The 144,179-nt window shown below is 46.2% G+C and overlaps 1 protein-coding gene across 3 annotated transcripts; it reads left to right on the top strand.

The window, feature by feature from the left end:
- The first annotated feature begins 65,771 nt into the window (after positions 1-65,771).
- On the top strand, positions 65,772-143,378 carry CNKSR3 (CNKSR family member 3). Of its 3 annotated transcripts, none has more exons than XM_045842750.1 (13): positions 65,772-65,898; positions 108,607-108,770; positions 114,789-114,991; positions 115,523-115,610; positions 122,525-122,566; positions 125,285-125,404; positions 127,506-127,565; positions 131,488-131,556; positions 131,808-131,954; positions 136,312-136,436; positions 139,002-139,210; positions 139,714-139,803; positions 142,029-143,378. In XM_045842750.1, the coding sequence occupies exons 1-13, from the start codon at positions 65,847-65,849 to the stop codon at positions 142,322-142,324; spliced, it is 1,665 nt and encodes a 554-aa protein (XP_045698706.1). In that variant the 5' UTR covers positions 65,772-65,846; the 3' UTR covers positions 142,325-143,378. The 3 variants fall into 3 exon arrangements, with proteins under 3 accessions (XP_045698706.1, XP_045698707.1, XP_045698708.1); XM_045842751.1 differs by lacking the exon at positions 65,772-65,898 and adding an exon at positions 66,363-66,631; XM_045842752.1 differs by lacking the exon at positions 65,772-65,898 and adding an exon at positions 82,268-82,316.
- The last annotated feature ends 801 nt before the right edge of the window (positions 143,379-144,179 follow it).

The raw sequence follows: 144,179 nt of genomic DNA, 5'->3' as shown, positions 1-144,179 counted from the left end.
CTTTGGCATCCCCCCACATTTCTAAGAGGGTAACAGGGTCTTGAAACTGAAAGTATGAGAATCGCTGGACTACACGAATGTCAGCCTTGGCTGACTGGTCTTCCTCGTTCTCCTGCTTCTCCAGTCTCACCCCTTATCTTGAGCACTCTCTGTTTGTCCTCTGCGCAGCCAGCAGAGTCATCTTTCTGGAGCATAGGTGTGGTAGTTGCCTTGGGCTTAGAAACTTCCGACAGCTTCACATTTTTTCACAGAATGATAGCATTGGCTAGATTGAAAGGTTATCGCAGCCTGGCCCAAACCTTCCTTTGCAGCACGCCCTAGGCATCCAGAGCTGAAGATGGCTGAAGACAACAACTCAGTGAGTATGCTTTCTAAATACTTTTCTAGTCAGAGTGAATTACTCCCATGTTCACTGCTGCACGATTCACAATAGCCAAGGTGTGGAAACAGCCTAAATGTGCATCAGAGAGCAGGCTGACAGCTATGCGGGAGTGTGTTGGGGGGCTGGGTGGAGGGAGTGAGAAAAAAGAAAAAAGAGAGAAAAAACTCACAGACACAGACAACAGGGTGGGGTTGCTGGGGGGCGGGTAGGTGCGGGGTGTGGAGGAGGGTATGGGGAAACTAATGGTAGTGGAAGAAGACTGACTTGGGGCGGTGAATACACAGTAAGTGTGCAGAGGATGGGTTGTGGAATCGTGCACCTGAAACATGTGTAATTTTGTCAGCCAGTGCCACCCCAATAAATTTAATACAAAGTAAAAAAAAAAAGAAAAGAAAATGTGGTATAAATATAATGGAATATTATTCAACCTTCAAAAAGAGAGAAATTCTGCAATATATGATAAGGTGAACAGACCTTGAGGACATGAAATGGGCTAATCAGAGAAAGACAATACTGCATGATTTCACTTATATGAGTCATCTAAAATAGTTAAATTTATAGACTGAAAGGGCAGAATGGCGCTCGGCAGGGGCTGGTGGGAGAGGGAAAGGGGGACTTACTAATTAATAGGCATAAAGGTTCAGTTAAGCAGGATGAATAAATTCTAGACACCTGCTAGATAATGCTGTGTAGCCAACAATACTGCATCCTACAATTATAATTTTGTTGAGAGGGTAGATCTCACGTAAAATGTTCTTACCACAATCAAATCAAATCAAATCAAATCTTAAATTATTACTAAACAAGAGAAGACCTACTTCAGAATCTGTGTTCCTAAAGTATAGTGTCTGCACCTTTATCTGTCATTTATCACAGTCTGACCTGTGTGATAACCAAGTAGATCTATCTTCACCCCATTAACATGAGTTTGGTAGGGACAGAGACCCGGTCTTACTCATTCTTGCAATATCACAGATCTAGACAGTGTTATGCCTACTACATTTTTTAAAAAGTACTTTGTTGAATAAATGAATGAGTAAGGGTTGCAATAACTAGATTCTATTATCTATCTATGTAAGCATTTTGTAGTAGGTACAGATTTAGTTGTAAGATATTAAGACTATTTTTTAACCTATTTATCTTATGAGTCATATGAAAACATTAATCTCATTATTTGTAGACATTTCTAGATTGCATAAAATAGCATTGCTCAATAGTTACTACATGGCTTTGATCTTTTCCCAATCATATATTCATCCTCAAAGCATTAAGATTAGCCAGTCGGAGAAAGACAAATACCATATGATTTCACTTATATGTGGAATCTAATGAACAAAAACAAACTGAACTAGTGAGCAAAATAGAGACAGAGTCAGAGAGCAGGATGACAGCTATTGGGACAGATAGTGGGTGGAGGGATTGAGCAAAAAGGATAAAGGACTCTTAGATGTGGACAACAGCGTGGTGATTGCAGGTGGGAGGGGAGTAGAAGGGGGTGAAATGGTAATGGATAGAATACAATAAAAGTTTGCCACCAGTGAAGTTATTAAAAGGAATATGTCATATGACCTTGGACTTAATTACAGTCCTGTTCCATTCCATCCCACTCAGCAGGCACCTAGTGAATGGGCAGCTCTGTAGGTAGCTGCAGGTATGAAGATGAAGGACACACGCCTCCTGCCTTCGAGAAGCTCACAGGTTAGTGTGGCAAACAAAGATAAACACACCAACACAGGTCATCATGATAAGGGTGATGATAGGGGACAGAGGTAGGACCAGAAAATGACTCATTATCTCTTGGGATGGTGGCTTGGGGTGGTGGTAAGGAAGAGTTTTTCAGAGAGCGCATCCCTTATGCTAGGAGTTTAAGGAGGAACTGGAATTTTTTCGATGCACAGGGTGGTGGGAGAAGGTTTCAGGCAGGGGGACACTTGTCTCAGGGGAAGTGGTTTGGAGTGGGATAAATAGCAACGAGTCTCGCAAGGTCGGCAGGGCCTAGACCATGAAGCTCTCATTTTTCATATGGGCTTGATCCTGTAAGTGCTGAAGATCTTAAGTGAAAGGATCTAAAAGCATTTGGACTAATAACGACAGCATTGAAATTAGCCTGTGCATGCCAAGGGCGCTACTTTGGAGGGACCACATCCGCTTGAATTTTTAAGTTTTGGTATATTTATTTTGAAAAGTCAGCTACAGCAATTTATACCTTTTTTTATGTAATAGATGTTTTTTAAAGGGGTAATCTCTTGCCTGAAGACTTTCATTTCTTTTACAAATATTTGTTGCATTGACTGTGTTTCAGACGCTCTTCTGCAAACACGGGGAACATCCACAGACAGAACAGAAGATCCCTGGCTTCCTGAATTGTATATTCTAGGTCTCTTAGTCTACAGTGTCTTTTGGAGGGTTTGTGTGAGCAACAACACAAGCATTTGGGTGGGAAGGGGACTCTGATAAAGCTAAAGCACAGGAACTTCTCCTCCCTTTTTCCTTTGAGGAAACTCCTTCCTGAGAGGTGGTTTCTAGATGAGACGTGATGGGTGAAACAGACACCAAGTAGCCAGTCCGTAGGTCAATGGGCTGCGACTGAAAACACTTGTTTTTTTTTTCTGATCCCTTCATCAATGTTTTTTTTAAATCACATTTTTTAGAACAGTTTGAGATTTACACAAACATTGAGGAGACAGTATAGAGCGTTCTCATATACTCCTATGAGGGTTTCCCCTATTATTAATGACTTACATTATTAATAGAGCATGTGTGTTATCATTAATGAACCAACATCGATACTATTATTATTATTAACTAAAGTTCTTGCTTTCTTCAGAGTGCGTTAATTTTTACCTAGCGTCTTTTGCTCTGTTCCAGGATTCCACCATACCCCTGTACTTTTAGCTGTCAAATCTTTTATTTTTACAAATTTTTTAAAATTTTATGTCAAATCTCTAAGGCTCCTCTTTGCTGTGTCCATTTCTCAGACTTTCCCAGTTTGGGGAGTTTTAAGGAGTACTAGGAAAGAATTTGATAGAATGTCCTTCAGTTAGGATTTACTTTATATTTTTTTCTCATGATTATACTGGGGGCATAATATTTTGGAAGAGGACCACAGACAGGAAGTAGTATTCTTGTGACATCTTATTGAGGGTCCATGCTACTGACATGAGTCATTACTGCCGATGCTGACCTTGATCACCCGGCTGAGGTAGTGTGGTCAGTTTCTCCACAGTAAAGTTATTCTCCCCACTTACCTTTTCCACCTTGTCTTGTTTGGGAGAAAGTCACCATGAGCACCCCACGACACATACATGTAAGGAGTAGGGAGTTCGTCTCCACTTCCTTGAGGGTGGAATTCTTTTGCACGGGAGATTTCTCTCTTCTCCTCCACTTATTTAGGATCACCAGAGATGTTTCAGAATGACTATGAGTCATGTAGTCAGTAAACATATTTATTGAAGGCCTACTGTGTGCACAGCATTAGTAACACATTTTTACCAAATAATGGTTTGGTTTCCTCAGAAACAACCTGCTGATTTCCTGCCATCTGTGACATTACTTTGTTACAAGGCACATAATGTCACACAGCTTCATGGTCCTCTTTGGGAGAATTAGATGGTGGAAGGGGATGAAATCTAACATTTTTTCAGGGTTAAAATTGTAGGATTACATAATATATGCACAAAAACAGGCTTCATGTTCTACGAAAGAGAATTATTACTGTCTGTATTGGGCTGGCTCCACTCAATGAAATCTGTGTCTCTTTTGCCTGCTGTGTTATTTTCTTATGACTCAGAGCTCAAATATATACAGCCAATGTAAATATCAAGTGAATGAAGTTAGTGGTTGTTAGTAGTACACAATATTTTATGACCAAAAAAATGCCCGACCATCTGCAAATGACTGACTTATGGACTTAATAGAAACCACCACCTATGAAAACGGTAACATGCAATAAGAACAAAGCAAAGGAATTTGGAATCTATTCTAATACCAGACTGAGGTGGTCCAGTCCAGGGAAGATTCATGTGGATCCTTCCTCACTATTATCTCCATTGGGAAAAGAAATACATGAAAAAGTAAGAAAAGTGGATAAAACCTGAGGATAGAAAACATTGTTTAGATTTAAGAAAAAATATATAAATACTCATTACTTGCTTTCCATATTGCTCTCCGTTGGCCTAAAGAAAGAAGGAGGCCTCTGTGTCGAGGGCCCGCTGGTTCTTGGCTTCATTTAGGGGGAAAAAAGCAAAGTAACTTTTTTCTACTCCTGTCCTTTGCAAACTTAATCAGCCTTCTCTGGGCAGCCGGCGCCTCTCTTTTCAGTGATGAATGTCTTTTAATGCATTTTTTTTGCAAATGCTATTATGGATGTTCTTTCTCATGTTTTCTGGGAAGATTTATTCCTGTGAACTCACTAGTTGTCGAGGCAAATTGCAATGCAATATAATTGAAAGAAGAGAGAGCCCATGCCAGGCCCTGCCCCATGCTCCCTTCCCAGCGCCAGCTGTGCCACCTTGGGCACAGCAGTTACCCTCCCCGGGCTGTAGCTCCTTCTGCTGGAATTCAAGGAAGGTTGATTTTAGCTGCCCCTTCCCAAGGGACCCAGATAACCCCTGGAGGCAAATTTTCATAGAAAGGTTAAGACCTGCAAAATATTACATTAAGCATTGTTGAGAAGATGTAAGCACGAGTCCCCAGGGAAACAACGGATGAGAAACAACCATAATTCAAAGCAGCCTAGATGGGGGCTGCAGGGGAGGCTGGACACTGGGGAGCCAGGGCTCCACCTCCTCCCCAGCGGGCCCAACTCTTCTGCTCTGGCTGGAAGTGGGAAGAACAGTGTTTTTAAAATAAATGTACAGAGACCAATGATGTCATCTGCCTGTTTGTGTGTCAACTCAGTGAACAGTGTACCCAACCAAGTGGCCATTGTCTCCTTGACCCACAACCATGTCAATTCAACAAGAGAAAGCAGGTAGCTGGACCAGATATGTTTGGGTACGTTAGGTCTGGTATCCAGTAGGCTGGCCTGGGGTTGCTGTTGAGAAGAAAGCCATATCATGCCCAGAAGTGGTCAGGGTGGAATAGTGGATTTTCAAAACCGATACATGCCACCCCTCACTCCTTTCTTCTGATCACTACCCAGGATGAACCCTTTCTGGGGACAGTTGCATTCAGTGGCCAAACTGTCCGACTGCATTGTGTGGACCTGGAGGTGTAAAGGAAATCTGTTCAAGTCAGAATCTTTCAGAAGTGACCTTTGAGGAGGGTAGTCCAGGGTTCAACAATCCCTGATGCCTGTGGATTGGAGAGAACATGGAATAGCCATAAAATATCTTGACTATTGGCTTTTGGTGGATCTTTGCAACCAAAAGTGTACCTTGTTCTGACTGTAATTGATCTAGAAAGCAGAAAAACATGAATCAACTCAAGAGCCACAAGATGTCAACAGAGTTGACTGATTGGACTCGAACAACAACACTGTACCTTGAAAAAGCGTCAACAGTAGTGAGATACCACCTGTACCCTTGGGAGGAGGTCAAGGTCTGATACAGTCAATTTGCCAGGAGCAGAAGGGATTAATACCAATGCACTATGGCTTCTTTCACCATAAGACAAATGGACCAACTTTTGGCAGGAGTCACAAGTCACGGTGTTAGCTTTTGCACCATTGTTTTTTATGGTGTGCCCAGTTGATGACAGTGACAACCTGAATGGTGCAGCCATGCTTAATTTCATTAGAAAAGGGGTCCTTATCATGGAAATCTACATGAGTGACAACTATGACTCATTTGCACAGTTCAGAGCCCCCAAAAGAAGTGTCTTTACTCTGATAGCCTGAAGTCTTCCAAATGGCAGACTGGGCAGCTAGACCATTGGCAACAGCCAAGCATGAATAAAAATACAGCACATTCCCTTAAGGGGATAGTTCTCTAGGGCTATGAGAACCACTTTGCGTTCTGTCCAATGAGTGGAGCGACCTCATTCTATTTTCAGTTCTGTATCCCTGGCACTGGGTTTGATGAGTCACAACAGCCCAGCAGACACCATTGAGTTTCAGTTTAGCCAAACCATCAGCCTAGGTAACTAGGTATCATGGGGAACTTCTATAAATGGAAGGCTCCATTGAGCCAGTAGCTTTACTTCAAGCAGCAGAGTGGGGGATGAAGTTTTCCTCAAAGGGTAGCTGCCCTTTGTCAGGTAAACCCAAGATGCCACTGGAGCCAGGGCAGCTGTGCTCTTGATTATATCATTTCCACTTAATAAGTGAGGCTCGTTGGGCCCTTCCCATCTTGTTAGTTATTTTATCTGGTTGACCCAACTCCAAACAGGAATATCACAAGAGCTGCCTTCTTATTTTCAAAGGGGTGTACTAGGTGGCTGCCCCAACCAGATGGGGATGTTGCACTGGGAAATGACATGAGGAAGCAACAATTTCCCTTTCCCTTCTCGGATTCTACGGCGTTTCTGCTGAACCACCTGGGAGGGGCAGAGAGGCAGGTTGTGGTGGTGGTGGTGGTGGTAGTGTGTGTGTGTGTGTGTGTGTGTGTGTGTGTGTGTGTGTGTGCATGTGCTGTTCCATTAGCTCCTTTTTAAATGCCACAGACCCCAAATAGGAGAACCCCTCTGCCACGTAGGAGTAGGGACACCCAAGCGAGTCCTACGTCAACTTCATATCCATTCGGAAGTGGAAGCCACCACAACAATACATCAACTGACTGGGGGCCCTTACCTGCAGAGTGAGTTTAATTTCACTTCCCCACATTAGTCCAAACCCCATTAGTTGATATCCGGCACGGCTTCCCCTGCAAGAACGTGGACAGTAGTCTAGGTGTGTGAGTTGGGGGCTACAGCAGCAGCAGCCCGGGGGTTGCTGCCATCACTCCTGGGAGGACAAGGTACACAGGGTCCAAGGTGTGCAGGCTGGGGGCCCGTGGGTGGCTTTTTTCCTCCCATGACTCTTTGCTCCAGCGTCAGGGTCTGAGCACTGGTACTTGATGGGTGCCTGGACCTACTGGCCCTGTTTTTTTCTGTGTGCATTGCCATCATCCTTCACGCCTCTGGCTACCGAGGAACTCCACCCCCCATCCTTGTTGCTGCCATTTGCGGCTGGGGCAGGGGCGGGGCACACAAAACTGGCTAGCTCTTCCCTGTTTGGCCAGGCTGTGCCTTCACTTCTGGTGCTGAGCAGCTGCTTGCTTTTGGATCCTAAAAACCACGTCCCAATAGTTTTGGTTCACTCAAAGCTCTATCATGAACAGTAAGGTCCTCATTGCTTTTTGTGTTTTTTAAGCACTGGGGACTCCTTGACTCAGCAGCCACAACCACATTGCCTTTCCACCACAGGCTCACTGTCCCATTGTCATGATAACATCTCTTCCTCTATCTGCCTGGAGGAAAGGGAGTGGATGACCTTTCAGCCGTCTTGGTGGCTGGTTTCTATTCTGCTTCTCAGCACTCAGCCTCATTAGCATGGAGGATAACGGAACCCCTTCTCCCTCACTTTTCTACTGCTTGCACCGGAGGGTTCACCACCCACACTGTGGGTCTCCTAATGTCCCCGAATCCAGCCCACAGGGCCCTTGTTCTCCTCTTTAGCAAGTCTGGCCTGCAGAGCCTGTTCTCATGGCTGTCTAGAGAGATCCTGTTCTCTCTAGCTGTGACTGAGGCAGAGGGTCCATGCAGAGCATGGATGGGGAAGCTGAAGAGAAGAAGGCAGCTCAGGACGGTCAGGCCCTTTGGAGCTGGCGCAGCTGGCAGCTCTGCATCGAGCTGCACAAAGTCACTGATGGCAGGGCCAAGAACTGCTGTACTGCGGAGGGAGGTGAGGATCGGGAGAAGTCGTGTACTGTAATTTGGTCCAAGCACCATTCCCTTTCGTCCTTCCTCGATCCAACATGCCCTTTTTCCTGTAGGAGGCTGCCCGCAGTTAAATACCCTATTGGATCCCTTCAATGTGTTGGTAACGGATAACTTTTGGCAAACACAGCAGATGATTGAAGAGTCATTTGGGGATAATATCCTGAGTCATTAACAACAACAAAAATGGCAGGATCCCAGTCTATACCAGGAACAAGGGCAGGTGCTGGGCACACAGCGCTGGAGCCTGCTCTCAGGGGCTTGGAGCCCGTGAGAAGAGAGGGCGGAGGAAAGATGCAGGGAGGACTTGGCCTGCAGCAGCCTCAGCCCACACCCAGTCTGTGCTCCTGGAAACCGCTGGAGATGTTCCAGCCTCGGGGATGGGAACAGGGACGGCAGTGAAGTGTCAGACAAATAACCATTCTCGTCATCCCATCTTATTTCGCTGGGGATGCACTACACTGTGTACAGTGAGCTTAAAATTATAGTTCATTATAATGAAATTTGTAAGAATCATTCTTATTTATCTCCTCATTCAGGAAGTCCAGGAAGTCAAAGGAAGTGTTTACTGTTTAACTGGAAAAACAGGGAGATGTCTTTGACCTCAGCCCAAGTGAAAAGCCATTATAGAAAAGCTCATGAAATAAAAACATTCCACGACCACATTTTCTCTCCTCCACACCGAGAAATTAAGTTTGAGAACTGACGTAAATATTGGTAATGCTGCTTTGATGAGCCCGAATGCCTCACAGTGAGGTTAATGAGTTAGAGGCAATGATGAAACATAAACACATCTCGGGTGACAGCAAAGGGAGTGTGACAATTCGTGGGGCTGGCTGTAGGCACGTGTTTGAGAGCTCAGATTGGACGTGGAGGAGGAGATGGTATATTTGGTCCAGGATGTTAACTTCAACTGTGTGGAATCTAATGAACAAAATGTACTAATAAGCAAAATAGAGGCAGACTCGTAGATAGAGAACAAGCTGACAGCTGTTGGTGGAGGGGGGTGTTGCAGGAGTGGAGGGGTTGAGAAGGAGAGAGAAAAGGACCCAGGGACATAGAAAACAGTGTGGTCATTGCTGAGGGGAGGGGGCAGGCAAAGGTCAGTTTGGGGAGGGTAAATGGCGATGGACGGAGACTTGGTGTGGGTGGTGAACAGACAAAACATTGCACAGATGATGTGTTGTGCACCTGGATCCTGCATGATTTGTTCACAAGTGTCAGCCCAATAAATTCAGTAAAAAGGCAAACAGACAGAACAATAACTTCTGAAAGAAATCAAGAAGCGTAGGGAAGTGACCCAGATGAAATGCAGTCTTTTCCCTTACCTTGAGGTCAGCTACACTACGCACGGTTCCTTCAACATTTATTCCTCCTCCGAGGAGCCTCGGATATGCTGCTCCCACTGCGCTGGGCGCCCTCTCTCCCAGTCACCAGCTCCACCTGGTCAATGACTTTTACTCTTTTGGTATTTAAAGTCCCATCTCCTCAGTGAGGCCATGCCCGATGCTCCAGGAAACCGACCCGCAAGTCAATGCAAGCGGATTAAAATCCTGGTTCTGCCACATGCTAGCTGTGTGACTTTGAACAAATACATAAACGCCCCCGACTTTCCTTTTTGAGACTTGAAAGCAAATATAATCATACCTGTTTCATAAGGCTGCTGTAAGAATGAATGAGGCAGCCTTGCCCAGAGCAGGCCCCCGGTGAAAGGGTGCTCCTGTCCTTAGTTTGGTCCCAGTCGCTCCTGGTCTCCGTTGTCTGGAGACGGTAGTTTTTGATTGGCTCTTTCCCCCAACTGATTGTCATCTCCTGGAAACTGAGGAATATCTTATTTTCATCTTTGACTCTTCTGCACTAGAAAAATACTTGGCAGGAGCAGGGACTCCATCAATGGTTAATGAATGAAGAAAGAACAAGTGAGTAAATGAACCAATGAATAATTTAAGTGGAATCCCCAAGTTTTGTAGTTTTTAAGCTGTTATATCAGAGGAGTATTAAACAACTGCCTTCAGAAACCACATTAGGGTGTGTATGTGAGTGTGAGTGACAATGCATGCACAAGTGTGTATGTGTGTTAAGTGCACACTGGTACATACATGTGTGCTGAAGGCTGAACCTTCAGAAGATGAGGGGAAGGCAAGTGCCTGTGTCCAGGTGGAAGCTGGGCGGGCAGTTAGCTTTCGCCGGTGGTACAGAGGGACTAGCCCCCCTTTCAGATTTTGTTTCTCAATTTTTTCCCTGTAAGGTTTGTACCCATTTAAACCTTATAGATGTGCGATATATTGGACTGAATCTTTCTTTAAACTTAAGGCTCTTGTATTAACTTGCAGTTCATCAGCTTAAACATTTGTCCTTATACATTATAATAAAACCATACGAGAGGTTTGTGATGTTTAGTAAAACACCCTACATTTTAGTAAAACTCTCGTTTCTTAATATTCTAATCCAATCCATCAAAATGAGTCCACTAAGCCCTAACTATGTATAGGTCACTGAACTAAGACATTTGGATGCTGAGAAATATCAGAGTCCCAAGGAGATTCAACAGAGTGAGAAAGTGACTTCATAGGGCATTCACAGCATAACACAACCCGTGAGAGAAACCCAGTGAGTGACCTGGGTAGTAGGCACCATGAGAATCCAGAGCTGTGAGAAAGATCACTGCCGAATGGGGTGCAACCTGAGCTGGCCTTGAAGAAGAGGGGGCATTTCACTGGGGAGAGGGGCGGGGGAAGGCACAAGGTGGGGGTGACGGTGTGAACCAACTCCCAGCGGTGAAGAGGTACCTGCGTCTGGATAACATCAAAGAGCTTCAGTTTTATGGATTTGGCAAAGCCTCTGTGGCTCTCAAGGGGTCATTGTGTTACAGTAATCTCTGAGTTCCCAGATAAGAGTGATTGGCAGCATTGTGAAGACCTCAGTTGAAAAGCAGAAAGAAAAACAATGGTTCTGAGAGAATGCTTCGCTGCATAGAACTGGAACCACTTTTTATACCCCTAAGGAGAGGTATGGCCTCCGTCAGTGGCTGGGCTTTTTCTGTGCAGCTTCTCCGCTAGGAAGAGCAATGCAAGGCTTTCCCCGGAGAATTGCTCTTTGTGGATAGCTCCACTCACCGCCCCCTCCGGCGAAGACCGGCCACTGCAGATAATGACATTTTCCCTGGACTGTTGCCTCTGTGAACTCCGTTGTGACAGCTTATATTTACAAGGCGAATTTGTGTGAACGACGTGTCTGATGGCATTTTAAGTTCAGTGTGAGATGTGTTTGGTGCAGCTGCGATGCACCGGGTTTTGATTCGCTCCAGTTTTGCAGGGAGGAACTGACCAGATCGGCTAAACGATTTCCAGTTTTGTGCCCGCGGAACTGGGGAGTCAGGTGGTCAGCACCTACTTGCTGGTCTGGGTCAAATGGCAGGAACACACACTTCCATCGTGGTGGGATCGGAAAGCATCACTACTGAGACCGGGGTCTGCAAAGGGTGCGCAGAGGAGAGCCGCTGCCGTGCCCCCCAATTATAGACGTTGAGAAGCCAAGGGTGTATTCGGAAGGCCAGTGCTGGCCAGTAAGCCTCCGTGCAGAAATGAGACATCTTTCCGAGGGTTAGAAGCTCAAAGGCTGAGAGCAGGCAGGGCGTGGTGTGAGGAATGGCTGCTGCAGGCAGTTCCTACATGCGGGGCTGAGGCCTGGTGCCTGGTGTGTGAAGTCACTGGGCCCCAAGGAGCCACCCCGCTGAGACTGGACTCCATACTTTTTCGGGGTGCTCTTGTGCGGCTGAGGGGGGAGCTCTGTGTCAGGACCTCAGGGTGGAGGTCTACAGGGTGCTTGCAGGAAGTCAACACTGCCAGGCAGGTGGCTCAGCCCCCTGTGAGCAGAGGGCGCGGGCCCAGAGCTTTCAGAGGGCTGTGGTTGATGCACTCCACATGGTCGTGGAGCCTGAATGGCAGACACTGGGCATGTTCACACGTGTGACTGGAGTCTTGAAAAGCAAATTTTTCTGGGTTAAGTTTCTCTTGGCTTCTAGATTGATACACTTAAGAAGGTTCAGTGAAATCAGGTGTTTTTGTTTGTTTGTCTCTCTCTGTGTGTGTGTACGATTATAGAAACCCTATTGACTCCAAACACAGGAAATTTCATTGAAACTGCAGTTATTTCAACAAGACTGAAAGCCATCTGGAACCCGAAACTGTTCCCTCCATTTCTCCGGGGACACATGCCTGTTGCCTCTGATTCTCTCTGTGCCTCAGATGCATTCTTTCCATCAGGGAACTTTCTCCGCTTTTTCATTTGCACAGAGGCTGGCTCAGCTGCCAGCTCCACGATAAATCAGACCATCACTGGCTGGGGCTGTCTGCTAGCTCTCATTTTCCAAGGGAGAAGTCGCTGGGGTGCTGTGAGAGACGTAGCACGGCCCCTTGGGAGGCCGGAGTACATGATGAAACTGTGCATGGCTGGTCCATGTAAGAGTCCAGTGGCATTGCTGTGGAATGAGGGAGGGGCCCGTGTGGAAGTCTGTGGGTGGGGGGTCCCTGGCAGGAGCTACACTGTTGGCCCTCACGCCATCCCAGCTTGCCTTTCCTCCTGGTCGTGCCCCTCCCGTCTCGCTGTTCTTTGAGGGGCACTCCACTGTCGCAGCCAGTCCCTGGAGCAGTGTGCCCTTGCCTGTCAGCAGATGAGCTGGTCTCACTGCCATCGGAGGCTTGCGCCCCACCCCAGTGCACCGAGGCCTAGGGCGGCTCAGTCTCTGCCTGGTTTTTCTGTTCTGACTGGGGCTAATGAATCCCAAGTTCAGTGTACACAAAGCTTTGAGAGGCCACCTGAGGTAGATGGTCAGACTCAGAGGGCGGAAAATGGCCTGGAAGTCTTGACTTTTGCGTAGGGATGGCAGATGCAAGGTCCGGACAGGAGCACAGACAGAAGCCCTGGTTCTGCCCTTCACCGTGAGGGCTCCTCCCATGAGTGCAGACCCTCCAGCCCACGTGCCTGTCCTTGACAATAGCCACCAACATCGCATCCCTTGCTCCTCTAGGAAAAGGCCTGCATCAGCCCTGGAAGTGGGCTCAATGTCATTTGGGCAGGGAATTCTGGGTCCCGGGTGCCCCAGCGCAGTCTAGAAAGGGTGAGTGATGGGCACTCTGAGTGGGGACATCAGGAGAAGCTCAGAATGGTCCCCTGGTTGTCCCTTCTAAACAGGAGAGGTGTGGCCAGAGAAGGCCAGAACAGGACCCTCTCAGTCAGGGGCTCCTCTCAGGTGCCTGGGTCCGTGGGCAAGTCTGTTTGCGGTGTGCAGCGTGGAATTACAACCTTCAGGACATGGGCTCACCGGATCTCGTGTTGCTATTTTGAGTAGCTCCAGAGGGACAGACAGATCTCGTGATCACAAGGTGTCAGGCCCTCTTGAAATCATGCGTCTAAGCCCAAGTAGAGCTCCTTCTGTCATACGCCACGACTGGTGTGGGCAAGGTCCATTGGAATAAATACATGTACAAAAGTAGATTTGGGGCAGCTCTCCCAATCCCCACCCCTTGCCTGTAACTGTTTGGGGAGGAATCTTCAATGTATGGGAAACTACTCCTTATGATATATAGAAATAAAAGGTGACAATTGATACTTAATTTCCCAGCCTCCTTTGCAGGTAGGCAATATGGCCCAGACTCAACCAAGTTGGAACAAGCACCTCAGGCAGAGCTTCTCAACCGGTGCACGATGGCGAAGTGGTGGCCCACGGCAACGTGACAGGGATGCTGAGATACGGCGCTCTTCATCTTTAGTGGTAGGGGGCGGGGTGGTCAAGGCTCTTGGGTATGCCACCTCTGACCGTAAGCATCCTTATTCACACAAAGGTACAGTAAGACTGCAATTTCCTGCAGTGCTGTGGCATGAACAAGGCTGGCAAGCACTGAACTGGGAGCCGGCGGCACAGCCACTGAGCCCTCGGAAGGCTCTGTCTTCGGCACAGTGGCGGTGGCCAAATACGTCCTGTCGTGGGCCGCCCTGGGCTACGTGCTTTCCCATAGGGCCACTTCTGTGAGAGATGTATCTATATGTGATATATATATATACACACATATATAGTTCTCCAACCTTCTGTTAACATTTGTAATTTTTTTTTACATTCAGTATTATTGTATATTTGGTGCCAGGTGTACAGCCTAGTGGTTAGACAATCGTATACTGTCTATACAATCATTACCAAGTGATTCTCCCAATATTTACAGTACCTGCCTGGCACCAAACACAGTCGTTAAACAATATTATTGCCTATGCTGTACTTTACAGCCCCTGGACTATTAACATGTTAAATTTTAATGCGTGTACGTTCTGCTTACATCAGTCAGAGTCACACAGTAGCTACAGAGCCACGGCTGCAACAGAGAGGCGCTGGGGGAAGCGTGGTTATTAGAACCAACAGCACTCTTTTTTCCACTCCAGGGTAAATCCGAACCTGCCAACCCCGCTGTTGGACAAAGATATTCCTGAAAAGGTCACACACTATGCAGTTTAGAGCCCGAAGGGACTTGGAAGATTCTTCTAGTTCCGTCCTCTCATTATACTGATAAGAAGCGGAAGGGAGACGACCTGTAGCCCCTCTGAGTTAGTTACTGCAGGAATTTCTTGTCGTTCAGGACTGTGCTTTTCCCAGTTTCCCACCATTGAAAGAAAAGGAACATTTTTTTTTCCTCCAAAGGAAGTGCAATCTAAACGAAGAATAAACATTGAGCATTTTTTCCCCCAAAGGTCAAGTTTCCAGTTAGTTTCTTAGATCAAAGTGTCGACGGAGACGTTGCTCAATAATTAATGCACCCTTGGAAACAGAAGGCATTCCACTCGGGTGAGACGTGGCTTATTCCTGCCACCTGAGTGGGTGTTTCCTTTAGCTGTGCCATGTCGCACTTTCGAATAGAAGCTTGGACCTTGCGGTGTCTAGCTGCCCCTGGCGCACCCTCTTCCATAGGGAGAGAACGCTTGTAAGGACTTCAAGCTAAAGCAAATACTTCCTTTATGCTTGTTAAACAAGCCAGCTATGTTCTTTGCTCTCTTGGAATTTTCTGGTATGTTATTTATTTATTTATTTTAATGGGCAGAGTGTGCCAGACAACTAAGCCGATTGCTGTGTATGTTTCACAATGGATTAACAAAAAAAAAATGTTAGGGCTTCAGAAGGTTTAAATTAAACAATTAAAAAGGATGTGAAGGGGATCACTTCTTAAACATTTTGTTTTTGTTTGTTTGCTTCTTTTGTTTTGCTTTAAGCCAAAGGAAAGCTTCCTAGGGGTGGGAGTCGGGGGGCAGGGGGGCTGAGAGAGGGGTTACCAAGGGGCAGGAGGAAACTTTTAGTTATGCACATGTTCATGCATTTGACCGTGGCAAAGTTTTCGTAGGCGCAAACGTACCTGGAAATTAATTTAATTGCACACTTAGGTGCGTGCAGTTTGCTTTGTGTCAATGACACCTCAAAAAGTTGTTCATATAAACCACAACAAATGAAACAACAGCCGGACTCTTCTGTAGACCACTCAGCGGTAGGAAGACAGAGGGAGACCAAGAACCAGCGACTCTGCGGAATGCCCGGACGTGCCGTTTGAAACGGGCAGAGAGAGACAGGGAAGCGTTACTGGGGAAAAGCTGCCCACGCAGCTCACGGCTGAACACCGTACCGGAGGGCCGACACCAGGACCTGAGGCCATTCCTGTGGGGGGAGGGGCTCTTCCGATGGCCTCTGCCCCGTTCTGCTGTCCCCACACTCGTTGCTTCAGGTTTTCTGAGTGCCTTATTCATCTTTGCTTGAGGCGGGAGGTGGGTCTTCCTTGCGTTTTAAAAAATTACCTATTTACTTGTCAGCGGGGTATGAGAAGGGCTTGTGTTTATTGAATGCAATTCTCCACTTTATCTGAATGGTCCTGGAATGTGTAATTACAGATCAAACTAACTCTTAACCGTAATCTCTAGGTCTGCGCATAGACTTTCTCACGTTCCACAGGATTTCCCTGGAATTCCATCGTGTCTGCTGCTTCGTGGAATGAACGGGAGAGGGGCTCAGGAGCAGACGTTGAGCTTCTGCTGAGGCCGGTTTGAAGGAGCGTGGCCCCTCTAGTTTATTATCCCAACACAGACCCTTTTGAGAGTGAAAAGGGCCACTCTTGGTATTTATGTTGACAGCACAGACATAAACGTGGACTGGGGCCGCGCCTGATAAGGCAGGCCCTCTGGTCACCCTAGCTGGAAGGCTCTGTGGCCTTTGCTTCCCTTTTACGTGTGCTGAGGAGCACAAGCAACGTTCTGACCGACGAAGGGGGTCAGATCGGAGTTTGCCCGTGGCACTGCTGCACTTGGAGCTGGAGGGGGGCCTGGGGAGGAAGGAAGGGGAGGACTACTCACTCACAAGGACTCTGGGGAAACTGGGAAGATGAGCTCATTGCTCCGCACGAGGCCTTTGGGTGAGCCCAAGCCTTTCTTGAATCTTTTGGCCCCGGAAGCTTATGAGCGACTTGTGAGCAAATCACCGCATCCGGGCGATACAGTCAGCCTTTCGCCTTTGAACAAAACTTGGGTTGCTACAAGCAGGACGCTTCTTTGATTCAGCTTCCTAAATCTGTTATGATTTTTGCAGAAAGCCGCATTTAAGCGGACTCTTTCGATGATTTGTTATGTTTTTTTAAAAAATGACAAATAAGCCCTGGCTGGCGTAGCTCAGTGGATTGAGCTCGGGCTGGGAACCAAAGTGTCCCAGGTTCGATTCCCAGTCAGGGCACATGCCTGGGTTGCAGGCCATAACCCCCAGCAACTGCACATTGATGTTTCTCTCTCTCTCTCTATCTCCCTCCCTTCCCTCTCTAAAAATAAATAAATAAAATCTTAAAAAAAATGACAAATACTTTTATAGTCGGCACGTCCTTTATCTGCACCCATTGAAGAACGGCCATCAGGCCTAAGAGGCTAGAAGTGGGAAACGGAAGCCTGGACGGCAGAGGCGCAGAGACGGGAACCAGTGAAAGGGCCCCAGCGTGCAGAGAGCTTCAATATCCGGCCTGAGCATTAAAGTGACAGGGTGTCTCCTGGATCATCTCTCGAGCCCACAATAATTAGTTTTTATTACATCGTATTGAACAGCCTTTTCCTAACACGGTGCTCCACAAGGCTCTATGTGATTTTATTCTGCTTATCACGCCAGCCTCCTGTCTCAATCCTCGCTTCACTAACTTACACTTGATGTTCTAACAATATTACAGTTCTTGTGGTGCCCTCAGTGCCCCACATAGAAGACGCTAAAGACTTTATGAAGGGTTCGTTATCTTCACGCTCTTTTCATGGTATGTTCCCTGCAGAGAATAGATTTCCTTCTATCTGACTCGAGCTCTTCTTGAAACACTGGTCCCTGCTTCCAAGAAGCCCCCCACACCCCAACTCCTTTCCTTATTCCTCCCAGGCTGCATTAGGATTTCTTTTCTTCCCCTCTCTATTACTATATGTTGTATTTTTTTATAATTATAAGTTACATGTTTGTATCTAACATACATTGAACAAGCATCTAAAAAAACTGAACCTGGTGTGCAATGTTCTTTCTCTCTCTCTCTCTCATGGCCAGCACAGTTGACACAGAGTAGGTGTTTCCAGGGCCTAATGAAATTGTACATGAACCTGAGAAAACAACCAGTTGAAACATTTCCAAGAAAGACAGGTGGGCAAATGGTTCCTGCTGAGCGTACGTGTGATGCTGTTTACATTAGCGCTCTCGAGCCAGGCTTTGCTTTCCCATTTCCTCAGAGTAAATATGTGCACATATCAGATAGAAGCAGATGCACAGACTCTAAGTGGGGGGGGGGGTGTTGTCATCAGATCCCAATAACAGAGGCTTTGTTGACCTCACAGGATTGGATCTATTTTTAGCTTTCAGTTCATTTAGTGTTCATTTTCGTTTTCTTGGAACTGAGAAATACCACATGTTCCACAGCACGGTTTTAAGGGAAATGATGATAATATAATGAAGAGGAGGTGTTACTTCCAAACTAATATTAATGAACATGCAAGGTCATTTCTTCCAATGTCCTTTTTTGCCTGAGCAAGCACTGAACACTGTGGACAGTATCTTTATTCCTGAAGAGGTGGTACCACCCCATTGATGGGTGTCTGAACAGACTGGGAAAGAAAGTAGTCAGAAAAGTTGAAATATATTTTGTTTTTCTTTCTTTCTTTTTTTTTTTTTTGTATGAGCGGGATTAGAAAGCGTGGTGTAGGTCAGCAGACCATCCCTTTAGGGCTGGTCTTTGATCCAAGGAGGGACCAGAGGGCTGAAATGCTGCTGTAAAAACCCAGGTTGCTGGGTTTTCTCTTCAAACTAGCCCAGGCATTCAAAGTCCTATTGTTTTTCAACTTTGTGAATTCTTGGTAATTATTACATGTTCAAATGGTATACTTTTAAATGATTATTACTATCCCAAAGCTGCCAATCAGAACTTAAGTTTTGTGTAATCTGATCCCCAAATTCATGTCACTAGAAAGTGAGGAAAAAGCAGGGCAATCTACCCTTTCATTTTCTGATTGGAGACAGTGTTAAGCAGCCCGATGTGTTTAGTAAGTGCACGTGGGTATGATTATCTCCAACGAGACAGCTCATGGAATTTGAGATGGCTAAAATATGCAGACCGAAATTCCAGATCAATTATTCAAAACCCAAGTGGCAACGGAACAAAGGCTGGCTCTGGATACAGCATCCCAAGAACCTCAGGGCTGAGTTTTGCCAAAACTCCCCTTCGTAGAATGTTCAAGTTTAGGGGTTACCCGTTCAATGTGCAACAAGGGGGAAGCATTGGGATCCCGTGAGATCCTTTCTTAATTCACCAGGGCGGAGACCCCTGTGTGCCTTCTGTAGGGGCAGGCTAATTACAGGGCCTGCTGCCACGAGGGGTTTTTGTTCACTGTTGTTGTTGTTTCACATGGAAATAGCAATCCCCCCTGGCCACAGCCCCCTGCTTAGTGAAGCAGTCTTTAACTCCAGCTGGGCAGGGGATGCCCCTTGTTGGGGCTGGTGTCTAGCACCCCACCATGGCCTGACGGGAAGGGCTTTGTCTTCTCCTACAAGGATAGACATTAGCTAAGCCAATCAGATTGGTTTACTCTAAAGCTGTCTCTAGAAAACGTGGAGTAGAATGCAGAAAGATGGGGCAGACAGGTAGATTGAGGCAATGTCATGCTGATCGCAAAGAGAGACCACACGGGCCGTGGGAGAGATGGAGAGGAGAGCTCGCTCAAGGCCGGCCTTGTCACACGGCTCAGAAACCGTAAAGCGTTAGGTGGTTCTCGGCGAGTCGAGCTGAGACAGCTGTGGTTTTCACCAACACAAACCAAACTGTAATGTTAACTTTTTAAATCACGGGAGCCTCTAATATACACAATAATTGGTAATTCCTCTGTTCTTACAGGCGCTTAAAAAGAATACACATTTAATGTGCTGTAGGGGTTTAGCTTACTCCTTAAGCATTTTCCATGGAAACTAGGTTCCGTGGGAAGAGGATTGCACAGGAGAAAGTCCAATTGTGGTGCTCAATTGCCAAGGCTTAAAAAGTTTAGGGGGCGCCTTGCCTGGTGGCAGACGGGCTGCGGTCCACCCAGGCAACAAGAGGAGTGCTGGAAATCTGTACAGTGTATCAGCTCTTCTCTGGGCTAAGATAAGAGGTCGCGTATGTGGCCAATGTTTCACTGCAAGTCAGCACTGGGTTTCTGGATCCCTATGGTAGAGATTTAGTGGACCAACCCAGAGCTGGTGGGAGAAATTTGCAATGTTTTTGTTTTGAAGGAATACTTGAAATTCAGTTAATTTGTTTTTTAAGAACTGTAATGAATATCACAATTTTAATATTTGTAAATGCCTTGAGTGTATTTAAGGCAGTCTAAGTATTTAATAAAGGTTTGGTCCCATTATATATATAAAAGACCTGCCTAATAATTTCATAGCTTTGAAGCTCTGGCACCCACATACCTTTATATGTCTCCATTTTTCTTAAGGTGGCCTGAGCAAATCCCTGTTCCTGATAATCAGGGGTCTGTGACCACACCCCCAGGGTAAAATATGGCTGCATAAAACCCCACATGCCAGGAAGATGCACAGAGAGAGAGTCTGCTAATGAGAGAGTCTTAACAGACAGAAAAGTGGAGAGAAAAGACACAAGTTGCAAAGTGTCAGTTCCTTAAAAGCTCCAAACGGATGCTGGAGACTCCTGAGCCAATCCTGACGTCCCTGCGAGACCATACTCTTACTAAGATCAGCTCAAATCACTGAAGAGCATGTGCCCAAAGAACTAGATGTTCTAGGAATTATTTGACCCTGTTACATAGTTAGGAAGTCAACTTTCGGCCAGAAGATAGAAAATCTTCCCCAGGACCATCAAAAGCTTTTGGTTTCCTGGAACTGCTATTAAAATCCGAAGTATCTGGGTAAGAATGAGAGACATTGACAATTTGGCTAATATTGACAAGTTTGGGCAGATGATTAATGTATATTCCATTTAAGCTATTTTCTGGAGGGCAGTAAATGTGCATGCATGAAGCCTCTCTTTAGGGAGCGTGCAAAGAAATATTCCATCAATGCCTTGCATAATAATGGTGGTGGTGTTGAAGATTACAATGAGAGTGCCGGTAATTATGAAGAAGAATGCAATTTCTCTCTAAGCAAAGGACCAATTTGGCTCTCTTAACTAGAGCTATTGCCTAATCAATCAAGCCAGGAACAAGAATGGCAAGGGGATGGATATTTCATTAGGAGTGTCAGAGATGTGTACTCACCTACAAGTGGCCTTAGTAACAGGCTTTTGGAGTTCATAGAACTTAGAGAAGTAAAGCATTGTAAAAAGAGATCAAAAGGATCATACAAAACTAATTGTGTACAGATTGGTAAATTATATAGCAAGGCCACGCACTTCAATTATATTGGCGAAGTCAATTACATGTTATTGCAATTCCAGCTCATGTGCTTGTGTAATTTAAATTTTACTAAAGCTTTATTTCAAGGAGCAAGTCTCAGCACATGGACATAGTCTTAAAGTAACTCTCTAATCATATTATACAATAAAATGGTTTAACTGCTCTTACATCTGATGCTAGTTCATCCACTTTCAAAGAGGAACCACGTCCAATTTCCTTTATATATAATCTATAAATCTAGTACATTTTTCCTGAAACCAATGAAGAATGGTATATTTAATCACCAATAAGTCGCATATCAAAATGAAATACTAGCTTGGTTTTTCTAACACTTCCTAAAAACCTCTTTGCTCAATATATTTGAATAAGCTCTTCTCACATTTATGAATATGACAACATGCAGATGAGTGTTAAGTATCCAGACACAATGCACAGCATGCAAAATATCTTATATTTTAAATGTAAAAAAATTCTTACCTTCGTATATATTACCTGGGTTCCTTTTAGCCAGGCTTGACGTTTGAACCCCTTGAGGCCCTAAATCTGGGACTGCATGAACCCCGATCATCACAGACTGCATTCCAAGCGTGTTCACCCCTCACTGGCTGTGCGGCCTGGGGCAGCTGTCCCTCTGGGCTGCCGTAGCTCCTTATTTCCCAGTAATTATCCGAGGGGTGGTATACATCACTGGTTTTCACACTGTGCTGCTCTCTGAAGCCTTGGTGTGACTGGGGCTACCCTTAGGGACCGCTAGGTAGAACTCGGGCAGCAGGCACAGCTGTAGGGACTCTGAGCTCTCCATGGAATTGCTGCAATGGACCACGGACCTATGTTTCCTGAAGTTCTTGGACTTCTGTGTGAGCTTTCATTCGATGAAAGAGCAGTAAAGCCAAAAAATGACTTGTACACCAGTAGACTAGATAAAAATGAAGGCTGCTGTTTTGTTGTAGAATGAATTGATTCCACTCCAAGCACCTGAAGGAGTCCGGCTGGCATAAAATGGCTCTCAGTGAATATCTGTTGCATGAACGGAGTTTCTGCCCTGAAGGAATTTATAACCAAATGAAAAAAAGTCTTCATTTTAGGGAATACTGTGGTTAAAAATAATGCTCCTTTTATCCTATTGCTATTACACTTTCAATTGTTTCTTAATCTTTGAATTTTGTGAGCAGCAAAAAATAATATCCGTTCTCCATCATCGGATGTGCCCACACTAAAATCACCCCATTCTGGTGGATATCAGATGGTAAATTGCAGGCTGCAGGATTGTTAGCAGTTTCATTATTAATTTGTGTAGTACTTGTAATAGAGCTAGGCTAGAAACCTACTAATCTTACTGTACAAACATGGGGAATTTTGGGTGGGATTAATACAAACCTTTCCTTCTAGAGAGAAAGCTCTTCCAATGGTGTGTGCACAAGTATAAATGAGTGTACTTTAGTATGATATTTGCACTCCTAGAGAATTTTGTATATATTAAAATGGAGCAAAATACTTTGTGTTTAGAATTTAAAAGCAGTTAGGTTCCAAGCTCAGATTGTATAAATAGGTTTTCTTCTTACAGAAAAGTCACGTAGGATATGAGACCACAGCTCTTTGTGTGGGACTGTGGTCTGGGTTCTCAGCTCTTATTATTGAATTGGTCAAAAAGTCCATTTAGTAAAATAAAGAACACAGTTTTCATTTTCACCAATCACTTTATTGATTTGGATATTCTGAGTATGTTGGCTATCTCCCCTGCGGTATAAATAACACTGATTGTTTTCAATTAATGTCTCGATTTGATCGCTATCAACTTCAACTGTTCTACCTGACCTTGGAGCATCGCCCAGCCAGAAATCTCTAGCACAAAACTTCACAAACCACTTTTGACAAGTTCAATCAGTCACAGCTCCTTCTCCATGTATTGCACAAATCTTTTTTAATTTTTGCATTTCCCTTTTGTTTTTACCTTCCTTGAAATAGTAAAGCATAATACGATGAAAATGTTGCATATTTTCTTTCATCTTCAATGTTAAAATAACTGCACAAAATATCATAAATTTTGATAAGCTTTTTATAAATTCATGTTGACATGACATCTGTCACAATACAATCTAATAAAATTGTTTTGAATGAAGCTAAAGACAACTAAATGCTATTAGAGCCATCTTATGAAAAAAAAATGAACTTTTTGGCCAACCCAATAGAGACAATGGCGGATAAAATTAGTGCCTTTTATACTTCACGTATTTTATCTGTTGTACGTATAACTGTGTGGTAATTTTGAAGCCTACATGCTTTTGGAAATGCAATAAATAATTTATGTCTTAGTTGCAGCTACTATATCAGGTAAAGGGGGAAATATTTAATATTGTTTTATCAAGATAATCATTGTATTTTGTAATGAGGGAATCTTTGTTTAGTTTGCCTTCCAAACAAACAATTTTTTCTGCCAAAAGGCAAGATAAAATGCACTCACATCACCACAATTCATTCATTCATTCATTCAACTTCAACATGTGTGAGGTTTTGAGGGCGTATGAGTGATATATGAGACAAGAGTCCCTGGCCTCATGGCACTGATGTGTTCATTAAGGTTCATGGCAGAGAAACTGTGGCCACCAAAGGAAAGATCTACACATCCTTACATTGTTAAGACAGTTTTCACATCACACATCCCTGTTTGTCGGAAAAACAAGTTATGAGGATTTTTAAAAGTACAAAATGGGAACAAAGGCCTTTGTTCAAACCTTTTGGTCAAGATTCCATACTGAAAAGACTTCGTTTGAGGAAATGTTTAACCAAAGTTGAAGACCAGACCTTCAAGCAAGGTTTGGATGATTTGCTTCAATTCTATTAATAGGTTCAAAGAGTCTTGAAATCACACTGTTCAACCCACGTTGCATGTTTTACTGAATGGCAGAAAGAAGCCTGCTCTGTCCCGGAGCTCGGTTGCCTGTGATCGCCTGGGCTTTTGGGAAATGACTGCCTTGATCGCGGCTCCACTTCCAAAGCACGCTTCCTTAGTTCTGACAACTTGAGTTTGGGATTGATGACCACTTGGCTTGTTTGGACTGATTCTACGGGCGACCTTCTCTCTGCTGCAGCCCCGGCATAGGCTGCAGGTAAAATGCACGTAGTCCCACTCCCTGCCCACAGCTGCAATCACACTGTGGGATGATACTCAGGAATCAGGGACCTATGGCTCTGTGGAATGTGTACCTGCGCTCCAAACCCACCTTGTGTCAGGAACCATAGGTTCAAACTCCTGACCCAAGATCTGTGTCATGTGGATTCTGAAATGAATCAATTAATTTTTTTTCTGAGGCTCCGTGACCTCAATTCTAAACCAAGGACACTGATAGCTTTGTGCATGAGGTTGGCTGCAAGGATTATGATGAAATCACGTTTGTCAGCCACACAGTCCCCTCTACACATACACACTGTAGATACACATACACCGCTGTTGTGGTGAGAAATGATGAGTAGAGTAGGTGGTCTGTGGAAAGGATCCAAAGTGCAAAAAGTCTTTAGACCCTTGGACTGCACATCTGAATGTCATGTGTGTGTTGCTGCTTTTTCTGATCAGACAACACAGACATTACTTGCAGTCTAGTCTACATGTGATTAAGTCTGGTGCCCAAGAGACAGTGAAGTATGTGCACATGGATCCCAGCTTCCCTTCATCGGTGTGGGAGCTCTGCCTGGGGCAGCCTTCTTTGGGTTAGTGGGAGTCCCTGTGTCATTTTCTCTAACTCACTGATGTGGAGGAGACCCAGACACACCTGTGCATTACTTACCTGGTAGGTTGGTACCAGTCCTGGGGCTAAGAGGGCATGCTTGCCCCTGCAATCTCTGTGGCCTGGTAAACGATGATTACGGCGCTGCGTGCTGTGTGGGAGTCGATGATGTGATTGTAGCCTCCCTCAACAGATGGCACGCATGTGTTCCTGTGCTAATAACTTCTTGCTGCATCATCAAAATACGATTCCCTTTTTGGGATCGGACATCGTAGAATCGTATTCCTAGGTCTGAGGCTTTAGCATCTGCATTTAATTGGCAGTCTAAACTCTCTTCAAACAAGAGATCTGGGGAAAAAAACCCAGTTTTCCAGGAAATCACCCACATGCTATTGACTTCGATTCTCTATGGTGTCACTTTCTGCCCATGCCCAGCAGTTTCTCACAAACACTAAGTAGGTGTCTCGGGATAATTGGACTAAACTGGTTTGTCAGTTCTATTTTCAAACTCCTTTCCGTTTATTTGCTTAGTTGTTTACTTAGCTTCAATGCTGTGTGCACTATGTTAATAAGTTCTGTGGTTTAGACAAAAACCATAAATCAGTGTTTCTATCACGGGATCAATATGATAATAATAATAGCAATAATCCATTTTCCAGGCTGTTATGAATCAGATCCTTTATAGGCATGATCTGATTTAATCCTCATAATGTTCTGGGTAGGCATTATTATCCCCTTTTATTAATTCCAATTTTTACCAGCCAACATAGGAAGTATACTATGAAGCAGGTTATCAGGAAGCACACTAAGTGCCCAGGGCTGTGTCCAGATTTTTGATAGAGAGAAGTAAAGCGTAATGCCCTGAACAGTGCCCACTGTTGACAGACACCAAGCTTTAGGGACCCCTTCAATCCCTGGAGTAGCCAGAGTAACCGTTTGAACACACAACCCTGAGTATGCCTTTCCCACCTGTGTGGAATTTACTTTCATTTGTGTGATTGTTTCTTCAGTTTGCATCCGTCTCTCCCAGTAACTGTAAGCTCTACGTGGGTAAGGAGCATCTTTTTTACATTTGCTGTTGGATCCTGTGCTTGTGAACCACACCTCTCCCTGGGCCTTTAGCGCACCAGGAATGTTTTTGATCCAGACCTATTATCGGCCCAGAGAGCCTTGTCTGTCATGCTCTCCCGCCCCTCTCTCTCACTGCACACAAGATTTCTCTCCAGCGCTCACTCACTCGAGAGCCCTCCCTGACCACTGTTCTAGAACAACACTCCCTGCCCCTACTCTAAGTCCATTGCCTCCTAATCCTTTCCCTTTTTTATTTTTTTTAAACCCCTTTTTCCTTAGCATGGATTACCGACTGACGTTATACGATTAGTTATTTGTTTAAAAAATCTGTCTTTCCCCACAAGAGTATAAGCTTATCAAGGACTGGGACTTCAGTTTATTTATTACTGCATTTTCGGCAGTGAAACAGTGCCTGGAAACAGTAGATGCTTAGTAACTATTTGATCACTAATCCATGGGCACGTGATTCAGTAAAGATGAAGCAAATTAACAAGCAATTCAATAAATGCGTTTCTCAGTCCTATCTGGAGCAGATGCCACAGTGCCCCGTGGCCCCGCGGTCATCCTCGGCCCCACCCTACCTGCAGCTGACACCGGTGTGCAGGTGACGTTGCAGGTGATGCTTGCCCACGGACACGCAGGCCGGCTCCCCTTCTTTTCCGCCTCATGCTTTGTCCAAGTCGCTGAGTAGTGGCCTCGCAGCCCGGAAATGCTGGGGAGTCACAGTCCCCAGGGGCAGTCCTCAACCAGTCGAGAAAGGGAGTCCTCGGGGACAATGCTGTCCCTTCTCCAGTTACTCAGCATCTCCAGCAGGACTGCGTCCACAGCGATAAGTGGCTTGTCAAGGTCCTTTCATGACCTTTCCCTCCTGCCCCTCCACTCTGCCAGCTCCTCTGGCTTCCTTAGGTCGCCTCTTCAATAAACTGTCTGCCTCCAGCTCTGTATCGGGAAACCCGCACAAAGGCACTGTCTGGTTTAACTCTTTTGTTGTTGTTGTTGTTTAAAAAAATATATATATATATTTTAATTGTTGTTTAAGTACAGTTTTCTGCCTTTTCCTTCCATCTCAGCCCACCCCCCCAGCCCTCCCCACCTCCCTCCCGTTTCTACCCCCGCCCCTTGTTTTTGACTCTTTATCAATGAATGGTCCAGATGCTAATGGTGAAGGCATATTTGTAAAATTTGCATGAAAATATTAGCAATGTTTTACATTTCCATGGGGTTTTAGAGTTTTGCTGTAACCTGCTGTTGCATTGGTTTCGACTCCTGACCACACTATGAATGCACGATGCCCCCATGGTCCTGGTCCCGCCAGCCCTGCTCAGCTCCCGTAGCCTCATGCCCGTGTCTTCTTTTACAGAGTCAATCCATCTCCTCGACGAGCTGGTCTCCCCTTTTCCCGCAGCCTTCTACTTCTCTCAGCAGTACTGTCTCTTCCCAGGAGCCCGACCTTCTCATGACATCCTGCAGTAGAACAGCTTCAGTTTTGTCATCGTTGCTGTCAATGACTGTCCAGGCTTCATTTGCTCTAGGCTCCTCTCGTTCATCTTTCTGGTGGCCCACAGCACCCACAGAGCGCTGTTCCAACGCCTTATTTCTTATGACTCCACTTTTTCCTATTAGCCTTCTTCACTGCACAACTTTTGCATCCATATGTAGTAATCGGAAAAACAAGGGTGGGAATGATCTTAGCCTTGGTCTTTAATGACCCATCTGTACTCTTTAGTGATCTTTCCCAATTCTTCCATGTCTGCCCTTCTGAGTCTCAGCCTCCTTATTTTCCTGGCTGCCGTCTCCATTTGAACTGATGAAGGAAAGAAGGTAAGCCAAATCGTGAGCAATTCTGATGTCTATATTAAAGTTGTGTATTTCTTCTGTAGTCACAATTTTTATTATAGTTTACTAAGTGCTCTTACTCAGGTCGATGAATACATTGCTTACCAGTCATGATCCAAAGAAGATACTGAAAGTATCTAAAAATATGAGTTGAAATCAAGAAATAAAATGAAGTAGGAAAAACAACAGAAGGCAAGCCTTAGTTGTTTTTTTTTTGTTTTTAAACCCACACCTACAAACATATATAACCCAGGCTCATTCTGGTGGTTTTTCTTCAATAGTCCTCTTTGCTTTTTCCACCTCTAAGACTTCGTGATTCTTGCATCCTGAGTGGCCCTTGATATTTACACATCTCTCTGTCGCCTCTGTCCAGACAGCCTCATTGTGGCCAACGTGCTTCGCATGGAGTCGGCCTTACAAAGGAGCCTTAGAACAGGGATGTGAGTGTAAATGTGTAGCACCTGGCTGTCTGATTTGTGGCATGTGCCCATTTCCATGGTGTAAATACTTCCCCCATAGCTGATGTCAGGTTTCCAGCAGGAGGGCACTGAATGTGGACTTGGGGACAGAAGCACATGCTTAGCTCTTGTGAGCCAACTGGGGCCAGTCCCAGTGCTGCACTGCTGGTGACATCGTTTTAAAATGAGAGAGTCGCTTTATTTTCTTATCAAGGGCTGTTCCAGTTTGTCAGAGTGTTGGACAATCACACTGGAGAGTTTTAATTAATTTCATTACAGGCTAACAACACATACAAATATAAGAAATATCCAATGAGCATCGGTCTATATTTGGGAAGGTTGGCCTTCTGGCTTTAGGACAGTAGTCTTTGTAATTTTGTTCTAGCCTAAAATCCTTGGCCTCTCTGAGACTGTCTAGGCCTTAAAAAATAGAGGGTTTCACTTGCTCGTTCAATAGGTGAAGGCTAGATCTGTGCATTAAAACAGGAACGACTTTCAAGGCACTTCTGACACAGGAGTTCCGTGAAAGTGAGACCTGTCTGTCAATGGGGAGGAAGTCAATGACCTGATTAATCAGAGCTTCCCAAAGCTGCATCCCTCAAAGAACCGGAGCTCACTCTGGTCACAGCACACGGGGTTAGATCGTCGCTGAATTACCGAGGATTCTGTCCTAGCACCCGGCTTGGCTGGGGTCACTAACAGACACTCTCCCTCCACGGACGCCCTGGGGGCATTTCCATTAGGACCACACCTCTGCGTGTCCTCTGCTCCGGAGCATGAGCAGCCAGCTGAGGACGTGGCTGCGGACGTCACTATGGACACATGCATACTGGCCGGTCCCTGGTGGGGAGTTGTCTGTGTGCACAGAGCGTGCTGTGCCCTGCGGTGAACTGCCTCTCAGTGACGAAAACCCTAAAGACAGATGTTTCCTACCGAACACCGTGTACCACAGAAAGGCCTGCGAGAAATGTAAATAAGCAGATTTGGAAACAATATTCGGTTTGTGAAAGGTTTCTCTAGAGTAATAGCGTCTCATGATTAAAACCAGAACATGAAAGAAGGACAACTGTGGCAGCCAATGTTCTCATTTAGAAATTGTCCCCAGGTATCCCAGGCTCAGAACAAAAAAATGACATAAAGTAACAAAAGCAGCCAATTGAGGGACCACCCAAATACTGAGTCAATGATTTAAAAAAAAAACCTGAGGAAGAAGCCTTTTAATAGTCTGAATTATTACCAGTTCTCTAGGACTTTGTGTACTTTTGTTGAATTTGACAATGAACAAGAAGCTGATTGTTTGAGATACAGAGCTCTCTACAAAGCTAATATTGATTTTTTTCCCTCTTCGAATACAGCATTTTGCTTGAACCTCTGAAAAACATAACTCCCTACAAATACCCTGTTTGATTTTTCCTAAAAGAATAACCCCCAACGACAAAGGCCATTAGTAAATCCAAGAACAACAGTGATGTTTAATAAGTGCTGAATACTTGCCTTATGTGTTCTTTAACGTCTCATTGAATGTTCATGTACTCCCCCCGTCAGATAGACACTGTTACTTGCAGGCACCTGTTTATAGATGAGCAAACGGAAGCTTGGGGAAGTGACTTGTTCAGGATCGTCTGGATAATGAGCGGAAAGGAGGAAGATGGGAGTTGAATCTGTGAAGTCTTTTGCTTAACTGCAGCGCAGAGTCCTCCTCAGAGAGTCAAGGAACTCTCCCCCTCCCACCCCTGTCCCAGCCCAACGACACTGCGTGGCAGGCCTCGTGACCCCATCGCTGACATGTGTATCCTGGCGTAGTCTAATTCAAAGGTACAGATAGCTGGGGGAGGGGGCAGGGGGGAGGCAATAGGAGATTGAGTTACGAGAATGAACGAGTTCGAGTTAGTATTCAGGTGACTGTATTCATCATCAATATTTACTATACTCATTTTGTCACCTTCTTCTGGTCTCCTTCCCCCACCCCGAAGATGAACTATGGCTTCAGCAGCTGGGTCCTCCCCCCAGGAGGAGGGGACCCAGGTGTGGGTCCTTTAAATGAATGTTCTCCCTGATGGGCTGTACCTGGGGCTGGCTTGGCCACCGACTCACTCCTGCCCCCAGCAGCAGATAGAGAATGTAAGGAGGCCATTAGTTCTCCTGTTTCCTAAAGGATGTGATGAAAGAGCTGGTTTGATAATTCACTGATGCCACCATTATTGAAGGCATTAAGTTTCAGTTATTGAAAGATGAGGGAGAGGCCCTGGCTCGGTTCCTCGGTTGGAGGGTCATCCTGGGGCACCAGGGTCATGGGTTTGATCCCCAGTCCTGGCACATACAGGAATCAACCAATGGCTGTGTAAACAAGTGGAGCAACAAATCACTGTTTCTCTCTGCCCCGCCCCCCCCGGCCCTTTACCTCTCTCTCTCTCTAAAATAAAAAGACAAAAGAGAAGTAAGTATAATTCTTGCTTGACTAGGGTTATAATTGATAAAGCAAAGCTTTTTTTGTGTTTCTGTAGAATTTAAGATAATTTCTTTGGGGCCTAGTTTGAAACTGGGTAGCCATGCCCCCCAGGCCTGGGCAAGCCCCTGGCTGGATACCCTGCCCATCACGCCCGCTGTTGACTCATGTGCCCACAGGGCCCTCACCATAGGGTACGCCATGGGGTACTGCCAGGCAGTTCAGAACTGGTGAGTACAATTCCTTTCTACAGTATTTCTATAAATTGAATCATTTGTTGAGGCTTATGGTCAAATTGTCTCTACAGATTGGCAAGTGCTTTTATGGCAGATTGTGAAACCACCTCCATCTGGGGAACACGCACTGGTTTGAGCGTGTGTCTGAAACAGAATGAAGGCGTGAGGGTCGGTTGATATTTAATACAGAACCCGGGCACCAAGAGAGTTTTCCTAGTAGATGCTATCCAAGTATCCCTTTTATCTGTCTTACCAGTGTTAGAATTAGACCTGAGAATTTCCTTTACTGGGCGGGTCCTACTTCTTATTGCTCCTCTTTTTTTTTTTTTTCTTTCCTCTCCTACATGTCCCTATCCACTTGAAATGGTCATTTACACCTCTAATACTCCATAGTCACACGCACTATCGGAATGCCCCTTGCCCTCTCTCGGTGAGTCAGGCTGGCGTGATTATCCCCATGTAATAAATGAGATCACTCAAGGTCGGAGGGCTTGTGGCCACATTATTCACACACACAGCGAACGTGCTACCAGCCGGAAGCAGGATCACGTGAGCCGACCTCAGGTCACTTTCCACGAGGCCTGGGGCCAGCTGGTCTGTTTCGTGCTGGGTTTGGGCGCTTTTGTTTTGTTTCTTCAGGGATAAAATTATAGGCCCCGAAGTTAAACCATAGTATCAGGCAATCACAAAAACACAAACGAGAAAATAAATATCATTTTCCACAATGTCAGGAGAGCAAATGTTCCGTGCCACCCAGAATAATACTGGGCCCAACCTCATGTGGCTCTTCAACGGAAACACATTTGAAATGATGATATCATCACTCCCGTGACATTTAAACTGACCATGTCTGAGGCAACGAATGCATTTGGACAAGTCCAGATGTTATTCTTCTCGAGGGTCATTTCCCCTCATTGTATCCACAAAGTGGTTACTGAAACACAAATCCATCCCTGCAGATTTCTGGTACCTGATTGAAATTTTCCTGGATGCTTTTCTACTTCCTGGCAGCAATTTAATTGATGCAGAAATATGAGCCGACCATGCCTCCTGGTTTTGCTGTGTTCCCAAACTATAGGATGCTTTCCCCCAAAACCTAACAGCTGGCAGGCACAGAAGGACCTGAAAATGTCATTGAATAAAGTTTATTCGAAAAAGTATCCACCTCAAAATGTTATTTTGACAGCTGCTTAAAGCATAAGCAGCTAAAGTAAACCTGCTCAAGCGCCCTTAATTTTATGTTTTTACATTGATGGATCGTATGAAATTGCCTCACCTGACTTGATTTACTGTTCATGAGTTCACACTTTCAATCCCAAAAATTTGTCTTGTATTGCAATTACAGAGATCTATAGAAATGCTTAACTGTGCTTTTTCATGGAAGTTATGATGGATTTTAGAAGAGATTTTGACATTGGGATAGAGGAAAGAGGAGAAAAATAAAAAGCACATCGGTTGTACCAGAATGAGAGGACAGAGAAAGCAAGGGACGGGGTGGGGGGGCGAGGCTGTGGAAGGTTCAGAAACCGAGGGCCTGACACCCACCCAGCCGCCCAGCCTAGGAAATGCAGGGAAGCACGTGACCAGAGCCAGAAGGGAGCCGTGGTCTGGGATAAAAATTAGGACCGAGAAAAGAAGATGGCTTTCCCTGCAGCGTTGGAACACGTGAAACTCATTGGTAGTTTTCTCTGTTTCACTCAACATTTGAAGAAAGCCATTGGTTTTATCCAGAGCGGGGGGGGGGGGGTTGTATGTGTGTGTGTGAGAGAGAGAGAGAGAGAGAGAGAGAGAGAGAGAGAGAGAGAGAGAGAGGGAGGGAGGGAGAATATCCTGTGTTGGGATCTCTTGTTTTAGTCATTTGTGAGCCAGGCTCACCCTCCAGTCTTCCTCCTCTAGAACAATGGCAACCAGTAAATTCTTCTTTCCCAAAAAGGTTGCAGCATTCCATTTCCACCACTTTCCACATGGTGAAAAGGTGGTCTGCAGGTGCTCATCACCCCCATGGGTAAGGCCCCCCATTGTGGGCCCCCCATCGGTAAGCCCCCTGCTCCCACCCAACACTAGGCCCCTCAGGCAACATGCTTTTTGCTTTATTATCCCTTTAAAGTGCCCCCAACTCACTCTCTGCCCTGACATTTTCTTCTCTCCTGACAAGCTGCTGAGTCCTGAATAAACACCCCAATTGTGTTTTTGCGAGCCCGAAGACGGGTCTACAGAGCTTTTGTTGCAGGATTTCACTGCTAGTCCCCCCATGGAAATCAGCAAGGTGGCTCTCGCAAACGTTTATGGTCAAGGTCTTGGGGTCCTGCCTTCGCTGGCTCTCTCCTGACATGACACTCCGATACTCGTCATCGTTCCTGAGGATAGGCTCACCAACCTGTCCCATCCCTCCTCCTCCTCCCATGGGGTCCTCACTTTTAGTCATGTGATGGGAGGATGTGACGAGGGCCAGGCAGCTCTTCGCTGCAAGTGCGCACTGAGTGTCTCTGCAAACCCGATGAGCAGAGAACTTTTCCACTGGGGCCCTGGACTAAGGCTGGACGGACAGTCAGTCTCTAGAGCTTTAAGCCTGTTTGGCCTCTGCTTCCCAGGCAATGAACTTGATGGTCAACAAAGGCCAGATGTGAATAGTTCAGCTAAGTGGTTCTCAAATCTGAGTGTACATTATCACCACTACTGCGTTTTTACTTTTCTAGTTTAAAAAAACAAAATACTGGTGCTGCACCTCATGCCAAAATACTTTGATTCAACAAAACGAACACCCATGAGCCAGCTGCCAGCATAAGAACTAGAACTTCACCTGCACCATTGAAATTTCCTCGTGGACCCACTCAGATCCTATTCTTTCACCTCCCAACTCTGAAGCAAGGGACTTTGTACATGCATTTCCTTGCTATTTAAAGTGTTTATATTAGTATGCTTCACAAGTATGTACCTCTAAGCAAAATATTGTTTGGTTTATTAGAAACATTAACCAAAATAGCTTCTCACTGTATGAAGAATGCTGTAACTTGCTTTTTTTTTTTCCATTCAACTTTATGTTTCTGACATTCGTTCCTGTTTTGCATTAACAATAGTTAATCATCAAAAGGACATGGAGTGGGTTGGGAAAAAAACAGACCCCCCCTGGGCTGCAAATCTGGCCAATCCGTCTCTGGGCATTTTCTTCCGCAGGGTCCTAACAACTCCAATGGGGCACAAAGATGTAAACTTTCTCATGGTCATTTTGGGTGACTATACTCTGCTTTACATGCTGATCATTGCTTTTGCCCCCACATTAACCCCACTGTTAAATGTGGGGACTGTTCTTTTTTTTTTAAGATTTCATTTATTTATTTTTAGAGAGGGAAGGGAGGGAGATAGAGAGAGAGAGAGAAACATCAATGTGCGGTTGCTGGGGGTCATGGCCTGCACCTTGTACCTTGTGCCTGCAGGCATGTACCTTGACTGGGAATCGAACCTGCGACACTTTGGTTCGCAGCCCGCGCTCAATCCACTGAGCTATGCCAGCCAGGGCTGGGAATGTTCTTTTTTAAAAGTTTACTTCATAGAATCTTCACGTCATAGTAAAATGTATCCATTTCAGTCAGAGTAATGATTATACCTTTTTTACTCTAATTTGCTAAACCTACATGTGGTCTGAATATTTATAGAATTTTATTTATTTTTTTTTGTCCCAGGAAATAAGTGGTGATAATTATAGGACCAGTTGCCTAGAAGAAATGTCATAAAGATACTTGTCTCCTCTCTTCTCTCTGAAAAGCACTCTGGGCCTAATGCCGGGCGAGGGGATGCCGTGGGTTTCCCGAGACCCCAGCTGTGGCTGAATTCGGAGGTGTTGGGCCCCCTCAGTTACAAAGACTCCAACGGGTCTCCCAAGCCCGTCCACATGGACGGAAGGCCTACGCTTCGGATTCTGCAGCCTCACCCCCGACTATCCTCCCCACAGTCACAGAGCAGGGGCTCATGCTCCCCAGGATGTCAGTGCCCCTCAGGATTACACGTTAATCCACACCATCAACCAGCAGCAACTAGTCCTCTTAGTTGTGCTGAGGCATCTGAGGAATTTGCCGGTGCTGGTGGTAAGGCTGGCATTTGTGTATACCCAAAACACGCATGCATGCTAAGAAGCTTAAGTTAGCATAAGCCCAATGAATTTCAAAAATGAAATCGTATCACCAAGTGTATCCTAACCCAAGCAAAAGCTCTGACTTTTCACAGCGAGGGAAAGGAGTCGTCCCCCATTGGGCCAGGGCGTGGGTGAGACGAACACAGAAATGACATCATCCCGACTTCCGGCAGTTGACCGCATGTGTCACGTATGTTGCATCCTCAAGAATGGAAACTGTTTTCTTGTGTCTTTCACCCTGATGAAAAAAAAAAAAAAGACATCAGGTTTAAATGGAATGAAACGCAAATTATTTTCAAAGTCATACAACCTTGCCTTGCAGAACTGGACTCAAAGAAGTAGGAGTCTGTGAATGAGCTGGTTCAGGGAGGATCTGAAGCTGTCCACCTCTCCTTGCTCTTCCTCCACGCGGTACTCCAGACAGCACCGAGTGTGAGGGTGCCGTGACGGAGGGTGCGGAAGCCGAGAGCCGGGGCCTCGCAGGGATGGTCAGCATGGTGATGCAGCAGAAGCGGTGGGCGGGGGGGGAGGTTCTAGACCACACAGGTGGCTGTAAAGTTAAAAGGTGGCGCCTCCATGGCTCACAAACCAACTGCAGTTTTGTTTTTTTTTCTAACGTGCGCTTTTCCCAGGAAAGGCGTAGGGCATGGGAAGGAACTGGAAGGCGAGTCAGGATGCTGGGTCTGATCCTGGCTCACTACGAACTGGCTTCATGACTTTGGGCGTGAAATGGATGCATTTGGAAGTTCTAAAACACACATAAATGTGCAACTTCTGAAAACAGGTTGGATGGTCTTTAAAGAGGTACAGGATAGTGGGGAAACCACTGGTTCGGGCACCAGAGAGGTCGGGATCTAAATCTTGGACCCGTGCCTGAGTTTCTGGGTTGTCTGAGCAAGTTAGTTCTGTTTTAGGGATTCCAGGTCCTCGCTCATAAATAGTCACAGCTACCTTGGAGCATTGCCTGTGAATTCATGATGTGATATTTGTAGTGCAGCTAGATCATTGCCTAAAAAATAATAGGTGCTCAGGAAGCAGTAAGGTTGTTCTTATCTCTATAATGGGCAGGCTGGGTCACATGATCTCCAGGGTCAGGTATCACTTAGAAAAACATTTTATGTCATGTTATCAGCAACATGTTTGTTCTACAGTAATATCTTCCTTTCTTCAGACTTCGCGAGAACATCAGCCTCTTTCCACTGCTTTGGAAACCCCTTTCACCCTCCAGGAATCGGGACCCAGCCGTCGGATCAAACACAATGTCCTTCTATCTTGCTGGTATCCTTCAGCTCCATTCATTTCTCCCCATGTCCGCTGTCAGGCAGACGTGCTGGTTAGACCATCAGCATCTCTTGCACGATTTTGCATTAATATTTTAAAGAGTTTCCTGCCTCCTGGCTGGCGTAGCTCAGTGGATTAAGCTCAGGCTGCAAACCAAAGTGTCGCAGGTTCAATTCCCTGTCAGAGTACATGCCTGGGTTGCAGGCCGTGACCTCCAGCAACCGCACATTGATGTTTCTCTCTCTCTCTCTCTCTCTTTCTCCCTTCCTTCCCTCTCTAAAAAATAAATAAATAAATAAAATCTTTAAAAAAAAAGAGTTTCCTGACTTCCAGACTTGCACATCCTACTTTGTCGATGGGTAGCCATGGATGGACTCCAGACAGGTGTGAGTGCCCCCTCAGCCCTCTTGGCAGCTGGGCCCGGCCTGCAGCCACCTCTCTCTGTTCCTCATTGTGCCTACTAGTGTTACCATTCTCCAGGTGTCGTGGGTGCAAAGTCTGGGAAGCAATAGCATCTAATCTACTCTCTACATCGCAGCCAAAGTGATCTTTGAAAAAAATACATATAACAAGTTTATAGCGGTCAGTGGCTTCTCATGTTGCCTCAGACTCACTCGGAATTCCTCAGGCTGCTGGATAAAGTTCACTCCACCAGCTTTAATTTATGTCAGATTTACTAGGCTATCCTGAGAAAATATTTTCCAAATTCTTTAGATTCCGTTTTTGAACATACCAACCACTTAGCCTGCAGAAGTGGGCTTATGGAATTCTCCCACGGTATAGAGGAGGAAGAGACTCTGGCCCCCCAGTTAGAGATGGAATCAGCAAAGAACAGGGCAGAGCACAGGGGAAGTCAAAGAAAAATGCCCCTGTTTCCTGGCCCCGAGGCTGGTGGGGAGGAGGAGGAGGACAGGGGGTGTCTGTGTGATGGGAAAGGAGAGAAGAGCCGAAAGTCAGGCCTGAGTCCTGCCTGAGAGGGTGGGGGGCCCATGCAATCAGTGGGCTATGTACAAGGAGGGGAGCCATGGCCACAGCCACCCTAGGGTACAGGGTCAGAAAAACATGGCAGTGTGGGTACTTTCTGCTGTTCGGCCTCAGGTCCTGTGCGGCAATGAACCTGAGTCAGCCACGGGGCCCCGTGAGGCAAGGCAAGGCAGCCTGCAGCAGGTCCACAGGGATCCCCGAGCACTCCACTGCGGGGAAGGAGTGATGTGAAGGCAGCCGCAGGGCCCTTTCAGTCCTGACCACGCCGAGAGGACCGGTCACAGGTTCCACTGACACCTAGGTGGACCAGGAACTCTGCACCATGCTGTGTAGATCTGAGAACCCCAGTGTCTCCCCCAAGCCCCAAAAACACATCTGTCCCACAGCTGTGTTCCTATACAATTTATAAATGATAGAAGGGGTTCTAGGCAAAGTAACCCCACAGGGTGATCTGATCATAAATCCCCAACTGGGCAGGTTGCCCCAGGCCTAGAACATCATTAGTAAAATGTTCCTCTTTGCGTTAAGCAAAGCCCTGTTCATTGTTTCTGCTCATCTAGGTTTACACACCTTTGAACTAAGCGGCAACCACCCCAAGAGAGCACATAATCTTGTTAACCACCCGGGAATTCAATCCCAACCTTCCTTTCTCCCACCTCCATGTAGTCTTCCTTAATTTCCCTCCTTCATTTCAAATGTATAAAAGAAACTGCAAAACTGTTATTTTCTGGAGCATTCGAGAACTTGGGACCTGGCGTATGGTCATCAGTTTGGCTGAAATAAACTCACAGAAATCCCGTGCAGTTTGGACGCTTCCTACACCCACAACCTGGACAACATGTCAAGAAAGAAGCAGAAGAGGGAGAGGCTATTTGAGAGACTGAGCGTTTTTTCCTGAAGGGGACTTGGCATTCCCTAACTGGCCTATTTCAATGATTGGACTGGACTATGCTTCCAACAGACTTGAACATTAACTCAACTTTGTTTTTCTATTAACCAGACTTAGGAAAAAGACCGAACTAAGGAAATCACATTTTTCGGCACATCTCAGGTGGAGGGTGTGAAACATTTTGCACCCTTGCTGTGTGGGTAGTGGCATAAAGTAGCATACGAAATTCTGCTCCCCTCTTCCATCCCCCGCCTCTTTCTTCTGCTTCTAATGTTTTATAAAGTCAGTGGAGAACAGAAGACAGTATTCTGAAGTCCCAAATTTGGGCAACTGATTGAATGAGCCTATGGCTAACACCTGAGATTGGGAATGTGGTTAGGAGCTACATTTAGACAAGGTTAACTTGCTGTAACAATGCATTGTCAACATCAAGATATATTTGGGAAGTTGGGGATACGCAGTTGGAGCTTAAGCAAGAGATTGGGATGGGAAGTATAGACTGAAGAGGCTTTAAGAAAAGTGGTAAGCGAAGCTGTTGGGATGGTTAAGATCTTCCTTGATTAATAGTAAGGACATATATTGATGGAGGAAGGGCCCATGAGAAAGACTGAGAAAACCGTGAAGGTGGACATCTCTGTCTTGCTTCTCAGGGTAAGGAAAATGCTTTCAGCTCTTCAGCGTTGAGTGCGATGTTTGCTGTGGGTTTATCATACGTGGTCTTTATCATGTTGATTCATTTCCCCTCTATTTCCACTTTGCTGACAGTTTTTTAATCATAAATGGGTGCTAGATTTTGTCAAATGCTTTTTCTGCATCTCTTGATATGATCATATGATTTTTATCCTTCATTTTGTTTATGTGGTGCATCACACTAATTGATTTGCAGATAATGAGCCAACTGTAATTGAAAAAAATAGAAAGATAATAAAAAAGAAATGGACTGAGAAAGAAGAATATTATCAATAGCAATGTGGCCAACTGAGATAAAGGGAGACACTGTTATGGAAGGCAAATGACAGAGAGTTTCAAGAGTCTGTGATAATCTGGGCCAAAGAATTAATCAATTATTAATCCATTCAACAAATACTAAGCACTCATCATGTGTCTGGGATGGAATTAGGCTCTAATTCCAGGAAGACAAAGATGAAAAGACAAATCTGTAAAATAGTTCGGCAGAGTGTGAATTTGAAACAGTCCCCTGGGTTTTGCCACCAGGAGGACACAGCACAGTTTTAAGAAGGTGATGGGGTCAGAGGTGAAGCTGTAGTCGCTGAGGTGTGACTGGAGCACAGGGAGAAACGTCTTTCAAGAAATTCTGTGGTGACCGGGCTGGTGTGGCTCTGTTGGTTGGAGACTCATCTGGTAAACTGAAAGGTCACCGTTCAGTCCCCTGTCAGGGCACATGCCAGGGTTGTGAGTGTGGTCTTGAATCAGGGTGCCTACGGGAGGGAGGCAACCATTGATGCTTCTCTCGGATTGACATTTCTCTCCCTCCCTCCCCCTATCCCTCTCTGAAAAAAAAAATATATATATATTCCAGAGAAAAAAATGTATATATATATTTTAAGTAAAAAAAGAAAAGAAAAAAGAAAACCTGCAGTGACATGCCAGAAAGCAGTGGAGTGCTGTGAGCTCACACTGGAAAGAAGGCAAGTCTACACGGAGAGAAGCATGAGTTTGTATGTAAGCTAAGATGAATAGGCCAATGGATTACATACATCTTCCCAGAAAATGCTTATTGAGTAGCTTTTCTGTGCTGGACACTGTTCCCAGGGGCAGGGGAGGGCGAGGGAGCAGGGAACGGAGCCCCGTCCCCGGAGGGGGCCCCCTGTAGTGGGGGGAGACAGACATAATAAACTCCCCGTGCACAGGCCTAACTGGAAAGAAGGGGAAGGCCACACAGATGCCCGGGTGAGCAGCCCTCCCGCCTGGTGTTTCTGGAAGAGATTAGCATTGGCTCAGTGGACTGAGTCAAGAGACCCTCCCTCCCCAATGTGACAGACATCGTCCAGGCCGTTTGGAGCTCAAGGGACTCTTGCCCTGACTCCGAAGGCCGTGGAGCCAGCAGCTCCAATGCGTGGCAGCAGGAAAGATGATGACGTCCCAGGTCAAGAAGAGAGGGCAGAATTCACCCTCACAGACACACCCAGAAATAATGTTTTACCGTAAAATTAGCTATCACAGGAGGTCAAAGAAAAGACAGGTTTGGAATAAAACGGAAGTCTCAGGAGTAATTCATAAAGAAGTCTCCAGAAGTGATCAGAGGTAGCACAGGTGTTTGCGTGTGTGAGATGTGACAGGGATGCTTCGTTTCATTTATTTATTTTTTCCAGCTTTATTGAGATATGACTGACCAATAAAACCTCACCACACTTACAGGGCACAGAGTGAGGGTTTGGTACGTGTACCTGGCATGAGGCTCCCCCATTGAGCTAGTTCACACATCACCTCGCACATCTACTTTTTCTGGGTTTTCTTTGCTGAGAAGATGGAAGTGCCACTTGCTTAGCAAATTTCAGTTTTAAACACCGTGTCACCAACTATGGGGATACTTCTTTTGGGACACAGAGGAGGCACCTATACATGGAAGAAATGTTCCCTGACTTGTGCGAACTTGACCTGCCTGAGCCTTTCTGTGAAGCAGAGCACTGTGTCTGGGGTTCAGTCCGCACACAGGTGCTGAGGGCCTGGCGGGCTGCGGGGCACCGGCGCGGGTAGGGGGCTCGCAGGTCGTGCACATGTGGCGAGAAAGGCTTTGATGGAGCAGAGGACACTGGACGGACTCTTTCGCTACCATCGCCCTGTCTCGGTGAGGAGGAGAGGGACCTCTCCCAGACCAGTCTGGGGTCGGAGTGGGCTCAGGGATAACACAGCGGGCTCGGAGGAGAGGGCTGATGTTTAAAGGGCAGCTGCGGAGGATGCTGGGGGCGGGAAGGTTGGGAACTGTGACTTCTAAGGTCCCTGCAAACTCTGTGCTCAGTGATCGTTTCCCTCCCCGAAGAATTTTTTTAAGCCAATGGTTTCATCCAAAACGGAAGTGTCTCTGTACCGAGTCCAAGACAAACAGAAGTCCTATTATAATGGTAGGACTCGACGGGAAACAGTACCCAAGGGAGCTGCCCGACGTGTGGCCGGGAGGACGCTCTCCCTCGTGATGCTGTCCTTGCCTGTCCATCCCCCAAACTGGCTGACCTGGGCCTGGTCCACGCTGAAGCCTCTAACCCGAGCCTCTAACTTCACTTGGGAGTGGTGGCCCTGGGGGGTGGGGGTGGAGCCTGTGCCAATTTACTTCCAGGTTGGTTCGATGCCCTGGTGGGTTCTCTTTGCAGAGAGCCATGGATCTGGTAAATCCAATAAGAAAGAGCAAGGAATAGTTACAATACAACGTTCTGATACATAATTTATACAGCCCAAGGTCTAATTAGGGTATATATATATTTTAAATATTTTATTTATTTATTTTTAGAGAGGGAAGGGAGGGAGAGAGAGAGAGAAAAACATCAATGTGCGGTTGCTGAGGGTCATGGCCTGCAACTTAGGCATGTGCCCTGACTGGGAATTGAACCTGCGACACTTTGGTTCTCAATCCACTGAGCTACGCCAGCCAGGGCTAATTAGGGTATATTTTGATGGATTTAAATACCCACTTCATTTTTTTTCATTTAAAAATGTAGTTTGGAAGCATATAATATTCTCATCCTAAAACAATTACTTGAAATTTCTGCTATTTTCTTTCTAGTTTCCTTTATTCAACAAGTATATGAAATATTGCCATTACAATATTGCGCTTTTACTTTTTTTAATGTCTACTATATTTGGATTAAGTCATTAAATGAATGAAACTTCTTTTGTACTTGTTTTCTGTATACAGGAAAGTGAAATGAAATGCACAAGTATTTTCATGGAGTTATTGATGAAAGAAGTTAATGTATGTCTTTGTGATAATGATTTCGCAGTTTTTCTTTTCTGTACATTGCTATAGCTTGTTTTCATGAAACAGCTTGTGAAATGTCCTGAAGTCCTGGTAGTTTTTCCTTCTTTCATTTTTCTCACATGCTTTCAAAGTTAATTTAAAAGCTTGCAATATTTCTATCGTGGTATCTAACTGTTAAGGTTCTGTTCCTTAAAAAAGGTTTCTTATAAAGACAGGTAAAATCCAGGATAAATTTATGGCTTTAGGCTTGTGTTTAAGTTAGACAACAAAATCTATTGCTGCTGGGTGAGAAAAAGATCTTTACCGGTATAGCTCTTTTTGGCCTTTGTTAAAAAGTGACATTTTCCTGTTACATACCCAGTTTGGGGAAAGTCCTGAGAAGAGATGAAAACACTTTATGGGCATGAATGCCCAGATGGGCTGTCTTCCTGATTTAAGGTCTAAGAAACCCATCAGTTCTCCATATGTTGATGTCCTACACAGACTCTTGGTGTGCAAATCTGCCCAGAGGTCAGAGGTCAGTGTGATTGTGGTCCTGGGACCGTGGGGCTCCCTCTCACTGGTGCTGTGGCTCTCTTTGGCAATCCAGGCAGTTTCAGTTTCTGGACTGTTCCTCCTCAGTTTCCGTGAAGCTGTACGCTGTTTTGTGTAGATGTGTAATGGCACCTATGTAGTGAATACCACCTCTATAAACATATGATATCACACGAGCAACCTGAAAAGCAGCTGAATTTGCCAATTGCCAATGCTTTAACCTATATTATAACACTATTTACTTTAAGTATTTCACTTTTTTCTTGCTATTTTTGGACCATGGTCAAATCCACAGAATAAACTATGTGAGTGTTAATTCAGGCTGAACGTGTATGCATGTTAAATTTCCATTCTTGGAAAGGAGTAAACTAATCCAGTGTTTTTGATCAATTTTCTTCTCTTGATTAGTCTTGTGATTCAGTCTTTAAATTCTGCTTTAATGATCACAACTTAAATATAGTTTGACATTTGAACAATGATAGCAATTCGTTATTTTAAAGAACACAGGCTTGTGATGGAGGAAAAGTAAACTAAAAGCACTGGGAATTCAGATTTTCTGGTCGCCAGGGAGTGAGTGAGTGTTTTCCTTTTCCATCTGGCACAGTGACAATGGGGAAGTTTGTTTAGAAGTCAGGGTCAGAGAATCATACAATTTCTGACCAATGGATAATCTTAAATTCTAGTGAGACCTAATCAACTCTCTCATTTTTGTAAAGAGGTAAGCAGGAGAGAAAGGACGTGATTTGTCTGAGGACATTTAGCTGCACACGGTAGAGACTGACTAGGCCTGAATTCTCCAGCATCTTCAGTGCTCTGCCTATGGTAACAAATAAATATATCATATAAATTGAGGTAGGGGGAATGAAGGGGATTGGGGCAGGATTTTGAAAACAATGATCTCTTTGTTAAGTCCGACCTTTTGGGAACTCACAACTCAGTACTATCAAGGGGGAAAGAAGCTGAAATTTGCCTGGATGTATTTCACACCCTTGAAGCCTGCAAGAGATTTGGAATCGAATCCCAATTTTGACATTAATGATTCAATTAAATGTGTTGGCCTAAACCTGTGGTTCTCAGACTTTACCAAGCATCAGAATGACTTGGAGGACTTGTAAAAAGCTAATTGTCTGAGCCCAAACCCCACAGTTTCTTGTTGAATAGGTCCAGGTGGAGCCTGAAATTTGCATTTCTAGTAAGTCTGCAGGTGGTATGAGGACCACATTTGGAGACCTAGAGGTCTAGAGATCCCCGAAGGTCTTTTTCTGCATGAAAAATCCTGGACCTTCTTCCTTGAACCTTCTCAGTGAGTAAAAGTTAATCCTTTCTACTTTCCTAACACTGGGGAGGGGTGGGGCCAAGAGGGATTGTATTAATGGAACCAGTTTTGTGAGATCTTCAGGGAAGGACAGAAGTTATTTCAGTCCGATATTAATATAGCATTCTGTTGAAAGTCACAGATGCTGTTGGAAAAGGAATGCGAAATATTTTACATATCCGGCAAAAGGAGGAGCTTTACTATACTGAGTGCATTATAGTTTCTCAAGAGTGCCTTCCCATGGAAGCCTCTTTCAAAACAAACCTTGTTTATTTAAATTGGAGTCAGCTGGGAGTTCCCAAGGAGGGAAAAATAGTTGTAAGATCAAAGCACTGAGTGAAAAACCACACACACAAAGTATATATAATCACTATCTTGAAGGAATTCTTCAGGTAAGAATTTTCCAGTCACATTTTATTGATGTTCTTTCATAGTTAAAATGGTATAAAGCTATGGTTTTAATCCCACTTTACTCGTTCTTAAGCTTTAATACGATGAGCTTGGTGTCGTATTGGGCTAAAGGTAGTTCTTTAATCGTAACAAGGAAACATGGGGAAGTTCCAGTGTCTGGTCGGTTCCTGTTTCTATGCCAGACCCACAGTTTTGCCTGCCACCACTTTTCTGTGGGAATCCGTACTGGCTGGAGCTGCTCTGCTGGGCTTCTAGAGATTACAGTGACAGTCTGCACGGTGTGCGGTCTGGTTGCTGAGTGGATGCACCCCTTCTTGTCTCACACTGTTAGTCTGTTTTAGGCCAGGTTTTAAAGTAAATAATCCCCAAAGTTGGCGCTTGTCCTTCAAAAAGTAAAAACTGCATTTAAGATGTAAAATACGCTCCTGATGTAAAATATTATTGTACATTTCTTTAGTTTAAAAATGACCCCAAATCTTATTTAAGCCATTTAAGAAGAGGTGACCTTTTTCCAGTAAAGATCTAATGCACTGATATCTACTTTTGTCTTAATGACATATGACTGCTTTTAAAAATTTAATCTTTATTGTGTTTTTTCCATTACCATCTAGTCCCCTTCCACCCTCCTCCCCCAGCAGTCACCACACTGCTATCCATGTCCGTGACTCAGTTTTCCTTTCTGCTCAACCCCTCCAACCCCTAACCTCCCCCCCAAATAGGACTCTTATAAAATTTAAATTTATAGAAAAGAATAAAAAACAAACGCACACCTCTCCGTTGGCTTTCTGCTGAGTGTGTAACAGTGTTTTACCTGGTCCTGGATTTGCACAGACGCGGCAGGGAGGAGGATGTCTGGGGGAGGGTCTTGGAGGGAAAAGTACCCTGACGGATCACGTTGGGACCATCTGGGAAACTTGCCTCCAAGGAGCTGGTGGGCCTCAGGGATGCTGAGTGCCTGGACCACCGCTTCCCCCACGGAAACGCCAGGCAAGTTCTGCTGCGGGGGTTGAGCTTAATTAGGACTCCATAATTTGGGACTTTTTCCCTTTTAGTTTGGTTGATTTTTGACACACGGTGGTTGTGTTTTAGAAGTAAGAATATCAGAAATTAAAAATGAGGCCACAATAATTTTAAAAAGTCAGGTAATAACAAATGTTGGCAAGGATGTAGAGGAATTGGAACCCATGTATTTTACTAATGGATCGCAAAACGGTGCAGCTGCTTTGGAAAACAGTGGATACGTCCTTAACTGGCTAAACCTCGAGTTACCATATAATTGGGCAATGCCACTCCTCTTTCTCGCCCTCCCTCTCTTCCTCCCCGCTCCCCCATATTACCTCCAGACACTCCACACTAGAGTGCAAGCTCCAGGATGGCCGGGCCTGGGCTGTCCAGGCCCTGCCCCACCTCCAACATCTGGAATGGAGTTTGGCACACAGCAGGCACTCGGTGTATTTTTCAGTTGAATAAACAAGTGAGACAGGTGTATGGAGAAGTCATTAAGAGCATGGGCTCTGGAGTTACCCTCCCATCGTGTGAATTTTGGCCCGACTCTTACTCTGGAAACTTGCATTACGTAGCCTCTTTGAGCCTTGGTTTCCTCATCTGTGAAATGGGATAGTAATAGCACATACGATTTTCGAGTGACAAGTATTAAAAACTTATAAAGGAAAACTTACAACAAAATGTTATTAATAATTGACTGTATAACACTTTGTAGCAAGTAATAAGGGCATCATCTCTATAGATGATTGAGATGTGTGTGGTCCCTGGCCTTAAAATCCTAAGGAACTTTCACCCTGGTGGGGACGAGATCTGGAAAAGCCAAGGAAGAGGCCTAGGTGTGTGAGGAATTCATACACCAGAGTGAACTTACCACGCCAGCCAAACACACTGGGAATCACACATCAGCCTAACTTTGCTGCCAGTTTTTAGCAATAAGAAGACAATAATTTTGAAATGAATTTCTCTAAAATATTGTGTCCTGTGTAAAAATCTGGACAAGTCTGAATCACCATGAGAAAAATTGAATTCATGCCTAACCAGTGTGCTTTATTTGAAAACAATGGAAATTAGTACATTGAACATAGAATATATAAAAAAAAATACTTTACTTTTGTCTTCTACTCCTCTTTAAAAATGTATTTAGCGGGAGTGTTTTTCCCATTCCTGGACCATTCCTCAGGCAGGCCCCAAGATTATGGGGCTGGCTCTTGGATTATTATAGTCCTATAAGGTTGTGATCACAGTACCAGGCTGTGCTTCTCTTGAATTAAAATCCTTCCTAGACCCGAGTTGTAGAAAATACGATGCTTGTGTGTGTGTGAACCTTTTATAGTCCTAATATGTATATAGTCCTCATATTGGGCAAAGGTGCCAAGTGTCAGCATTCTGCTTTCAGCTTAAATAGTCAAAGCATTTCCAGCACTGCCCTGTTGGAACAGGAAATTTAGTGCCAGCCATCTCTATAGGAGTGGCCCGGAAGTGGCTTTTCTGTATAAAGCAGAGAAAAATTCAATTAAGAGATTGAAATATGTTTAGCCTTTACAAAGTCCCTTATGCATATTTTTACATTTAACAAAAGCCTGCACTAAATAAAAATATTTGGGGTGGTGTCATACACATGTTAAACTAATAATAATGACATCCCTAGCTGGCGTAGCTCAGTGGATTGAGCGCGGGCTGCGAACCAAAGTGTCACAGGTTCGATTCCCAGTCAGGGTACATGCCTGGGTTGCAGGCCACGGCCCCCAGCAACTGCACATTGATGTTTCTCTCTCTCTCTCTCTCTCTATCTCCTTCCCTTCCCTCTCTAAAAAATAAATAAATAAAATCTTAAAAAAAAACCCCTAATAATAATGACTGACGAACCCTGCCTTGTCATACCCTATAGCGGGAAGCTTTCTTTCTCTCCTCCTTCTGGAAGATCTTAAATGCATTCACTTCACCTCACAACAAAAGAGCTTCTCCCTTTCCAGTCCTCTGTCCACGTGTTCATGCCTCTCGGGCTTTGCCACCCAGAGCTGTTAGTGTGGGGCGCTTAGGTTCCAGCACCATCCCAGGAGGATCAGGCCTGAATGCCTGTGATGGAAAAAGTCCTGAGAAACCTTTACTTACGCTATGCGATGTAGTTACATGTTTCTCTCAGTTCCCCAGACTCCTGCCCTCACTACTTGCAGGACTCAGGAGGTGTCCTCTTAGCCCCGCCAGGGATCGCATCTTGCCGCCTGCTGGCATCCTCCGGGTCTGGGTGTCATCAGCCCTGCTTTCCCGTGTGACTGACGTTCACAGTCTGTGCATGGCTTAACCCCCGAATCCTCAGCTTCTGCTTTACCTCCTTTTCTTCGAGACCTAACTCACAGATTTGCTCTTTAAAGTATTTTCAAAAGCCTGTTTTATATGTAATGCATGTGCACAGCGCTAGTGTTTGCTGTCATCTAGTGACATCCAATATTATGTGCTATTCGATGTTATAGGAAATCTAATGTCATATAAACAGCATGAGAAAAAGAAAAAAATTAAGCCCTGGCTAACGTAGCTCAGTGGATTGAGCACGGGCTGCGAACCAAAGCATCGCAGGTTCGATTCCCAGTCAGGGCACGTGCCTGGGTTGCAGGCCATGGCCCCCAGCAACCGCACATTGATGTTTCTCTCTCTCTCTCCCTCCCTTCCCTCTCTAAAAATAAATAAATAAAAACTTAAAAAAAAGAAAAGAAAAAATTAGTCCTGGGGAAAAAATGCATTATCTAAAAACTCAAAGCAAATGAACAAATCAACCTAAATAACACCACCACAAATCCCCATTCACTGATTAGCTTCTGAATAGAGGACTCGCTACTTAAGCTCTGTCACAGAATGTTGCTAAATCTGCCCAGCAGAGTTTGATGAGATTTTGTAATAGCAGCATTTTGCCCTCCTCCTCTTTTTTTAAACCTAAAATCTTAACGAAAACAAAATTTTGCTCTACAGTTTCCTGGTGCACAGTTAAATATTCAAAGCTGTAACAGCTCCTCATACCATAAATACAGGACCCACGGCCACCTGACCCTTGCCCTATGTCGTAATGCCTTTGAAATCACGGCTGGATTTTATTTATGTTCGTATTTTCCCCTGGCTCTTAACTTTCCACATAAATTAATAGAGGAAAAATATTTCTTATCACCTCCCCTTTTTCCCCTGCAAGATGATTTATAAAAAATTAAGTCATTGTCTCCATCTGCCCTCCAAAAAGAAATAAAGTTTAATTTACACCAATGCTGTTTATTTCACCAGCATAAAAGACTGAGGAAAAATAGATATGAAAGCAGGAGAGTCTAGAATCCTTTCTAGATAAAAGTCACGCAAGGACCTTTTACTAGGATGTCTTAGTTTGCCACTGCCATTAAGTAACTCTCAAGTCACTACTCCAGGTATAGCTACTGTGGGCAAGTACTCAAGACTCGCCAGCCTTTGCTGTTCTTCAGAGTGAGGTGGGTCATTAAAAGGCAGGGATGGAAGACATGGAGGAGGAACACTCACACTCACACTCGCACGTGCCCACACACGTGCACACCCAGGCACCCATACACATTGACAAGAGGCTGCCTCTGTGACTGCCCTGCAGGCTCAGCTGGTGTTTTGCAGCCTCTCTTGGTCTTGCTCGAGGCAGGGACACGCTGACCAGGCCGCACGGCAACGTGTGAGCACGCAGCTGGTGTGCTGTCATTGTCAAGAACAACACGCAGGTGAGCTCACACAGGCCTGGGAATAAACATAACCACAGAGATGCACGGCAATTAAGCACGGATGTTTTAGCATTTTACATAAATTGCTGTAATTATTATGACATTAAAAAAAAAAACACAGCTTCTTCATGTCTTGCTTTGGGTTATTTGTAATCAGTCCAGAATGTTCCCCCAACACATACCATTCCTTCTGACGTCATCACCACCAAATCTAATTGCATTAATTATGAGCACTTGGGATTCTTTGCCTTCTACGGCATTCCTCTTATATCTCCGAACCAAAGTCCTCCCTCCGTCCTCGGACCCACACCCTGTCTCCTCCGTCCTCCCACACCCTGCTCCCAGGCCCCAGGGCCGAGGGAGTAAGAGGAAGTGGGGGTGCTGTGGGTCCCCAGGGTGCATGGGTAGGAAGATAACAATCTGAAGGGCAGAGAGGCCAAAGCTCAGGGCCAATCAGGTAGTAATAAAAGCACCCATTGAGATTAAGTGCGCTGGCTCCCCTGAATCCTTGAGTATTGATCAGGTACACTACAGGAGGGCAGTTAAGAAGAAAGGTGACGCCCCAGGCACTGTATTAACCATCGACCCAGCATTTCCACCCAGCCACCTGAAGCCACGGACTTCTACCTCGGCTTCCCTTCAGGACACGCAGGGTTTCAGGGGCACCTCTGACACCCCCACCTAGTGCGGGGTATGCCTAGCATGAGTATTCTACTTCCATGTAGGGGTGAATAAGAATAACACGCCGATTTTGTTGGGAGGTCACGTGTTCTCATTTACCCCTAACAACCCAGTGCGGTAAGCATTACTGGCATCTCCATTTGAAACTAATCTTAAACCCTGGCTGGCGTAGCTCAGTGGATTGAGCATGGGATGTGAACCAAAGTGTCGCAGGTTCGATTCCCAGTCAGGGCACATGCCTGGGTTGCAGGCCACGGCCCCCAGCAACCACACATGGATGTTTCTCTCTCTATCTTTCTCCCTCCCTTCCCTCTCTAAAAATAAATAAATAAAATCTTTAAAAAAAACTAATCTTAGGAAATTTCAGCTTTACTGAGGTGTAATTGACATATACAATTTGTCATATATTTAAAGTATACTTTGTGATGACTTGCTAGGTGACACACTGGGAAAGAATTCCCCTCCCCGCGTCTAGTTAGTTATCACCTCACGTATTTGTCTTGTTTCCTCTCAGTGAGAACACTTAAGCTATCCTATCATAGCAAACTTCAGTTATACCCAGTTTTGGAACAAGGAGATCGAAGCTCAGAGAGGAGATGTCTCACAGCTAGCTGGTGGGCAAGCCAGAAGCTTGGCTCGTGTCAAGAAGGCAGAGAACCCTGGAGCTTACTGCAGTGAACTCAGGGTGGAAACGGGAGGAGGGTGGGAGTCGTTGCTGGACGGTGGGGGAGAGGGAGCGGAAGGAGGGAGCCCTGGTGGCCACACCCCCCTCCCACCCCGAGGTGCTGCCTTGGACTGGCTTTACCTGCCTCTCTGGGCCGTCAGCCGGGAGCTGGGTGCCAGGGTGAATCCGGCCCTTCCCGGGTCTACTGCTTCATCCTCAGCAAGGCTTCGTAGCTGCACTTTGGGAAACCCGAAAAAAAAAATCTGTCCTATTTTTGGAAATCCCTACAGTTTTCATTGTAGTCATATTATCTCTAATGAATTCCATCTCTAATGAATTTGAAGGGACTGTAAAAATCCTTCGGCTGTGTTGACACCTAGCGTCAAATGTGGCTTCTCGGAGAAAATTTAGGAAGCTTTCTTTCTCTTGGAATGGCTGAGTTCTGCTGTTTTATCTTAACGTCACCTGTGAAATATTCTCCCAGAGACTATTAAATATCAATCCGCTTCCCTGTTCACTCTGCTCTCTTCTAATTTTAAAACAAGAAAAAAGGTTCATTTTGCTCTTAAATAGGATTTTAAAATTCTGTTATTTTTTAGGTGATAAAATATTCTTGGTCCACTCTGCGTAGGTAGAGATCAGTTGTTATTCTCCTCACAAATTTTTCTTGCTTCTTGCTTCTCGCTTCTCGCTTCGCACTCTCGTCTCGTGGCCTTCCACGTTCAGACAGTTTGTCTGCAACAGAAACCAGGTCCATGTTTCTATAATGCAATAGCCCACCTCTAAGTGACCAGATCAGTGTTTCTCAAACTGCTTAGTCTTAGGATCTCCTTATCCTCTTGAAAATTATTGAGAACCCCAGAGGGTACTCTTACAGGTTTATGTGGGGTATACCCAATATTTACCCATAAGAGAAATAAAAACTAAGAAAATTGTGCAATCTTTATAGTTTATTTAAAAGGTGATAATAGTGTTAACTGAAGTAACATATATTTTTTAAAGATTTTATTTATTTATTTTTAGAGAGGGAAGGGAGGGAGAAAGAGAGAGAGAGAGAGAGAGAAAAAAATATCAATGTGCGGTTGCTGAGGGCCATGGCCTGCAACCCAGGCATGTGCCCTGGCTGGGAATCGAACCTGCGACACTTTGGTTCGCAGCCCGAGCTCAATCCACTGAGCTACGCCAGCCAGGGCTTGAAGTAACATATTTTTTAAATAAAAAATAACTACACCACACAAAAAGGATTTACAAGAAGAACGGCCTTGCTCTACATTTTTGCAGATGTCTTTAATGTCTGGCGTAACAGAAGATGGCTGAGTCCCCTGCCTGTGTCTGTATCCAAGGTGCTGCTGCATCAGACATCAGGTAGCCTCTGGAAAACTCCACTGAGAAAAGACAAATCACGTCTTCCTTTTATTATGGAAATAATTTGGATATTGTGGAACACCTGAGAGGCTGTTAGGGACTATGACAGGTTCCCAAACCACATTTTGGTAATCGCTACACTAAAGCATTATGAAAAGGCTTAAAAGAACCTAAGAAGTCATTGCTAATAGTCATGGTCACATTTAAACCACCCCCAAAGGTTGGTTATCTACAGGTGTCCTTATACATTGTCCTTCTGTGACTTGCTACTGGTCACTTATGTGTGATCCTTCCTTCCTTCCTTCCTCCCTCTCTCCCTTCTTCCCTCCCCCCTCCCTCCTTACTTCCTTCTTGTAGATTTCATCTTTCACCTGCCATTAGAAGAGCTTAACACTTGGAAATAAACAATACACTGTAGTGATTAAGAAAAGCATACACTGTACAAGGCACAGAATACTGTGTGCTACCATTTGCATTCAAAGGTAAAGAACAAGAGTTGCTTTGTAGACTTTCCAGATGAATATATAAAACACTGGTGATAATGGTTTTGGGGGGTGAGGACAGGGGAAACAGAATATCTGGAATAGGGAAAAATGGCTGTCACCCACTCATAGTTTATGATTTGTTTTTTAACCAGCTGTACACATTAGTTTATCAATTAAAATATGTAGCTAGTAACACAAGGAAACCCAAACAACTCCTTTAGAATCAGAAAGATGCAGCTTAGAACCTTAGTCAGCCACTTATTGCCTGCATAACCTTGGCCCAATTACTTGATCTGTTTCCTATTCATTTTTAACCTGTAAACTGAAGTTATTGACAGTACCCACCTTATAAGATTAGTGGAATTATTAAATGAAAAAAAATAAAATAGTATCTTGTTCTTGGCCCATAGAAGCATATGTTTTACTTATTTTTATTTTGTATCATAATTATCATCCCTTTATAGATCAAAGGATTATTTTGAAAGCCAATTATCATTCTTTAATTTCTCTTGGATGATTCTGAAGTTTCATTAGCTGAATATAGCAATGCAATTAAAGTTCATGATCTGCTCACTGAGGGGCCATTTAAAAGTCTAGATATCCGGTCAGTTTTTGCTGCGTCTTCTTATCTTTCTGCCTAGCATTGCTGGGGCTGGACTTCCAGAAGCACACCTCTGTCCTCACAGCTGTCCTCACTCAGCCGAACTGTACCTGGTCCCGGGTCCACTGTTCCTTCGGCCTAAGGCAGAATCCCTAGCCCTAGGCCAGCCAGCCTGGATCGGCCTTTTGCTTTTTTTCTGTGCTTGAACTTGCTTCATTTATCCCTGCCATTCCCCTATTGCATTTGGAATCACCTATTTTTAGTAAACTTCTTACTTCTGGATTACTCTGCTCAGCCAGGATAAATCTATAAGCTCTGACTCCTCTGGTTTTGATTCTGTGTATGTTCCGGTGCTGAATGCCCGACTCACTTCCTACTTATTTCATGCGTGTGATTATTCAGTGGGTGCTTTCTGTCCATCATTTGGGTCTGAGCCTTACTGGCCACTTCACAAATGTCTGTCTGAGCTTCAGCTGCTACTTCCTGGTGCCTAAGAAATCTGAAGATTCCCACCTCGATAATGTAGAGGTTTATGGGAGAAGCATATTACTTGTCTTGATGAACAAGGGACAACAAAGAAATATCATTCTCTGATACGGGTGAAATACACGGTGTATTTCAGCAGAGATGGGTCTGGCTGAGACAGCTTTCTTAGTGGGTAGCCAAGTTCTGCTTGGGTCTCTTCACATCACCACCCCTCTGCCTGCATCTGCCTCTGTGTCCAAATTTCCCCTTGTTATAAGGACACTACCCATACTGGAGAAAGCACCCTAATAACATCGTTTAAACTGGATTGTTTTTGCAAAGACCCAGTCTCCAAATCAGGCTATGTTCTGAGAGGTCCCGGGGGTTAGAACTCCAACATAGTTTAAGCTGGGGCACACAGTTCTACCCCTCCCCAGGCAGGACTTCTGGGACTCGGGGTCCTTGGAGTATGGCATGAAAGGGGTGGCCTGGGCTCCACGTGGCCATGTCCTCCTAGCTCCATACATGCCTTCCCTTTGTAGGGAGGACCGGGCCCAGAGGTGGGCCGCGGCAGCCTCATCGGCAGTGTGCCTGGTAGTACTGCACTCCACAGTGCAGTGCATGTAATTATAACCTGTAGCAAACCTGCCCCTCCCTTTCCCCCAGCCTTCAGCGCTCCAGAGCACGCCGGGCCAATGCCACACGGCCAACATCTACCTCCATTCGCCTGAAGGCTTTCTGTGGCCCGAGGAGCCTGCTCGGTGCCGGGGAATTAACACGCCCCTGGAAGCCGCTCTCCACCCGTGACCGTGACCGGGGACCATCCGGGCCTAGATGCCTCAGCTCCCTCTGGCCTTGTGGGAAACAGTTCTGAGGAGAGGGCAAGTATGTGAGTCAACGCCAAAGACTTCCGCCCCTCACTTAAAAATGTCATTTAAAGATATGTGTTTAATGTGAAAAAATTAACATTGAATTATCACGCACATATTTTTCCATTATGCCTTTTATGTATGGTCCTCCACATCAAACAGCAAGCTCCAACAGAACTAACAAGCAAAACAGAGACAGACTCATAGACGGAGAACAGATGACAGCTAGTGGGAGGGGGAGGGGATGGGGGTGGAGGGATGGAGCAAAAACGAAAAAGAACTCAGGGACATGGACAATGGGGCGGTGATCGCTGGGGGAGGGGTATCGGGGGACTAAGTGGTAATGAAGAAGAAATGTGATTATGTAAAAAAATAAAAAATAAATAAAGATCAACTCCAACAAACAAACAAACAAACAAACAAATAATAAGCTCTAAGTCCTGGTTGGGTGGCTCAATTGGTTGGAGCATCATCCCGTGCACCAAAAGGCTGCAGGTTCCATCCCTGGTCAGGGTATGTACCTAGGTTGTGGGTTCTATCCCCGGTGAGGGCATGTACAGGAGGCAACCAATCAATGTTTCTCCTCTCACATCAACATTTCTCTCTCTTTCTCTTCTTGTCTCTCTCTCTTCCTCCTTCTCTCTTTAAAATCAATAAAAACATATCCTTGGGTGAGGATGAAAAAACAAAAGCAAGCTCCAGGAAGACGGGGATTTGGGTCTGTTCAGCTGACTGCTGTAGCCCACACCGACACGGGCCCGCCATGCGCAGTGAGAAGGGCTGTGGGGTGCGGGGTGTGAGAGAGCAGATTGGCAGCGCTTGTTGTTGTTGTTATTATTTTTACCCTACATTTGTAGTACTGCTGTTATCACTTTACATGTGTATTAGTAGACAAAGTTCTAATGACCTATGCTCATGCATTTCAGGATCTTACTTTGTTTTACCACAGTTTTCCTTCCTCCCAGCACTATGATTATTCGAGAACATTTGCACCTGGCTCATGATGTTTGTTGGTATTTAAATTTCCAAACTGACTGACCAAGGGAGACATGTGGCTGTTGCCAGATTGGCCCATCATGGTCACCCCCTGGCCACACACACACACACACACACACACCCTCTAACCTCCCGTGGGGGTCTCCTCTTCCAAATGTAAGATCATCCAGCAATTCTAATGCTTTCTCCAGGGACCTGTAATACATAAAGAATCGACCATTATTTTTCTATGAAAGGTGGTGTCCCATTATTCAGTCTTTTTTTAAAAAATGTAACTGCTTACTTGTTCGCTATCATTTTTCCCTGTTCATTCGCTTTTTCTCTATTTTCCAGGATTACTTTCTTCAAGATATGTAAGCCAATCTGCTTTTAGCCCAAACTAACAACACAAGACCTGACGTTAACCTTTTCTCCTTTAGCGGTGTTTATCTCCTTCTGATTTCACTGACTTTCCATAGTTTCGGACACAGTTCAGCCAGAGAGCTGAGTTAATGTACAATTCCCCCAAACCCCTCCCACAACACCAGTGTGATGACCATGTCTGTCACCGTAACATTTTGTGGGGTGGATTATATTTTCTTTTAGAAAATATTACCTAATATTTAAAACATTATTTCATTGACCTCACCTAAAACAATAGGAGCTTGTGGTAGATTCTCGGCTCCTTGGCGAATTGATAATCACAGACTGTGTAGAGCTGCCTTGGCCCTGAATGGACCTGAATGGCGAAACGCAGCCTAGTCATTTACCAAGCACTTCATTAATGCCCAGTGAGTTCAAAGAAAGTCAGGAGACACAATGACTGCCTGGAAGAACACAGAGGCATCGTACCACTTGAACAAAGAGTCAATTTAGTGGAGCAGGATTTAGTTGGACACGGGCGGAAAATAATTAGATTGATTATATGGATCCAGAGATGCAAATAAGAAGGCTGCCGGAACAAAAGAAGCCAGCTGAGCAGCCTGCCCAGCTCTGTAGCACAGCCCGGGCAGCCCGGCCTCGCCGCGTTGGGAGTGAACACGGGACCGCTCATTTCGGCTTTCAGCAGACTCACCACGTTGTACTCCTGTCACAGCCTCTCAGCGTTTTCCAAGTTATCAACACAGTTCACCACATGCTTGTGAGAACTTTTAGTCCATTCGCCCACACCAGATCCTGGTGGTGTGTGTGTGTGTGTGTGTTAGGTTATTAGTTTGATTTTTGTTTGATTTTCCATAGAGCTCTCTCGTCTTCTACTTGTTAGTTGGTTAATACGATGGGGATGTGATAGAATTTTATCTCCGTTGGAGTCTTTTCCTTTTGTCAACAAATAGATTTCACAGATACTGTATATAATAAACTTATCTGAACATTACTATAAATATTATTAACATTAACTGCTTTGATGAAGTATATTTAGTTTACTACTGATGAAACGATAGTTGAAAAAGTTTTTACCCTCCACTCTTTATCTGACAGGGATTATGACGAATTCATCAAATAATTTGTACATTCAAGAAATGTTTACTGAGCACCTATGCTGTGACATGCATCATTTTTCACTGTAAGTGAAAAACTAAACAAAATACAGACATTTTTTTTCTTGCAGTTCCCACATTCTCATGGGATGAGCTTGACAATGGAAAAATTAATAACATTTGAGATAGTGACATATTATACATTTATGTGATAGAGATCTTAATATATACAGAAATGGTTCAAAAATTCTATATTAGTTACTTATTGCTGCAGAACTTACCTCCCAAATTTAGTAGCTAAGAACAATACATGTGTATTATCTTGCCCAGTTTCCACAAGTTAGGGGTCCAGGATCAGCTTAGCTAGTGGTTCAGCTCAGGGTCTCTCATGAGGTTGCACTCAAGATGCTGCCCAAAGCCCGCCCGGGACCAGAGCACCGCCTCCCAGGCAGCTGACGCCCGAGGCTGGCGTGTCAGTGCCGGTCTTCGGCGGGGGCGTCAGTGCCTCAGCTCGTACATGACTCGGTGGGGCTGCTTGAGCATTCTCACAACGTGGAGGCTGGTTTCCTCCACGAGGAGTGATCCAGGAGGAAGAGGCAGAAGCCATGTATTCTTGAAGACATTGTCCCCAAATCACGTATCCCCATTTCTGCCACGCTCTGTTAGAAGCAGCGCACTCACTCAGGGGGAGGGGGTTATGCTCTACCTCTTGAAGGGGAGATTCATCAAAGAGTGTGCTGACATTTTTATAAACTAAACTACCCTGATACATTTAAAAACATCAAACAAAAGAAAAGGTACATTTCAGAAATATTTTAAAATTAGTTATGCTATGTTTTATATATGTTGTTTGTTAGTATAGAATGCCTTATTTACAGCTGTTGTTTTTATGTTTATTAGTATCATTTTTGGACAAAGGATCATTGAAAACTACGTTTCTTGAGCTTGATTCTTATCGCTATGATTGCTTTACTGCTATGCTGTCAGCGCTGTTGAGGGTTCCATCAGTGAAAACATTTGAGCTTTAAAAATTTGGAGGGGATATTAGTTGAATTAAATATCACCTATCACTTCACATTGGCACTGAACACGATTTGTTTCATGACTGGGAAACTCAGGTTGCATGGCTCAGAAGTGAAGTAAAATCCCCTCTGGTTTGCCAACGCGTTACTTGAGGCGGGGCATCGGTGGTCTACAGAAACGTGGCTCCTGTGGAACCCGGGTTGTCTGGGCGTAAACGTGGTGTGAGGGAACGAAAATGCGCAATCACGGTCGGCTGCACTTGAACTGGGAAACCTGGTGAGAAACTGCATAGGGCCACTCCGAGGACATCAATAACGGATAGAGAGACACGTGGGGGAAGGAGTAATCCTTCGGTTGTTTCGCTATGGAATTTGCATATTTCACTGGCCCGCGTGTGCTGACAGCGCTTATCTCCCAATGACTGAAATGGTCAATTTGGAACTCATCAGGTCCAGCTGTTCTGCACGACGGGCCCTCCGTTTCGGGCAGTCCCCCCTATGAAGTCTTCAGGGAGCTTCCAGGGCAAGGCAGCTCTGCTGGAGACTGACAGGGAAGGGGCCTCTGGACCTTTGAAGATAAAGGACTGCTGTCATCTGCAAAGGGGCCCCTTCCCAGAAGGGAATGCTTTTACGGTTCTTAGTCAATTAATTAGTAACCGAAGATTACTATTCTTTGGATTGTTCCCGCTTTTACGGCCACTAACTGCAGAAGCAAGTGCCAGCAGAAGACGAAATAAGAAAAAAATACATAAAAGATAATCAGCCTAATTTCAGACCTTGCCAGTTACATGGAGATTTCGTCTCTACTCCTAGATTCTGCCCTAAACAGAAGCTGTTGGCAGAAGCTGCTGTTAAAGAGAAAGGGGCATAGGGGAGGTACTTTTTTTCTCATTCCATTGCTGGGGGACGGGGTTGGCCCTTGAAAACCTGAGACATTTCCAGTTGCACAGAGATGTGGACTGAGGGGCTGGAAGCTCATCGTTTGGGAAAGACATCCGATCTTATACAATGAGTACAAAATGAAAATTTAAAAAAAACCCCAGTGCTGATTAGAGCCATGTTTGTATCTGAAAATTCTCTTGGGGAGGAGGAGGCAAACCTCCGATGTATTTATGCTCATTGTTTAACAAAGTTAGGTGGTGTTGCAACAGTTAAATTTATGATGCCACAGAGCTGGGAGAGATTTTATAGATGGCTTGGTTCTGACCTCAAACCCAGATTCCCTGGTGAAGAGATGTGGGCACAGCCAGGACGAGAGCCTTCCAGTATATATATATATATATATATATATATATTTTTTTTTTTTTTTCTTCTGGAAAAACAAAACCACGGATTTTGGATTTTCACTCTTTGTAAAATAGTCATTTAATCAGAGGTCCTTTTATGGATATGTTTTCATCTGAGAGAAAAAAAAGGAGGAGAAACGAGAGCCACAGAGCTAAATAGATTATGAGTTGGAAAAAAAAATCCAGTGAAATTAACTTGTGAACAGTGTTTGCTTGTGAGACGTTCAGGGTGAAGGTTGCTGGCAGGGAGTCAGCAGCTGGGTCCTGAATGAAGTTGGGGCTCCTCACCTCACTCGGGGTGACATTTCTATCTTGGGGACCCACAGATCCCCAAGAGGGTCTTGGGACCCTCAAGGAGGAGCCAGGTTTGGCCTCTGATGAGTTACACTAATAACGCATCATAACTACTACTATACAGTAGTTAGAGTAATAAGTGCTTCTCTGTGCATGTGATCTTTTTATTTATTCTATTTTAATACTGACGTAAGTGAAACCCTCAGTGGGACAACCCAAGGATGATTGGCTATCGTTGCGTTACTGCTAGCCTCTGACAAATCACATACCTTCATTTTACTTTAAATTCTATAAGCAATACACAGTTTTGAACCTTCTCCCTTTTCTCCCCTAATTTTCTATTTTCAAAGCCAGCGTGAGCAAGGGAGGCGACACAAACCGTTTTGTAAGCCCCATGGAGTGAGGAGCAGCCAGCAGGGAATGCATCAAGTCCCTCAAGGAAAACTGCCCTCACCTTCTTCTGCACCGCACAACTGATGTCTCATGACTAGAAAGAAAAACTTTGAAGCTAGAAGCATTATTAAAAATCCTTCGGACTTTTGTAACTGTGGCTGACTTGCTCAAGGTTACCTGGCTAGCTATGGGCTGGTTAAGAGGCTGGGATAATAAAACTGGTTGGGACCTCATAGAGTTCCCCCTCAAAACGTGAATTCTCTGAGAACAGGACCATCTCCAGCCAGCACCTCAGTGAAGATGCAGGTCTCTAACCACAGGACCTGGGCACGAAGGGGACAGGTGAGGCCATGACTGTATTTCTCCTGGTTTCCTGCCCTGCTGGGCCGGCCACCATGTGGCACCCACAGGGGCTGATGGCATTTGGAGCAAGGCCGAAGTGAAGCCTGCTGGTTCACCTCCCTGGTGTTGTGGGCAGCAGGTTCCCTCTTTGTTTCATTCCACCCAGAGCAGGGACTTCCTGGGTCTCAGGTATCTCAAGCTTAACCACCCCAGGGCTTTCTGCTGGCCTCTAAATGGAGCTTCCTCCAGCTCCTGGGATCTCCGCCACCCCCAACCCACAACTGCTTCTCCCAGACTATGCTCAGGAGAAGGAGAAAAAAGTGGGAAAAGAATGGGTATAAACCCCCTTTCTCTGTAACTAAAAGCAAAAGTTATATGGAATGCAAATGGAAAAAAGAGATTGGATCTGGGAGTTTTTTTCCAGAGTAGAATGAACCCTGGAAAACAATTACTGTTGCTATCATTCGTGAGCGGGTTGTGGGTTTCAACAACCATTTCACTGACTTTTTGGCAGCAAGTGTGAGTTTTCCTGTTCAATTAGACCTCTGGGAGTGCTCTTAAAATCCTATGGAATCATCTGACTCCGTCCAGGAAAACGCTGATTGGTATTAATTTTCATCCTTTCCCTTTTGATGTTGAAGTGGACCGAAACGCTTCCTGCTTTTCTCATATGTTCTTTTCCTTACCACCTTCCCCCCAACCCCAAATGATTATAGTATTTCCAAACACAAGGGTCAAGTTGTGGAAAATTAAGGAATAGGGTCCCATTACAGGCTCAGATGTCTAAGGATCCCAAATGGGAGGCATCGATGTGCTTTTAGTGAAAACCTGGATGTGTTGATTAGCGGTGGCTGCAGAAATGAAATACCCTGGAGAGAAAAAACCAGAAGTTTTCTCTCTATGCAATTGCAGCTAAGTAGTGAAAGAGCAAACGCCTTTTAGACTGAACCCAAAGTTCACTAAAGCTGCTTAACTATAATCTGGAGCCTTGTATATTCTATTTGACTTAAAATGGCATTATAAAATATTTCTGTTATGCTAAACTCAAATTCAAAAAACACAGACTAGCAAATAAAATTATTTTTATGCTCTTCTTATTAACACTTTAGAGAATTTTGTAAAGTTTGAGCTTAGTGTGCCCATGGTACTCAAATCTGTGTTTTATTCTCAGGCTACAAGTTTATTCGGCCTAATTAGATTGTGGTTTTATTTGAAGGTTTATAATGATTTCTGTCCATTCCCCCCCCCCACCCCCACCCCCGGTCTGTTATTATCAGCATGAAACTTAAGTCTGAAACAAAAATCATGGAGTCTGAAACTCTGGGTATTACATGTACTTGCTGGGAGATTATGAGTCTGCAAACTTAAATGGACACTGCAGGAACAACTGGTGCAAATGGCATTCTATTCTTTTTGGACACTCCGCAACTTGATAGCTGGAACGAAAAGTATCATAAATCCGTGGGGGAGACGCAGGCTCGATTGTTCTTTCTCCCTTTCTAGCATGCACCTTTGTTGGCTCTTTGAGCACAGGCAGGAAATGGAGCTCAACTCTTTTGTGAGTAATTGCCTCATAGGATGGCCTTTCCAAAATGCCGCTATAAACCCTGGAAAATGGGATTTACCAGTGTTGAAGTTTCTTTTTTGGGTTAGAAAAGTTGAATCACTTTCTCCAAATCTGATTTAAAATAGGTGCGGGTTTGGATTGTTTACCCACTGGACATGGTTCTCTGAGTTACACACAGGGCTCAGGGAAAAAAAAAAGTCCATATATCAATTTTCCAGCTCTAGGATGACTTCATTAAAGTGACTGAATGATGAAAAAAATTCCAATAAGTAGGGCAGCATTTGTGAGACTTAAGAAAACAAACTAAAAAAAATTGAAAACTTACTCCCTGAATTATCTGATAGGAAACCTGGCATATTTAGGAAGAAAGCTACATTACTATGGTGTGAAGAATTCATACCAAATGGAATTAAATGAAAGGCAGGGTCAGCAGCAACCTAGATACTTTAGTTAACCAATGGCTTTGCAGAGAGGTGATGTCATAGATAAGAATGGGCGTCTCCCAAGATAACAGATAACCAAAGAGGCATGCCTGAGACAACCATCTGTGCGGAAAATATTAAGTAATTCTGAATGTTCTGAAAACAGTAGAAAAAGCAATGTGATGGGAAGAAAATAACAATCTTAGATTGTGAGATCAAGTGTAACATTTGGAGCCTCTTGCTTTTCTTATTTATTGTTTTCTTTCATTTTGAAAAACATTGTTTTGGGCTGGGGAAGGAGCCTGGGTCTTTACAGATTAATAATTTGTCGAAAAACTTGCTTATTTTGCTCTTCCCATGTTTATCACATACATTCTAGGTATAACCGCTAATCCAAAATGCTGCATCCCTAGTTCTCAAATATAACAAATAATAAAATACGGACTGGCTCATGATGAAAATATCACATCCATCCTTAAAACTCCCTTGTCTGGTTCTCCCAGGGTCCTCTCCTCTGACTGAAGACTGCAGAAGGACCCCTGCCCGCACAGAAATCACATGATGCCTCCAATTTATAAGGCTGCTCACATGTGTTCTGAGTCCTCATGGCTAGGTGAGTGTCCTTCAAGTACTGAGTGAATATTTCATTGACTGAATAAATGATCTAAATATGCAAGGAGGCCCAAAGTCAGAAGAAGCAGGAAGCTGGAAAGAGAATTCTAGGAGACCTGGGCTCTAGTATCAGTTCTCCTACAAGTTCAATTCAGTCTTTTAAAAAATTTTCTAGCATTGATGTTAGAGAGAGAGACAGATTTGTCGTTCACTTCCTTGGTCATTGACTGGCTGATCCTTGTACGTGCCTTGACCAGGGATCAAACCTGCAACCTTGCGTAGCATATAGGGTCAATGCTTTAACCAACTGAGCTACCTGGCCAGGGCCTGAGTCCAATTCAGTTTAAAAAAGGATTTATTCAGCTCCTGGTGAAGTGTCTGGAACTGTGCATGGTAAACATCAAGGTGCCAAGGAGGAGGCCTGCTTCTGGAAAGGAGGGCGTAGCTGCGGGTTGGTTCTGTGCAGGCACGTACAGCATAGCAGCAGAGATACAGGCGAGAGCTAGCAGGGGAGAAAACCCAGCAGAGCCGCAACCCATCATTTGGTACCCACTTCAACTTCCAGAGTGATTCACCTAAGATTCCGTCTTCATTATATGCCATCATCAGTGACTTTGGATGTCGTCAAGTTTGCCTCTCAGACAGGAAGACAGGCTTTCTTAAAACTTGCACATGCTAACAGCTGTAATTAAGGTAGAAGGCCTTATTTAAATAGTAATTAGCCTCCAGGACTTGGAAGTGTGAACTGAACGCCAATTCATTTAGACAGTTCACTGAGGTTCCCTTTAGAGGCCTTAGCCTGGCCTCCCTCTTTAGCTATGATACATTTGCCTCCTGAGTGCGGACAGTGTATTGACTCGGTGGGGGTGAAATTTTGCAAAAATCTTGCTCGACTCCCAGAATGTTAGCTTTTAACTCTCTAGTAATGACTAATGCAAATGTATTTGAAAACACTGTGAAAGCATCAAGTAAAATTCTATGGCAAAATCATTCACAGTTGACCTCTCTTTATAAATTACAGGGAACATGTGGTTCAATATACTTATGTCATTCTGATGTAAGTATCAATAGGTTTCCTTTCATATTCAGGAATATCTTGGTTTGGAGATAAATTATGTGATCACTGTAATCATAACACCCACACACAAAAAAAATGGCACGGCATTCAGTGACTGCTATAACTAAAGGTGTGGGTGAGACTGGTTACTTTTTTCTGGGGGACCCAATGACAAATGTCGAGGTCCTTCTCCCTACTTATTGTCCTAAAGATGCTTAACAATTGATGTTATTAAGTTTAAAGGGTAATTTTTTAAAAAGACATCTTCTCTACCAGTAATATTATTGCCTTTGCGAGTTTCCTGGTCTGCCAATAACTCTTGCTACAAAAAGAAAAATCTTCAAATCATTGCATCTGATAGCTGCATATCTCTGTGCTGTTGCGGTCCCTGAGTCCTAAACATAAGTTTCATGGAAGGTGGATCTGATACTGTTTTACTTTTTAAAATATTTCTTCTCCCTGTTTCTTCTTGCTCATCACACTCTACAAAGGATAGTTGTATACAGCAGGCTTAGGCCTGCCGCTAGCCACCTTTTCAACATGTGCATCCAAGTAGGCCTGTATCAACAGTGCATATAACACCAATTCAACAAATATTTAATGAGTGCAGTGGCTGGCACACAGGAGGCATTCACAGGTATTCATTGAATGAATAAGCACCAACTACACCTTTGAGCCCATACTAGGTGCTACCAGCTAGGAGGTAGGGTCTGCCCTCAAGGGGTTAGCAGTCTCTAAGGGGAGGGAAGATGTAAACAAATGAACCATAATTGAATGAAAGAATCGTTACATTAAGTGCCAAAAGAATCTCTAACTATGCGCGGGAGGTAGAGCTCCCTGGGGCTGGACAGGAGATGCAGTGTGTGTGTGGGGGGGGGGCAGGGGGGGCGGAGCTTGAAGGAGGAATGGTAAATATTCTAATTTTGGATTCTGCCTCAATTCAGGGTAGCTCTGGCCCCAGACTGAGTCCCAGGAATGTGGAAGGCCCCCCCCCCCTCCTGTCAGTCGTTGGAATTGTGCACGTGCTAATTTTTTAGGAGTCGGGGGAGGGCCGACAACTTCCCAACTGTGCATTAGCTCACTTTGCAAATATGAATATTATAATATGGCAATTATAACCACTTTATTATGACTCATTTTGGTGGCGATGTTATTGCGGTAGTATTCAAAGAGAAGTGAGTTTAAATTGCCACTATGCCATCCAAAATACAAAGCAAAATAATTTTACCATAGGAAATTAAAAATGAGGAAGGCTTCATTTGCAGAGCAATAGCGACCCAAAGATTTTGAAACGAACAGGACAAGCAGATTCTCCTTTTTGAGTGTGTTGTTGCTCACACCGAGACAGACTGCTGTGCTACCAATAGGACCCGCGCTTCACCCAAGTCAGCGGGCTCTCCAGGAAGCAGCACGGTCTACAACCCGCCCCTTGAAAAGGAAAGTACGGGCCCGGGACGCTCCGGGTGTGGGGTGTGTGCGCAGAGGGCTTAGAGAGGGAAAGTAACCGGAGTCGCCCGTTTGGGGTGGACCCACCCCCACCCACGAGTTTCGTCGGGCCTCGGCCCCGCCCCCTCTTTTATTCTGCCAGCAGCGACCAGAGCTGAAACTTTGTAACCGGAGCGCGCTGGCACTACTCGACTCTCAGCCCCGGTGCGGCCGAGAGGGAGGCGCGGGAGGTGGGACCTGCGGGCGGGAAGGCTCGGACGCCAGTGCAGGCTGAGCTGGGACCCAGGGAGAGCACGCCCGCGTAGAGGTGGAGCTGGAGCCGGAGAGCCACGAGAGGCCCAAGAACCGGAGCGGGTGGCCCCAGCCTTAGGCGCACAGGAGCAGCGGGGTCGGGAGAGTCCACGGGGTCTGGGGTTGCGGCCCGTGTCCGGTAACTGCGATCGCGCAGGAGTAGCAGCTGTGCAGGGCTCCCGGGGGCGGCGGTGGCGGAAGCAGAAGTAGCTGCAGCTGGACGGTGGCAGCTGGAGGAGCAGCTGCGCTGCTGTCCCGTGTGCCAGGAGAGCGCCGCGCTGCCCCGCGCTGGGATGACCCGCTGACCACGGTCATGCATCCTTGACGGGGGCGCAGGGACAGTGGACGCGGGCAGCAGGACTTTACCGCCGACTCTAGCTCAGCTATCAGTGAAGCCTTTTACCATGGAACCCGTGACCAAGTGGAGCCCCAAGCAAGTGGTGGACTGGACTAGAGGTGAGGAGCCTGGGGGGCCGGCATCTCCAGTCCGGCAGCTGGGGAACTGGGGCGGGTGGGGAGCTGGGGTGGGTGGGGAGCTGGGGTGGGTGGGGAGCTGGGGTAGGGGTGCTCAGTCCCTCCTGCGGGCGAGAGGTACTGAGAGTGCAGCGCGGCGACAATGCAAACTTCTTCAGAGTGGCCTGTGCGCCCCTCGCTTCTGTCCCTGAAGCCCAGGGAAACCCCATCTTTAAACCAAGGAGTGAGGATGGCCTTTCTATTGAGAGGGAGGGTTCGGGGTGCCAGTGTCGGGACTGGGGGGCGGCGCTCTCTCTCTGCACCGCCTGGGTGAGGTGCCCGGTGCCCTGGCTGTGCGTTCCAGAACGCGAGGCACAAAGCGCCTTTGTGTGGGTGACTCCCCTCGGACCTCGTAAAAGCCGCCTGCCCGGAGCAGTCGCAGGCATGCCGGGGCGGTTGGACAGGTACGGGGAGACTCCGGCCGCGAGCTGAGCCTCTGTTTTTGTTGGAGAAGGAGATAGGGCAGTGCGGGAGCCAACACCGAGGCGTTCGCGTCGGGGACAAACCGTGAGCCAGACTGCTCCGGACTCGGTGACTTTTGCAACGGGAAGGCGCCAGTATCCCCGGTGGCGCTGCGTGTTTAGGCCACAGTGAGACCCTGGGAGGAAGAAATCTGGTTTGAACCACTGACCTGACTCATGCTTATTTGGAGTGAGGGAAGCAGCAGGATGAGAAGGTAATGGGTGATGGCGCAGGGGTAGAAGCTTGTATCCTCTGGGCTGTCGCGGTTACTGTTCTACTCCCTCCCAAGATTTACAGGGGCGGGGCGGGGGGGAGAAAAAGAAACAGAGGTTTCTCAGGCCTCTTTGTATTCTTCCAAGAGAACCACGTCCACCAAGAACAATAATATTTTCATGGGTGCCTTACGCAGCGCCCCCCAGCCCCAATCCAGCGCCCCCAGCGCAGCATCTCTGTTTCGTTCCATCTCTTTTTTCTCTTTCTTCTATCTGTTCTTTCAGGTGAGGAATGATGTCCTTTCTCAATAATAATAATAATAATAATAATAATAACAACTAGAGTTGTATAGTGCTTTACGGTTTGCTAAGAGCTATCTCTGTTACTGTCCTGGGTCATCACAGTAAGCCGGTGAGGTAGGTAACACCGGTAAGATGAGGTCCTCTTTCAAACTGTCTCACCTGTGGCTGGGAGGCGGCGGCGGAGGCGGACACCTATCAGCTTCGCATCTCGTTCCGCAGGCCTGCGGTAGACAGAGACCCGCCGAATGGGATGTATGGGTGTGTCAGTGGGGTGTGTCTGGCTCCTTCCCGCTCCTCTGGGAAGGGGCAGGGGTACACTCTGCCCGGAGAAGAGGTTTGAGAAGAGGTTTGTCCAGTGCCCAGAATTTCCCGGGGCTCTTACTTAAAACGAAGTTGAAAACAACAAACTCTTGTTGTATGTACACTGGGTAAAAAGTGGAATAGCATGGTCAGTGCTTGGGACCAAACGTGAACGTAAAAGCTGTAAATAACCAGAGCCCATTTTGCAAAGGGGTTCTTCCCCCACTCAAGAGACTTCTAAGTTCTCCATCTAGCCACTGGCCCACCCTGAGTTGGTCTGTTTTACCTGTGTATCATGGGGACGACCTAAGAAACTGGTGATTTCGGCTGCCTTTGAATGTGAGAGCTGCTCTGTGCGGCAGGGTGGCTGGCAGCCACGTGTGACTCTTGAGCCCTTGAAATGTGGCTGGTCAGCGTTGTGACACCCTGTGAATGTCAAGGGCACGTGGCATGCGCATGCGAACGATCCCATTAGTAGTTCTTAATCCTTATTACACGCTGACGTGATAGTATTTTGGAAACATTGGGTTAAATAAAATTCATCACTAAAATTAATCTCACCTGTCTAGTTTTCCCTTCTGAAATGTCCCTCCTGAAAAATCGCGCATGAGGGAGGCTCACATTCGTGGCTTACGTTTCTGTCACACAGCACTGCTTCCCAGGAAGGAAAGGGTTACAGCGTATCACCCTGGCTTTCCTGAGCCTCTGCCAGCCTCCTTGATAATGTACAACCAGAAAAATGCTAACAGGCACACGGGAAGATTATGGAGTGAGATCTTCACACCCTCCAGATTTGTCTTTTTTTTTTTTTTGGTTCCTCTTTGGATTGGGAGAGAAGTGTAAATTCACATCCTGTTATGTTTGTTTAGCATGTAAAAGGAAGAGCAGATGCAAATTACTTTGGTATCCAGTTGCCTTGACGTTCTGGCTTGGTCAAGATGGCTCTCAGCCAGGGAAACTTTCCTACCGCCGCCACAGCGATTATGATTACGGCTGTTCCAGTATCTCGGTGCCCGGAGCACTGGACTGCTGATTAGGTTACATACCTGTGGTTAGCACGTGACAGCTTTATACAGCATGCCCGTGCCCTTTTGGACTCTTCCGTACAGCCTCAGAGAATGACCTGGATACTTCCCATGTTAGGATCTAGAAAGGCAGAAGGAGCAAGTACGTGGCTTGGCTAACTTTTAGATGGCAAGAGGCTACATGCTCCCAGATTCCACGGTGCAATGCATTGCTTGGATAGTTCCCGTAGTAGTGATGTGAAAGTATTTGACTGAAGCGAACTATTGATGTATGCAAACTTGTTGGCTTATAGGACCATTTTCAGCTGTCTTTGCTAATCTCTGTACCCAACCCGCACTTTATAAATACATCCTGCTGGTAAGCAGCTCTTCATGTAGACGTTGCCACTGTCGGTGGCCCGTGAGTGTGGCTGCAGTGACCATGGGCACCGTGGAGAGCCTTCCATTCAGAACTCGTGTCGATGTTGTTAAGCAGATGCATGCATTGAGAAAAAGGCTGGTGTCTACAGAATGAATTAATCCATCTGGCTATTACTGTTCTTACTTTATTTGTATTAATCTTCACCCATACTGTCACCAATGGATCATAATTATCAGTAGATCCTCACTAAGTATTAGCAATGTGTCAGGCACAGGGCTAAGCAACCCACAGGTATTAGCTCATTGAATATGCACAACCACACGAGATAGGAACTCGTATTTCCATTTTGCAGCTGAGGAAACTGAGGCACAGAAAGGTCCAGTCTTGACCAATGTCACACAGCCAGGAAGTGACAGAGAAGCGTTTGACCCCAGGCAGGGGGACTTCATTCCATTCCATCTGCTCAGGAGGCTCTGGCCAGGGTCGTGCCTGGAGGGCTCGGATCCCGCCACAGGGGCGACCAGACCGGCGGGATTCCAGGGTGTGCGTTACTGGCGCCGTGGGCTCCTGCAGGCCAGCTGCCCGGCGGACGTGTGTCTTACTTACCCCGCGTGTTTGCTGTGCGTGTCAGGAAAGTTGTTTGTGAACCCAGTTAATCCACGGCTCAGTAAATCACGGTTTCTTGATCACAATAACTGAAAACTTATCGTAATAGCTGAAGCATTTATTAAGTGTCAGACGCTGGGTTAAGTGCGTTATTTGGGCTTCACTCAATCCTCAGAAAACCCAGTGAGGTGTGCGGACCATTATGAGCCCATATGAAAGATGAAGAAACTGAGGAGAGGGAGAGAATTTGCTCAGTGTCCCATATTTCTAAGTGCTGGTGCTCTTAAGTGCTCCTCTCCCCTCGCTCCCCTCTGTCCCTTCGTCCCGTGGCCTGGACCTGGATCTGGAATCAGGCTCTGGGTTCATATCCCAGGCCCACCCCTGACCGTGTGATCTCATGTAAGCTCTCAGTAAGTCACCACTCCTTGTTTTTATCGCTTCCTCTCATCTTTATCCTGTAGCTCCAGGGTGTAAATGGTCTGTCACGAGGTTGATGCCTTCCACTCAGGGGGCAGTGGGTGCCCAAAGAAGTTTCCCTGCCGTCTGCCCACCACTCAGAGGATGCCGGCCGGGACTTGCCCCGGCAGGAAGGGTCTTGGTTAGCCGAAGGACAGATGCCTCTTGTCAATATCACGAGCCTTCAAAACGTATTTTCTCAAGTGTTTTCTTACAGTCCCTGGACTCCCAGTGAGCCTAGCATTAGGACTGACTCTTGCTGTCAACGGCTGACCCTTGTGGCGCCTGCATCACCTGGGAGATTGTTAGAGATGCAGACTCGCAGGCCAGTGAATCGGAATCTGCGTTTTACCCAGGTCCCGGGTGACCTACGTGCTCATTGACAGATTGAGAAGCACCGATCTAACATGCGGCTGCAAATGCGTCTTCACACTTTGTTGGTAGGTCCTGCTGTCTGGTCTGACCTGGGCTCAATCTATTTTATTTTTAAGATTTTATTTATTTATTTTTAGAGAGGGAGGGAGAAAGAGAGAGAGAGAAACATCAGTGTGCGGCTGCTGGGGGCTGTGGCCTGCAACCCAGGCATGTGCCCTGACTGGGAGTCGAACCTGAGATGCTTTGGTTCGCAGCCTGCGCTCAATCCACTTAGCCACGCCAGCCAGGGCTGGGCTCAATCTATTTTATTTAAGTTCTCCAGTGATGACACTTAATTTGAGGATGCTTGACCGCCAAGCCACTGAGTAAAGCAAAAAATTAATCTCAGGGTGTGTGCTTATATTTATAAGCACCACCTAGCAACAGCATCAGGTAATTCTCAGCAAACCAAACAAGATCGTTCCTCTGAGATTTCTTACATGTTCCTTGGGGCTTGAAGAGTTCTCATAACAACCTTTATTTATTTATTTTTTAAAGACGAGTAGTAAGAAGGACGTTGCGGGGTGCTCAGTGGGCTGGGGTTGATTGAAGTCTGCCCCCAGGATCCTCAGGGAGACTTGGAAGGATGAGACGAACTTTGGGCCGGTGACTACATGATGTTCATCACATATAGCTGATATTTGGGGGAGATTTCATGGTCGATGGAAAAAGACACTGGAAGTCATCCAGGAAGAAGTGACCAGGGCAGGTCCCAAAATCTGGAAGGATGGGTTGTGCCCGTGGCAAGGTGTCTCAGGTTTGAGTCCTTGGAGATCGGGAGGGGACCCCTTCTCGGGCAGGCCCCCCTGCCCGCCTCCCTTTGAGTCCACATCACGCTCAGAGAGCTGCGGGGGCCTCTCCTTTCCGTGTCGCCGCTTCGGTGGCCCTGCCTTGGCTTTTGTCCCTTCCTACCCTGTGGTCTCCTAGCTCTGGGACGTTTGCCTTCTCCCCTCGCTTTCTCTCTTTGCTCTCATTTTGTGCTGTTTCTGGGGTTTTCACCACTGGCTTAGCCACGCTCGAGGCTCTCCATGAATCAAGCAAGTTTTCTGTGCTCGACCTCTGCAGAGTTCTTCTTCCGTGTGTCTGTTCCCACTTGACTTTTGTCACGAGCCCAAGGCGCGCCCAGCGAGGCGCATCTCCGCTGCAGATGAGGAAACGGGCTTTGGGATGTGAGATGAGTCATCCTCGGTCAAAGGCCAGGAGCTTGGACCGCACTCGGCGGGCTTCTGTTCTGCGTGTCCGTCCAGCCCCTGGCTCCTCCGCCGGCCGGCCAGGGCGGGTGCCCTCTGCTCTCTGCTAATTGACGAGTGTGGGAAAGGGGCGGCTTCTAAGAACTTCCCACTTCTGTGTTCCCTGGTCCTGCTTTCAGCGTGCACACTTGGGAGACGTACTTGCTCTTAATCTTCCTTTTTTTTTTTTAATTCCACAGTTTAAGCAGAACCTTACATATTTTGGACCTGACCTTTTACTATGTGTGGTACTTACTGGCAGTTAGTTTGTTTTTATTCTAGTTTATTGTGTTTTATTGTTTCAGAATACAAGTCTGTGATGGAGTGATTTCTCTTTTGACTCTCTTTATCTGATTTTTATTTTTTTTCTTTAAAGAATGTATTTATTTATTTTTAGAGAGAGGGAAAGAGAAGGAGAAAGAGAGGGAGAGAAACATCAATGTGAGGTTGTTTCTCGCACACCCCCTAATGGGGACCTGGCCTAAAACCCAGGCATGTGCCCTGACTGGGAATTGAACCTGCGACCCTTTGGTTCACAGGCTGATTCTCAATCCACTGAGCCACACCAGCCAGGGCTAATTTTTATTTTTATCTTGAGTGTCATATTACAAACCTTTTGTCTGCTACAACTAACATTTTTGGTTGGTAGAATCACAACACACAAACTCACAATACATTTAACTTTTTAAAGCAACACCTGCACCTTTTGTAAACCCCATTTCGTGCTTGCCTTTGATTCTTCACCTCTTCCTTTTAACTGCTGTGGGAGACAAGGTCAGGCAGTTACAGCGAACAATACATGGGCTTTGGAAGAAAATAGAACTGGATTCAAATTCAGTACCTGGCACTAACTGGTTCAAAAGTTTAGGTAAGCAAATGACCTTCTCTGAGCCTTCCTTAGTTTTCTCACCTGGCAGCCGGGACTGATAATCACCAAGTCACGGAAGTTCACTTAGAATTAGAAGAGGTAATAAGGGAACAGCACTTTGCATAATGCAAATCTTCACACACCTATTGTTGACTAAGAATAAGTTTGGTTGATAGTCCCCTTTCACATGCTTACTAAAAATTTATGGTATATAGGTGTTGTTTTATTGGTATATAGGTGATAAATATATGTGTGTGGTATACCCTTTGATTGGTATATAGGTGATGTGTGTGTGTATATATGTGTATATGTGTGTGTGTGTGTGTGTGTGTGTGTGTGGTATGCCCTTTGATTGGTATATAGGTGGTGTGTGTGTGTGTGTGTGTGTGTGTGGTATACCCTTTGATTGGTATATAGGTGGTGTGTGTGTGTATATATGTGTATATGTGTGTGTGTGTGTGTGTGTGGTATGCCCTTTGATTGGTATATAGGTGGTGTGTGTGTGTATATATGTGTGTATATATATATGTGTGTGTGTGTGTGTGGTATACCCTTTGATTGGTATATAGGTGGTGTATATATATATATATATATAGCTGGTATATATATATAGGTGGTATACCCTTTGATTGGTATATATAGGTGGTGTGTGTGTGTGTGTGTGTGTGTGTATAGGTGATATACCCTTTGATTGGTATATAGGTGGTGTGTGTGTGTATATATGTGTATATATGTGTGTGTGTGTGTGGTATGCCCTTTGATTGGTGTATATAGGTGGTATATATATATATATATAGCTGTGTGTATATATATAGGTGGTATGCCCTTTGATTGGTATACATAGGTGGTAAGTTAAATCAGCTCCATGTTGTGCCTTCTCACTGTTGGACAGTTTCCTCTCATTTCCTTCCAGGCCCTTGTATGTCTTAGATGAAGGTGGGGGTCACAGAAAGGTGTGGTGGCAGCTCTCCGAGGACCTGCTGGGTTCCAGGTATCATTGCAGGTGCTGGCAGTCCAGTTGTGTTGCAGGGGCCGGGGTCAGGCTGGGTCCCTGCTTCAGTGTGGGAGATGTGGGGATGACAAACAGCAATACCGTCACAGCCACCACCACGACAGAGCAGGTGGACAGGAAAATAGCAGCTACTGATATGCTCAAAGTCGAGCAGAGATGTGAAGGCGAGCAACCGGGGAAGTGGGGGCATTTTTGGATGGTGTCATCGGGGTGTCTCCTAGAAGATGCCATTGAGGCATGATGGCTGCAAGGAGCCAGCCATTGCAAAATCAGGGGGAAGAGCGTTGCAGGCAGAAAAACAGGTAGTGCAAAGACCCTGAGGTGTGGATGAACTTGGTGTGTTTGAGGAAAGGAAGGGTGGTGGAGCCACGAAGGGCAAGGGTGGTGGGGGTGGGGCGGGTGGGTGGAGAGACACACAGAGGCCAGGTCACGTCGGGTCTCATCTTGGGCAGGCCTTGGCCATTGTTTTCTAGTCGTTTTGGAAAGGAGGGGAGTGACTTGATCTGATTTGCATCCTTGGGGCAGACATGAATTCAGGAGTCCAGCTGGAAGGCCTTGCAGTATCTGGAGGTGATGGTATCTTGGTGGCTCCAGCATCTGAGAAGCCAAGTTCTAGGCACAGTTGGTTCGTGGACAGCTTCACACCCAGTAACTGTAAAATTGTATTTGAAGTGGGGAGCCCTCGGTACATGTCTCCTTTCCCGGCCGGGGTTAGGACGGCTCCCCGCCCTCCCCTCATCCCGATTCCTCTCTCATCGAAAACGAGAGCGGCGGCCTCTCTTTCCGCACTCACGTGCTTCGTGGACGTCATTGTTCTTTTCTGGCGTGTCCTGCCGGGAGCTACAGTTTCTGAAGCTGTTTATTCCTCTATGAATAGGGTTTTTGTGGCCGCGGACTTAGCCTGGTTTGTTTTCTTTGACATCAAATGGCTGATGGGACCGTTTTTAAACCTGGGATCACGAGGGCAAAGGCAGTTGTGTTTATTAGAGCCAAGCAGTTCCTTAGAACGCGGGTCAGTAGTTGGAAAAATTAGAAAGCTTTTTCGGTATGAAAACTTAAATATTTGAATCACAGGAAGCGGTCGAGAGACCCGATTTTAAATATTTGCTCCACCGACAGACTGTCGTACTCTTGCTTTCATAAATAGAGCCACCGTGCTTTTGGCTGATGAGCTGGTATATCTTGAGAAATTTTCCACAGGTGAGAGGGGAACACATTTTTGTTTTTATTTTTTTTATTTTATTTTTTTAAAGATTTTATTTATTTTTAGAGAGGGAAGGGAGGGAGAAAGAGAGAGAGAGAGAGAAACATCAATGTGTGGTTGCTGGGGGCCGTGGCCTGCAACCCAGGCATGTGCCCTGACTGGGAATAGAACCTGCGACACTTTGGTTCGCAGCCCGTGCTCAGTCCACTGAGCTATGCCAGCCAGGGATGGAACACATTTTTAAACAGGACATCTCAACAGGGGAAGAGGGGGCGGCAAGGAATCGAAGGCAGGTAGGCGTAGAATAACCTGGGAGCTTTCTCTCACTGTACTCACCTCAGCCCTCCACCCCCCACCTGAAGGACAGTGTCCGTCAGCCCTCTCAGAGGAAAATCCCGAAAGTGTTCTCCACCAGCCAAGGCCCTGATTATGATCATCTGAATCATGCTTTCCTGAGGAAGACCGTTGGAGTGAAAGGAAACATTCTATTTCCTATTTTCAGAGATTTGCCATGCAGGGGAAATTCAGTGCTTGGGGGTTCAGGAGAGAACGGGTGTGTGCCCCTGTGCACGTGCGCGTGTTTCTGTGTTTCCGAGTCGAACCTGCGCGAGCCGAACTGTCTTTTCTGTTTTCTCAGAGTGATTCTATATTACAGCGTCTTGAGGATGACCTGGAGCGCGATCTTGGCAGTAGAGGAAAGGCTAGTTCAAGGTGGTGCGTGGGCCAGACTTTAAGTAATGTAACACCTGCTGCCGTTGTCAGCGGCCTCTGAACATGCGCTCCAGCTGGAGTCTCGAACTAACCGTGAGCAGATGGCAGGGCTGTGAGCCGCGCTTGTGAGAATGACCTATGACGCTCAAGCCTGAAATTGTTCGTAATGAGCGTTTAAAAAAACCTCAGTAGTCCTGGGGAGTAAGATGTCTGGAGACATGTGATACGAAGTGGTGTGGTTACAAGCGGGCCTAAGCCAAGTTGAAAAGTCAGCTACAGACAGAGCTGGTCTGCAAAGAAAGACCCACGTTGGAGGTGGAGAAATTCTTCATTCTTGTTTGGCACTGCCTAATCGGGACACCTAATGAGTGCCTATAAATACACACGACGACGGTTGTACCTGGCTCCCGATATTTTTAAACTGAGATTGTGGAGAGACCCTTTCCCAGCCACATACACGTGGTGCCTCCCAACAGCCTGTCACTATTGTTCTTGAACTTGCTTTGTCTGCATCAGCCTTACCAGGGAATTCAGGCATGAGAATTCCCGCGCTCCACCCAGACCCACAGATTCGGAAACTCGGGGGCTGGTGGGACCCAGCATGCGGTGTGTTAACTGGGGCCTCAGGCGATTCTGGTGCTGGCTACAGTTCAGAACCACTGGTTGATGCCACTGATGTGGAATGTACAAAAATACTTGGTGTCGGTCAGACTATCCCCCGCGAGTGTAATGGTTGATTAGGAAGATGTTTGCCTTCAGGGAAGGTCGATGCATATTTCAGTGGGTCAGTTAATGCACCTAGGTCTGTAAGTGTGCTTTCTGTAGAGTGGGCAGGGAAGAGTTAAATCTGCAACCACCCCCCCTCCATCCCCCCAGGGGCTCCACCCCAGGTCCCCCCTCCCTCCTTTTGTTGTGCTCCTCGGTGAGTGCCCAGCCCCAGGAAAACACATTAGTAGGGCCCTGTTTTAGGTCTGTTTGGGTTTTGTGTGGAATTTCCAGACCTTGATCTCCTAGAGGAGCAGGGTGTAACACCCTTCCCCTGATGCTGTTTTGAAAGGGAGCAGATCATTTTCTTTCACTTAGCACTCAGCGTTTTGGCTTTGAACAACACAAGCAGATACAAAGAGAAGTGGGTGGGGGGGGGTGGTGGAGCTGAAAAGAGAAATACTCAGAGTGGCAACTATGTTGCAGCTCCAGGTAAAAAGCTCTTTTGTCCTAGCACATGGATGTTGAATCAAGGCAGATGGGGTCGGGGAGTCCCTGAAGTTGGCAAAGGCCAAGAGAATTCACAATAAAAGTGATACTTACGGGAGTGACAGCTGAAGATCAGGAATGGCACGGAGATTTGCAACCAGAGTTGCAAACTCAGATGCCTACAGTGTCCAGGCAGACAATGCAAGCAATTGAAGTGTGGGGCATGTGAGACAATAAGGAGTGGTGGAGACTGTGGCATATACAAAGACACATTGCTCAGTTCCTGCTGACTGTGGACCTACAGTTTCTAGGTGTTCTGATTTTTCTTTTGTTTTGAAATAAAGCTGGAAATCTGGATTTCTATGTGATACTCTCCCATTTTCAGAAAACTGTCTATAGTATTTATTATTTTATTTTATTTTATTTTAATTTTTTGCATAGGAGAAACAAAATATATCTGTTGGCCAGTTCCCTCTGTGGAGATCTGTGATCAGGTGTTAACTGTCCAAGTGAGAAGCATGCCTATCTGGTGTGAATACAATGAGCTGCATAGTAACTCATCAATTATTTAGTAAATCTGTTTATTTCCATAATTTCATTTTGCTACTTAGCTAATGCTACTTCTAAAATTGCAGGATGTAATTCCATGCAGGTATTGTTAAGGCAGAAATACTCATCTACGTGGATGAGCCCAGCCAACTATTGTGAGTTACCCTGCAGCGTACAAACAGGAATTTTCACGTGGTCCGGGCAGCACAGCTTGAGAGCCTCCAACTTGGAGGAAGTTTGTTACCAATTCACTGGATAGTGGGGCAATAATACAGGGGTTTGAAAGGAGGAGACGGCTGCAGAACTGTGGGAAGTAGGGAGGGGGGACGAGAGGCTGGGAGACCAGCTCCAGGAGGCATGTGGGTGTACTCTGGGTGGGAATTGAAGAGGCCCAAGCTACTGAGCTACCGCAGAGGCCTTGGGAGAGAGAGGAGGAGGAAAAGCTGAGAGAGGCCCGGCTCAGGAGCAGTCGGGAAGGTCTGAACATGGGAGCAGTGAGAAGGGGCCTCAGGTCCATGCTTTGAGCCTCGGTACCTTCAACCTGCAGTGCCTTTAGAAATGTGTTGACTTCTGAGAGGAGTCGCTTTGCGGGTTCAGGGGTGGGTCCACCTTTACAGGCACCAACCTCAGAAGCCACTCTGATTGGTAGCTAATAGCTCTTGCATGGTACCAACATCTCGCCTGACTTAAACACTTTCAAAAGCAGCCATTAGAAAGGGCCCTCTCTCAGAGCAGCGCTAGAATAGCCCCATGTTTTCATGAGGTGTAAACACCCTGCAGTTTGGCACATGGAAAGTGTTAAAATAGGCTGGCGTTAGCTGAAATTCAGGTCCTCACCCTTGAGTGTGAAATGATGCAATATACATGACTATGACACCCAGAATTATTTCTGTACAGCACTTTCTCAGTCTTAGAACACAAAATAAAACAGAGAGGATTAGGACAGCCTGTAAATGGGGACAGAAAATCAGTGCTGATGAATGCACGATGCATCTGGAGTCATCCCTGAGGTCTTAGCGAGATACGTCGTCTGGCTAACGCGTCTGGCTGCAGTTGCTGTGTGGGTGGGTGGACCGGTTCCCTGAGATCAGTGCTGCCTTGGGGTTGCCAAAGCAAACGGTGAGTAGAAGTCCTGACCAGAATAGTGCCAAGGATGTGCAGGGCTCTTCAAGGGCCTGCAGTGACAGGGAGGGTGTGGCAGGTGCTTGCTCAACAGCCCTGGCGTGGCTGTTTTCTTATTCATCGTTGGCCCAACGAAACCTCAGAGAGAGAGGTGATTTCTCGTGTGATCCCCCTCAGGCAAAGTTAACCGGATTCTCCAACGAATAGTAACGAGATTTTTTTTATTCAACAGGATCAGCTATAAAATGGTAGTTTGTTTTTCTTAAAATAATCTTTCCTAGTGCTCTGCACAGGGACATTTCCATTCAAACTCGCTCATTTCTCATCTATGGTTTTTAAATGACTACTAACACCATGCACCTGGTGTTCGGAAATGAGGCCCCCCCGTCACGTTAATTGTAAAACTTCATTTCACGCTGGAAATGAAGTTTTCAAGGAAGTGCCGTATCACTGGGATGCCTTGGGAGAACTACCCTCTAATTCTTTACACCCTCAGTCTGTCAGATTGAATGACTTGTTAACTGACACTTTTACCAAATCCGACGAGCGTCGATAGTCACCATGAGTTCATCCAACGGGTATTTATTGAGCGCCTACCGTGTACGGCCCTGTTCCAAGAGCTGAGGAAATCGCAGAGAGCACAGTAGGCAGTGGTTCCTGCCTTCCTGCAGCGGACTGGTGTAGACGGACAGTAAGTAAAACCCGTAGCACGGAGCAAGGACACACACTGCAGGGAAGGGTCGCAGGTGGATGCAAGCATCGGTGGGGACGTAGTTGAACGAGGGTGGCCAGGGGAACATTCCAGCGAGCGGCATGGCTGGCGTGTGGAAAAATGTGCTGGGCAGAGGGAAAGCAGGTGCAAATGCCCTGAGACAGGAGAGTGTCTGACCATGTGTGGAAGGAACGAGGAGGCCTGTGTGACTGGAGCGAAAAGGAAGAGCAGCAGGAGGCAGAGATGGAAGAGGAGAGGGAGGCCAGTCGGTGCAGAGCCTCAGGGGTCCGTCTGTAGATCTCGGCTTCCACCTGGTGTTTTGGGGGGCTGTTGGGGAGCCAAGAAGTGGTGTCAGATTTACATTTTAAGAACACAACGTCTGCCGTGTTGAGACGGCTAAGAGGGCAGAGGTGGACTCAGGGGACCACTTAAGATGCTATGGGTCAAGATGTGCGGATCGGCAATTATAAAAACAGGCGTGGAGGTGTGCCGTACAGCGTAGGGAATAGGGTCGATAGTATTGTGATAACTGTGTATAGTGACAGGTGGGTACCGGAAATTTGGGGGCGTCACTTCTTAAGTTCTATAAATGTCTGATCTCTATGTTGTTCACCTGAAACTAATGTAATATTGTATGTCAACTGTACTTGAAAAATAAAAAAAAAACATTTAAAAGGTAAATTGAAAGAAAAAAGACTCCATGGCTGTGATGCTCTACCGAGGTGGTACCTTGGCTTCTGGCGGAGGCGCCACGTTCTGGGAGTTCGGAGAGGTCAGCAGGACTTACCGCCAAGTTTTTGGTCTGGGCAGTTGGAAGGGCGGATCTACCCAGAGGTGGAAGCGCACGGGAGGGCAAGTTAAGGGACTGTTGGGAACTTGAAATTTGCAATGCCTGTTCGTCCCCCCGCACGAGTGAAGTGGGTCGTGGGTATGTGTGTCTGGATTCGTGGGGGAGGTTGGGACTGGATAGAAATTGGGTGGCCATCGGGGTAGGCGTGGCATTAAATCTGGGAGACTGGATGATGTCACCAGATGAGGGAGCAGAGGGAGACGGGAAGTCTGGGGCGTCCCAACCTGTGGAAGTCTGGGAGCTGGGCGACCAGCAGAGCCGGCTGGGAGTAGCTTCCAGTGAGGAGAAGGAAACCAGGGGAGGGCGGAGTCTGAGGGGCCCAGGGAGGGAGCGGCCCCAGGAGAGGGTGTGATGCACTGGGCCAGTACTGTGGTTAGACCACAGGGGAGAGCTAGGAACCGACCCCTGTATTAGACTGCGTGGAGGACACTGGTAAACTGGGCCGGGGAGTTTTGGTGGGTTGGAGGGTACAAAGTCTGAATACATTTGTGAGTAAATGGGAGAAGGGAATGACTGTCCCCTCACCGCCCCAGAGAGACCGCGCAATATCAAAGCACCTTCGTGAACGAACACAGCACTGCGTTGTTCGCAGTTGGACACATGCACCGGATGCATTTTATTTTAGTTCCTTAAAAATCTGTAGTCAACTTTTGGAATAGGTAACTGATAGGCAATTAGATATTCGGTAAATGAGGACACGCCACACCCTCCCTGCACTGAGTAACAGGACGTGGCGCATTGCGCTATCTCTTAGTTTGATACTAACGCAGCCACAGGTTCAGGGAATGACTGCACACTGGTGGATTCTACAGAGGAGAGTTATTCAGCAGGAGTTCTCTCTCGACTCCATTTTTTTTTTTTTTGCAAATGAGAGCAAACAGATTCCTACCTGAGTTCCGTGTTATTCCATACTTTAACCTAATTTAGGTAGAAAAGATTTGTCATGGGTGGAATCGAAACCTTGGAAGAATTCCTTGGCATTGTTGATTTACTTTCTTTTTAAGGTTTATTTGAAATATTCAGAATGCCATGTAATCACATATAAATAATGTCTTTTATAGCCCACAGGTGGAAGCTATTTGTCAGCAGGAAAATTGATGCAAACAGATAAACCAGTCCATTTTAATTATAAGTCATCAAATAAATGTTGAGCAACTATCATTTGTAATATCTTTTCCAGGCGCAAGGAAGAGAAGGGTCCCTGTGTCTTTGGCACCTTCTGCCGAGTGGAGTGCACAGACAAGTCCCTGGGCATTTAAGCTAGAGGTCATTCTAGGAGTGCAGAGGAGGAGCATTAACTCAGATGTGAATGGGTGCTGCATGGAGGACTTCCTGGAGGAAGTGACATCCAAATCGAGACCCACAGGAGGATCAGGAAGTAGTCAGGTGCAGAGTAAAGGAAAGGAAGTATTTTGTCAGAAAACTGGGAGGCAAGAGAGAGAGAGCATGGCATTTGTGAGCAACCGAAAGAGCTCGATTGTGCTACATCTATCACGAGGTGAAGGGGACCGAGATGAGGCTGGAGAAGTGGTGTGTGGGGAGGAGGCTGGATGGCCAGGGCCGTGTGCACCTCTGAGCCTGAGCCAGGCAAGAGCCTAATACCTTGGAGTGGCCTTCCTTTGTGGAAGGAGTGTGTGTGTGTACATACATAATACACACATACGTATACGCACACACATACATATCACTGGACGTACTTTTGTATATATTTTGTGAGATTCCTATGTTATTTGGTTCAGGATTCTATTAGATAGGTGCTATGCCCCTGTCATGGAACACGGCATTATTCTGGGTTTCAGACCAGGAATGAACCAGTCACTGTAAGACAGGGGAACCCCTGTGAAGCTCAAGGAGAAACATCAGTTGAAGGCTCTGCAAAAATTAACTTGACTTCCTGGCTATGTATTTCTTTTGATCTGTGAAATGTGACACTGAGTGGACTTTGCGCATCAGGAAACATAAAAAACTTCATTAAAAAAAAGAGGAAGGAACCACTAAAACCTTGACCCGCGTTAAACAGGAGGCAGGAATTGGGCTGCAGGCAGTGGGGGAGCAGGGGGGCGGCGAGGGGTGGAGAGGAACAGCCTGGAGCGCTGAGGGGGTGTGCCTGGAGGTCACACCTTGAGCCGTGGGTGTTCTGTGTGTTATCACCTGTAATCTGCTGCCGGTGGGGTGACTGATTAATGATTAATCACTGTTTCCAGCTCAGCATAGAATGTAGTCTTTGTGTGTGCAGAGCCTTGACTCTGGTGGGGCGAGCCAGAGTGTGGCGGAGCCTTTCCAGGAATGCCTTCTCTGGAAGTGGTTAGAAATATCACACAAGGGTTGGCAAGACCCCCCTCCCACCCCAACTTCAGGAGGATGTCCGGGCATGTAAGACAACGGCCCCCACTCCACCCCCCGTCTGCACTTTGAGCTTGGTGCAGTTCATAACTTAATTCTTGAAAACACATGCTTTGAACATCTCAGACCCGGGCCCAGATGAATCATACTCGCTACACCAGCTCCAGAAGCGGCCACATGGGTATTCATTTCTGAGGTCCTGAACTCTGGAAGAACACACAGATTATACTTAAAACTAATGGGGCTTGATTACGGCAGGATGAAAAACAACGAAATGAGAACCCACCTCGGCAAGGGTGTGGCTGCCCTCGCCTCGCTTACATTGTTTCCCAGCTTGTAGTGGGTGGTTGACTCGGCCACATCATTCCCAGAATTAAACACACGCTCAGCCTGGGAAAACGTCTATCTTCGGCAGTCCACAATTACAGGTCAGTGGAGTGTGGTTTTTAAAATAATTGAACAAGTTAAAATTTTAGTTTTTCATAGTTACCATTAAAAAAAAAACAACCCAGCCAGTTTTTCTCCCCACCTGCCCCATGATTTGGGAGTATGTGATCCCTTGGGAGACATTCATAGCTATTACTGTAACCAGTTTAACATCCTTCTCTGCATATTGCAGCAATCTGAAACCCTTTTTTTTAAAGATTTTATTTATTTATTTTTAGAGAGGGAAGGGAGGGAGATAGAGAGAGAGAGAGAGAAACATCAATGTGTGGTTGCTGGAGGTCATGGCCTGCAACCCAGGCATGTGCCCTGACTGGGAATCGAACCTGTGACACTTTGGTTCGCAGCCCATGCTCAGTCCACTGAGCTACGCCAGCCAGGGCTGAAACTCTCTTTTATAATTTCTTTTTGCATCAATGGGATTGTTTCATATCCCAAGGGTGTTTTTGTTTTCCTTCATCTTTTCTTAAAAAGCACCAGAATGGACATTGCAAAAATATTGTATGAAGGTAGCATGCATATTGATCACTTTTTTCTATTTTCTAATTTTAAAATTAACTTTAACTTGAGATAACAGGTCATATTTCAGTTCTGCCATAGAAACTCCATCTCCTAAATTCGTGTTCTAATGAGTCAAGGAGCAAAAGGTCATTTTCTAAGACTAATAAACAAAACCAAAAAGAAATATAAATGCCTATAAGCAATCTTAGGAATTCAGCAAGAAATCTAAGGATCCAAGAAGAATCTATCTTATTAAATGCCATTGTGCCAGACTTCCTGGAAGTGATAAAGGCAGGGAAAGCCATCTTTTGCAATGACTTTAATTGTCATCAGAAGATCTGAAAACAATTTTGTGGGTTAAGGTAGGTAATTACCATCCCTGGAGATAACTATATAACTATAATGTTATAAAAACATTATAAAACTATTTTTCTTACAAAAGCAGACTGCATATTTCTATCTTATTACTGTAATTGTCGGTTTTATTTGCTCGTTACAAATCCAAAGTTATAATGAAAGTGACACATTGTTGGAATCAGATGTAAAGGGTAGAGTTTTTCACTCTTAAGGATTTTGCCTGAAACACAGTATGGGTTCATTCTCTCTGTTGTAGACCCTGTGTGTTTTTGTGTGGGCCAGTCCTCATTGTAAACACTTGTGGCCACTGTAGTATTACATAGTGGTTAAGACCAGGGTTGGCTGTCTGAAGTTTGGATTATTTATTGTCACTTAGAGATGTGTGATGCTGGCCAATTTGTGTACATTGTTAAGTCAACCAGCTTATTTTTAAGTTTGGGGTCATTTTGGTACTAAACTTTCAGGGTTTATGTTGAGAATTAAGCGAGAGAATGCAGGCGAAACATTTACCACAAAACATGTCAGGGCCTAATAAAACTCTAGCTGCTGTTTTGTTGCATAGACTTCAGGGGTACCCTGGGGTGGGGGGAAGTTCCCATTTCCGGCAGAAGAGTTTCAAATTAAACAAAGATGCCCTGCCCTTTCCAAATGATAAATTACAGTTGGTGAGAAGAATGGGGGAAAGGAAGATTGGGTCACAGGCCCTTTGGGGAGTTTGTTGATGTAAAACAACATTGAAAAGAGGAGATGCCGATTCCTCTTCTTAAACCACAAGACGTGGATGGTTTCTTAAATCGCTCCCTGGCGACTCCTGCAACCTGGTGTTTCGGGACCTGACGGGTGCTAATTGCCATCTGCAGAGTGCCAGGAGGGCAGGTTGTCACCAAGGACGGGCCCTTTAAGTTCGTGTTTCTTGTCGTATCACAGTATCTGTCCACAACCTACCGCATTTCCTGCTTCACTGTGACTTTGGATAACCAGTGGGTGTGACAGTCAATCTTGGGTGTGTCCACGCTGCCGTTTGCATTCCACTGAGTAATAGCCCTCTGTCATCACCTGGCCCATCAGCCCCACGCGGGAGGCGCCCCTCCTGCCAAGCCCAATTAAGGAAACCCGCCCGGTTTCTTCTTCTCCGGAGCCAAGAAGTCATTTCGTAAGAACGGCTTCTGTGCACGCTGTGGGAATAGCTACCAGAATGGGGATTACTTCTGTTCCTGAGTGCCCCGGAGTGGCTTGCCTCCCTGTCAAACATCACAGAAAGTTGCAGGCTTCTCAAAGGGCTTTTCGGTTACACGTGCAAAGGAGTGAAAGGGTGGTCCCCACCGGTGAGGAAGAGGCACCTGTGCAGGTAGGCGCCCGCTGTTGGCGGCGCTCGCAGTGGACCTGGGTTGAGCAAGACCCAGAGAGCTGCTGTTTGTTTGGGCAGGAGAGGGGCCTCGACAAAGAGCTTCACCAGAGTTTACCCGATTTGCTCATCTACAGATGGCATGGACTAGGTGCAGCACCTTTGAGCCAGTCACAGGGGTTTGGGGCAGTTTTTGTACCTTAGTCCGTGGGCGCCCGCTTCCTGAGCATCCTGTTGCGGCAGTGACTGACGCGGGAATGCTGCCTGAAAACAGGGGGCATCTGTATTAGCCCGAGAACACCCTTTCCCCCGTGAGAAGCTTCCTTCTAGGTCTGCGATTCTCAACCTCTTTCACCTCGTGGTGCGCCTAAACTAATGTCCAGAATTCTGCGGCACACCAAAAAAAAATTTTTTTTTGCCAATCTGATAAAAAATAGGTATAATTTTGATTCATTCACACTGAATGGTTATTATGTTGACTGTTGTCATTTTTTAAATTTGACAGTCTAAGGGGAAAGAGGCCGGTGCCCCTGAGTAAACAGTCAGGTGTTGCGTGTTTTAAGAATTCTTGTGGCGCACCGGTGTGCCACAGCACACAGTTGAAAATCGCCCTTCTAGATGAAGTTCCAACTTAATGTATTTACCTAATTACTTTATGTTTACGTATTACTTTAAAGAATGCATTTGTAAGATGTCTAGACCCTCCCCCAACAACAGGATAGCTTTAGAACTCTGTATAGGAAGATGTGATCCATCACGAATGGATTCATGCGCAGTATTAATTTTCAAACTTATACACCAAATTTAAAAGCTGGAAAAAAAAATCCACGGACAGTCCCAAAAGGAGAGAGTTGAAATCCAACATGATGGCAGCATTGTCTTCTAAGAGAGCAGGGCTGATGCATCAAACTAACCCCGCCCCCCTCCGGAGGCCTGGAACAGCCAGGCCAGGGGCAGCCACCAGGCCTGTGCGGCTAATTTATGGCCTGTTTACAAGCCTTAAATGCCCGGGGTTTGCTGTTGGTGTCCTTTGCTGCTTAAAGCCTTGCCTCAGTTAAGATAATAGCAGCTTATTTTTATTTGGACATTTTCATTCATTTTATTTTGGTGGGGGAGGAGGTGTAGGGGGAAATCATATAGGTGCAGGGAGAACAGGGAGATTCTTAGAGGCAAGAAACCTGAGGTGCCTGGCAGTAGCACTAAGATCCTCATCCTGTTTGAGTCTGGGAACCGGAAGATGGCCTGCGTGTTAGGAAAACTGGGGTATTTCTTGACCTCTCCTAGGACTGTGGCTGCAACATTATGATTTCCATGTTTTTTTTCCCCTCACTGACTATACACCTTTGAGGGTTGGTGATGACCCTAGGTCATGAGCACCCGATACATGTTCTGTTGAATGAATACATTGTGTCGTCGTATCAAGAAACTGTGGCTCAGAGATTTCCACGGCTGAGACAGGGTGGCAGGACTGAAACTAGAACTGAGCTCTGCAGGCTCCCAGTTCCGAATGATGTTGGTTATTTTCCCAGCTGCACCCTAATAGTTCTCCAGCCCCAAACCCTACATAATTTCCGGCCCTGTAGGCCCCACCCACCGGCAGTAGTGTGGGCCCCAGACCCCTGTCCCTGTCTATGCTGCAGCCGAGATCCGTAACCCCGTCAGCCATCGGTGGCGTGCCAGACGCAGTGCCCACTTTCATGGGCCCGGTGAGCAGGGGCTTGCGGGCTAGCAGGGGGGTGCCCATGCTGACTCTTCCACAGTGTGGTGTGGAACATTCCAGGAGGGACACGCATTGGGCTGGCCAAAAAGTCCATTTAGTTTTTCCCATAAAATAAAAGACACACTCTTCATTGTCACCAATAACGTGATTGATTTGGATATTTTGAGTATGTTGGCTATCTCCCGCCATTGGCTACTGGTGGGGAGAGGCTGCTAAACATCTTCCAGTGCATGAGGCAGCCCCACAGCAAAGGATTATTTGGCCAACATGTCACTAATACCAAGAAACTTCACAAACCACGTTTGACAGTTGAATCAGTCGCAGCACCTCCTTATACACTGTAGAAACCTTTTCTTTTGCGTGTGCGCATGTTTCAGTTGTGTTTTTACCTTTCTTGAAATAAGAGAGCATAGTATGCCAGAAATGTTGTGTAGTGTCTTCCATCTTCAATATTAAAATGGATGCACAAAAATCCACCAGTATTGATAAGTTTCTTTAAGTGCACACTGATAGGACAGCTGTCATGATACAATCTCACACAATTGTTTTGAATGAAGTTAAAGACAACTAAGTATGACCCCAGCCATCTTGCAGAAAAACACAAGTGAGCTGTTTTGGCCAGAGAGGAACAGAATGCTGTGTGTGTGTGTGTGTGTGTGTGTGTGTGTAGCTTAGGGTCCGTTGTCTGAGGATAGTTTTCAAGGATGAAGGGGCATTTGCCAACCAGCACGGCCTCCTAGGTGAAGAGCTTTAGGAAACGGAACAGTCCACGGGCGCTGCTGGGCGGGCAGGTGGTAACGGGATCACGGCCAGTTGCAGGAATCACTAGGTTGCGTTCGCAGGGCCCACCTTCCCCAGCCTGCTCCAGAAGGGACAGAGGCGGCGAGAGTTCAGCAGGGATGCTCTGCTTTCTTGACGTGAGTGTTAAGTCTTTGAACGGGACGACCGGTGTCGTGATGAGTGTGGCTTGTCGGGGCCCAGAGGCCCCATGGCTGCGATGGGGTCAGGGAAGAAGGCTCAGGAATAAGGCTTTGCCTTGCACTCAAGTGTCTGAAGGCAGAAGGTTCTGCCTGGAGCCTTCCTGCCCCGTCTCCAAGATGCCATGGGGTGACGGGGTGGACGCAGGTTTCCACGCTTGGCTTCTGGGCCCAGACGGAGCTTCCTTCCAGAGTGCGCGGCTGTGGAGGAAACAGATAACGAACGGTAGGAAGCAGCTGCCGCTCGCTTGGCGGGCAGAATGCTGCCTCTCGGAGAGACTTGGTCATCACAGGAATCCCAGCGGAAAATCCTCGCTGATTAAACATGTGGGGGCCGTGGAGTGCGGTTTGTTTTCATAGGTTTGGCCTTCACCCCATTGTCTTTCTGCTGCCTGCCACTGTTACTTTTCTTTGCCCAGTAATAATACAGACATTATTTTTTTTAATTTAATCATTATGACTCTCGATAATTTTAAAATTATCTAATCCCCCCCCCCCACCGAACATTTCTCCTTTTTCAGAGTTGGGCATGAGGATCTAACAGAACCTTTCCCAGGCATTTGCATACATGTTTATGCATATTCATGTGTAATTCTTTTCATTGATACAAGTGGATTTGTGCATCGTTTGAATCTGATCCATGGTTGGTTTTGACATTTAATACTGTTTTAAAGATCCTTACACATCACTCTACTTAGTTAAGCCTCAAATATTTTAGAAGTGATTTTCAGACAGTCACCTTAATGAACTTTAAGTCATTTAGAAATAAATGGCTGTATGAAAATCCAGGTGCCTCTTAGGAAGAGCGGCGGGTCCTGGTCCCCCCCATCCCCCCAACAATGGACCACAGACTGAGGCTGTTGTATGGCACCTGGTGAACCCGACAAGAGAGAACTGACCTCTTGCTATGAGAGCTCACTATTGTGGCACCAGTTCTGCTTCCAACAAATATTTAGCCTCCTCTTATACCAGGATCATGTCAAAGTGAAGGGTGGCCTGGTGTAGAATCTTTGAGATCTCTGACAAAGAAATGGGGACAGTGTGGGACTGGTATCTTCCTACAAAGCTTGCTTCACAGTTTTGCAAAGCCTAAGGGAGGTTGGTCGATTCCTGACCCAAAGGACAAGGTGACCTGCTGGAATTTTAACGCTGAGAAGTGGGGTGCGGCATTGATCAGGGAAATCCCTCGGAAGAGGAAATGGGTCAGGTCATTGTTTTGATATACTCGTGCGCTGCTGACATCATGGGAAGCATGTGATGACAACTTGGTAAAATTGTCCTGGACGTGTGAGCCTGCCAAACCCCAGCAGAACGCTGGCATTCGAGGCTGCTCCCCGAAGGGCACCAGCAATTGTCCCAGGAGCAGCAGTTGCCACTGGAATGCTGTCATGATGACCTCAGTGGCTGTTGTTTGGACAGAAGGGGGAAGGTGCCTTCCGTGGCTTGACAATTGGCCAGCCACCTGCTGTCATGCTTCTCCTTCAGTGTCTTCCAAGCTATCAGAACCCGGTTGTCAGATTGCTTTCAAAAATAATGCAGCTGTGTGTAAAAGTATAAAAGCTTTAAAAACGATGTAATTACGAAGGACACAGGGCAATAGGTGCTGATTTTCCTAATCTGATCTCTTCGTGTAGGCATCACATTTCTTATATTTCACACTGCCAGTTGCTGCCTTAAAAAGGAGAGATGGACATTCATGGTCAGTTACTTAGATCTTTTGTTGGAACTGTTACCAAATAAGCTTTGGAAGGACCTTCCAGTTCCTTGAGGATGTGGGCCTAAGCCATGGCCTTACAAGGAAACCTTAATCTCTAGATAAGATGGCACCTACGCAGTTCATTATTTTAATCTGGCTTTCAAGGAAAGTGGAGTCTGTGGGGCGTAAAGAAGTTAAGAGCATGGTGTATCTTCTGCTGCACATGAAATTGCCATTTATCGTTCAGGAGTGTCGCCACTTTGACAGCGGACAGCAGGGACATGCTCCGTCAATGGGTCTTACGGGTTCTTCAGACATAGGTTTATTGTACGTTCTGCGTTCATTTGGTTATTAAGCATCAGCCAGTTTGATCACAGAGAGAAATCTAGGAGAGAGCTGTTTCCCTGTATCCATCCTTTCCATGGGACCACCCTCCTACTCCCCACCCCCCACCCCCGTCAATGCACACACATTTGGAGGCTTTGCTTTCCTGGGGAAGTCACACTCCAGGGCAGGAACTCCACCTGCAGCAGAGAGAAGAAGGCAGAGCCAGCTGGGGCTGAGTGGAAAACCCTCACCCCAGGGCCTACCAGTGGTTTGACCTTGAACACTTAGCCTTTCAGAGCCCCATCTGCAAAATGGGGCTTCCAGAAAAAGATGGAAGTAGCTATGTGAGACGCTGGGAATATGAGTGCCTGGCTGGCTTGTGTTACGGAATTCCAAAAGGCCCAGGGAAAGGTACTCGTGATTTCTTTCTCCCTTTTCCTTTTGTCCTTCCTTTGTTGTGAAATGAGATGGCCCGAGCCCCAGACGTCTGGGTGCTTGGTTCTCAGCGCTCTTCACCAGGGCTCCTGCCTTTCTGTGTCTGACAGGCAGCCCAGGGAAAGTTGACTTCTCCAAACAGGACTCTCTCGTGGAGTTGCAGCCAAGTGTGGTTTACTTTCCTCTGTTCCTCCCCCACGGCGATCGCCGCACTGCCACGAAGCCAGTTGGTTCAAGGGCAGAACTAATCTTAACCACAGCGAGAAGGAGTCTGGGGCACCGGCCATATACAGTTACACTAAGTGACGATTACGGAGTCTCGAATGACTTTGGCACAGGGTGTACGTTTCAAAGTCTCTTCCAGGTGCTTCCTCTCGAACCCCCCAAAAGCTAGAATCCCACGGGAAAGGACGCGTTATTTTTAAAAATGCCGTTTGGAAACACGTGCACCCCAACAGTTCACTGTAGGGGGGTCCGTCGTCGGCGTTCTCCGGCGCACATTCTTGCATTAATTTTTAGCAGGGGCTCGAGTGGCGCGGTAATCATTGTCAGCCCTTGTTTGACTCATGCATTCCTCGCTGCTGCAGTAAGATGTGTGTTTATGTGAAATATGGAAACGATTTCCCGCTCCCCTTTCTTTTGTGCTGGAGTGGGGACGGAGCAGCTGAAGCTTTCCTTTGTTACTTTTCAAGGGTCTTCGGTTTCAGAGCTCTCGTGCAGGCTTGAGGAGGGACAGCTGGCAGCGTGGCCCCGGCTCATCCTCCCGGGGTCTCGCTGACATTCCTGCCGCTACCACCTGACCCTGCGACCGGCATCCTTACCCTGAGACGGGAGGCTCTGCCTTCTCCAACTCGGAGTTGCCTGACATTGAAAACGAGATGCAAACTATAGCAAATGGTAGAGGGCTCGCCCCTGAAGGAAGCATTTCTTACCCTGACTTTGGCTTCTTGATTAAGAGCCATACGTCTTGTGTCCTGGCCTCTGCTTTTTTTTTCCGTTCTCTTTCAACTGCTCTTCTGCTTGGGTCCCCTGAGGACGGGGAAGGTGCAGGCTAAGTTTTTAAAGGTCCGGAGCTTAGCTGTAGAAAAAAGAGAAGCCAGAGAAGCGTGTGTGCTCCTCCCCCCTTTTAAACCATTTATTCTCCTAAAAAAGGACGTTCTGTGAAAATGATCCCAGGCCATAAAAGAGAGTAGGAGCTGCTTTCATGGCATCCAACCCTACGTTCTCATTATATCTTGAGCAATCCTTTCGGTGTCTTGGCAGATAGAGTTTCTTCCTCCACAGCATAATGTTTTTCCAACTGCAGAGTTATAGCCGCTTCATGTGCCATGACACATGGCTAGGTGTCAAGATAATTTTATAGGGGAAAAAACTCAAAACGACTTTTAAAACATGCAGCCTTCAGGGGGAAAAAAAAAGTCAGTTTTGCGAAGAGAGTTTAAATAAAAGGGCATTCATGGGTTTATGCTTTCTTCGTGGGCAGATCTCAAAGATGGCGTAGAAAAGAGGACATGCATCTCATTCCTTCATTCACTGAGCCCCTAAAGGTGTGTAGCTGTGCGGGAGGCCCAGGTGCTGGGGACACAGGAATGAGTGTCACAATCTGACCTTTACAGAGCTCCGTTTTACTGAGGAGTCAGAGACATGCATAAGAATACCCAGTCCAGGTGGCAGGAAGGGGGGTCGATGAGCCTTGCTGGGGTGGGAGGGGGTGTGGCTGGGGTCCAGGGATGGCCTCCTTGAGGAGGAGAAGCTTCGGGTGAATCTTGGAGGGGTGGGTGGGGGGGCTTGCTGGATCAGATGGGCGTGTGGGAGGCATTGCTGAGGTGTGGAGGTGTGAAGCGGCAAGGTGTGTCAGGACAAGGAATCCTAACGTGGAGAGGCTGGAGCCGTGGGGTGCGAGGTGGAGAAAGACAGGCGAGGAGCTAGGCCAGGAAGCCTAGGGCCAGCTCTGGAAGGCCTTTGGGAGCCATGTGGTCGTGCTACTACCTTCAGGACTTCGCTGCCCGCACGTGAGGGGCCTCCTCTGATTAGTGTCACTCTTTGTCTCCTTTCCCTGCTTTAACGTTCTTCCTGGCACTAGCACTGGACCTGGTAGAGGTTCATGTGCTTGCTGCCCTTGTCCTGCCACGAGGAGGGAAGCCCCAAGAGAGGATGGACTTTCTTCAGGTGTGGCTGGAGCCGCAGTGCCTCGGAGTGCCTGGCGTTGAATGCCGTTGAGTTTGAACTTCATCCTCCGAGTGTTGGGGGACCGTTAGCAGGGACTACATTAGGGGCAGGTGTGAGTCACATGAGTATATTTGGGTGTTAGAAAGGGTAGGACGAGTGACACTTAGAGCTGATGACAAGTCTTGTGGAAAGGAGCTCCTTGGTGCACTTGGAGGTGGGGGGGAAGGAAGCACGGCAGAGGTCCCGTTCCCAGGCACCCTTGGACGGGCCCACGTTTTGCTGACCTGGTTAATAAGCAATGGCTAATGCAGTCTCATTCTCCTGGAGGTGTTTTGAAACCGTACTAAGAATCGTAGAGATGCTCTGAGAATGATTTTTCCTTCTCTACAAAGCTGCCCAAGCATTCCAACAGAGCTCGTGGTGGCGTGACGTCCTGCAGTCACGTGCCGTGTGACGATGGTACAGTCAACAACAGGCCACATGTACCGTGGTGGTCTCATGAGGTTATAACGGAGCTGAGAAATTCCTGTGGTCTGGTGACCTCGTAGCTGTTGCAGTGTCGCAGCACGACGCTTCCCTCACGTGTCCGAGGTGGCGGCGCTGTAAGCGGAGCCTGCGTGGCCGCCAGTCCTGTAACTACATACAGTCCTATTACTTGATCATGGTGACACGTGACTGCGTTACTGGTCTGTGTATGTACTATATGTTTCATTGTTAGTTTAGCGTATACTCTTTATAGTTATTTAAAATAAAGTTTGTGAAACAGCATGGCTGGGATGTGCCGGCAGCAGCAGCCTCATATATCTCATGTTTACCACGTCCCTGGAATGAGCATTTTTCCCTGTACTTGATTCAGCAGTGTGTTGTTTTGTCCAGTAACACGCTGTGCAGGCGTGTAGCCTAGGAGCAACGGCTCCCCCAGGTGTGAGGTGGGCCGTACATCCAGGCTGGTGTGAGTGCACTCGGTGCTGTTCACACGAGGGTGAAGTGCCTCAGGGTGCGTTTCTCAGAACGTATCCCTGCTGCGTGGCACAAGATTGTGAGGGTTTTCTTCATTTATTGGTAGTTCAAGGACAGAATGATTTGAGACATCTCAATTAATGATCTTTCTTTGAAATGCATTGAATGCATTGGTGGAACCTACGTTCTTCCTGTAAAAATAGGTCTTAAAGGACTTCAGGATCGCTGGTCTCACACCTATTTGTGTCTCCCAGTTAGGTTGTCTGCAAAATGAGAAAAGGTGGGGAAGTGAGCATTCTGCAGTTTCTCTGACATAGCTGACGCGTGTATCATCCTGTTTACTGGGCTCGTCGAAGGAATGAACTCTTCCGCATACTTACATTTTCCTGATCACTGCACTTTTATCGCTGGAAGACCTGAATATTTTTTATTTTTCACTTATTTTGGATCGAAATCTTTCTAAATCAAATGATTTTACTTTCTTGTGTTCATAAACAGAGTGCATTCGACATTCTGTGAGTTTTCCTAATTATCAAAGGGTGGGATCACCATAAGGATAATGTATTGGCACTTGGGACTGTCTTGGTGAGCGACTCCAGAATGCCACCTTTGCCAAGGTGCCCACCGTTTTGAGGTAGCAGATACCTGTACCAGCAGACCCCTGGGTGCATTTTGGAATTTACTCAGCTTGACTCTTTGAAGGCTGGGAAACACAATGATGTGCTTGCTTTCTAAAACGAGAGGAAATAGGCCTTGGAGAGGCTCTGCCTGAGAAGTGTGGTGGGTATACTTTACCCGTAGGCTTAACATTTCAAAGAAAGAGGACTCATAGTTTTCAGTTCTTTCTAATATTTAACCATCCGTACTTGAAAAAAATTATAATATTATTTCTATTGGCAATACTGCTGGGTTTGCAGGGTGAAAAACTAATTCCCAGGCCTGTCATACTGTTTGTCTAGAGGGCTCTTGACTGACTGCTGGTTCCAAGGTGTGTGAGGTGAGGTCGCCGGAGGTGTTCCTCTACTAAAGGTTTGTTTTTCATCATCTCTGACCACAGTGATTGTTTATCGGGCATCTACCACATGGAAGGCATTGTGAACAACACAGGGAAATGGCTTCTTGCTGGGCATTCAAATTCTAGTTTGGAAGTGCATCAACGACAGTACCTGGAATTTGTCAGAAGGTGCAGTGAGTGGCGCAGCCCCTGGACACGCCCACGGCTGAGGAGGCAGCTTCCAGGTTCACGGCGATGGCGCTGAGGGAAGAGGCTCCGGGGAGGGATCAGCCTTGTTTGTCAGAGCTGTTGTCTGCGGTGTCCAGATTAGCATACCCAAGTTCAAGCTTGTCTGTTCACGCCAGGCAAGTGGGGTGGACAGCGGGGCCTCCGGGAGTCGGGGCAGGTGATCACTTCCCTGCGGGGAGGGGGCAGTTCGGGGATCGCGGTGGATTAGTGCTGGATCTTGGCTAATGAGCACGGTTGCTGTATTGCAGAGGGCGAGGGAGGGCTGGCCAAGGGGAGCAGGGTGCCCAGGACGGGGGAGGAGGTGGAGGAGGGCCAGGTGTGTGTCGCAACGTGGATTTGTTCCGTTCTCAAGAGAGCGTGTTCCTTCCCCCAGCTTCTGCCTCGGAGCCTCCTGGTGGGAAGACAATGGGTTCTGGGGTTGGGATGAACTTGGATCTCAAGACCAGTTCTGCCACTTCCTGGGGCTGTCATCTTCAGCAATTTTCTTAGTCCCTCTCACATCAACTCGCTCATAAAAGGCAGGGAGATAATAAGACTGATCTGATGACTCCAGAAAAATAAATGAGACTTGCCTTTGACCCCGTCCTGTAGGAGCCCAGAGTAGGCTCAGTAAATGGTAGTTTCCTTTCCGGCTCCCGCTCAGGGCCCCTGTCTGGAGCCTCCCGGTGCCCACAGGCTGTGTCCACTTACTGACTCATTGACAGTTGGCTCAGCAGGTGCAGGAGCAAACGCATTACCTCATCTTCCTCCACGGCTCTCCCTTCTGAGACCTGCTCCCCCGTTCATGTTGCCATTTCCAGCCTGATCAGAGTTTGAATTCTCACAGTTAACCTAGTTCAGACTCTTAGGTTCATCTTTGATTAATTTTTGCCTTTCACGTGACATTTTCTAGTCTGTCATCTGCTCCTGTCCGTTTCTTTCCCTTGTGCTGCCCTGGTTCCCGTCTGTGCTGGGCTCACGTCCCTTCCCAAGCGGATTGCTCACAGGCTTGTCCGACGGAGTGATGCTAGCCAGCCTTTGTCCACCCAGCACATTCTCCAGTTACTACTGAAATCCCCCCTTTCTTTCCGTCGTCCTTTGATAGGGCTATACCCTTCCATCTAACCTTGTTCTTCATTCGTGCTCAGCATACAGGGAATGTTTTATTTGTGCGTATTGTGTGCCAGGTATGTGTGAAGGCCTTTATTTATATTAGCCCCTTTTTCTTTATAACAGTCCAATGAGGTACTATTATTCTTGCCTTTTTATAGTGGAGGAAAGCGAGTCACGGGGGAATTAACTGGTTGCCCGAGGTTGCATAACCAATCGGTGTCTGAATGCAGGAGACCTGGCTCCAGACCCTGCATTCTTAAGACCTGCTCCATCTTCCTTGTCTTTCAGCCATAATAAACTCCTAGAGAGCAGGGGCCACACCATTCATCTCTGCCTACCATGTTCCATACATGGTGTTGATGTACAGTAGGCACTTACTAAATGCATGTGCTGCATAATTTTGTGTTGATGTACAGTAGGCACTTACTAAATGCACGTGCTGCATAAGTTCCTCCTTTCTCCTCTGAGACCTAGTTCATGCCACTGCCCCAGCCTCACGGTGGGAAGGTGGGGGGAGCAGTGAGTGTTCTCCTACAACCGCCTTATGGCGGGGGGTGGGGTGTTGTTCAGATGGCAGACACCTACAGGATCTGACCTCGGTCAGGTCGCATCCCTTAAGCCCCTCTGTAAAGTGGGGATAATAGTGACGCCTGCCTCATGGAGTTTATATGAAGTGCTTTAGGCCTGTGTTTAGTACCTGGGAAGTGGTCCGTAAACATCAGCTTTACAGGTAGCTGTATTACAGCGCCCTCTCCCCCGTCACCTCTTTCAGGGAACTTTTCTCCGCTCTTTCCAGCTGACTCCAACTTGTATGTTCTCTGTGTCACTTGTGTAACTTACCCAGCTTACAAAGAACTACATACTTTTTCCTGTCTGACCGCTTATTAACCGTGTGACTTTGAGGTAGTCACTACGTGTACAAGTCTCGGTTGTATCGCGAAGACAACAAAGGGTTTTCGTGGATTAAGTAAGGAATATGTGAGTCATTCTAAGCGCTTGGCACACTTCGGTTTCCTTGCCGTTCTGCCTTCCTTGCTGCCCACTCCTTCTCCACTGACCTGCAGACACTCCGTCACAGCCCAGCAATGGACTCATCAATAGACTCTAACTTAGTTGCTTGGAAATTACACGGAGGCAAGGGAGGCTCCTGCCGTATGGGACGGACTGGACCGTGGTCTGTTAGCAGGAAATCCATGATGTTGAAGAGGTCCCTCCTGCCCAGTGTCCTTTTGCCTTTTGGAAACGTACTCTTGGTGGTCACTCTGAACAAGGCCACCCCTTCCTCCAGCCGACACAATGCTGACACCCTTTACATTCATCCATTGAGTAAATAATTCTTGAATACTGATTCTGCGCCAGGAGCCGTCCTGGATGTGGAGGGTATGGCGATAGACAAAACCAACCTGGTTCTGGCTTTCATGGAGCTTGTCGTGTTGGGGAGACAGACACCAGCCACACAAACATTAAATTATAAAGTGAGATGTGTTAGGGTGAGAGAAAGCAGAGGCGTCATGACCCACAGGGAGCAGGATTCCGTGCTGAGGGCCAGGGAAGTGTTCCCATTGCAAGGGATGTTGGAGCTGAGCACTGAGTAGGAGCATCTGACCAAAGAGTCAGTGGAATACCTTCGAATTTATGACTCACCATCTTTCTTTAAGGGAAGATGCTATTTAGTATTTTATTAAGCTTGAATGATGACAGATGATAATTGGTCTTTGAATCTGGAGGTGCCCAAATATGCTGTCTTTGATCGTTTTTTTATCTAGCCTGTGTATGAGCAGTACGTGTGTTGGTCCGGGAGAGGAAGGCCGTAAGTACTTGATCACAATCAGCCATTGTGTTTTTATTGCATTCGGGGCCGGTGCCGTCAGTCAAGCCCATCTGGGCACTTTGTCACGTTACAGGTCGCTATGTCTGGGCTTGCCTACCCAAAGGCAGGTGCTCTTTATTTTAATCTGTATTATGTATATTTGCTCTGAAAGTTGTTTTTGTTGAAACTTGAAGAGCCAGGTGCTTGCAGCCAGAGCGTGGTCAGACTTACTGGAAATTTGAACATAAAGAAGAGATACCCCTCAGCCAAGTGTAACGGGCTGCCACAATATGACAGCTGTCCAGGGCATGGTCCTTTAAAACCCCTGGTGTAATTATCACCGCGGAACTCATTTTTTTGACCTTCTTTTTTCTGGCAGGCATTTCTTGAAATGTTGCAGTAGTCTTCCAAAGCGAGGAGCCTCTGATAGTTCTAGAGATGATTTTAGATGATCTGACTAGGTCAAGGGAAGACTGTAGCTGTCATTTCGTCAACACCTGCCACTTGCAATGTCCCTTTTAGCAAGAAGAAGCAGGCCCTGGGAGACAATTATATCTAGCCAACTTTGCTTTCTATAATATTATATTTATATTTGTGGTGCTTTATGTTTATGGCAAGTGACAACTAATTTATAGGAGTCATTGAAAGCCTAACAATGATGTTTAAAATGAACTGATTTTTAAAAATTAAGTATGTAATAGTAGAAAGGACACTCAAATTTGGCAAAATTATAAAGCTGGTTCTTGAATGACTGAAGTTTGGGGATCACTGCTTTGGTTTAATCTGGATTTTTCTCCTGCTATCTGTTATCTGGTTTCTACTTCTGAGGGCCTATTTAAAATTTGGATGTTAAAATCTGATAACACAATAAAATATTGCTTCATACCCACTGGTATGGATGGCTCTAATCAAAAAAATGGGTAATAACAAGTGTTGGTGCAGATAAGAAAAAATTGGAACCCTCATACATTGCTAGGAGGAATAAAAAAAATGACGCAGTCCCTTTGGGCAATAGTTTGGCAATTCATCAAAAAATTAAATATAGAGTTACCCTATGACTCAATAATTCTACTCCTAGGTCTATACTTGAGAGAATTGAAAACGTATGTTCACATCAAAATCTGCCCATGAATGCTCATAGCATCATTATTGATAATAGCCCCAGAATAGAAACAACCCAAGTGTCTCTCTGCTGATGAATGGATGAAAAATTATGGTCCAGCCGTACAGGGATATTAGCCATAAAAAGGAATGAAGCACTGATACTTGCTACAGCATGGGAAAACCTTGAAAACATTGTGCTAAGTGAAATAAGCCAGACCCAGAGGCCACATCCTGTTGGATTCCCTTGATACAGAATGTCCAGAACAGGCAAGCGTAGTGAGAGAGAGAGAAGGGATGTTAGTGATTGCAGGGGTTGGGCGGAGCGGGGAATGGAGAGTGACGGCTTATGGGTATGGGCTTTCTTCTTGGAATGCTAGAAATGTCCTCGAATTAGATAGTGGTTACACGACTTTGTGAACAGACGAAGAAACCACTGAATTGTACACTTTAAAAGGGTGAATTTTATGGCATGTGAATTATGTCTTAATAAAAAATCAGGCACCATAAAAATCTGTAGCTGGTCATAGATGCCTCTGTGTTGTCACCACTGCCCATAGGATGGGCCATCCGCCATTGCCCCGCTGTTATTAGGATTGTGCTTTCTTCTTTTTTTTTTTTTTAAAGATTTTATTTATTTATTTTTAGAGAGGGAAGAGAGGGAGATAGAGAGAGAGAGAGAAACATCAATGTGCGGTTGCTGGGGGTCATGGTCTGCAACCCAGGCATGTGCCCTGACTGGGAATCGAACCTGCAACACTTTGGTTCTCAGCCCGTGCTCAATCCACTGAGCTATGCCAGGCAGGGCCCCAGGATTGTGCTCTCCGATACAGCCTGTGTGGCCTTTGGAGCCAGAATTCTAACAGAGACTGACATGGGAGGGCTCTACCCTGCTGTGCAAATCACAACATTTTGTTTTCATCAACACAGTGGGTATGTGAGTTATTATATGGAGTCCAGCACAAATAACACCCCTTCTTACTACAAAATCTTTTATCACGAAGCCATAAGCATATAATTCTGTAACATAACAATACCACACTCAAGCATACCATGTGACATTTTAGAGGTGAAATGTTCAAATTGAAACTATAAATTATTACACCCATATGATTACCCTGCCAACCACACTCAAGCAGGCGTTACTTCGGCTGGACCTTGTTGAGAATTAATGAAGTCGAATGGTAGAGTAGGGACTGGAGCCTGCGTCTTTAATACTATACTTCCTAGTATAATTTATAAGCAATTGTCACACACTTGAGCGGTAGGTGGCCAAGGTCAAAGTTGCAACATGGGGTTGAACACAAGAAAGTTTACTCTTGTCAGATTAACTCACTTATTCATATTCTAATTTACCTTTTCATGGATGCCACTTCTAAATATTGACTCAAGATGTTGTCCATCAAAATAGTAGAGGACTTCATAATTTACAAAGCACTTTTAGTTCAAAGCTCAGGAAGGTGAGGTCTAAAAGTAAGTAACAGTCCTGGATGCATAGGAAATTAAGAAGTCCAGCTGGATTTTAAGTCAGATGGTCTGATATGTATATAAATACATGTCTACTGTATTTTTATTCTTTCTTCACATCCTGTGGTTGCTTTGGAGTGTGTGGATCCACTTATTCTTTATTTATTCAACAATTACTTTCTGAGTGTGTACTGTGAGCAAAAGCATGTCCACAAGCTGGAGATTTGCAGGTAATAACACGGGCGAGGGCCCTACCTCTTATGGTGCGGTTTAGAGGGAGGAGGCAAGCAGAAGGCCGTTAGCCTAACAAGCATGGCCATTTCAAACAGTGATGTTTTAAGAAGAATAGAAAAAAGTGGTATGATAGAGCTGACTTCGATACATACGAGAGAGAAGTTACCTACCAAGAAGGGCTCCTGGTGGCTAACTGGGTGCAAATGTAAGACTGGAGCCTAGCAGCTGTTTGTAAGTAGGGACTTCTCATAAAAGCTACATTTCAGGGAGAAGACTGCACCGAACTGCCTGCCTGTGCTGTGTTCCTGGCTGAGCTAGTCCTTGTGAAGGAGTTTCTAGAACTGCATTCCAGTCACTAGGATTGAAACTTTTCCTGTCCAATCAGAGCTGTGCAGCCCTATGTCATTAGCGTCTTTATCAGCCAATCAGAGTGGCTGCATTTGGACCAGTCAGGACAGTGTTTTTTGGACCAATCAGATTGTGAGGATTTGGAATCCACATCTATATGAGAACAGACTGGGCAGGAACCAGTGGTGGAAACTTCTCTGTATAAGTCAGCTATTCTTGGCTTAGGGAGTGTGCTTTTCCTTTCCACTGAGGGCTGAAGATGCATTTCCCCAGCTGCAGCTGAACGTGGAGGATGTCTTGACGTAACAGAACAAAGCAGAACAGAGCAGAGCTGTTGCCTCATCCTAGAGCTGCCTCCCGGCCTTGCTGTTCCACAGCCCTGCTGTGTCTCAGCTGAGCTCTTTGCCCTGCAAACTTTCTTGCTTCGCCATACCCCAAATGGGGGATTTCTGTTGCCATCGAATTGACAACAACAACCCTTAGTGGACACATAGGTGGACTTTTGAGATTGGATGGCCAGGGAGCGCTCCTCAGAGAGGGGACAATGGAGTTGAGACCAGAAGTACCTAAGAAAGCCAGCCAGGAAAAGATCTGGTTGAATCCTTTTCTAGGGGGATGAACATTTAGCATAGTGCAAATCCTCGGCATTTCCTGTGTTCCTTATGGGATCGAATTTTGAGACTTGAATTTATACCATTGTTCTTCTGTGTACACATCAATGTCTACTTTTTGGCAGAATACACATATTAGCGATAGTATAAATAACAAATATATTATAAAAATAGAAAAATGTCATTCTAGATGTGTGATTTCCTTATCAGGCATATGCCTCATGCAAAATTACCTCCTAGGAATATGACCCATGGGTTTTGCTTGGATGACTAAAAAGACGTTTTGAAGAAGAAAATGGCATTCTCAGTTGCTGGCCCTCCTCAGGACCACCTACTGACCGTATTTCCCACAGGGATCTGTAAGCCCCCCCACCCCCACGAGTGCTATAGGGCAGTGTCTAGTTGATGCTAAATCTATGTATCAAAGTTGGCTCAGATGGAATGAACTCTTTGTTCTGGGGAAAATATCATGTTTCCAGAACTCCCAAGCAGAAAGCTTTTGTTTTGTTGGTATTGCCATGCCTCTCCAAAACAAACAAACAGAGTAATCGAATGAAAGGACTGAGGTGACATGAGTCAAATATCTTGAGTTTTAGATGGGTGGTGGTGATGGTGGTGGTGGTGTTGGTGTTTGGTGAGGGTGGGGTAGGAGGTCCCATGGAAGAGCTTTCAGTGCTGGTGTCTTCACTTAAGGACGGGCCTTGGTAATGACTGTCAAGTTCTTCGGACTCTCACTGGAAGCAGGATCGCCATCTCACCTGCATTTCTTCTCCCCAAAGCTTCATTCACCTCCCTCCTTGCTGTCCTGCACCTGCGGCCCGTGGCCCTACCCTGTTTGTTCTCTCCTTGGTTAACTCCTCCTCATAGAACAGCACGCCCACACTGTCTAATCCTCTGTAAAAATACATACAGGTGGAGGAGAATAGCTTAATAAATACATCTTTTTTCACTCATCCTTTCTCCCTTGCCCCACACACGTTTTCTTTCAGGGGGTTTTCCGTTCATTCTCTTGGGGCAAAGCCAGAGCGCCCGACTACGGCAGAGTGGACCCCAGCTTCACGGTACTCCCCAGTTTTGCAGCATCCCCAGTTTTCCCTCGCTTGTGCATCCTCCTACGGGGCAGGTGCTGCTTCGGATTTGGTTTGTGGTGAGACGCAAGTCCGTGCACGAGCCGCGTGAACTGGACTATTCTTTACTTTGGGAGCAAACCCCAGACAGGGTTTGTTTTCTCTTGTTTCCTTTTGTTTTCTGTGGCCTCTGGATATACAGGTGGGCGTGCACCTGCACCGACAGCTACTTCTCCTCTTCTTTTCCTTTGTAGTATTGTTTCTCTCTGCCTTTGTCTTTTTCTGGGATGCTAATGGCACACAGAAAACTTGTCTTGTTCTAAATCCGAGTGTTTGGACAACTTTGGGAAATAAAGGCAGAGAGTTGTGTGAATTCCCCAGATGTTTGGTCCTTTAAAGGCAGCCACGTTTGTCAGTGTGTCACTACCCTCTGTGGTCACCACTGGCCTAAAGGACCACGTTCTAGAGCCACATTTGAAAGTGAAAGAGCTACAGAAGAATTCTATTCTGATTTCTTGGGTGGAAAATGGAGTCCATCTCACCTGGATTTTGGAGAATTACTAAGAAACATGGAATACCAAATCCCATAGACTGATTGTTGCTAATCCACCCCTCCATGGAGGAGTTGGTATACCTAGTTTCTTTCTTTTTTTTTTTTGTTTTAAAGATTTTGTTTATTTATTTTTAGGCAAAGGGTAAGGGAAGGAGAAAGTGAGGAGAGAAACATCAATGTGTGGTTTGCCTCTCTTGAGCCCCCTACTGGGGACCTGGCCTGCAACCCAGGCATGTGCCCTGACTGGGAATTGAACCGGTGACCCTTTGGTTCACAGGCCTGCGCTGAGCCACACCAGCCAGGGCCCCAGTTTCTTAGTTTTCTCAAGTTACACATCTAGCAGGGAGAACCATTTGTGTTTACATGGCCATGCAAATTCCTGAGGGCAGTCGTAGGCTTAAGGACAAGTTGGCTGAATGACCCGTGTAATTTCCTGTGACATCAAACTGTGCTTCCCTCAGTTGTGGGGACATCTGTGACCATTCTGCATGGGAGGATGGAGAGGCTGTATCTGCAGCTGAAGGGCAGAGACCTCGGCGCCAGTCCCCCAGGCATGAGCCCTGTTCCTGTGTGGCCTTGGGCAAGTCGCCTACCCTCTCTGTGCCTCAGCTCTTGGTCTCCAGTGCGGGGTACTTACGGTCTATGTTTGCGGGGACGTTAGGAGGATTTAAGAGATTTAAGTAACATTCAGTTTGGGAGAGGTGCCTGCCATGCAGTAAGTGGCATTTAACCACTTGTTGCTATGATATCTGTAATTTTATGTACTCATTTCCCCCAATTCTAGTTTATTCTTAATTTTGTGTTGCAGAAGACTTGATTTCCAGTTATCTGTCGTACTTGGGGAGCTACACCAACCCTCTTGTATTTCCCATTTAAGAGTTACAAGTGGATGGAGGCCATCCGTGTGGCAGGTCTAAGCCTGAATGTCTTCCATTTCCCCAGCAAACACAGACCTCTTTGCGGTGCCCACGTGCACTTCGGCCTGCCCCGTGACGGAACCCTGGAGAGGACGCCGGTCCCGTGGGCCTTAGGGCTCCTGCAGGCTCTTGGCCTCTTCAGTGGACTTGAACGTTGTGTACCGTGTGTCAGTGGGAATGTTTCCATGGGTAGAATTTTTTTTTATCATGTGTCAGTCCCAGCTGAGCCCACACACGGCCTGTATTCTTGTTAAGTAGGCTGCAAAAGGAAGAGTATAATTTTTAACATTCTGCTGTAACTCTGGGCCTATATGATCTTATCACGTATAACCTCAGAAGCCCTGCTTTTCACAGGCCAGCTACCTGCCCTGTGGACGGGAGCTGGCTTTGATATCTGAGCCCTCGACCCTTCTGTGAACAGGGCTTTGGGGACAGCAGTGTCTTATTTAATGTGAGGACGGGAGGAAGCAGGCAGCGCCCTAAGACTGCAGAATCATGGACAGGAGCACTCGTGGGACTGTGGGACTAACTCTCCAGCCTCTGCGTGTCACACTGTGGGGAGCGGGGGATCTGCTGGAAGTCACAGCCAGAAAGAGTCAGAGCCCCAAGCTCACATGCTTGTCTTCCTCCCTTGTGACGGCTGGGGGAGAAGGAACATCATGCAGATGGGCCTCGAGGTGGAAAAGAGCGTGGGGTCTCAAGACATCAGGTAGAACCGGCATCCAGCAGAGTGGTTGGGGGAGGCCGTGGCACCAGATGAGGTTAGAGAGGTGGGCAGGAGCCAGACAGAAGACCAGACTGGACTTGGATGGGTGTGCATGTTCACCCCCAGTGCGGTGGGAAGCCCGCAGGGCCTGGACAAGGGAGTCACATTGACACTGTGCACTAAGAAGGCTGCAATGGACCGTAAAGACATGTAGGTGAAGTCCTTTCACTTTTGTCACGTGTTCATTTGTTTCACAAATGTCACTGTGCACCAGCAGTGATAAGCAATAGTCAAAAAGAAGCCTGTACATTCATGGCACTTATTTCTGATACAAATCTCATAGCATTTTTAGGTGGAATCCACGATGTTGGCAGTTTCCCAGATTTAGGAATACTTTCCCAGGAAGACAGTACCATGGACTACTCAGGTTTTATTTTATGTCCAATCCCCTCTGTCCCAGAGGGGCCACCCAAGCACCTGGGAGTGTCCGAGTCCCTCCAGCAGCGTTTATTCTGAGCACTTAGAAAATCGCGGACCTGAATACATGACATTTTTTAATTTCACAAAGTATATAGAGTATTATGTACTTCATCACGTTCTAAGCCCTTTATAAATATTGACATTTAATCTTCCTCCCAGGTCTGTGCAGTCGGTAGTATTCCCCTCCCGGTTTCCCAGATGAGGCAGCGGAGCGGCCTGTCACTCAGGGACCCCGCTGGCAAGAGGCGGGACCGGGACTGGCGATCAGGCTCTTAGCCGCTGCCCTGCCTTTTTTGATATAAGTCATAAAAAGGTATTTTTTTAAAATCATCAAACATCGTCCCCGTTTTGCACCTGGGGTTTCTTTGGACGTTTAGGGTTGTTTGCAGCCAGGTTTAGTGAAAACATAGGACGTCCTGGCCCTCTCTTACTCCGGCTCCCGTTCTGGGGGGCCCCCGCTGGTCCTTCCTGAGTCTCTTTTTGCATTGAGTTATCTGTCCCATTTAATTTGTGTACATAGAAGGTGTTTAATTTCACTCCATTTAGTGACGTGCTTCAGTCCTGCCAGAACGTCTGTAAGTTCCCCTGACGGACAGCAGAGAACTGGCCAATGAGCACATGTGACAAGTAGGGAAAAGTGGATGGTTTGTTGCAAATGCTCAAGCCAGTTTACTTGAAATTGGGGATTTTGTTTCCCTCCTTTGTGAGACCGCATAATAGTTTGATTTAGCTATTTATAAGTGTTTAATTGTATTTTAAACAATAGAGTAAACGGACAATAGGCCCTCACTTATCGGAATAATAAAACTGGGGGCAATACTATTTAAAACCTCGCACATTCATTTATGGGTCCCTTGAGGGGGAAGTCTTTAGGCCACTCTGGACTCTGTTTTTAGGTCGGTAGCAACAAGATGTTTCTGCCTGGTAGTTCTCCTGCGGCTCGGGGGTCTTTTGTTGAGGTTAGTTTATTTGTATCCCCCCAGGATCTTCAAGGCGTTTCTGGCCCCCTTTGGGGGGAAATATTCCGTATGCTTCAGTCCTCAGCCTGTGATCATTTGCATCCGTCACTCTATCTGAAATCCTCCTCATCACCCCTCCCATCTCAGCCTTCTTTTCTGTGTCTGAAATAGTTTCTGAATGCTCTAAGATACTTCTGAAATCCTGTTTCTTCAGTGAAACTTTCCATGGTTAAGAGAGAAATCTGGCCTCTGCCCTGGCTGGTGTGGCTCAGTGGATGGAGTGCTGGCCTGCGAACCAAAGAGTCGCTGGATTGATTCCCAGTAGCAGGGCACATGCCTGGGTTGCGGCCCAGTCCCCTTGTTGGGGACATTTGAGAGGCAACCACACATTGATGTTTCTCTCTGTCTCTTTCTCCCTCCCTTCCCCTCTGTCTAAAAAAATAGAAAAAAATCTAAAAAAAAAAGAGAAATCTGGCCTCATCTTTATTTCTACTTGTTTTGTTATTCAGGGATGAAGTTTAATGAACTTTCATTGTACATGGTTCCTTCACTTTAATTTTAACAGACTAATTTATTCTGCATATGGAAACCAGCACAGATCTCTCTGTTTTATGCTTATCTTTGGAACAGTGACCTTGTTTAGCATGACAAGCATGAATTCTAATTCAGCTGGTCGTGTATTTCGCTTAGGGAAGAGTTTATCGTGTGTGGATGAGTATGAAATAAAATGTCACTGCGTTTCTGTTGGTTTTCCAGGGCTCCTATAACAAAGCTCCACAGACGGGGTGGGTGAAACAGCAGAGATTTATTTTCTTGCAGTTGTGGAGGCCAGAAGTCCGAGATCACAGTGTCGGCCGGGTTGGTCTCTTCCGAGACCTCTCTCCTTGGCTTGCAGATGGCCCTCTTCACATGGTCTTCAGTCTGAGTGTGTCTCCTTTTCTTATAAGGGTATCGGTCATATTGGATTCAGGTCCATCCATGTGACTTTTTTTAACTTAATCTCTTTACAGATGCTACCTCCAAATGATCATGTTCTGAGCTATGGGGGGTTAGGTCTTCAATGGATGGATCTTGGGGAGACGCAATTCAGCCGTAACAATAAGCGAGGGAAGAGAGCATCCTGACGGAGAGGAGGGTGTAGGGTAATGGTCACGACCTGGTTTAAAACTGGCTAAGTGATTTAGGGTAAAATTCACCCTAATTAGCCTATTGTCCATACTTCCCCAATTTTTTGGACTCAGTGAAATCTGAAGTACCTTCTAAGCACCTCTAAGATGCCATGTTTTTTGCTTCTTATCTAGGAAGACAGTTGGGGAGGTGATGTTATGCTGTGTTTGCTGGGTAGCATGCAAAAGATCAGGGCTTGTGTCAAATAGACTTTGATTTGAATCCGATCTCTTTTCTTCTGTGGGAAGCCGAAGAAAATGGCTATAAAGACCTTTCTCTTGACCCCTGACAAGCTCTGTGACTGTGGACAGGTTATGCAGCATCCACAAGCCCTGACTTAGCCACCTATGTAGTGGGCATAGGGTTGTTAGGGGGTCTCCTTGGCTCCAGTCCATTGTCACTGCTGCCTGCAGCAGATAGATCCCACCCCTTTCCAGATGCCCTGGGTAGCCCCAGGTGCTGAGACCCAGCCCCCGCCGCCCAGGTACGGCATCACTGCACATACCTGCTGGCTTGTGGCGCCTCTGCTGCCTGCTCAACTTGCGTGTCATGGAGACCATTTGTGGCACCATGCGGTCAAGGTGGAGCACGTGTTATATCAGTGTTCCCCACCTCTCTTGCTGTGTGGTGGAGCCCTTCTGCTACACAGATGTCATTTCAGGCAAGTTAGATTGGTTCCAACTCATCTGGTTACCATAAAATAATTGGTTCTTACTTCTTCTTTCCATATTTAATAAGCCCAAATGGTTACCAAGAAATTGTTCCTGTTCCTGAATCTTATCAGGAGGCAAATGGGGAAAGCTGGTGGGACAGAGATGGCGTTCAGCCTAGCACATGAGATTTTAAGTTGCACAAACTTCGGTATTACCGGAAATAAGTGCTGGACTTCCATCTCCTTTTCCTAGACCAGAGAGCCCCCACAGAGCAGAGCATTTGTGAGGGGTAAACGAAGTGCGTGTGTGTCTGTGTGTGTGTGTTTGAGGCGGGGTGGGGCCAGCAGTGTGCCTTTCACACACATTGTTCTAGTTAAATAGAGTTTCTATGCTTTGTGTTGGGATTGAGTGTATATAAATCCGGTCATTTAAAGCACTAGATGGTCTTTGTTATTAGACTTCAGCAGTGCAGTTGACTCAGGTCAATTGAAATAAAATTCTATTCGAGTAAAACTACCATGGAAACAGGTTGACCAGAGAGTTCTGTGTCCAGGAATCAAGATGCCCAAGTTGTATTTGACTAACAAATTTGAATCATTATATCTACATTAGAATACAACCCTGTTGGCAGTAGCATTTGGCCTGGGAAATTCCTATAAGCTAACTCATTTAACATTGCCTTTCTCTGGCCCACTGCTAGGACCTTTCCTTTGGATTCTGTATTCATCAGAAGTTTTTCGGTAGCAAGGGACAGGCCTGTAGGATATTATCGGGGCATTTTTTTTTCTCTCTCTCTCTCTCATGGATTTATTTCCAGAGAACTGATCAGAAAACTGACTGCTAGCACCCCCAAGGTTGTGTTCTCATGACTTCCATTTGGAAATGAAGAAAGAACCTCTGTCTTCCGTATCCATATATCAAAGAGCAAGGAAGATTTTCGTTGCTTCTGCTTGAGTCACATGGTCACCCCAGAACCTAAAGCTGGTTGACTGATGAAATGGGGTGGCGAAGCATGCTGATTAGCAGGCCCGCTGGAATCCCATGGGCCGGGAGAGGGGTGCAGTCCCACAGGAAGAGCCGCTTAGCAAACAGTCAGCCGTGTCCATACAGATAACTGGGCACTTCAGGTCATCAGGGATTTAATGTTCATTCTTTCAGTGGAAAGGGAATGGGAAGGTAATGACCAAAAAACTGAACTAGATCCACTTGGGCATTTTAAGCTGTCCATTGCAAATCTGTCTGAGACGAGGCTGCCCTTGAAAGGTGTCCGTCAGGTGGGCTATGCATTCCACAGACAGTCGGACAGTGGAGCACGATTGGTGATTTCTGATAGTCAAGGAGCAGAATGACGTTAACGGCCCCTTTTGCTTTTGTGCCAGGGCTGGACGACTGCCTGCAGCAGTACGTCCACAAGTTCGAGCGGGAGAAGATCAACGGCGAGCAGCTGCTGCGGATTGCCCACCAGGACCTGGAGGAGCTGGGCATCACGCGGATCGGGCACCAGGAACTCGTGCTGGAGGCTGTCGACCTGCTCTGCGCACTGGTTAGTTCAGCAAAAGGTGGTCTGTACCGTGAGGGCGTTCTTCAGAACGCTGTTCTCTTAAACCTTCCTCCTTTGCTGCTGAGTGCATCATTGCTTCCTTCACGAGTCACTGATGGGAGCTGGAGATAATGTGAGAAGCGAAGGCAAGCAGTCGTTTCCCAGACTAAGAGTTGGCAGAGTGTGGCCTGTGAGTTACATATGGTCCGCTGTCTGTTTTCATAAATAAAGTTTTATTGGGACGCAGCCAGGCCCGTTCATTTATGTGTGGTCCGAGCCTGACAGTGGCAGAGTTATTTGTAATGGGGACCATGGGGCCCCCCCAAAGCCTAAAATATGATTTTGCCCTTTACAGAAAAAGTGTGTCTGTTACAGAAAAACTCCTCATGAGTCTTATTTTTGAATCCTTTGTAAAGAATGAGAAGATGGAGATGGTCCGGAATGAAAACGTCTCCCACATTGCAATGACAAACAGGCTCTCATTTCCGTGTCTGTTTTCGTTACTATAAAAAGCATTTTTCTGCTTCACAGGTATTTGTGATATTTCTATAACTGATGCCCGTGCTGGAAGTAATCAACCTGTGAAATGGTAGCTAAATGGAAAAAATGTGGACTTAGTTCCATGTCGCAGATGACTGAGCTTTGCCTGGACCGTGACTGAGTTAAATCCTGCCAGGTTCTGACTCTTGCATTGCACCTGTGGCTGCGGGGGTGGCTCTTAGGGGAGGGCTAGAACACCTGTAAGGGCATTGTGTCTATACACTGGTTGGCATGGGGAGGGATCCGTGTCCGTCCGTGAGGGTGCCACACGAAGGATGCAGTTTCCCGAACTGTCAGGATTTGGACAGACTGGGCAGCATTCAAGCTGGGTTAGTAATGCCGTGAACCTGAGCCAGGGGCATATACAATTACATCACTGAGAATGGTGGGAAAGAATGCGCTGCCGATTAGTTTGCTGTTGCTGGTCTGCGTTCCGTTGATTATATAACACTTGTGGCATTGTGCGTGTTCTTTTGCTTAAAATGGACAGAGCCTTGTCTTCGGCTCTGAGATGCGCCGCTCTTGTTTAGGAAAGTAATGGGGAAATTATTCGTGGTTGATAAACGAGCTGCCCCGAGGGAGACGCCGTGGCCAAGTGGTGTGAGCGGTGGCCTGGGAGGCAGGCTTTCTGCCTTCTGATCCTGGCTCCGCTGCATGCTCCACACTCCGTGACCTCCAGGGGGGCGGCGGTGCCTGCCTTCCCCCTCCGTACAGTGACGTTCCCCGGGATGGGGCGGGTACCAGCGTGGGTTTTTGCACTGCCCAGAAGACATCTAAGAGTCCTGTTTATTATCAAAACTGCATGTTTTCAATCCAGTGTAACATGTTTCAGGTCCCTTTTATTATGCTTTCTGGCAACCATGCGTTTCACTCTTTCCTGCTCTTTTTGAATCATTTCTTTAGCTTTGCGGTGGGACTCTGAGGACAGGTAAATCACTTTGGAATCGACAGCATGAGAGGGAGGGAGGGAAGGAGGTGGACTCCAGGCACCCTTGTGTACAGCAAGGGTGATCATAAACACAACAGCTGCCTCTCTTTGCTTTCCCCCCTTCCCTACCTCTCAAGCTATTAGGCTGAAATGAACAAAGCTGGATGCACGCCAGGACCTAAAGCTGCGCTTTATCTCCTACAATTTCCTTCTCATTTCCTCTGTAGACAAAGTTCTGACCTCAGACTCACTCTGCACATGCTTGGTGTGCAGCGTGCCAGTGAGTACCTCCGACAGCAGGGTCGCTGGCGGCTTTGCAGATGAGCGCCCCTGTTCTGGGTCGGAGAGTTTTAGAGAGTGTGACCAAAGTGTCTTCTAGTCTTGAAATGATCTCCTTCTTAAATATCCTTATGATAATGGATGCACTAGTAACACTGTCCTTTTAATCCATTGACGCCATGCTGATCTGTGTGTCTGTAAACTGGTGATGAGTTTTTGCCTCGAAGAATCCGTCTCCTGGGCTGTTCCTTCACGTTCCTTGCAGTTGGCTGTGGTGCCATAAAAGGGGTTTTCATGTAAACACAGTTTAGCGGATGTTGATGTTATGGTGGGCAGGAAATGAATAGAATTAGAAGTAAGGAAGGGGGGCGGGTAGGAAAAATAAAACCATTGGAAAGTTTTGGAAAGAAAAGAGCAGGTAGAATGGATAGGAACCTCAGATAGGGGACAGCTACTGGGTAAGATTCCAAAACCAGTGAGTAGAGACGGACCACAAATAGCTTAGTCGTGGGGAGAGAGCAAGGAGAGAAACAGCCCTTTGTGAACGTTGACCTTGACTGGCTGGAGTGGTTGAGGAGAGGAGAGTGTCGGTGATTGTGACGCAGAATCATGGTAATTTCCGAGGCCTGAATTCAGAGTGTGAGCCCAGATTTTCCTCCCTACCCCTGGGGGCAGGCTCAAGCCGCTCTTTGTAGTAGGATAGTTGTTAGCTACATGCGACTATTTCAATGAAAATTAATTAAAATGGAATAAAATTTAGTTCCCCAGCTGTACTAGCTACATTTCAAGTGCTCAGTAGCTAGCTGTGGTCACTGGCGCCCACGCCGGGTCAGGGCAGATAGAGAACATTTTCATCACCGCAGAGAGTTCCGTGGAGTGGCACTGGTCTAGAGGGTGTGCTTGCCAGCAAGAAGGTGTAATCGTAGCCCATTGTCTGTGCCAGATCCACCAGACCCTTGTTACCTGAAGACCAAAGCAGGGACAGATGTGGGTTTTTTGGTCTGTTTTTTTTTTTGAGGTTGTTGCAGGCTGAGAAAGTGAACAAAGTTGGAATTAGTGCACGTGCTAAGTGATGCCACGTGTATGGGGTTGAATGAAATACCTGTAACGGATCTACCTGCCCAGGGTGCTGCTGCACACTCTGTACCCCTGCGTTTACTCATTGTTCATCATTTACCCACAGGGCACATCATTAAAAATGTTACCTTTTTATGGGGAGAAATCATGCAGGTGGAGTAATCCTTGCTGGCAGTTGGTATTTAACTTGATCTTGCTTGTGAGCTTATTAAGTGCCTTTAGGAAAACTGTGGAATGTATTTCTTAGGTTGTAACTTAATTGTCCCAAGTCAGAGAGATGTTTGATTGTGTGTTTCTGACACTCCCTTATCATGAATGTTAGATCTCGAGTATAGCCCGCAGGATCGGGAAAGGAAGGTAGAAGAGAAGTTGCGTGAGATTTCCCTTCGCTAATATGTGTGTAATGGAAGGCACCAGGAAAGTGAGAATCTGCCTGTTTTCTTTTCTCCTGTCTCTTGTGTCATTTCTCTGCCAGACCAGGACATGACCTTGGATGGCTGACTTCTAATGAAGTGACATCTCTGTGGAAAGTTTTTAGTATATATGTAGGTATTTGGGGGCTTCTTTCATTTCTTACCTAGTTTGTGTTTTCTTAATACTTTATCTCTAAGCAATTTCTGAAGGAGACAAGTTTCAGGGAAAAGATATTGAAAATAATCAAATCTGGTCTGAGAAATTATTTATTTTCTGTCTTCGCTATGGGGCACTTAAGTCAATAGTCCTTTCCTGATTATGTTTCTACAATAGAAGTTCTTTTGAGCTAATATAATCAGTTTCTTGTTCTCTTGGATTTGTGGAATGGGGTGGTAGGAGAAGAAATTTCCCTTCTTTACTTTGCTCGTTCGTTCTTCCTCTTTTCAAAGAAGTTATTTTTTAGTATAGCTATATCTATCCATCCCTCGAGTCCCGTGATTTGTTTTGGGGGAAAAATAAAAAGAATCAGAGCAAATGGAGTCAAAATGAAAAGAACCAGTTAATAAGAAGCTATGCTTCCCCTTTATTTTAATATCCGAAGTGGTAGGGTTGTAGGAGTTTGAGGTTTAAAGCTTCCTGCAACACTTACATGCGTTTAATCCCCTTTGAGTTTAGGAAGTAAATGTTGTGTGTCGTATTGAAAGTTCCAAGTAATTTATGGTGACATTGTGATCTAGAAAGCCAACTTCCCTGCTTTTAGTTCAGAATTCTTGACATAAGTTGGCAGGCTGAGTGATGGACTGAAGGAGGGGCAGTTCCCTTCAATCACAGTCACCAGTCCTTTAGGACAAGCCGTAGTGTCATGTGGCTCTTTATCCATGCACTTGTGAGTCCGGTTCTCTGCGCTGAAGAAGCCGCGATGAGAATCCATCCTTTTATTTTTGTCTTCTCTATTGAAGGACAATATTATGTCTTAACTCTCTAGAAAAGGACAGTGAGGAAAAAAGAATGAATGTAAAGTTTAGGTAGACATTTCTGTTAACACAGAGCACTCATTTTTATTATGAAATTTACAGTTCATTTTCAAGGTTGGCCAAAGAGTTTTCAGTTAATGGATCTGGAAGTGGTTTTTTTTTTCTTTATGCATGTATTTGTACTTAACTCTTTAAAAAAGTTCTATCTAAATTTAACATAAATTTAAACATCCAATAAAATCTAGTTAAAGTTTTCATTAAGGTAAAGTCTTGTTGTTATTACCACTCTTCTTCTCGCCAAAAAAAAAAAAAAAAAAAAGAACTCCCCAGTATGTTTCTGCTTTGTGTATCTTGATTTTGAGATGTGGCTCACCCGCCCTGGGGCACGCGAGATGGGCTACAAGAGAGGAGGGGCTAAGGGACAGTTTAGGTACCGGGGACCAAAGCATCGCTCAGATTGAAATAGGGCGTGCTGGCCTCTCAGAAGAGGGGGGTGTGGATGGCTCTTCTTGGGTGGGGAGTGTGGAGGCAGGGGCACACAGTATCGTGATCCAAAGCTCAGGCCCTCCGTGCAGACTGCTGAATGAGAATCCCACCCCTACCTCTCGTGAGCTGTGTAACCGGAGAGTTTTCCTAATGTCTCTGTCCCCCAGTTTTTTTCACCTGAAAATGAGATAATATCATTTCCACCTGCACAGGCTGTTTGCCTGGGAGAGTTCCTGTCCAGCACTGAGCCCAGCTCCAGGAGCACGGGAAGTGCTCGGTCACGTTGGCCATTGTGTTAGCTCCAATTTTTATTCACAATTTTTAAATGGTTCCACATTCTTGCCTTGGGACCCTACTGACCCAGTGTAAGATACCCGAGAAAGATCTTCCCTTTTCGTTAAAACGATTAAACAGACGATAACACGGAAACTCATTTCTCACTTGCTGCCAGAGTCATCTCAGATTTATGTGTTGTTTTCTGGGATTTGTTCTTTATCTGAAAGAGAGTCTAGGCAATATTGTCAGATGAAATTGATTTTTTTAAAGCACCCAAATAACTTGGACGTCGTCCAGAAGGAACATAGGTTAGAAGCTCCTGAGACGGAAATTACATTTCAGGGGAATTGATGTTTAGTTAGTAGTGCTCTGTTTCGGCGTGAGGGTCTCATCGGATGGAAGTTCATGTATCCAGCCACCATTCCATTGTCTGCTGGGCTGCAGATACAGTAGGGAGCAATGCACGCAGCTCCCCGCCCTCACAGACCCTGCGTCCCAGGGAGGACGACAGCGGCAAACACGGTGGTCCAGAGAGATGACAGATAGGTGAGGTGCCACAGAGTGACCCCAAGGAGGGATCTGGCAATGTCTGGAGACCTTTTAGGTTGTCACAGCTGGGGAGAGGGTGCTACTGACGTCTCGTGACTACAGGCCAGCTCAGCATTGTGCAGTGTACAGGAATCTTCCCCTCACAACCCAAACAAAGAATCATCGGACTGGTCATGTCGGGAGGACCCAGGTTGAGAAACTGCTATAAATGGTCTGGGAAGCTTCAAAGAAGGAAAGGGGGCATTTGGGCTAATTTGGATTGAAGTGATAAGGAGCTGTCCCTGCCAGGATTTGGGAAGAGGAACCAAAGTCCCCGAGGCAAGCGTAGGCCATGGGAGGGCTCTCGTGGGTGAATTCAGCACTGTGGGTAAATAACAGGGGGTTTTGTGGCCGTCATAGGAGTTATTCACGTTACCCAATGGGCGTTTGAGTTACTATGCAAGTTTGGACTCTGTTAATTGTTTTGCATTTTTTCTTGTCTGATTTTATTTTCCTCAGAATTATGGCCTTGAAACCGACAATATGAAGAACTTGGTTCTGAAATTGCGAGCCTCCTCCCACAACTTACAGAACTACATCAGTAGCCGGCGGAAAAGCCCCGGGTATGACGGGAACACGTCCCACAAGCCCCCCAATGAGTTCCTGACTTCCGTGGTGGAGCTCATAGGCGCTGCCAAGGCCTTGCTGTCGTGGCTAGACCGGTGAGTGATGGGTGTGCTTTGGTGTCCTGTGAAAGGAGGGCCCGAGGTGCACAGGGGCCTGTACTCCGTCTTAGGGGAACGGACCATGGTCCCTTCCTTGTCCCTTCCCCGGGAGCTCTCGGTTCTGGATCAGCGGTAGTCTTTCAAGCCCCCTTTGGAAGTTCCTAGAAAGTGACTAGCAGGAACAAATCAACCTCAGCCTAGAGAAGAGTGAAACTGAGCTAAAGTTGTGTTTTGCTGAGGTTAAACATTCATGATTATTTGCTTGTATGAGGGCTGTTAGTTGACTTCTGAATGGATTTCTCGTGGCTCATTTTTGATGGGTTTGTGTGTGTTTTCTAGCACGTCTCTATTTTCTGTTCAGATTCCCGTTTTATGTGTAACTGAAAAAAAGGGGGGTTACATAACACATAATTTAAGGTAGCTTGTTGAGATCTGAGCTTGTCAGCATATTCAGCGTAGTGTGGGGTCCCAGTGGGTTCCCCTCCTGTATCCTCACACTTTTGAAAGAGGATTTTTCTTGCTTTCCAGGGCCCCTTTCACAGGGATCACGGATTTCTCAGTCACGAAGAACAAAATCATTCAGCTTTGCTTGGACCTGACCACTACAGTCCAGAAGGTCAGTATGCCACGGTCACCTCCTAATCTTTTTCTCTCCCTGTTCCCTTTTCTCTCGTCTTCAAAAGGTTGACATGCAGGCATGAAGTACCATTCTTTCTCTTTCTTCGTATTTTCCTCCATTAAAATTGGGGAGAGATGAAAGCCTTTGGAGACACTGTATAGATGGGTCCTGAAAAAATAACCATTTCAGGCCTTTACCTCAAAGGCTACCTTCTCTTACCTTAAAATAGTTGAGCTAATTGTCCCCTTTACTTTCTCTGAAATGTGACAGAACTTAATTTTTTTAAATAGAAATTCTGGAGTAACTAATTTTCACTATAATCTTTGTTCTTAGTTTTCTTTTTGACCTCTTGTGGTTGGGCATACCAGTCAGGATGAGCTAGGTTATGATGCAGTAACAAATAACCTCCAACCTCAGCAGTTCATTTCTTGATTATCTGCATCCAAATGGGTCGGCCTGGGGATCTGCTCCGGTCCTCCTTGCTTCCCGGCGTAGGCTGGCAGAACAACCAGCATCTCGTGTTCCTCGTCCCCTGGCAGAGGGACAAAGAACCGTGGAGGATTTCACACCGACAGATGTTCTGGTTTGGAAATGACATGTGTCAGTTTCCCGTACAGCTCCGTGGCCAGACCTAGGACCGGGCAGATTTATTTCAGTCAATCAGTAACTGATGAGTTTCTGTGGCCTGAACTTAAAAAAGAAAATATTATTAGACCATCAGCTCTTAAGGTCACTTCTTATCATTCCCCTGGCACCTAGCAGACACTGTAAACTATTTTTGAATCGAGTGGAGGCTATAAAATGGAAGGAAGAGGTTGTCCTTTTTCCAGGTTCCACTTGTTTCTAAAATTCCGATTCCACATTTGTTCCCACTGCTGATTTGGCAAAATGTAAAGAACGTGCCTTCCTCAACCCTGCCGGTGCCGTACAACAGGTGCAGCTCTGAAAAGCCCCGTGCCTTCTCTTTGTTCCTAGAATGTGAGGCGTGACGTCTGGCTGTGTTCGGGGCAGCTGTTTGAGGTTCGGTCTTCAGCAGCCATTGAACTTAAGGCGCATGTGACTTTATCATATGCTTTCGAGGCCGTGTTCTTAGAAAGGATCTTGGAACAACTAAAGTGGCCCTGAGTTTCTGCTCTTTTTTACAATGTGGAAAGTCATTCTGACGAAAACAGCCTGATACCACTTGTGATAAATTGATCACACAGCCACCGAGTCCTGGCATTTGTGGTGGAAGACATTTATTTCTCTGACACCTTAAGCTTTCTATTCCTTCTCAGTTTCCCCCTTCCCTCTATATTCTGCCTCCTGTTTTGAGTTTTTAAAGAGTTTTCTGGTGATCAAGCAAGATGACAGTTAAGAATTAAACATTATAATTAGCAAATGGGAAAGTTTTGCTCATGGATATATCAACTGATGGTTGTTGACACCGATTCAATGCCAACAAGAATCTCCAGTTTGGGGTGCAGGGAGGAAAGAAACTTTGTTCAGGGCAGAACAGCTCAGCTGTGATACAGCGGGGCTGTCAGGCAGCCATGGGGCCAGGGCACTCTCTGGCGAGACAGCTCTGCTCCTCTCCTTGCAGGCCTGCCCCACTCTGCTCCAGAGAAACGTCTTCGGTGTTGCAGTTCAGCCGGGGAAAGGCAGTCAGTCTTCAGAGACAGGTGGAAAGAGCAAGGGCCTTCTCCTGAGCCAGAGGGGAGCTGGTTCATAGAGACATAAGTCCCTGCCCCTGAGTCCTGATCAGTCTGTCCTCAGGCAAATGAGGACTACAAATCCTCTCAATTTGATTGGTTCAAGAGGCATGAACAGAATAGAGCCACTCTGGTTGGTCAGAGCTGCCCAGCTCCAGCTGGATAGGGGAAGCCTTTGTCCTGTTGGTGGAAAGAGGATTCCAGGTCCTGGTTTACAGGGCTGGCTCAGAAGGCAGAAACGCCGTGCAGGCAGGCAGTTTAGTGCAGAGGCGTGTAGTCCAGTGCAGGCTTCTCCCTCAAGTGCAGTTGGAGTAAGAGACCATGTGTAGAAATGGCCACTAGGCTTTGATCTTTTAAAATTTCAGCCCCATTAGCCACTGGAGCCCTTTTTAGTAGGTATCTTCTTTCTCAGGGTCCACAGGTGCCTCTGGGTTTTATTTAAAAGGCCCTAGACCATATGACTGATTCAGGCTGCCCTTGCTATAGTGTAGGGAGAGGGGAAGAAAGTGCTGAAGCCGAAGGCCGAGGTGGCGTTTGTTTTCAGAAGATGAATCTGCTTTGCCTGATCAGGTCGATACTGGCTTTGTGTAGATAGTTGGACTAATCCTTCCATAAATATTTATTTAACACTTTCTGTGTGTCTACCAGTGGGAATATCCGTGAATAAACAGATAAAAAAGTCCTTGACCTCATGGAACTTACAGTCTCTGGGCAAAAGAGAAAAGGAAAAGATAAGTAAGCAAAATGTATATGGAGTTAGATGAAGCTGGAGGAGTTCTGAGGAGGGAAGGTACAGGAAGTATTGAGAGTGGAATCCAGTTTGAGATATGTGGCTAGAGGAACCCTCACTGTGGAGGTGACACTTGGGCAATCCAACCCGACGGACTGTGCTTGTCTAGACGGAATGAGCTTGCCGCCTGGTCTCAGGGGGTGGTTTCCTCGTAGCCGTAGAGCCGATTGCTATGGATGGTGATAAAAAGACTTCCCCTGGAGGCTGAGGTCTGGACCGGGTCACGTCAGGAGGGCACCCACGGAGCCTCCCCCTCACACCAGCCCCTGCTTACTGGGGCCTCACGACGCCTGGCATGTCATTAGGGGTGATTTCTAAATGTCTGTGTAAATGAATGCGAGAACACTTCTGACAAATAAGCTGATGAGAATTTGTCTCTTAGGGGAACTTGAACCCAAATTTAAGGAATACAAGAGGTATTGTTTTTATTTGTTTGTGGTTTATTTTTTCATTTTGTTTTCCCTCTGGTGTTCATTGAGCATACAATTCAAAGACAGATAGGTTCAAATCCTGTCTCTACCTTAATTAGCCCTGGGACTTTGGAGAAGGCACTGAAAATGTATGAGCCTCAATTCTTTCATCTGTAAAATGAAAATGCCAGTATTTACCTTACCAGATGAATGAGTAGAATTTCTACAAGGTATTGAGAAAGAAAAAAGGGGAAAAGTATAATAAGAACAAATGGTGACCAAAAGCATTTTTTAGTGTATGTATATATGTACATGGAATATTTATAAACATCCAAAAAACTATACACCAGGGGCTATATTAGCATAGTGGGCAGTTTGGAAGAAAAATTGAGTTTATCTTAGTTGGGAAAGAATTGAAGAGGAAACATGGGGGCCAAGCCAAAAAAAAAGGAAAAGAAAAATATATTTTTTTTTTACAAAACGCGTATTTATCACACTTATGTATTCATGTAAAATCAACATTAGAGGAATAATATATAATCTTTCAAAAATAATACCTAAAGATCATGAGGAAAATGAATGATATATAACATATGCAAAGCACTATGCCCACTTAAGAAACAGCCTATCATAGGAAATATAAAAATCTTGCCTGGTACTAAGCTTCTGGAACCAAATTTGATGTTTTAAGGAGAGGAAGTTAACAAAGGTGTTTCTATTATATTCTGGTATGTTTTGGTTTATTTAAATTTAAACAGTTTTTAAGGATTAAGCCTGGCAATATATAGGGATCCAGTACAATAATGCCCCTTTTTTATTACAAAATATTTTATGACAAAATCATAAGCATGTCATTCTGTAACATCACAATCATGCTCAAGCACACCATATGGCATTTTAGGTGAAATATTTGAATTAAAACTATAAAACTATAAATTATTACACCCATATTATTGCCCTACCAACCACACTCAAGCTGGCATTGCTTCTGCCAGACCCTGTATAAATATATGCAGGAGTATTATTTTATAAACTTAGATTGAAAAACCATTATTAGCTGTCGATGACCCTGCATTTTCTGTAGTAGTTGGAGAACACAGGAGCTTTGACAAGTGGATTATTGGTTCACGTACACGCACGTTAGAAATGACCATTTGTATTAAATAATTACTTGAATGTCTGTTTCGGTGTCTGGGGACTGGCAGCTGTAAGACCGAATTCACCCCACCCTCTCTTACAGCTGGGTGAGCCGCAGTTTTTCTTTGAACATTTTGGCAGAAGGTCTATTGACTTGTAGGAGGAAACCCCCCTTTTCCATTCATTCCTTTTACCTGGGGACCCGAAGCAAGAAAGGTTGCATCTTTATTTCCGGTGACAAGGAACTTGTTCTCCTGGAGTCTTTTGTTCTTTGTGTCCCTGTCTGCGAGGACAGACACTTGCTTGTCCCTTTGTCCTTTCTCTCTTCCACATGTGGCTCTTTCCCTTGCTTCTTTCTTGCCCCTTCCCCTGATGACAACGTGTAAGTCTCCCGATTTGAAGGAAGGCTCTGAAATTCTGTGATTGTACATTTGTAAGGAAACTGCACACTGCTTTTAAGCGTTCAGCAGCTACAGTCCCACACCCAGTCGTCCAGACAGATCCTCCATCCAGTTTTCAGGCTGTGATTTCAGGTGAAGGAAACTGAGGTGGGAGGGGATTGCAATCGATACTGTCAATCAATCCATCCTCCCAAAATTGCAACGACACGAACGATGGAATCCCAGTGGCGGGGGTGGGGGGGGGCGAAATGACAGTGGCTGGTGCTGACTTCCGGTGTGGAAAGAAATGAGAAATGTAAAGCCCAAGAAAGCAGAGTTGGGACAAAGGTAGCCATGGAAGCAGGCGAGGAGCAAGGCAGGAGGCCCTTTCTTGAGCGCTGGTTGTGCATCAGTCATGTGCTGTGTGCTTGACCCACAGTGACATGAGTTCTCAGAGGTAGGTCCTGTCTTCCCTGGGTTACCGAGAGGGGACCAGGCGTGGAGAGGTCCAACAGACCGCCGGAGGCTCCTCAGGCAGGCAGAATAGGGAAGAGTGTGGAGGGAAGGGTCACCTGTTGGCTGCCCAGGCAGGGTCTCTGCCAGGCAGGCTGCCCTGAGTCTGCCGATCCAGGTGACTGAGGAATGTGACAAAGCTTAGCCGCCTTGTCTGGCTCCTGAGGACGTGACTTGGTTCCAATACTCCTTTTTTCCATCCCACGGCCTTCATGCCAAACAACAAGAAGTCACGCCTGCAGCTGCTTCCTCTCAGTAGGGATGGGTGTGGGAACCGACACGCATGATGATGGAAGTTCGAAGTGAGCTCTTTCACATGCCGACTCGGGCCAGTCCGGGAGGCAGAAGAGTTTCTTTTCCCCAGTGGCCCGATCACCACGGAGAGAAGCTTCTTGGATCTGTCAAAGAATCGAGTCTCGGGAACCGTGAGGTCACACCTCGGGCCCTGGTGTAGAGGGAGCCACTCTCTGCCTGCGGGCAGTTAGGTCGAGATGCTGTCAGTGCTCATACCACTTTGGGTTTGTACAGAAACCCAGAAGTGCAAATTATTAGCTCCATTTCTAGCATAAGACCACATGAGTACCCTCTTTTCCTGAAGTTGACGTTTATTTAATAATTCTGTCCCTCAGGCGGTGCTAACAGGGGGTGGGGCCATCACAGTAGTTGCTAGTCGCTCGCCCTGTGCAAACTGGAGGAGGAAAAGCACATTTTTGAACTCTATTACTTGTGTTTTACAGAGGTTTTCCCCACAATTTGAATTTATATCAGACTCAGGCATGTAAAAATGCACTTCTAAATTTCTTTTTCTGAGCCTTTTCTTACTTGGCTGCTCTTTTCCTGAGAGCTGGTGTAAATTTGGGGAGCAGTGAGAAACTATGACTGTTACTCACATTTTTGCCGAGTAGAGAAGATTTTAAAATACTTTAAGAAGACACGGAAAACCTGATTATAAAGTCACGTAGGGTACAAACGGGTAACTCTTTCTATATCCCCACTCTCGCATGACCTAAAATGACTTTTTGATTGAAGGGAAATGGACAATTCCAGCAGAGTTGATTGATAACCTTTGTGGACATAAAGGAATGAGCACTCCCATAGAATGTCCCAGTTTGGGGTTATACCTAATGGTGCTGAGTAAACTCTGAAGAATGCAGCTGGTCTCCCTTTCCTCCTGCATGTTCTCTGCCTCCTGGATCAGAATCCTCTGCTGCAGACGAGTTCCAGAAACTGAGAGCCACACACTGGCCGTTTCACTTCGGCTGCTTCTCTGCACAGGACAATGGCGGTTCCTATAATCAGCTCACTGGGTTCATGCAGTTTCAGGTCTTTTGTTCTGAAGCTGAGTAAATAATGCTTTGCATTCCAGCCCTTCATTGAAGGTCATTAATAGCATACCTCAAGACCGCTTTTTTGGCACTGTGTTAAATGAATGTTTCGTCGAACCTTTTTCATCTTTTAAGGGCACAAATATCTGATTTAATCTCAGTGGTGCTTAAAATAAACTTTTGTGGCTAAGCCCTTATTTGAAAGCTATTCTTATAGGCAGGCCCAAAGCTAAAGACGCCTGGCTGGTTGGCCCAGCGGTAGCTCAACCCTGGGTCACATTTGGGAGCCATCGCCAGGTTTGGGGACTATGACTTATGGCTTCCTGCTCTCCACAGAGTCTGGGGAGTAGGTGGATTTCAGCTCAGTGACCGTTGTAGGTTTTCAGGTTAACAATCAGTCAGACGGGTTCCTGGGATGGTAAGCTCCTTGGGTCAGGATTGAGCAGAACCTTAGGAGGAGTCAAATGGCTGTTCCATCCTCCTTGGCCCCTTCTGTCCGTCTAAGTCTCTCCTCGGTCCTTCTGTCCAGAACGGCTCAGGCTGCAGGGTGGGGGGCGTGTCAGGGTCTGCTGGCTCTAGGAAATGCCTAGAATGCTTAAGCCAACAGTTTTTGAAAGTTTTTAGTTCTTATACTTAGTTTTTCTTTTTCTTTTCCCCTTCTTTAGGACTGTCTTGTAGCAGAAATGGAGGATAAAGTTCTAACCATAGTAAGTATGTGTTCTCAAAATTACTGTAAAATTCCTTTTTCCAAAACAGTGAGAATTACTTTCATTAAAGTAAATGCACTGTGGTCAGTTAATTCAGGATATACTTTGGATTATTGCCTTTGGGATATGGGTCCATTCATTTAGATGGGAAAGACAGAATAAAAGTTATTTAGCAACAAGACCGACTACTGTGAAAATTCCTGTGCTGAACTTGGATATATTGAGGTCTGTCTTTTGCCTTTTTTTTTTTCTTCCCATGAACATTTCATCAGTGTGCAGTTAGACATCAGTCGATAGCCAGTCTGTTAATTGGGGTTCTGCTGATCTGCAAGTTTTGCCTTAAGACCATTTCAATTAAAACGAATTCTTGGCACACACTTGGTGATGGAGGGGGATGTACTGCGACTGTTGAACAGCATTTTGTAACCATTCATCATCACTTCCTCCTTTTGACACAAGCCAGCCTGTGCTCTTTTGATAAGGCCTTCCTCGTACTGATGTTGAGGAATTCAGCAATGAAACCGCTATAAATATATTTTCCATAAATAGAGAGGCTAAACCAATGGGAGGAGTTTAAAAAGTGTCACTTGTTGGATCTCCCCCTTGGAAAAAATTTTACTCTTTGGAATTTCCTGATTTTTTTTTGTTTAATTTTGCAAGTTTAGATGGATCTGATTGCGAGAAGTAACCGCATGTAACCGCTCTGATTTCTATGCGGAGACCATTTCATAGGGAGCCTCACCTTGTCATTAACATTTTATTTTGTCAAGGTTCGGCATTCAAAGAATGTGAGCATCATCATCATCATCAGAAAGATCGTGGACCTGAATTCAAAACATAAAACAATAAAATCCTAGAAAAATCCCCAGGAGATGTTCTAGGTGACCTTAGGTGTGGTGATGAGTTTTTAGGTACAATACCAAAAGCGTGAACCATGAAAGAAAAATTGCTAAGGAGACTTCATTAAAATTTAAAACCCTGCTCTATGAAATGCAATGTTAAGAGAAGAAAAAGATAAGTCCCAGATTAGGAAAAAAAAATACTTAAAAAATCCCCACCTATCAGATAAAGGACTCACATCCAAAATATACAAAGAACTGTTGAAATGCAATAATAAGGAAACAAACAACACAATTAAAAAGTGGGTGAAAGATCTGAATGGACACCTTACCAAAAAAGATACACAGCTGGCAAATAAGCATCTGAAAAGATGTACAACATCGTGTTTCATTAGGGAGTTGTACGTTAAAACAACGAGACGCGTCTGTACCCTTAGTAGAATAACCAAAGTGCAAACCACCACACCACCAAATTCGGGCGAGAATATGGAACAGCAGGAGCTCTCACTCCTCGCTGGGGGTGCAAAGTGGCGCAGCGCCCGTGGACGACAGTGTGGCAGTTTCCCACAAACTTGAGCATACTTTTACCCTGGGGTCTAGCAGTTGTAATCCTAGGCGTCGACCCAAATGAATGGAAAACCTACAGCTACAAAAACTTGCACAGAATATTATAATGGCTTCATGCATGATTGCTCCAGTTTGGAAGCAACCAAGATGTCCTTTGGTGGGTGGATGGATAAACAAACTGTGGTCCATCCGGACATTTTTATAGCTGAATATTATTCATCAATAACAAGAAATACGTTCCTCAGTTATGGAAAGATCTGGAGAAGCCTTACATGCATATTACTTAGTGAAAGAAGCCAATCAGAGAAGGCGGCATACGGTGTGACGATGACTATTTGACATTCTGGAAAGGGCAAAAATCATGGAGGCTAAACAATCAGCGACTGCCAGGGGTTCATGGTGGAGGAGGGGAGAGAGATGACAAAGTGGAACACTGGGGATTTTTAGGGCAGTGATGTTATTGTGTATGATATTGTAATGGTGGACACATGACATTATGCCTTTGTCAAAACCCATAGGACTGTACAAAAGAGAACCCTAATGTCAACTGGGGGCTTTAGTTAGTAATAATCTCTCAGTGTCGGTTAGTCACCTGTAACAAATGTAACACGCTAATGCAAGATGTTAATAATATCCTGTTATTATTAACTATGTTATTATATCACTGTTGGAAGCTGGGTGGGAGAGAAAGTATATAGGAACTCAGCACTTTCAGTTCTGCTTTTTAACCTGTCAATAATTGTGTCCATATTTGGTGTGCGGAGAATATGAATGATCACTAAAAAAATACAGGTAGCTGGGAATCAATTCTCCTTGTCTGCCAAAAGGGGGTTCCTGCCCAGCCTTTGCCCTTTAGTGGTTGTATATGAGATAATACAAAAGCTGCCCTTTTTAGACAAAGCTGAAAGGGTGACGTCATTCCTACAGATGGCAAATACGGAGTCCAATTTCACCGAGCAGTGGTATCGAAAGGATTGCCGACCGTAGCTAAAGATTATAGGTGAAGTGCATTTCTTTCTAGTGAACAACCTGAACTTACAAGCAACATAGAGACAGGCTCCCAGCTAGAGAGCAGGCTGACAGCTGTGGGTGCGGGGGAGGCGGGGAGGGATGGAGCAGAAAGGAAAAAGGACTCATGGACATGGACAACGTGGTGGTGACTTTGGGGGGGGCCAGGTGGGTTATAAGGGGGATAAATGGTCATGGAAAAATACAATTAAAAATTTTTAAAAAGAAAGAAAATAAAATTCAGCTTGAGAGAAAGTTGGGGAGTGGTTGAGCCTCTCTTCACCTTCTGCCTCTCTGCCTCCAGGTCAAGGTTCTAAATGGCATCTGCGACAAAACGATCCGGTCCACCACAGACCCCGTCATGAGCCAGTGCGCATGCCTGGAGGAAGTGCACCTGCCCAGCGTGAAGCCTGGGGAGGGCCTGGTGAGGATTCTAGCAGCGCTTGTTTTGTTTTCAAATAGTAACACGTTGCCATTCATTAACCTTTTTTCACAATTCCATATTGCTTTCACTATAATTCCGAATGGAATTAGATTGTCTTCTATCATGTAGTTAGCAATTTGCCATCTTGAACTGTCGATACGTTTTTTTCCTAAGATTTTATTTATTTATTTATTGATTGATTGATTGATTGATTGATTGGAAAGCAGGGACAAAGCCAGGGAGAGAAACATCAATGTGTGGTTGCCTCTCTCACACCCCCAGCTGGGGACCTGGCCTGCAACCCAGGCACGGGAGTTGACCAGCGACCTTTTGCTTTGCGGGATGACACCCAATCCACTGAGCCATGCCGGTCAGGGCTTGAACTGTTGATATGTTTTATGTCTTCAAAGTGTAAAAACAAATACACTTTTAAAACTGTTCACTCATATCTTGAAGGAATTATCTTAACAGTTCTATCTTTAGGACTTAGCAATGCAGGGAAACAGAAGACATTTACAGAAAGGAGAGATGGTCTTTGAGTGCAAAACATGTGCTCTGAAAGTCTCTGCTAGCACGTCGGGTGGATGCGAGAGGAGGCTGTTTGAAAGGAACAATTCTTAAAAAACCACTCAGAAGTGCTTCCTTGGCAAATGCACTGTAGCTCCATAATAACAGGCCCCGAGAATACTACAGGGTGGTTGCCTCATTTACCTAGATCAGCACCCAGACTCCTGATGAGATTAATTCGTTGAGATTTAAGTGAAGGGAACTGAGGCCCATGGATGAACTTAGAAGCTTTGAGTCAAGCTTCTCAAAGTCCCAGCCCGCAAGTGACTTCACCTCTTTATGTGTGGGTTTCCTTACCTGTCAAAAGGGAATAATAGTAACTGTGTCTGCGGGGTGTTGGAAGTAGTAAGTTAGATGAAGGATGCTGAGCATCAGGTGCTGAGCACGCAGTCCATGTGCGGTCATTGGTGGCTACAGCTACCACAGCTGCCACTGAAGATGAGGAGGAGGAGGAGGAAGAGGAGGAAGAGTGCCTAGGGGCTGTCGGGAGATATCAAGGCAGGTTCTACTCTCAGAAAACCAAATGTCCACAAGCCCTTGTTCTTAGCAAGTAGAAATATGTATACAGAGACTGCTTGGCTTCAAAGGAAGTGATGGATCGCAAGACTCGACAGGGAAGAGTTCCTGGAGCTGAGTTTATAGTTACGCATTGAAGCAGAGAAAGGGTCCAAATAGACAGAAGTGGAGTTTCCATTTCAGATGGTGAAGTCACCCAAGGATGTGCTCTGTGCAGGAGCGTGCCACGGACAGGGAGACGCTGATCACTCTGAGAATGAAAATACGTAGCTGGGAAAGAGAGGGATGGGGCGAAGCCTCAAGGTGTCATCTTGAAGGAGATTCTCTTTATCGAGTGGTGTAAGTGGCTGAGCAGGGCAAGTTCAGGGTCAAAGTGATTTCTTGGGGAGAAGCTATGTTATTGTGATACTGATACAAGGGTGAGCAGTTACTCTTTGCCCAATCAAACTGCAGAAACGTGTTCTCAGTGACAGGGCTAACTCACAGGGAAAAGTGTATTTGTCTGATGCTTCCCTTAAAGCAGAAGGGGGCTTTCTTCTAGTTTCCTTCCCATGTTGTGTTATGTAATAAAATCATTCATACATCCTGGTCTGGGTTGTCCGTGGCTTGAGTAAGGCAACCTACAATGATGGCTGATACCAAATTTAACGGAGTATACTGTGTCACGGAACAAAGAGATGGCCGGGAGAGAACAGCCCTTGTTTGAAAGGCCTCCTTCAATCCTGCAGGGCTGGGAAGATTCTCCCCGAGTCCCCAGAGTCACGGCAAAATTCCGTGCGCCTGGTCCACACACGAGGATCAAAGAGATCTCGTTTCTGATTTCCCCCACTAGGATTTCGGCGTGTTCAGTTCCCCTTCCCCGGCTCCGAGGATCTTGTTTCACAATGTTTCTGGAGGCTTCAAAACGAGCATTGTTCTGCAGGGACTGCCTTTAATGTTTTATAAGTTCAAGTCACACTTGTGGCTGTAGTGGTAAACACTGGCGTAATGAGTTAATATCCTCTGTGACTCCCTCTAGGGCATGTACATCAAATCAACGTATGACGGGTTGCACGTGATCACTGGGACCACAGAGAACGTAAGTGCCTGTCCGTGAAATGTAAAAGCGGTCGATGTTTAAACAAATTGGACACGGGGTCCCCATACCTTTCCTTTAAACGTGTGCATGCTGTTTTATTGTCTGTAGGGAGAGCACGGGCGCTCGTTTTGTTTATCCTGTTGCTGTCGCGCTGCTTGTCACCAGCTGTTGTCAATTTATTATTTAAATCGCCCTTTATTGCTCTTGTTCGTGCACCTTGCTCAGTTTTTACCCCCCACCCTTGCGTTAATTATTCCTTTTGTACCCTGGAAGAATCAATGCATAAATACAAAAACAAGGATCTGTTTGCTATTGAGAGCCACTCTTGTAAGAACTGGAATTGGTAAGCACATGTGTAAAATACGGTGTTGTTGTTTTTTTTTTTTTGTTCGATGGAATTTATGTGTCACCAAAGCAACTATTTTGGGATTTCTGTATGACTCTTTTTATAGAGTTGTATTTCATAACATTTGGCATGATGTTGAAATTTCGGGTTTTTGTCCCCTAAGCTTTTGAAGAGAAATAGCAAGACTGTTTCTCCTGTGAGAGACTTTGTGCACTATTATCCTTCGTTTGGAAATTCTACTACACAATTGGCATTTCTTTAGGCCCCGAAACATTTTGAACTTGTGAAAAGCAGAGCTCAGTGAAGGCTTTCTTTTTGCAGCCTACAATATGGCAAGCTTTTAAATGACATTGATAGGAAGCTTAAAGTGTTTGACTAGCTTCCAGCGTCTGTGTAAAAAAAAGCATGTGTCTGTGGAATTAATTTACTGTTTAATCAACTAAGACAAGAGGAAATGATTTCTTAAAATAGAAGAAATCAGGCACCTACTTTTCTAATCTGTGTGGCAGAAATGTGTGTTGAATTAAGGTCTTCTGATAAAATGGCATGACCTCTGATGAGGGTTTGTGACACAGACTTGGGTTTTGTAGTGAGAAAATAATGGCAATTGCTTAAGGCAGTCAATGAATTATAAATACATTGTGTGGTTCTGGCAGGTGAATGAGTAAAGGTCTCGAAGCATTCTTTGTTGAGCTACATGGAGAAGACACAGGGAACCACGAGGAGTTTTTATACCACCTCACCTCATAGGCAATGACAGCACAGGAAGTTCTTTTAGACTGAGGATGGTGAAAAAGAAAACAGTGAATAATGTATCACACAGTTCGCCCTTTATCCTTATCTGAGACTTCATGTATTTTAGCCGAACCATGACAAGAATACACTCGTGGACCATTCAGGCCATTGTTTTAGAGTTGGATGAATTCAGAAGGGTGGTGACTGTTAGTTAAGCTTTTAGAGTTGGTTTTGCACCTAGCAATTAGGTTGACCTCATTAACAACCAGACCTGTGTGGCTCCAAATTCTCTCTGGTCTTCTTGAAGCAATTTCAGTCTTGGATAAATGGAGAAATGTGTAGAACGCTGTAATGTGGCTACCGGAAGGCACACAGGTTGTTCATCTTCAAAGGGAGCCCCTTCCTTTTGTTTTAAGGGTGAGAGTTGAGTGAGAGACTAAATGAGCTGCTTTTCAGTCAAATGACATATCAAATATAATGATATGTTTTCCTAAAATTCCTACCTAGTCGTAAGAGTAGGCAAGTGATTCAGGGTTCGCCTGGATGTAGTTGACCCTAGCGAAGGACTGTACGTAAGTCATCCCAAAGAGAGGTGGTTTCCATCTGGTTAAAGATTAAGAAATGAACTCTTGTCTCCCTCTGGGAATCCATTTGAGAATGCCACCCGCTCTTTCAGACATTCGGCTGTGTTCACTGAGCACCCGGAATGTGCTGAGCACTTGCTAAGTCCTGTGATGAGGGTGGGGAGTCAGGTCAGAATCCACGTTTCATGGGCTTAATTTGGATATCTTCTACTTCATGCTGGTTGGAAACGCCAGCTCCAGGACAGCTTTCCAGCGTAACGTTGCTGTGACTTCAGAGTCAGAGCGTCTGAATGGAAACCCAGTGGGGTGGGTGGTAGTGGATGGAAATTACCCATTGCATTGCCACGCCAATGGTCTCCGTGTTCCTCTCTCTTGGACTCCAAGCTGAAGCAATGCCAGGGGCCATCTCAGTCCTCTAGGACTTTTTTTTTGTTCAGTTTTTGAGTTTATCTGGGCAGCCATGATCATTCCAAGGTCAGGCCGAACGGTATCTAGTGATTCTTTATCTAGCTTTTTTGTTTGTTTGTTTGATGTTCAACATCTTGACAGGAGTCTTGACAGGATCCCCTCCATGCTCCTGTTCCACCTCCCCCGACCCCACGAGCTGAAGCTGGAATTAGATTAGCTTCTGAAGAATGGATACATTCTTCTTCAGGTCAGCACCCTTCTGCTGCAAACCAGAGCGAGCATCGTTTTTCAGCAGCCCCGCTCATGGTGAAGATAGGCAAGGGCTGTTGGCCTAGGGAGAACTGCGGTATCAGGCTCTCTCTTTACTGGTGTTCTGCCAAGCACGACTCTTAATCACTCGGTAGGACATTTGAGAAATGAATGCGTGAGGATGCTCAGGAAGGGAAGTCAATCGAGGACACCGGGGCTTGTATTTTAAGGTTGCACATCTGTAAGCAGGGGCTTCCTGGCCTCGGGGCCATCTTTAATAAGGCAAAGCTTACCTTAAAAGAGTCCTCAGCCCAGGAAGATGAGCTGGGAAGGTTGGTCTCTTACTCTGGGTTAAGCATCTGACACACAGGGACAAACAAAGAGCTTTGATGCATTCATTTATTTTTATGTGCCTCGAGAGAGATTCCAGTTAGGCCGTTTGCCCCTGGTGGCCCACGACGCTGGTGTCTCAGGGGAGGCACTGCTGGTTGTTATGGCAGCGGGTTATTCTGAAAAAATAACAGCCACACCTGTGCTTCGTGTCGGACCGAGATAAACGAAAGGGAGTGTTTCCACAGTGTGATGCTGCTTTTGCTCGTGCCCTGTTGAGTCTGGCACAACAGCTGAGTGAGAAAAGTCAGCAAGTGTGTCTTCAGTTTAGTTGCTACCCCCCGAACCCTGCTCAAAGGTGCTATTTTTTTTTTTTAAGGATAGTTGTAAATTGTTTAAGATTCAGGCAGTTACATCAGTTACCAAATAAAACGTTCTGGCCTAGACAACATTTGATTATCATTTGAAAGCAAAGGTTTATCTTTTCCTTCTCTTGTGTTCATATAAGATATCTTAATCATAAACAGTTCTAGTTTGATTAAAGGGATAAGAATACTACGGCCAAAATATTTGATGAGTAGACTACATCAGAATGTCTATATATACACACATGTGAGTATATATTTGCAAATTTGTAGTAAAGTATTCTTTTGGAACGCAAAGTCTGGAAGTTTGTTTTGATGCTGGAAACATGTTTATTTTGAATTAAATCTGCAAATGAGAAAAATTTAAATTTAAATTAAAAAATTTAAATCTTTAAAAAAAATTTCTGTTTTCACCATCTTTCTACTTTAATACCACTGTGATAACCTGTAAAACAAGTCGGAGTGAAAATAAGATTCAGCTTTAATAACTACTTAAAGGGAAGTGGGATGACAGAGTTGCAGTTAAACAGCGGGTCAGCTTTTACAGGATTCGTTTTGATGAGGGTAAGAGTAGGTACTTTTTAGGGGAGCCAATGGTTTTTACCAGCTCCTCATGTCCACAGTGTGTCCCACTCTCCCCGACAGGTGACGCAAAGCCAGCTGTTGTGACTGACAGATTATCTGTTGTGACGGGCCGCTGATAAAACAGATACCACAGGTTTTGGTGTGCCAGGTTCTGCAGACAGTGCTGTCTCAGGGAGCTCACACACACTTTGTAATCTTTCTCGAGAAAACTGCATTTCCATTGCTCGTTGTCTGTAGAAGAAAGAGGGACGAAGAAACACAAGCAGAAAGAAATGCAAAGCTTAAAAAATGAGACCGGTCTCTCTGTTCGTTTCTCACAGTCTCCTGCAGACAGGTCCCAGAAGATCCACGCTGGCGATGAGGTCATCCAGGTCAACCGGCAAACCGTGGTGAGTTTCTCATTGACACTTAAGCCTCAGTTTCCCCTCTAGGACTTGCCCCTCAATCCAAAAGCCACTTTGCTAGAATTTTTAAAGTCGGAAGTTTACGTCCGATTTTCCCTAATTTTAAGTGGTCCTAAGATGAACATACTCGTATCTATCTCTCGGCTCACCGCTGAACCCCTTGAGATCCGTTCCTAGGTTTGATTTCTTCCCTTATTCATGAGCGGGTCCCCTCCCTCCACTTCCTCTCTTTGAAGGTGGGATGGCAGCTGAAAAATCTGGTGAGAAAACTGAGGGAGAACCCCACGGGAGTCGTGCTCCTGCTGAAGAAGCGCCCCACGGGGTCGTTCAACTTCACCCCCGCGCCTCTGAAGAACCTGCGGTGGAAGCCGCCTCTCGTGCAGGTACCCGGCTCTGTCTCCATGGCCTGTTGGAACCTCCGTCTGGTAGCAGGGCAGGACGGGCGCTCAAAAAAAAAAAAAAAAGCAAGGTTAAAATCGGAAGGAGACCGGTTTCAGGAGTCTGTATATGCAGAATTCTCCTATAATCCCACTTACACGAACATAGATGCTGCACTGAACAGGGTGGTGACCACTAGCCACATGGTCTATTGAAATAAGATCACAAGTTCAGTTCCTCAGTCTCACCAGCCACATTTCAGAAGGTTAGTAGCCACCTGGGGCTCCTCGTGGCTGCCATGGCTGCAGGAAGTTCACTCTCAGTGCTCCTCTCTCATTTCAAATGGGCGATGATGTGTATCCAGTTTGAACCCTGACCTGGGAGAGACCCTGTGGGGTTGAGTCAGGGGTAGGGACCATGGGAATAATCCGTGTGGTGGCGAGAAGTATCACTCCATTGTTCAGACATTGTTTAGAATCGCCTGTCTTGGCCGATCATCAAAAACAGACGGATGTTTAGCGAGTTTTGTTATTTAAATGCTCTACAAATAGTACACTCCTTTGTCGCCTACACCTTGGTGGACTGTGCCCGCCGGACCAGCCCCTTCGTTACACCATCGGTCCTCAGCATTCATTTCCTAAACCATGCATGAAAAGTAACAACATTTGAATGTCCTTTTATAAGGCTGGGATTGCAATTTATATGTAACTGTGGTTTTTTTACACATCTTCAAATGGAAGGAACAGTTGTGATCTCCAGCCATCCATTTGGATGCTTTAGGAGGCACCGAACACTGGGAGGTGGGATTAAATAATAGGGCGTGGAGGGTGGAGCAAGGTGGGGCTCGGAATTAAAATCCCTTCTTAAATAGTAGCTGTTCGTATTAATCACACCCCAGCTGGTTCTGTGTGCGTTGCTCCGTGCAAGGGGTAACATCTTTAAATTTGGGTGGCGGGGGGATTCTCAGAATGTATTACTTAATATCGCAGAAGTCTTACTTGATCATTAGTAGTTGATCGAGTGCCTGCCAGCTCCTTGGTGCACAGAACAAACGTTAGGCACCGAAGAAGGGGAGGCGGGGGTGGGCTGGGTAGGTGAAGGCACCGTGCCCTTGGAGGTGGGAGCCCTTTGGAGCCTGGAGTGCCAGGTGGGATTCGGTAGGTGAGACGCCCTGTCACAGAGGAGATGAACGCTGTTCTGTAGACACACACCTACAAACGCCAGCTGGGAAGGGTGGTGTCCTAGGCAAGGTTTCCTAGAAGCAGAACCTGTGACAGAGATTCTTGCAATACTGGTTTTTGAGGACGTGGCTTCAGGTAAAACTGGTAAGAGAGGAAGGGAGACAGTAAGGAGCAGGAAGCCAGCAAGGTGGTGTGTCAGGTATACAGTGGCCTGTTGTACAGGTGTAACCACGGAACGACAGGCTTCCGTAGCTGTGCTCAAGGGGAGGGGCTGTCGGCTGGGAGTCCTTCTCCAGAGAAGGGGAGAGCTGTGAGCTTTTAGCAATCAACTCATGTGCTGGGTTCGCTGGCTGGCAGAGGGGCCGTGGGTATTCAGGCACCATGGCCCCGCTGCAGGAGTGAGTACATGGGATATTCCCTCCGTTTCCCACCCCCGTCACCCCACCCAGCAGAGGGCAGGAGAGGCAGCTGGGCTGGTGAGCCGAGGCGGTACAGACTGCCAGGGTTCGGAGCATGGACTTCATCCCCAAGGTCGACAGTTGTTCTTTACATGAATGTGTACATTAGGCTTCTAGGGGTGCCCTAACAGAGCACCCCAGAGTGCGTGGCTGAAACAGAGTTCCTCCTCTCATAACTCAGAGGACTAGAAGTCTGAGCTCAAGGTGTTGTCAGGGTCGGTTTCTTCGGAGGCCTCTTTCCTTGGCATGTCGACGGGCCGCCTTCTCCCTGTGTCCTCACACAGTCTTTCTGCCACGAGTCTGTGTCGGCATCTCTCCTTATGGGGACACCAGTCATACTGGATTAGGCCCTAAGCTCATGAGCTCATTTAACTTCATTATGTCTCTAAGGCCCCGTCTGCAAATACAGGTCCATTCTGCGGTCCTGGGGGTTAGGCCTTCAACGCAGGGATTTTGAGGGGGACATAGTTCAGCCCGGGACATACTCTAACAGGAAGCACCAGGTGGTCGGTGCTGTGGTTCTGGGAATGGCTGGTGATTCCAGGGAAAGACTCATGTGCAAGCCTCTTCGGAAACAGACTCAGAAAGCAGCACGGCATAGTGGTTAGGAGAGGGGCTACGCGTGCAGTTCAACCCCTCGAGTTCAAATCCCAGCTCTGCCACTTACTAGCTATGGGAACTTAAGACAAAGTACTTACCTTTCTAAACCTCCCTCCTCACTCATTATTAGTGTGGACTGTTAGAAAAGTCCTCACTAATAACGCGGACTTTCCACTTTGGGCTGAGCGGTGAGGAAAGCCAGCATGGCAGGTGTGAAATGTGACAGTGACAGTGACCCTGGGTGGCGGTATCAGTGACAGAAATTAGCACGTGAGCAAAGAGCCATCTGGGAAGCAGAGATGATAGCTCATTCAGGCATCACAGAGTTTGAAGTACGAGGGGAACATTCAGGCGGATGTGTCCAGAAGCCAAGCGAAAATCATTTCTAAGTGTAGGTCTAGAGTTAGACCCTTAACCTCTGGACATTCGCATAGGAAGGGCGCACTTCCGTTTTCTCTGACTTTGTCTACCTTCGTGCCAAGTTCTGCTGAGGGTGGAGTTCGGGCGGAGAGGTGATGGTGAGGGGGATGAGACATTCAATTTTGTTTTTGACCCAGGGAGAGAGCTGCCCTCATATGCAGAGGCCTTTGTATAGCTTAGGCGCTGTGCGTGCTCTCAATACGGCAGGACATCTGCAGAACCTGCACCTCGCTCCCAGCCCCTCCCCTGAGTCACCGTGTGAGTGTCTTCCTTCAGGGGCCTCTGTGCCGGGGTGCCCACCTCTCCTGGGAGGGGGTTTCTGTAATTCCTGTCACCGTCATCATTGTGTTTCGGGTCACAGTCCCAGTTGGTGAGGGGTGCTGATTTGGAAGGCATCGTCAGCGTTGGCATTTTCAGAGTGCTTGGTCGGCGGAAATGCTCCGGTGTGCTTTTCTTTTACTTGTGGGGGACCTGGGTCCTGGCCCCGTGTGTTCAGACTTCGTCCAAGATGCACAGGCTGAGATGTTAATCCATCACACATTGAGTAGAGTGGACTGTTGACCTGTTCGTGGCCGGCATCCAGGAGGCGGTGCTTACGCTACGGGAGACAAGAGACCGAGCCCCTGTCTTTCAGAACCTCCCCTGAGAATGGGCCGTCACTCTGTGAGCACTGGCTGTTCCAGGCCTTTCCAGCCTTTGGACCTAGCTCACCATCTCATTATGGGGGCACTTGGGGATCTTCCATCACCATCCCGGCTAGGCAGGGTTTGGGGTGCCTTCTGCTGTGTGTCCAGGGCCCAGCGCGGTTCTCGAGTGGCCCCTCCACGGGCTTCCACGGACGTCTTCGCGCCCTGACTCTGAGGCTGTTCCTTGCTCTTGTTCCTTTACCGACCAGAAAGCGACTGCTGTTGTTGTTAGTCTATAGAAGAGACAAGATTGAAGGCCTCACACGAGATCTTCAAAAATAGGTCTTTTGACATCAGTAGCATGATTAAAATTAAGCTGTGTGGATTTTGTAGTTTTAAAATTAACTTATAGGCATGTGTATATATGTGTAATACTAAATCAAACAATGCGAGGTTGTACACGTCCTATGTGACAAGCAGAGTGCTAAGAGCCTTACATATATTATCTCACTTAATTCTCATTGCCACCCTGGCTGGTCCTGTTCTCATCCCCATTTGCCTCTATGCTGTAGAGGAGACACAGAGAAGTTCAGTGATTTACACAGCCGGTTCCCCCTTGCCCGCCGCTTCTTTTTCATGGCTTTAGTTACCTGTGGTTCCAGTTAACTGTGGTTAACCATTATTCAAGAACATTAAATGGAAAACTCCAGAAATAAACAATTTATCACTTTTAAGTTGCTTGCCCATCCGAGTAGAGTGATGAAATTTCTCACGACCCTGCTCTGTCCCACCTGGGACACGAATTATCCAGTGTCTCCACTGGAGAATTCGTCCAGTGTCCCCACATTGTACGTGCCACCTGCCCTTTAACACTTCATAACCACCCCAGTTTTAAGGTCGACTGTCAGGTATTTTGACAGAGAGAGGGAGAGAGAAGAGGAGAGAGAGAGAGAGAGGGAGGGGCACACCCCATTCACGGAACTTTTAGTACAGGATATGGATTAGGGGAGGGGGGGACGTGCCCCGAGGATGACCTCCGAGCTAACCTCCGCCCTCGTGCACTTGCTCCTGTTTCAGACTTCGCCTCCACCCACCACGACCCAGTCCCCCGAAAGCACCATGGATACCTCGCTGAAGAAGGAAAAGCCAGCCATCCTGGATCTTTACATTCCTCCCCCGCCAGCCGTGCCCTACTCCCCCCGGTATGTAGGTCCCCGTCCGTTTTTGTGGCATGCACGTCTCCTGTTCGCGGGGATTCGAAGCGGTGGGGTGAAGATCCCAGGGCTCTGGAGAGGAAAAGTTGCTCAGTCCCAGTGTGGTGGGGTCGAGTCCTAAAATCGTTGCTAAGGAGTGGGATCCTGGGGGTGGGGGGTGTGGGGGGGAAGATAATGAAGGTGGTCAAAGGCACAGACTTCCAGTTGTAAGATAAGTCAGTCCCGGGGAATGCAATGTGGGATGGTACCTACAGTTTATAGTTGGTGCAAGTTGCTGCGAGAGTGGATCTTGAAATTCCTCATCATAAGAAAACAAGACTTTGTGACTGTGTGAAGGATGGATGTTATTTAAACTTACTGTGGTGATTGTTTCTCTATCTATCTATCTAAAATCATTATTTGTACACCTTAACCTAATACAATGTTGTGACAATTGCATCTCAGTGAGACTGGGGGAAAAGAATCTGTGACCCTTCAGGGGGAGGTGCAGGGGCAGATCCGGGTTTCATGGGCCTTGTCGCTGTATAGCTTGGTGGGGGAGGGGCTCTTCACAGAAGCACGTGCTCTTGGCAGTGCGCTGTTGTGGCTCCTCCCTGGACGTGGGAAGGGGCTGTTGGGGGTCCCTGCAGCTTCAGCTTCATGCACACATGGTAAACTCACCTCTGGGGAGGAAGATGATAAATACTTCTGGGACATGCACTAAAGTTACAGCTTTATTTTGCTGAGAGAGACACGTTCTTTGTAGCACTTAAAAAAACGTGACTAGGGTAGATAATGCTGTATTTGCACACGTGTGTGTTTATGTGTGTGTCTATCATCAATTCTTAAAGGCCATTGCTTTATAGTGGCTTTCTTTAATGTTACGTGGTGTAATGAGGGTGGTCGCACTACATGTTATATAGGAGATGATTTAGGTGTGAAATACGGGCTCATTCATGTTAACTTACATATTTACCTATGTTGGTAAAACCAGAGAATCTGGCTCATTCGTTCGGTACGCATTGACTTGGTGTTAGGCCGGGGTTACCATACTACACGGAGCAGATACAGTTCTTGCCCCCAGAGAACTGCCAATGTCTTAGTCAGCTGTTCAAGAATAACTTGAGAAATATGTAATTATGCTGTGATGTTTCCTAAGACAAAGTTCAGGCTGAGCTTACAGTGGTGTTTTACTTTATATTGGAGTTTTCCATCTGTTTGTTTTGTTGTCAGCTGAACTACTTGCGTCTACTGGATTTATTCCTGGCACAAAGAAGAATTAACATCATTTTCCTCTTCTTTGAGTCTTGGTTCACTTGGAACTCCTTCCGGCATGTAGAGCAGTCACTTTAGGTGGTCAGGGGCATTCTGGTTGGTAGACAGGACCCCTCCTTGTAGTCACAGATGAGAGTCATGTGGCCATGGGGTCTTAAGTGTGTTTAAAGCAACAGGCTGTTGCCTTTGCACAAAACACGAGAGTGTGACTGATCGTCAGTGTGTGGGTCGTTCTATCAGAAACTGTAGGGAGGACAGCCCAGGACTCCCACCCCCCACAACCTGAATGTTCTCGTCTGCGTCTCAGGGCAGTGGTGAGAAAGAGAGAAATGTACGTAGTGAGCGAGAAGAGGAACTGGGGCCTTGAATCTACGTGGGTGGGGCACAAATGCATATGTGTGGACCCACACACCATTCATGAAGGGTAGTTTCCGAGGAGTGAAAAATGCAAATGGTTACGGAGAACCAATGGTGAGTCATGAAAGTTTGGTGAATGGGGAAGTTCTATGCCAGGTTTAAAAATGTGGAAAGAGATGGATTCGTGGGGGAAGGGGTGCGTAGGCAGCCACTTCCTGGGAACCACCACCACACAGGCTAAGCCGGTCTTCAGGTTGGTTGGGACTCAGTTGATACTGTATTCTGTCCGGTAGTTTTTACAGTAAAGCGTCTCGTGGGATTTACTAAATGCGGAAAACATAACCAGCTGGTCCCTTGGACACAACTAACATTGATTTGAACTTTTATCGTCAGCTGACATTTAGGAGGAGTTAAGTTGCAATCGAAGATCCAAGTTCTGCCAGTCTCTGCACCTAGTTCAGAAAATAGGCACACTCTCCTTTGAGGACTACAAAGGCCCTTTGTGGTTTTTGACATAATGTTCAAATCTGACAGCTCCGTTACACATCAAGTGTCTTTTCCCCCCCTGGATCTTGGCAAAGACACTACTCTGGGCATGAGAAAAAGGGTTCAGCGGGTCACACCTTGCCTTGAGATTCTGGCAGGACAGAGGCGGTTCCCTGGCAGGGCAGAGACGTGGGAAACCGGAGCCATCTTTCTGAAAGGCATATTTGTATCATTCGAACACACTTGAAAGACACCTATTTCCCGTTGTTTAGTAGGGTCACGGCATTTACCTGTACTTAATAGGATCTCTGTGTATTTGAGGAACAACTAAGCCTGAAAAAGTAACCCTTTTCCCTCCAGTGGAAAAGGCGATTTCCATTCTATGTACGTCTCCTGTGACTCTTCCGTGCGGGAGGGACTGGGTCAGCACCTTCCTCATCGCCCGCTGTCTTCCAGGGACGAGAATGGGAGCTTCGCTTTCGGAGGAGTCAGCAAGTGCAAACAGGCGGTGCCTGCTCCCAAGGGTTCCGAGTCCCCAAACTCCTTCCTGGACCAGGAGAGCAGGAGACGGAGATTCACCATAGCTGACTCGGACCAGTTGCCTGGGTATTCGGTGGAAACCAACGTTCTGCCCACAAAAATGAGACAGAAGACGCCATCGTACGGTACGCGTCTGAGTATTTGTTTTGCTCTGCCGTTCGCCGTTCTCGTCTTCCCCACCCCCTTCCTTATTTGGAACTGTTGGATGAATTTGGCAGACCCTAAGGGTAATCTGAGGAAAACATAAACCTCAATGAAATTCTAAGTATGAGACCTTTATTCATCTCTCCAAAGCGGAGCCTTGTTGAGTCATTGCTCTGCCTGGCATCAAAGCCCAGCGGGTGAGATCATGTTCCAGTTTTAACTTCCAGAGCCTGGCTTGTATTTAACTCTGGGGCTGCTGCGCTCCGTGCACCCACAGACTCCAGTGCAGCACGCCCCTGTCCTGATGGTGCGCTGCGGAACCCCGGCGCTTTAAAAGGCTTTCCTCATTTTAAAATATGGTATTGCTTCTGCTTAAGTTGAGTGTGGCATGGTGGGGGGTGGCGGTCTACGTTACAAATTCAGGGAAAGATTCTCTGAGCCAGAAAGTCACCCACTGTCGTTTTCCTTCCTTTTCCCCCCGAAGGCAAGCCCCGACCTCTGTCCATGCCTGCGGACGGGAGCTGGATGGGGATCGTGGACCCTTTTGCCAGACCTCGAGGCCATGGGAAGAAAGGCAAGTGTTTAAGCAAATCATATGCAACAGGGAATGGAAAGACCCAGCCTCTAGTTTCAGCCCTATTTCTAAATGTATTGTTCTAACTGGAGAGAGGGCTTGCCCTGTCTGAGCCACCTCTTCTCATCTCTACCTTCAGGATGGCTGAAGATCTCTCAAACCCGACTTGTTTCTAGAACGGCAGAATTACGCAATGCTGTTAGTGATGGTAAATCTCCTGATTAGCAGTGTGTGTGCTTCGAAAAGGCCGTAGGCATTAATGGTCCAGATTCTAAGCAAGGAGAAATAAATTATTCATTATGTAATCGCATCCTAAATTTTATGGCTGTTATGATTGGAGTCTGTTTGATTTTTTCATGAACAGGCATGGATGTTTCCCCCTCCCAGATCCTCCTTGCGTTAGAGAGTGGTTACTGTGGGGAAAGAAATCTGTGTTTCGTTAACCCTGTAATCACTCTCTAGCTATTACACCAGTCTCGAGGGGAATGTTCATACATATCCCTGTTTTTTGCCAGTTTACAATGTTGATGGTATCAACATCGGCAGGACATTATAACTGCCTTTGCAGTGCTGAAACAAAGCAGGTGACGAGTTACAGCCCAGCAGGCTGTAGATAGTGAAAGGAAGAAGAAAACGTTCTGGAAGCCCAGCTTTCATAAGTGATCAGTCTCTGACATCTCCTCGGGTCTTGGTCAAGTTTGTCACCCAAGTACCTGAGTCACCTGTATTATGCTAATATGGGAGAAGAAAAAGACACCCGTGCAAAGCCCGGAACACCTCTAGCCAACACCTCTGTGGAGCTGTCAGCAGGTGGCAGGCTGTCCTTTGTTTAGTTTTAGAAATGCCAGCATCTTTGTTGCTGTTCTCTTAGCCTTTTAAGTTTGGATTTAGCCTTTTATTTCCTTTACACACTGAGAGATGGGGCTGGGGGCCGGGCGGGGGGAGTGTGAAATCAGTAACTGGAAACATCCTCGACCCCTTGTCCCACCTTCCACATGTTTTTCTTGTATGCTCATTTTAGAACGAAAAATGTCTGCCCAGGGCTCACCTTAAAAAGAGGAACACAGCTTTATCGAGATGTAACTCCCATATACCGTGAAGCCCACTCTGTTGAAGTGTGTACTTGAGTGGTTTTTAGTATATCCACAGAGCTGTGTGTTCATCACGATGCTCTGATTCCAGGACATTTAGTCACCTTGAAAGGAAACCCTGGGCCCATAAACAGTCACTTCTCATTTGTTCCTCCCTCTGTCCCCTGCAACCCTACTTTCTGTCTTTGTGGATTTGCTCGTTCTGGACGTTTCCTATCAATTAACTCATACAATATGGGGCTTTTTGACAATGGGCACTTTTTAAAAGTAGCTTTCCCACTTTGATGACAAAAGCAAAACAAGTACACAGAAAAACATCTAGAAGGTACAAGAAAATAAAACCCAGCTGTGATCTGCTTCCCCCAACCAGAAATAATCACTATGAATGTTTTGTTTATCTTCCAGTTATTTTCATAAATACAATTATACATTTAGAAAAAATATGCAGAATGGAAGAAATAGATGTTCAGTAATACTATGCAAGCTGGATATTATCTAGAACATGTTTTTAATAGCTGCATTAGTAATCCATCTTGTGGCTGTAATACCTATTTATTCAGTCATTGTTGGACATTTAGGTTATTCCTGTTTTTATCTCTATACCCCCATTATAAATAATGCTTCAATAAGCACCCTTGTACATAGATCTTTGCACGCTTTTAGAAGTAGAATTTTTTTGGTCGAAAGAAAGCCAAAGTGCCCTGCATTGTAGATTTCTGTTCAGTTTCATAAATGGCCCCCACCAACCCCAGGGGCGTCTGCCGGCATCTTGGGTGGGGTCAGCCTGTCTTGTTTGGAAATGTCCTGAGCATCACAGAGCATTAAAAAGTTTGGACCTTTTCCATTAAGGGTGACTAGTGCCTGTCCCTCACTCAGGGTGACAGCCAAAGGAACCCCCACCTTTCTGAATGCTCCTCAGGGATCCCCCGGGATAAGAAGCATGTTCTAGAAGCACATGCTGTGTGCTGCAGGCATTGTGGAAGGACAGATGGGGAAGGAGGGATGGACGAGGCCGTGTCGCCCATCCCTGGGGGGAGGGCACAGTGTGGGACCACCACGGGCTTCAGGCCCCCTTAACAGCGTTACGCGGTGGACGGTGATTTCAATGGGCCTGTGGTCTTTGTCTGGAAACAGGTGAGGAGGCCCTGTGCCGCTACTTCAGTAATGAACGGATCCCTCCGATCATCGAGGAGAGTGCCTCGCCCGCCTACCGCTTCTCCAGGCCCACCATGGAGAGGCAGCTGGTCCGAGCAGACTACATCCGAGGCAGCCGGTGCTACCTCAGCTCAGATCTCCACAGCAGCGCCACGATGCCATTCCAGGAGGAAGGGACCAAAAAGAAATCCGGCTCCTCGGGGGCCAAGTCCTCGTCCACGGAGCCGTCCCTGCTGGTCAGCTGGTTTACGCGCCTGAAACTGTTGACTCACTGAGCCCTGCCCTCCCCGGACGCCCCACCGCCCCTGCTCCCAAGTGCCTTGCTCCCTCCGTGGACGACCTGTTCTGATGCTCATGCACAGTATTATGTAGACACCTTTTGCAAATTCATTTTATTTCATATTTGGAAAATTGTACGTCACCCTTCTTGGGAATGTTGAAGGAAGTGGGTGGGAACAAATCCAGAGGGTCTTAGGTGCTGGTCTGTGGAGGCAGAAGGAAGAGGTGGGTAGGGTGGGCTTTTCTTGCTTCCGCAGAATCAGAACGTGGAGACACGCTCTCTCTACAAACCAGGCCTCTGCCAGCAATGGTAGGGTCCCTAGGCAGAACTGGGGCACTGTCCGCTGTTGGGGGGGCGGGAGAAAATTGGTGGCCGTTGTCGCACGGATGTGTTGGTGTGTGGCCCAGCTTGCCCACCTGAAAAAGCCAGTGGAGAAAACATTTCCCTGGTGATTCCTCAAGCCACACACCACATGTGTCAGCGTAGCAGCGGCTTTGACTTTGAAATAACGCGTTTCGGAAGCGCCTGCCGCTCTTTCAGAGCAGAGGTGTAAGCGTAGACCTGTTACGCTTGGTTCACCCCTTTCCGTAACAGTCTCCGTGCAGGTCGATCGGTGCAGAAACGCACTGAGACAGGCCTGATCGCGCACACAGACGTGTGGGGTTCTGCGGGGTGGCAGTGTCACACGTTGTGTCTCTGAGGGAGAAGCAGCGACGGGATTTGCTGACAGCCAAAGCATCGTCCAGGAAAATGAAGCCACGGGACTTAAGTTTGTGAAAGACACATCAGTTTGCATTTGGACCTGTTCGGTGTCTCTCTCTTCCAGAAAAGAACGGACGGTTCTTCAATATTACACATTTTGCTAATTAGAAACATCTTGGAAAGTCTCACGGTCGCAGATTTTCAAGTAGCATCAGGTATTTTTGGAAAAGTGTGTCTGGATATTAACTCCTGTTTAAACTGAATGTATGATATTTTGTTAGAATGGAAAAGTACTATCTTGTTAATTTAAGTGTTTTAAATATAGTTGTATATTTTTCTTACTCTGAGTCACATGTCACGGAGCTGTTTCTGTGTTGCGCCGTACACAAAGCTCACGAAAAAGAGTGTTTGGGGTGTTTTCAGATTTGCAAGTGACTGACCGCCCTGGCTGTTGCCACCAGGAGCACTACCGTTGAAAAACAAAATAAACCCTCCCAAGAATCTGGGATTTGATCGATGAGAAATGGGAGCGTTGAGGAAGCATGTGTGAAGTAGCATTACACTTGGGGGATTTTCTGAGGTGTCTTTCTAGGCAGAGCTGGAATCCCCGACTCAAAAATACCTGCACCCCCGTCCCCCTGAAATATTTATTTTGCTTAACTTCCTGAAATTCAGTGAATTAGAGATTCCCTGGAGTAAGTAAACACCTTCTTTTTCAAATGGTTCTGGTGAGCTGGAGCAAACGAACAACCCTCACGGACTAGTGGGACTGCATTCGGCCAGGCCTGGCCTGTCACCCTCGAAGGGAACTGCAGTTGACAATACGGGTGTTTCATGGGGGAGGAAAGGAGTTTGCCAAACCGAGGGTAGAAGAGGCGGGGCTGTGTGATTGGTTGGGAGTTTAACAACACAGAGTCAGGGCCAAGTGTGGGGGCGGGAGGCCTGGTAACTGGGCCCCAGTGACTAGGAGGGAGCCGTGGGAAGGGAGGAGCCGCGGCCCTTGCCCCTTTTACTGTTAGCAAGCGCTGGCTTCACGCCCAGAAAGTGCGGTGGTGGCACTTCCTCTCGCTCACTCCCTGGACAACAGGGGGACGGGCTGTCCGCGCTGTAGTCTGGCTCAGTCAGGAGCAAAATAGCTTTGGAGGTCT

Source organism: Phyllostomus hastatus, unplaced genomic scaffold, assembly GCF_019186645.2.
Source record: "Phyllostomus hastatus isolate PE091 unplaced genomic scaffold, TTU_PhHast_1.1 phas_contig_40, whole genome shotgun sequence".
NCBI classification, from domain to species: domain Eukaryota; kingdom Metazoa; phylum Chordata; class Mammalia; order Chiroptera; family Phyllostomidae; genus Phyllostomus; species Phyllostomus hastatus.
Note: the sequence above shows the minus strand (reverse complement) of the source record. Positions and strands in the feature narration are given on the sequence as shown.

What these genes read in the sequence shown, in the direction of transcription:
- CNKSR3 (XM_045842750.1), top strand. Translation starts at nt 65,847, where the DNA reads ATGGAACCCGTGACCAAGTGGAGCCCCAAGCAAGTGGTGGACTGGACT. An exon ending in AGGATAAAGTTCTAACCATA is followed by an intron (nt 122,567 to 125,284) that starts GTAAGTATGTGT and finishes CTCTGCCTCCAG; the next exon opens with GTCAAGGTTCTAAATGGCAT. An exon ending in ACAGAAGACGCCATCGTACG is followed by an intron (nt 139,211 to 139,713) that starts GTACGCGTCTGA and finishes TTCCCCCCGAAG; the next exon opens with GCAAGCCCCGACCTCTGTCC.